General features: G+C 50.4%; 1 protein-coding gene across 1 annotated transcript; it reads left to right on the top strand.

The window, feature by feature from the left end:
• The first annotated feature begins 38,290 nt into the window (after positions 1-38,290).
• Positions 38,291-138,181, top strand: NTN3 (netrin 3). Its single transcript, XM_039493280.1, has 7 exons — positions 38,291-38,596; positions 61,127-61,949; positions 79,744-79,932; positions 95,457-95,606; positions 97,596-97,649; positions 134,036-134,110; positions 137,665-138,181. Exons 2-7 carry the CDS (start codon positions 61,172-61,174, stop codon positions 137,991-137,993), a joined length of 1,575 nt encoding a protein of 524 aa, XP_039349214.1. The 5' UTR covers positions 38,291-38,596; positions 61,127-61,171; the 3' UTR covers positions 137,994-138,181.
• Positions 138,182-140,017: the final 1,836 nt, after the last annotated feature.

Below are 140,017 nucleotides of genomic sequence, written 5' to 3'. Positions count from 1 at the left end.
AAAAGTTCCCGGAACCAGGGACAATCCCGCCCCAGGTTGACCAGGTAGGCCAATTTAGGGGCTACGCCAACCTGTAGGGCCGCGTTGCGTTGCGAGATCCCTAGGGTCGCCCAGGCTGTGGAGTATGAGCACACCTCCCTGTGGACACACTGTAGGTTTATTCAGGGTCCTTCTACTTCAAGCGTGGGGATCAGCTCACTCCGGATGATGGTCTGACTACAGCCAGAGTCAATCAGAGCCATCGAAGGTGTCCCATTTACCTGTACTGGAACTCCGAGTTTCTCTGGGGCCTTCTTCTGGGCCCGAGGGCTGGCCACCCATGCCTGTTTGTAATTGCAATCCATGTAGGGGAAATCCCATTGGAAATGCCCCTGCTGGCCGCACTCATAACAACGATCTCTGGTCTCCCCAGGTGGGGAGTCCACCTTCGTTGATCCTGTCCCGGCCCAGGGATCTTCATCCAGTCAGGACGCGGCTCGAGGGGTTGCCGACCTCCACCTCATGTCTGGAGTGCTGGCGTCCTCTGGGTATAGTCCGGTGCGGGTCCCCTGCGGCGGGTCTATCCATTTCCCCCGGTTCTTCGAGCTTTCAATGCCGTGGCTCCCCACTTTCAGCCGTCAAGTAGTCTTCCATCAGTCCTACTGTGTTTGAAAGTGTTGTGAGTCAGTGGCATCGCACCCATTCTTTACCCTCGACTGGGAGGCTCTGGGTGAATTGCTCAAGGATGACCATTTTTGCAACCTGGGCCCCAGACTGTTTATCCGGATCCAGCCACTGCCAGGTGTAATCCCTCAGACGCTGGGCCACCACTCGTGATCTAGCCCCCAACAGGTACTGCTCTCGGCAGAAGCGCTGCCAGTATGTCTCTGGGCAGATGCTGGTCTGGTCCAGGATGGCTGCCTTCACCTTCTCGTACTCTAGGGCTTCCATCGGGTTGAGGTTGGAATAAACCAACTGGGCCGATCCCATCAAGTACGGGGCTATGAGTGTGGCCCAATGGGTCGGGGGTGACGACGGCAGTGGCCACTTCCTTGAACATTACTAAAAAAGCCTCAGAGTTGTCCCCGGGCCCCATCATAGTGAGCCGCAGCAGGAGGCTAGGTGGGAGGGAGCCAGAGCCAGGTTCGTGGGGGACAGCGGAGAGAGGGCTTCTCACCTGGAATAAAGTTGCCATATGCTGAATGAGCCACTCCTGCTGGGCTTGCTGTTGGGTCGCGAGTTCACACATCATCTGTTGTTATTGGTTGGTGATTTGCTGCAACTGGTCTTGCTGACTCTCCAGGAGTGGGAGTGGGAGTTTACAGGGGGAGGTGGAAGGGGGCGGCGCCGTGTCCTCCGTGTTCCCCAGGTAAGAACGCCGAGCAAGGCTGAGACAGCAGCAGCCATGAGCCAAGCTGTGGAGGATACACCGAGGATGAGAGCATGCAGCAGCTGCGGTATGTACATGGTCCTAGCGGGGGACCCAGAACAGTACTATGTATGCATGAAGTGCCGCCTAATAGAGCTGCTGGAGGAAAAGATCCAAGGCCTAGAGCTGCAGGTAGAAACCCTGGTAGAGCATAGAAGGGGGTTCGAGCAGCTGATGGAGCAATGGCAAGCAGTGACTGAAGGGGAATGCCCAGGGGTACAGGGGGAAGCAGGGGCTAAGGCCAGTGAGGGGGGACCGCCGGATGAGGAAGATGGGCGGTGGAAGCATGTGACCGTGAGAAGCAGGCCAAGAAAAAGGAGAGCCAGTGAGGGAGAAATAGAGCTAAGGAACAGGTTCGAAGGTCTGGAGAATGAGGAGGGGGTAAAGCAGGTGGTAGCTGACAGTGGGAGGCCAAGGAAAAAGAGAAGAGCGGCTAGCCCGATAGAAAGAGGGGAGGAGTCCATGGAGGCAGCACCAAGTGTGGGCCAAGGGAGGATACAGGATGGCTTAACGGGAACCACAAGGAATGATAGGAATGAAAGGAGCTTGCAACCAGGGGGGACGGAGGATAGGTTAGAGGACCGCACTGTCCCCAGGCAAAGGCAGGTCTACGTGATTGGGGATTCCATACTGAGAAGGTTGGACAGGCCTGTGACCAGGGTCGATCCAGAGAACAGAAGGGTGTGCTGTCTACCGGGCGCTAAAATAAGGGATGTGGACTTGAGGTTGAAAAGGATCCTAAGAGGAGCAGGTAAGAACCCTTTGATCATCCTTCATGTAGGAACGAATGACACGGCTAGATTCTCGCTAGAGAGGATCAAGGGAGACTATGCCAGGTTGGGCAAGACGCTCAAGGAAATTGAGGCTCAGGTGATCTTCAGTGGGATCCTACCTGTCCCTAGGGAAGGACGCCAAAGGGGTGACAGGATCGTGACGATTAATAGTTGGCTGAGGGAGTGGTGTTACAAGGAGGGCTTTGGGATGTATGGGCACTGGGAGGCTTTTGGGGACAGACATCTGTTCTCATGGGATGGGCTCCACCTAAGTAGGGAAGGAAGTAGACTTCTAGGAGGAAGGCTGGCTCATCTGATTAAAAGAGCTTTAAACTAGACACTGTGGGGAGACGGTTGGGAGAGGTCCAGGTGCTCTCCACGCCAAATTTATACATTGGGAGTGAGAACAACAGGAGAACAACAGATATAGCCAGAGGGGGACGGTTAGGTGTAAGGAAGAGGGGGGGGACGGATACTAGACCGACAGGTCATACTGGTAGTACTGTGTCCCTACCAAGTTGGGTGAAAAGGGTGAGAGGAGCCAAACAGCAAAAATTAGGATGTTTGTTCACCAATGCGAGAAGCTTAGGTAACAAAATGGAGGAACTGGAGCTCCTGGTCCGGGAATTGAAACCGAATATCGTAGGAATAACCGAAACATGGTGGAACGGTAGCCATGACTGGAGTACAGGTATGGAAGGGTATGTGCTGTTTAGGAAAGACCGATGCAAAGGTAAAGGTGGGGGAGTAGCATTGTATGTCAATAATGAGGTGAAATGTAACGAAATAACTAGCAATGCAATGGATAATACGGAGTCTGTTTGGGCAATGGTCACATTGGGGAAGAAAACTACTAGAGCCTCTCCTGGGATAGTAATTGGGGTGTGCTATAGACCGCCGGGATCTAGCCTGGATATGGATAGAGAGCTCTTTAATGTTTTTAAGGAGGTAAATACTAATAGGAACTGTTTGATCATGGGGGATTTTAACTTCCCGGATATAGATTGGGAAACAAATGCTAGTAATAATAATAGGGCTCAGCTTTTCCTAGACGTGATAGCTGATGAATTCCTTCATCAAGTAGTTGCTGAACCGACGAGGGGGGATGCCATTTTAGATCTGATTTTGGTGAGTAACGAGGACCTTGTTGAGGAAATAGTTGTAGGGGACAACCTTGGCTCGAGTGATCATGAGCTAATTCGTTTCAAAATAAATGGGAGGATAATCAAAATTGCATCTGAGACTAAGGTATAGAATTTCAAAAGGGCTAACTTTACTAAATTAAGGCGACTAGTTAGGGAAGTGGATTGGACTAACATATTTAGGGATCTAAAGGCAGATGATGCCTGGGGTTACTTCAGGTTGAAGTTGCAGGAGTTGTCAGAGGCATGTATCCCGAGAAAGGGAAAACGGCTCGTAGGTAGCAGTTTTAGACCGAGCTGGATGAGCAAGCGTCTTAGAGGGGTGATTAAGAAAAAACAGAAAGCGTACAAGGAGTGGAAAATGGGAGGGATCAGCAAAGAAACCTACCTTATTGAGGTCAGAGGGTGTAGGGAAGCAGTGAGAAAGGCAAAGAGCCGGGTGGAGATGGACCTAGCGAAGGGGATTAAAACCAATAGCAAAAGGTTTTTTAGCCATATAAATAGGAAGAAAACCAAGAAGGAAGAAGTGGGACCACTTAAAACTTTAAACGGAGTGGAGATTAGGGATAATCTTGGAATGGCACAATATCTGAACGAATATTTTGCCTCGGTCTTTAATGAGGCTAATGAAGGGCCAAGGAATAGTGATAGAGGGACTGATGGGAATGAAGATATGGGGGTAGACATTACGGTATCTGAGGTAGAAGCCAAACTTGAACAGCTAAACGGAAGTAAATCGGGGGGCCCGGACAATCTTCATCCTAGAATATTAAGGGAATTGGCGAGTGAAATTGCAAGCCCGTTAGCGATGATTTTTAATAAATCTCTAAACTCGGGGGTTGTACCGTTTGACTGGAGATTAGCTAATATAGTTCCTATATTCAAGAAGGGGAAAAAAAGTGACCCGGGTAACTATAGGCCTGTTAGTTTAACATCTGTAGTATGCAAAGTCATGGAAAAAATTTTAAAGGAGAGAGTGGTTACGGACCTTGAGGCCGATGGCAACTGGGACAAATTACAGCATGGATTTACGAAAGGTAGATCGTGCCAAACCAACCTGATCTCCTTCTTTGAGAAAGTAACAGATGTTTTAGACAAGGGAAATGCGGTGGATCTAATATATCTTGATTTCAGTAAGGCGTTTGATACGGTACCGCATGAGGAATTACTGGTTAAATTGGAAAAGATGGGGATCGAAATGAAAATCCAGAGGTGGATAAGGAGCTGGTTAAAGGGGAGACTGCAGAGGGTCGTATTGAAGGGGGAACTGTCGGGTTGGAGGGGGGTTACCAGTGGAGTTCCTCAAGGTTCGGTTTTGGGTCCGATTTTATTCAATCTATTTATCGCTGACCTGGGAACCAAGAGTAGGAGTGGGCTGATAAAGTTTGCGGATGACACCAAGTTGGGAGGTATTGCAAATTCAGAAAAGGATCGGGATATCCTCCAGGGAGATTTGGATGACCTTGTAAACTGGAGTATTAGTAACAGGATGAAATTCAATAGTGAGAAGTGTAAGGTTATGCATTTAGGGATGACTAACAAGAACTTTAGTTATAAGCTGGGGACACACCAGTTGGAAGTAACGGAGGAGGAGAAGGACCTAGGAGTCCTGGTTGATCGTAGGATGACTATGAGTAGGCAATGTGATGTGGCGTTAAAAAGCTAATGCGGTCTTGGGATGCATTAGGCGAGGTATTTCTAGTAGGGATAAGGAGGTGCTAGTCCCGTTATATAAGGCGTTGGTAAGACCTCATTTGGAGTATTGTGTGCAGTTTTGGTCTCCCATGTTTAAGAAGGATGAACGGGTACAAAGAAGGGCCACTAGAATGATCCGAGGAATGGAAAGCCTGTCGTATGAAAGGAGACTTGAGGAGCTCGGTTTGTTTTCCTTAACCAAAAGAAGGATAAGAGGAGATATGATTGCACTCTTTAAATATATCAGAGGGATAAATACCAGGGAAGGAGAAGAATTATTTCAGCTCAGTGCTAATGTGGACACGAGGACAAACGGATATAAATTGTCAGTCAGGAAATTTAGGCTTGAAATTAGACGAAGGTTTCTAACCATCAGAGGAGTGCAATTCTGGAACAGCCTACCAAAGGAAACAGTGGGGGCGAAGGACCTCCATGACTTTAAGATTAAGCTAGATAAGTTTATGGAGGGGATGGTATGATAGGATAACTGGCTTAGTCAATAGGTCAATAAAGTGCCACACTGGTAATTAGTACAATGGGTCAATGATAGGATATTGTTAGCCTTTTTCCAGAGGGTCTGGCTGGAGAGTCTTGCCCGCATGCTCGGGGTTCAGCTGACCGCCATATTTGGGGTCGGGAAGGAATTTTCCTCCAGGGTAGATTGGCAGTGGCCCTGGAGGTTTTTCGCCTTCCTCCGAAGCATGGGGCAGGGGTCGCTTGCTTAAGGAGTGGGTGGATCGGCTTATGTGGCCTGCATCTTGCAGGAGGTCAGACTAGATGATCATAATGGTCCCTTCTGATCTTGAATTCTATGATTCTATGATTTCAAAACCTTGTCCGCTTCCATCCTGAGACCAGATAGTCTTCAGGCGATATGGTATGTCTATCTGTAGTGGGAAGGCACGTCCTCCCATCCTACCAGGCTTTGCAATGCAGACCTCTCAGCAGGTCTCGATCACTGTCTGCGGTCTCCACCACATGTGATGGGGTGGGGGTCCCCGTCCAGTGCGGGGTGAGTACACCCTGTCCCTTGAGCACCCATTTCTTCAGAGTAGGTCGCCCGATGAACTTATACTGATAAGATTGTCCTGTGTCACAGGGTAATAAGGCCTACTGGTCAGAGTCAGTGGCAACTCTCTGGTTCATGGGGTCAAGGCCTAGTGTCCTGAGTCTATAGGGGGTCTCTGATTCACAGGTCTTGAGGCCTAGTGGCCAGAGCCAATAGTGGTTCCCAGGTTCGCTGGGTACCCAGGCCTAGTGGCCGGAATCTCTGAGGAGTCCCTGGGCAGCAGGGTAGTCAGGCCTAGCGGCTGGAGTCAACGAGGAGTCCCTGGGCGGCCAGAGTTAATGAGGAGTCCCTGGGCTGCAGGGTAGCGGGCCGCCCTCTGGGCAAAGGTGGTGGCCTAGGGTAGGGGGACCCGGGCCCTCCCTACTACACCGGGTCCCAGCCCAGGGCCCTAGTAGTGGCAGAGGGTTCCGCCACTGAGGTCAGTGGGGATCCAACCGCTACATGCTGCCTATGTCTGGGACTATGGCTAGTCCCACCCCGGGCTACTTCCTACCGTGGTTCTGGTGGCAGTAGCTGGGGCATCTTCAGATTGCTCGGCTGAGGCTCTTCCCAGAGTCTCTGACCCCTCCTGGGTATCAGCGGGTGTCCGGGCATCGGCTGGGGCCTCAGTGCTTTGGGCTTCTGTGGGGTAGGTTGGTAGCCACTCCCAGGTGAGATCCTGTGTGCTACGTCCTTCCCCTCCGGTGGTCAGTCCCAACTAAACTGGGCTGCTTGCCTTTATACAGCCACTGCACCTGGAGCGTGCCCAGTAGGGCCATGGGGGCATGTCTTCCTCAGCCACCAAAGAAGAGTTAGCCCCTTCCTGTCCAGTGTGGGGTGAGTGCACCCTGTCACACTATCCTTTACAGTTTTACCCTCTGGGGTCAGCCCACTAGTAATCACACTTCTTTAGAGAACCTGTATTTTATTTGCTGCATTGTCTCTAATTCTGCTGTGTCTCTGCTTTACCTTTAATACACCAAGGGCCCTCACCCTGTTGTCCCACTAGCCTGGAGGGCCTTGATAGAGTTCCGCTGCTTTGTTGGTGTTATGATGTTAACTCTTCCTTACCAGACAGCCAAGTGCTTGGCCAAACAGCATGCTGAGTTAGCCCCTCTGAGTTTTCATCAGCTGTCCACAGCAGAGCTTTGTATACTGGTACTTGGAACTGGCTCTCTGCTTTACCCCTGGGAAGGATGTGTCGGTAGAGAATGTTTTGGAACGAATTGATAAATTAAACAGTAATAAGTCATGAGATGGTATAACCCAAGAGTTCCTAAGGAACTCAAATGTGAAATTGCAGAATTACTAACTGTGGTATGTAAAACCTATCATTTAAATCAGCCTCTGTACAGATGACTGGAGGATAGCTAATGTGATGCCAATTTTTAAAAAAAGTTTCCAGAGGCGATCCTGGCAATTACAAGCCGGTAAGCCTAACTTCAGTACCAGGCAAATTAGTTGAAACTAAAGAACAGAATTGTCAGGCACATAGATGAACATGATTTGTTGGGGAAGAGTCAGCATGGGTTTTTGTAAAGGGAAATCATGCCTCACCAATCTGCAGAATTCTTTGAGGGGATCAACAAGCATGTGGATAAGGTGGATCCAGTGGATATAGTGTACTTAGATTTTCAGAAAGCCTTTGACAAGGTCCCTCACCAATGGCTCTTAAACAAAGTAAGCTGTCATGGGATAAGAGGGAAGGTCCTCTCATGGACTGGTAACTGGTTAAAAGATAGAGGGTTTTTTACTTCCTTAGAGGTTTTTAAAGTCAGGCTTGACAAAGCCCTAGCTAGGATGATTTAGTTGGGAATTGGTCCTGCTTTGAGCAGGGGGTTAGACTAGATGACCTCCTGAGGTCCCTTCCAACCCTGATATTGTATGATAGGAAACAAAGAATAGGAATAAATGGTAAGTTTTCAGAATGAAGAGAGGTAAATAGTGGTGTCCCCCAGGGTTCTCTCCTGGGACCAGGACAGTTCAACATATTCATAAATGATCTAGAAGAAGGGGTAAACAGTGAGGTGGCAAAATTTGCAGATGATACAAAACTACTCAAGATCGTTAATTCCAAAGCAGACTGTGAAGAGTTACAAAGGGATCTCACAAAACGAAGTGACTGGGCAGCAAACTGGCAGATGAAATTCAATGTAGATAAATGTAAAATAATGCACATTGGAAAACATAATCCCAACTATAGATATAAAATGATGGAGTCTAAATTAGCAGTTACCACTCAAGAAAGAGATCTTGGAGTCATTGTGGATAGTTCTCTGAAAACATTTGCTCAATGTGCAGTGGCAGTCCAAAAAGCTAACAGAATGTTGGGAATCATTAGGAAAGGGATAGCTAATAAGACAGAAAATATCATATTGCCTCTGTATATACCCATGGTATGCCCCCATCTTGAATGCTGTGTGCAGATCTAGTCACACCATCTCAAAACAGGTATATTGGAATTGGAAAAGATACAGAGAAGGGCAACAAAAATGATTAGGGGTATGAAATGGCTTCCATATGAGGAGAGATTAATAAGACTGGGACTTTTCAGCTTGGAAAAGACATGAGTAAGGGGGGATATGATAGAGGTCTGTAAAAACAAGACTGGTGTGGAGAAAATAAATACGGAAGTGTAATGTACCTCTTGACATAACCCAAGAACTAGCGGTCACCAAATGGAATTAATAGGCAGCGGATTTAAAACAAACACGAGGAAGTATTTCTTCACACAACGCACAGTCAACCTGTGGAACTCTTTGCCAGAGGATGATGTGAAGGCCAACACTATAACAGGATTCAAAAAAGAACTAGATAAGTTCATGGAGGATAGGTCCATCAATGGCTATTAGCCAGGATGGGCAGGGATGCAAAACAATGCTCTGAGTGTCCCCAGCATTTGTTTGCCTGAAGCTGGGAATGGGTGACAGGGGATGGATCACTTGATGATCACCTGTTCTGTTCATTCGCTCTGGGGCACCTGGCATTGGCCACTGTCAGCAGACAGGATACTGGGCTAGATGGACCATTGGTCTGACCTAGTAAGGCCGCTCTTATGTCCTTATGAATTTATCTTTTTCATTTCAATGCTTGTCAATGCTGCAGAGATTGTCATTATTCCCCTTTTTGACCATTTCAGGTATGGAGGGAGGAAGATGACACAGCAGATTTAAGACTGTAGTGGCACAGTATCCCTGACAGACATGTCCAGCTGGTGTGTCATCTCGTTGGAATGGCTGAAGCTCCCCATCAGTTCTCAGAGGTCACACCATGCCAGCAGGTTCTGGAGAGAGCATCTTAAAAACCTCCTGGCTTTCCCCAGCAATTCTGCTAAGTGTGAAATATGCCCACACCAAAGTGCCTCAACATCTTTGGTCTTGCAGCAGAGACCAGAGCTGAGCTCCGGAGCTGGTTCACAGACAGGGAACACCTCCTCTCCCGTTTATAATCAGACAAAAGCAATTGCTTCCATGCAAAAAAATTAACATTAGGAAAGTATTTAGTGTATTTGAGCTTCTTTTAATACAAGTTGATCAAAAACAAAAACAGGGAGAGCAGGCCCCATGTATTATTGCTGGTGTACAGACTCCTAGGCTGCCAGCTCTTTGGGGCAGAGACTGAGTTTTGGTTCTGTGTTTGCACAGCTCCTATCACAATGGGGTCCTGATCTGTGACTGGGAACCCTGTGCAACTGCTGTACAAATAATAACAGATTGATAATCGTTTATCCTAACCAGCTATCTGTAGATCCTCAACAAGTGCTCCATGGCCACAGCTTGAGAATCCTAGTTTTATAGACTTCACTCTGTGGGTGTATCTAAGGTCCCTTCACCAGTGCTTGCTGCAGTAGAATGTAACTGCAAAAGTCCTGCAGCTGCTGACCCCTTCCTGGGGTGGCTCTAGGCATTTTGCCGCCCCAAGCACGGCAGGCAGGCTGCCTTCGGCGGATTGCCTGCGGAGGGTCCTCCAAAGCCGTGGGACCAGCGGACCCTCCGCAGGCAAGCCGCCAAAGGTAGCCTGCCTGCCACCCTGGTGGCGACTGGCAGAGTGCCCCCAGTGGCTTGCCACCACAAGCACGTGCTTGGCGTGCTGGGGCCTGGAGCCACCCCTGCCCCTTCCCTGCTTTGGTGCATGTGGTGATTAAGAGGGGAAGGTGTGAGGGTGCTTGAGAATGGAAAACCTACCTTATGGGAGGAGATTTAAAGATCTTGGCTTGTTTAGCCTAACCAAAGAAGGCTAAGGGGAGGTATGATTGCTCTCTGTAAATACGTCAGAGGGATAAATACCAGGAAGGAAGAGGAGTTATTTAAGTTAAGTGCCAATGTGGACACAAGAACATATAAACTGGCCATCAACAAGTTTAGGCTCAATATTAGATGATGGTTTCTAACCATCAGAGGAGTGAAGTTCTGGAACAGAATCCCAAGGGGAGCAGTGGGAGAAAAAAAATTAACTGGCTTCAAGACTGAGCTTGATAAGCTGATGGAGGAGATGGTATGATGGGACTTCCTACAATGGCATGTAGTCAATCTGCAACTGCTAGTAGCAAATATCTCTAATTGCCAGTGGTGGGGCACTAGATGGGGAGGGCTCTGAGTTACTACAGAGAATTTTTTTCCCATGTGTGTAGTTGGTAGGTCTTGCCTACAGGCTCAGGGTCTAACTGGTTGCCATATTTGGGGTCAGGAAAGAATTTTCCTCTGGGTCAGATTGGCAGACACCCTGGTGGGGGTTTTGTCTTCCTCTACAGCATGGGGCCTGGGTCACTTGGAGGTTTAAACTAGTGTAAATGGTGGATCCTCTGTAACTTGAAGTCTTTAAACCATGATTTGAGAACTTCAATAACTCAGCCAGAGGTTAGGGATCTATTACAGGAGTGGGTGGGTGAGAGTTGGTCAGGACATGCTGGATGTACCACAACTCAGATGTTATGGTCCAACTGGGAAATGGAGCTTCATATCAATAGCTTCAAACCATGGAAGTCAGAAAAGGTCTATTTGCCCTACGCTTCTTTGCTGGCATGATCACATCCTTGCATTCAGACAATGTTATAGTGAAAGCATGTTACTAAGGACGTACAAGTCAGAAGCAGTGTCTTTCTTCTTCTGGGTGATGTGGACTTGTTCTTCATGGGAACCTTCCTTTTGTTTTGGGCAGAGACTGCCAAGGTGAACATAAAAACATAAGCATGACCGTACTGGGTCAGACCAAAGGTCCATCCAGCCCAGTATCCTGTCTACCAACAGTGGCCAATGCCAGGTGCCCCAGAGGGATTGAACCTAACAGATAATGACCAAGTGATCTCTCTCCTGCCATCCATCTCCACCCTGTGACAAACAGAGGCTAGGAACACTATTCCTTACCCATCCTGGCTAATAGCAATTAATGGACTTAACCTCCATGAATTTATCTACTTCTCTTTTAAACTCTGTTATAGTCCTAGCCTTCACAACCTCCTCAGGCAAGGAGTTCCACAGGTTGACTGTGCGCTGTGTGAAGAAGAATTTCCTTTTATTTATTTTAAACCTGCTTCCTGTTAATTTCATTTGATGGCCCCTAGTTCTTTTATTATGGGAACAAGTAAATAACTTTTCCTTATTCACTTTCTCCGCACCACTCATGATTTTATATACCTCTATCATATCCCCCCTTAGTCTCTTCTTTTCTAAGCTGAAAAGTCCTAGCCTCTTTAATCTCTCCTCATATGCGACCCGTTCCATACCCCTAATCATTTTAGTTGCCCTTCTCTGAACCTTTTCTAATGCCAGTATATCTTTTTTGAGATGAGGAGACCACATCTGTACACAGTATTCAAGATGTGTGCATACAATGGATTTATATAAGGGCAATAAGATATTCTCTGTCTTATTCTCTATCCCTTTTTAAATGATTCCTAACATCCTGTTTGCTTTTTTTGACTGCTGCTGCACAGTGCGTGGGCGTCTTCAGAGAACTATCCATGATGACTCCAAGATCTCTTTCCTGATTAGTTATAGCTAAATTACCCCCCATCATATTGTATGTATAGTTGAGGTTATTTTTTCCAATGTGCATTACTTTACATTTATCCACCTTAAATTTCATTTGCCATTTTGTTGCCCAATCACTTAGTTTTGTGAGATCTTTTTGAAGTTCTTCACAGTCTGCTTTGGTCTTAACTATTTTGAGCAGTTTAGTATCATCTGCAAACTTTGCCACGTCACTGTTTACCCCTTTCTCCAGATCATTTATGAATAAGTTGAATAGGATTGGTCCTAGGACTGACCCTTGGGGAACACCAGTAGTTACCCCTCTCCATTCTAAAAATTTACCATTTATTCCTACCCTTTGTTCCAAGGTGAACTGACAAAGCAGGCTCTCCATCTACTCAGGAGAGTGGTCACTAGAAGCTCACCCAAAGATATCCTGGATAGAAGAAAGAAGATGCCTTCCATAGATACCCCGAATTAGCTGATGCCCAGTTAGGCTCCTCTATCTATGTTGCCTATGTTCTGAAGGCCTGTATGGAATAGTTGTCCCAATTTATGTCCAGTTGTCTGGACCCAGTTCCCCAAAGAATCCCTGTAGTTACTTAATTCCCATGCTGCTGTTTGAGTCTTCATAGAATCATAGAATATCAGGGTTGGAGGGGACCTCAGGAGGTCATCTAGTCCAACCCCCTGCTCAAAGCAGGACCAATACCCAACTAAATCATCCCAGCCAGGGCTTTGTCAAGCCTGACCTTAAAAACATCTAATGAAGGAGATTCCACCACCTCCCTAGGTAACCCATTCCAGTGCTTCATCACCCTCCCAGTGAAAAAGTTTTTGCTAATGTCCAACCTAAACTGCCCCCACTGCAACTTGAGACCATTACTCCTTGTTCTGTCATCTGCTACCACTGAGAACAGTCTAGATCCATCCTCTTTGGAACCCCCTTTCAGGTAATTGAAAGCAGCTATCAAATCCCCCCTCATTCTTCTCTTCTGCAGACTGAACAATCCCAGTTCCCTCAGCCTCTCCTCATAAGTCATGTGCTCCAGCCCCCTAATCATTTTTGTTGCCCTCCGCTGGACTCTTTCCAATTTTTCCACAACCTTCTTGTAGTGTGGGGCCCAAAACTGGACACAATACTCCAGATGAGGCCTCACCAATATCGAATAGAGGGGAATGATTATGTCCCTCGATCTGCTGGAAATGCCCCTTCTTATACAGCCCAAAATACCATTAGCCTTCTTGGCAACAAGGGCACACTGTTGACTCATATCCAACTTCTCGTCCACTGTAACCCCTAGGTCCTTTTCTGCAGAACTGCTTCCTAGCCATTCAGTCCCTAGTCTGTAACAGTGCATGGGATTCTTCCGTCCTAAGTGCAGGACTCTGCACTTGTCCTTGTTGAACCTCATCAGGTTTCTTTTGGCCCAATCCTCTACTTTATCTAGATCCCTCTGTATCCTATCCCTACCCTCCAGCATATCTACCACTCCGCCCAGTTTAGTGTCATCTGCAAACTTGCTGAGAGTGCAGTCCGCGCCATCCTCCAGATCATTAATGAAGATATTGAACAAAACTAGTCCCAGGACCCACCCTTGGGGCACTCCGCTTGAAACCGGCTGCCAACTAGACATGGAGCCATTGATCACTACCCGTTGAGTCTGACGATCTAGCCAGCTTTCTATCCGCCTTATAGTCCATTCATCCAGCCCATACTTCTTTAACTTGCTGGCAAGAATACTGTGGGAGACCATATCAAAAGCGTTGCTAAAGTCAAGGAATAACACATCCACTGCTTTCCCCTCATCCACAGACCCTGTTATCTCCTCATAGAAAGCAATTAGGTTAGTCAGGCATGACTTGCCCTTGGTGAATCCATGCTGACTGTTCCTGATCACTTTCCTCTCCTCTAAGTGCTTCAGAATTGATTCCTTGAGGACCCGCTCCATGATTTTTCCAGGGACTGAGATGAGGATGACTGGCCTGTAGTTCCTCAGATCCTCCTTCTTCTCTTTTTTAAAGATGGGCACTACATTTGCTTTTTTCCAGTCATCCGGGACACACACACACACCCCGATCGCCATGAGTTTTCAAAGATAATGGTCAATGGCTCTGCAATCACATCTACCAGCTACTTTAGAACATTTGGATGCAGCACATCCGGCCCCATGGACTTGTGCTGATCCAGCTGTTCTAAACAGTCCCAAACCACTTCTTTCTCCACAGAGGGCTGGTCACCTCCTCCCCATGCTGTGCTGCCCAGTGCAGAAGTCTGGGAGCTGACCTTGTTCATGAAGACAGAGGCAAAAAAAGCATTGAGTACATTAGCTTTTTCCACATCCTCTGTCACTAGGTTGCCTCCCTCATTCAGTAAGGGGCCCGCACTTTCCTTGAGTTTCTTCTTCTTGCTAACATACCTGCAGAAACCCTTCTTGTTACTCTTAACATCCCTTGCTAGCTGCAACTCCAAGTGTGATTTGGCCTTCCTGATTTCACTCCTGCATGCCTGAGCAATATTTTTATCCTCCTCCCTGGTCATTTGTCCAATCTTCCACTTCTTGTAAGCTTCTTTTTGTGTTTAAAATCAGCAAGGATTTCGCTGTTAAGCCAAGCTGGTCACCTGCCATATTTACTATTCTTTCTACACATCAGGATGGTTTGTTCCTGCAACCTCAGTAAGGATTCTTTAAAATACGTATAACTCTCCTGGACTCCTTTCCCTCTCATGTTATTCTCCCAGGGGATCCTTCCCATCAGTTCCCTGAGGGAGTCAAAGTCTGCTTTTTTTTTCCAGCTAATGTGATTTGTGTTCAGCCATGGCTGCAAGATTTTTCAGCTAATGGTTGTCTTATTGACAGTGTGGGCCCACTCAGAAAAGTGACTATGGACGCGAGGGAAAAATTGAGACTTTTTTTAAAAAACAAAAAAAGTTCCTGTTTTTGGCCAAATTTTGAAGTTTCAAAATGTCTTGAAATTAGAAACATTTTACCAACTCTACACTAGGTCAGATGTCAGGAAAAGAAATTGTGATGATTTAGTCCATTTTTTCCCCTCTGTTTTTTCATTCAAATTTGAAATGTTCACATCTTTTGTTGAAATTTGAAAAATGTTCTGCTCCCTGTGTATATTCAGAAGAGCCACCTGTAAGTTTTCACACCCTAGTCATGTGTCAGGGATTGATTTATTTAGCTGTACACACACCAAAAACAAAAAAATGAGAACACTTATCCACACACTCTAGGCAATCTTGCTAAACCTTAAAAAGATAGCAAACTAAATACCCAATGTGCAGCAAGGCAATTCAGAAGAACCCACTACCAGTAAACCAAACAAATGTAAAGATCAAATCCTTTCCAGCATTTCCCCTCTCTCCCTTCTTCTCTCCCTTTCCCCAAGTGTTTTCACATTTCTGGGGGAAAATATGAGCTTTTTAGCATGCCCTGAAAGTAATCAGATTTGAGCTATTTTGTATGGGGGGGGGGGGTAAGAGGGAGCTAGCGAATTCCAAACCCATGGGCCCCACACAGCCAGTGTCCAGCCATATAGATGAGCAACCCCTTCTCATCTATATCAGGGGCTTGAACTGGAGTGCCTCTGCAGATCACAACTGTGGTTGTCTGGCACAGGGAGCAAGGTGTCTCTCAGATAGATAGGTTGTAAATTAGCACCATAAGAATCACCCAGAAACCCAGAGGCAGCCAGAGCAGATCATGTGAAATCTTTGGTGAGTTTAGGATGAATGAAAGAATCCCATGAGCTGCTTGTCATAGGTCTCACCCCCACTTAGAGCTGTTGGGTTCCAAAATGGGGACCTGCACTGGTTTCCCTCTAAACTAAAAATCCTAGTTTAGATCTGGTAAAAGCTGCCACCACCCAATAAGGTACGTGTATTGGGACACAGTCCTTCCCCAAAATCCTTGGGGATCCCAAGAGCCCCAAATCCATGGAGTTCTTACACCTAGGAGAAATAAACCATTCCCCCCTGCTTCTTCCCGCCTCCCTTTTCCTAAGAGAGATACCGGGATCCAACTACAGAGGGATGCCTCCCTCTTCCCCTTTCCCTGAGAATCCACCCAAGGAAAGATCAACCAAGTTCTTAACAGAAAAGATTTATTAAAAAATAAAAAGAAAGTAACTTGTCTCTGTAATCCAAGATGGAACAATACACAGGGTCTAAACTTATTAATCTCTGGAGAGAATCCCCCCCTCCTTTCTTTCTCAGTAAAAGCAAAGTAACAGAAAACAGGAATAAAGAATTTCCTTCAGCAAACACACAATTGCAAATGTAGAAATCAAATTATAAGACTAATCCGCCTTTCTAATTAATACTCACTATTGAATAGTAGGAACTACTCCAGGAGAACTTGGAGACATGTCTGGTCTCTCTTAGATCCAAAAAGAGAACGCAGAGCCAACAAGGAACACAGACAAAGGCTTCCCTCCACAGAGATTTGAAATTATCCTGTCCCTTGATTGGTCCTCTGGTCAGGTGGTCATCAGGTACTGCATGTTAACCCTTTACAGGTAAAAGAGACCTTAACCCTTAACTATCTGTTTATGACACTGCTACAGGCTGCTAAGTGGCAGTTCTGCAGAAAAGGACCTGGGGATTACAGCGGACAAGATATTAATCAACAGTGTGAGCTTGTTGCCAAGAAGTCTAATGGCATATTGGGCTGCATTAGTAGGAGCATTGCCAGCAGATTGAGGGAAGTGATTATTCCCCTCTATTAATAGAATATCAGGGTTGGAAGGGACCTCAGGAGGTCATCTAGTCCAACCCCCTGCTCAAAACCCCCTGCTCCAACCCCCCAACAGACTTTTTCCCCAGATTCCTAAATGGCTCCCTCAACTTACAACTCTAGGTTTAATAGGCCAATGCTCAACCCACTGAGCTATCCCTCCCCTCAATTCAGCACTGGTGAGGTGACATCTGGAGTATTGTGTCCAGTTTTGCCCCTCCCCCCCCCAGAAAGGATGTGGACAAATTGGAAAGAATCCAGCAGAGGGCAACAAAAATTATTACGGGGCCTGGGCAGGTGACTTATGAGGAGACGCTGAGGGAACTGGGCTTATTTAGTCTGCAGAAGAGAAGAGTGAGGGGGGATTTGATAGCAGCCTTCAAGTACCCGAAGGGGGATTCCAAAGAGGATGGAGCTCAGCCGTTCTCAGTGGTGGCAGATGACAGATCTAGGAGCAATGGTCTCAAGTTGCAGTAGGGGAAGCCCTGCCTGAGCAGGAAAGAGCTGGAGACACCCAGAGGAAAATTTGCGAGGCTGGGTAGGAAGTAGACCTGGGTAAATTTCAGCACAGGTTAAGAAGCAGGGCTATGGGCCAGATGCTAGAGTAGAAGATGGGCCTGGGTTCCCCTATGAGTCCTAAGAAAGGGGGTGTACAAGCCCACCACAGGGGTTATTGAGTCCAGCAAGGGGGTCACAAGCTGAGCTGAAGATAGGCTAAAGAAGAGCCCTAGAGAGCGGGAAGGATTTTTGCTTGTGTTTAAAGACATTTTGGGGACTTTCAATTTGGACAGTTCTGAGCCCAGAAGGGGTGGGCTTTGAATGGTGACTCCGACCTCCGGCCTGGTGACTGGAAGAGGAACTGCCACAGTGCCAGAGCAACCATCAGCAGGGGATGCTAGCCCAGTGAGAGAGCTGCCACACCAGGCCTGGCCACAAGAGGGCACCAAGAGGTGAGGAAACTCAGTTACATGTGTCCACACCTGAGTATTGTGGTCAGTGGAACTGGAGTCAGAGCAGGGGCGGCTCTAGGAATTGCGCCGCCCCAAGCAGGGCGGCATGCCGCGGGGGCCGCTCTGGCGGTCGCCGGTCCCGCGGCTCCAGTGGACCTCCTGCAGACGTGCCTGCGGAGGGTCTGCTGGTCCCACGGCTCCGGTGGACCTCCCGCAGGCATGCCTGTGGATGCTCCACCGAAGCCGCGGGACCAGCGGACCCTCCGCAGGCACACCTGCGGGAGGTCCACCGGAGCCGCCTGCCGCCCTCCCGCGGCACGCCGCCCCAAGCACGCACTTGGCGCTCTGGGGTCTGGAGCCGGCCCTGAGTCAGAGGGACCATTAGTGACAGGACCCCAGTGGGACAGGGAACAGGGGGAGTTGGGCAACTCAGCCGCACAGACAGAGCCATGCACAAGGTGTAATAATGTTTTACTTGTTCAACTTAACTAGCATTCAGCATCATTCTTTGGGTTGAAACCCCAGTGACAGGAGTCCCCAGTCTGGAGTCTTCCCCACCCTGCCGCTGATACAACCCTGCAATCCTCTAGTCTGAGATCAAGTATGAATTAGCTGGTGGTTGTAAAGTGCTTCAAAGCTAAAAAATGCTACGTATGGGCCATATAAGAAAATCAAATAAAAATGAGTGTTGTTAATCAATACCAGCGGATGTTCTAAAACCTCTAATTGTAAAACTAGGCTTTTACCCTCTGTTCTTTTGCTGTCATGCTGCATTATCTTGGAATTCTTACCCACTGACCACAAGAAATACCATGAGCTCTCCGTTTCTGTTGTTTTAAAGCTTTATCCTGCAATGGTTTCCCTCTGCATTACTTGCTTTCCGTACTGCAATGCTGTGGGAGTGTATCGTAGCCCACACCCTTTCCCTTTGGCCCCCAGATAACTATGACAACCAGACGAGCCATCCCAATGAGTGTTTCCTCAAGAATGCTCTCTCTCTCTTTTTTAAACCCTGATTTTCCTAAAGTGAATTTAGTCCTGGTGAAGGATCCTGATGAGTGAGGTTCTCTATTTATCCTCAGAATAGCTCCAGTGGTGGCAGGGCAAGTTTCCCTGCCAGCTATTGTCTCAACCCTTCTTAGTATATGCACCACATACCTCAGGTGACATGTGACCAGGATTCATCACCCAATTGACCTGGAGCAACTTGGTCTTGGGGCAGGAGGATAATTCAGACTTTGTGAAAATTCAGTCCCTAGTGTCTCTTATGAGGCTGCGAACAAAGGTGCTGTGTGTCAGGGTCCGGCTCTCCAGTCCCAGACTTGGGGACTCAGTTTCCCCTCTGACTCTCCCATGGATGTGCACACACACACCCATGTTTCATGTAACTTTCCCCCCTTGGGGTTAGTTTAACACCTGATGAGAAAGAAAAGTGTTCCCTCTTCTCTCCTAGGTGCAAGCAGTTCCTTCCTTCCTTCTGCACATGGTCCTTTCTACACACCCTGCCTCCAGGGGGTGCTGCTGAGGAAAAGATCCCAGACTCACTCTGCTCCTGCCCCAGGCCCCGGACAGGGGAGTGACTATCCACTGTGGCCTCCAGCTCCTCCTCACTCTCCATCCCAGGGCTAGTTCTGATCGGCCTTGTGTGATGCACAAGTTCCATCCCCATTGCTGCCACCACTTGACTCTCCTCAAGATCAGCATGGCTCTCTTGGTTCTCCTAGCTGGGCCCTCAGCTGTGCTCCCCATCTCTCGCTGCTCACAGAGACTCACCACACGCCTGCTGCTGCTCCTTCCCAGGCAGCTGTTCCGCAGGCTGGGGCGTGCAACCCACCCGAGATGTTCCCAATCCCTGGTCTCTCTCCCACGGCGAGCAAGACAATGCCTCCTATGTAGGAGCCTTTTATGGGCGGCTGTCAGATGACCTTCAGCCACCTGATTCAGACCCAGCCCTCGGTTGCAGCGATGGGTGTTGTGAGGTGCACATCAGATGAGGGGCGGGGACCATTGACAATATTTTCAGTCATGCTGACTGTGATTGGTGAAAACTTAACACAAAGCCGTCAGCCTCCTGGTGGTTTCACAGACTGTTTTTGTTTCGTTATTCATTATTACACGGTGTATATTTTGATTGGTTACTTGGTGTCACATGGCAGTGCTACGACTCACCCAAACTGAAATTCATTTGGTTCTGAAACAAATTGTGAAAGGAGTTTCAGGTTGTTCACATTCTTTGCTTTGCTCATGCAAGGGTCTGTTGCTTGGCTGTTATTATAACGCCTACTTGGGGTGGCTGGTCCCGCAAAGAGGCTAATGAGTCTGTTATAGCCCCAGTTCGAGAGCTTAGTGCTGTGAACAGGTTCATTTCTGCCTTTTAGATGACATCCTGGAAACAAAAACCTGAAAAAATTGCCTAAAAGTTTTGGTTTCCAGTTCAACTTTTGCCTTAAACCAACAAATATTTTTCAAATTGATAATTTCTAAACGTCATTATTTTCACAAGAATTTTTTTTTAAAATTGGCAAAAAGTAATTGGTGGTTTTTGACCAGCTGTAGTGCTAACCCCAGTGATATGCTTTCAGACAAAGCATTGAATATGTTCATGAATGCTTCCAATCAACCTTCTGTGTGAAACCCACCAAATAGCTCCTTGCACCTTCAGGCAGCGACAACTGACAAGTTGAGATGAGAGTTAATGTGAGAAACGTGCCCCCCTGCCCCAGTGCAATAGCATTACTCCAGGTTTTCTCTGGTGTAACTGATCAGAATCTAGCCCATTGAGGACAGTGGCTTCCTGGGCCCAGCCAGAGGAGTGTTCCAGGGGTATAGCTCTGGGGACAGTCCAGCATAAGACAAAGAAGATCCTGGGGGTTATACAGCCATGGACAGCATGGCGCTAGACCCTTCCATTTTGGGATATTTGTGAAATTTTGTTGGTTGCATCTCCCAAGATGAATCAGAATTCTACATAGTTACCTACCCTTGCCCTCAGCCTCTCCCAACCAGCAATATTCCTCTGGACTGAAAAAGCAAAACACCCAGGGTGGACTTTTCCTATCTGCTTATATCTTTGGTTCTTGTACCTATCAGAGTGAGAGAGAGTGACTCAGTGTGTGTGTGTATGTGTGTGTGTACACAGACATTTCTGGAGACCTTGGTCAGCACAAGAGATCGTTCTCCAGGGCTCTCTGCATGGTACAAAGCAGTCTATCTAACAATTGAGGGCATATTTTCCACACAAATAATCCATCTCGCGGTCCCCTCTTCATTTGTGACACAAGGGAAAATCTGACCCAGCCAACATGTGAATCATTGTCCCAAACAACATATAATGAACTAATAAAATCAAAGGCAGGGCTTGTTTTAAACTGCGCTGCCAAGGCTCCTTGGACATTGTCTGGAATGAATTTAAATTTGTTACAAAACTCTCTCTTCCCCTTTTATGCTCTTTCTGCTTGCTTCCTCCTTCACGCTCCTGTTTCCTGTCCTCTCCTTCTGTCACTGTCACCTTTCTTCTTCCTCTCCTTTGTCCATTCTCCCCTTTTCACGCTCACTTCTTTTTCTCTTCCTCTTTTCTCTTTTTCTCCCATTTTCCTCTAATCTCTGTTCCCTGCATTCTCCTTATGCGCTTTCTGTTTGCCCCCTTCCCTCCCCCAGCTCTCCCATTTGTTTGAGACTGAGATTGTCCCTATGGAGAGGCTCCTCTCCAGCTGGGCTCATTTCCAGGTCATATGTGAACGAGGACATTTGATCTAGCTTCTGAGAGGCCTCAACCGAGGATGTATTTGGTGCCACCCTCTCTTCCGCTGCTGGGCAGTGAAAGGGTGGACCTGAAGGAGGTCGATGTGCTCAAGAAGTGTTAGCTGCTAGATGGCTCTCATTCTGGCTGGAGTTAAAGCCTAGGATTTACCAGAGGACATTAGAAGCCAAACCAAGCAACCGCCTCCATCAGCACTGGTTTGGTTTTGGAAGCATTTGTGGTATGGACATATTATGAGACTGGAAGACCGATGAATTCCAAATCAGGGAATGCTGTTACATGGCTGGCAAGTACATGGTCATCAAAAGCGTTGGTGGCATGACAAGATTGCCAGCAATGGATATTAACTGAATATGCAACTAGACCAATGATAGCACCTTGCCAGAGATCAATGCAGGTGGTGTCCTTTGGGATTTGCCAGGATGTTGATGATTTACCAGAGGAGACCAAATTCAGGGGCAAGCTGCAGTATTCAGCACTTTCAGTACTTTTCAGCACTGTGGGAGAGCAGTGAGAGGACCAGCTGACCGGGGAGCTGCACTGCCTGCACTTCCCAGCTGTGCTGCACGGCGGTGCTGTAAAATGATCTGGTGGTGGTGAGATTTTTCTCAAGCAATGATGTCAGAAACGTTTGCACAGGTGCAAATGCTCTGGGATGTGGACATAAACTTGGGCCTCATGTTGATTTGATTTTGAGGTAACTGCTATCTTCAGTGGAGCTATTCCTGAGTCTCACCGATGTAAGTGAAAGGAGGCTCCAGCCTGAAGTGTCTTACCCATGTGCAGATACTTGCAATAGCCCTGGTCAGCTTGGTCAGGCACCCAGATTTACTTTGCCCTTTCCCAAGGATAGAGGGAGAACTTCCCCAGGTCTGCCCTGTGTTGTCCTAGTGATGTAGCTGTGCCAAGTGTTCCTGCATCAAGAAAGGCATCTGAGGGAGTTAGGCACCACAACCCATTCAAATTCAAGCAGATTGGGGCAAATGCCTGAGGCCCCTTTGAAAATCCCCATCCAAGTCTGTAAACATGACAGGCTGACTTGGTGTGCATCAAACAAGAGCCAAGCCAAGTCCCCACACAGAATTTGGACCAGACCAGAACTTTGACTGGGATTTTCAAAGGAGCCTCAGGGACTCATGCAATCCACTTTGTCTGGCTGAAGCCAGTTTCCCTGCCATGCTGTCTATGGTGCATTATGCAGGCAACAACCTAATTAATCTCTCTCTTCCCAGGCAATACATGAGCCAACAGGCTACTGATCCAGATCCCTCATGTGCCGGCAAAGTGAGGCCAGCGGTGGGGGGGCACATAATTGGGCACTGGTTTTAGGCAATTGGAGCCAGATTTTAAAAGTGTTTAGGCACCTGTCTGCACCCTTAGTCACCTGACCTCCTTTAAAAATCTAGCCTTCAGTCACGTCAGCCAAATCCTTCCAGCTCCTCCCGCCACAGGGCTGAGCATATGTGAACCCACCTCCTCCCTGGCCTTATGCAGTGGAGCCCCTAGCCTGACAGAACACGCAGAGCATTATCCAAAAGGGGGTTTCACACTTAGGTACATGTAGTCTTGTCTGGGTCAGCAGCAGCGTTTGAACTGAAGAGTCTGCAGCACAAACCGCTGTCACTTGAGCTAAGGGTGCACGCCATTGGCTGACAGCAGTACTAGGTTTTTATCCTGTAGTGGACAAGCCACTAGAGGGAGTTGCAACTCACATTTTTCAGAATGTCTGCTTCAAGAGGGGGAGGGGAGGGGATGTAGGGGGAGGGTGTGTGTGTGTGACAGAGAGAGACTGTATAGTACACTTCCTTTTACTAATTTATACAGTGGCTTCTTTGGCTGAAGTGCAAGTGTCACTTGGGGACAGTCCCAGTTACAAGTTTTCATGAATTACCTATATCAAATGAACTGTTCCCAGAGTGAAGAAGCCCTTCCGGGCCTTGCCAGAGTTCTGAAAAGACTCCCATATCCTGCTGACTGGAGAAACCACATGGCTCAGGCTGCAATATCCAGCTGTGGAAAGATGTAGCAGAGAGATTGACAGAATACAGGACAGCATCCCTTTTCCTTATCTAGTGGGCTATAATCTAGCTGGCTGTGGAGAAATAGGGCCGCCTAGTGGCCATGAGTCATTTTTGGGCTCAGTAAGGGGCCTGTTCCAATGAAGATTCCCATTGATTTCAACAGGTATTGGAACAGACCCTAGTGAGACATTGCCCATGGCTTCACGATGCCTGGATAAGACACCTGGATCTCCAAACTGGGCTCTGGTACTGCTATGCCACTAATGAAGACCTGGTAGGGTGTGTCCCCTTAGCAGAAGAATGACCCCAAATGTGAATGCAGGGAGCTCAGACAAACACATGAATGCTGGTGCAGTGCCCTCTGTCAACATCCTGTACTCCCAAGGGACTGCTGGAGATATGTGATAACTCAAGATCTTGGCTGCAATTTTGGAGTGGTAAGCTAGGGTCATGACCCTACTACTGGCTATTTGAATGGTCTTCCTGCACTCTAGTATGAGTCTGCTGGGCCAGCCAGAGTTTAGGGAAGCTAGATAAGGGGACAGAGCAGGGAGAGGACTGGAGACAAGGCCCATGGCATGAGATGAAAAAATTCCATAGGGATTTTCAGGTCCCAAGACAACCCAGGTTACCAACAGTTGCTCTGGTCAGCTATGGCTGACCTAAGTTGTAACATAGCTTGGACCAGCTTGTGTATTACAATTGTGAGAACCGGGTTTGTGCCGTGGTCCTCTGTAAAGGACCCTTTGGCCAGGCTGCTCTTAATAATCAGCAACAGCGCTGAAAATAAACGCCCACTAATAGCCAGAACAAGTCTAGCTGATCAAAGTCCACATCTCTGACCTTGCTGCCTGTGTCTCCCCTCTAGTATTTTCTGGATAGCTGCAGGGAAAGAACAAGCCATGAGGTCAACATTCTCCTTGGGCCCGCTTGTCCTCTCTTCCCCTCTCCCCCCGCCCCTCTCGTGCCACTTGCTGTGGTGATGTCAGTTTAGCTTATAGCGCTGTGAGTGAGACCCAGATCCAGCTGCTTGTCTGTGACTTGTCTTTTCATAAGTCAGTCACTCACCTTCCCTGCCCTGCACCTCCAAAAGTTGTATAGGGCTGTTTAAGGCAAATGGTGATGTGAACCAGCTGATCCTCCTTATCCAGTGTGTGTGAGAGAGGTGCCATTATATGTTAATATTCAGAGCCTGCCTTCGCTGTTCATTTGCCAGTTTTGGAGCCCATCTCCCAGGCTCCAGGAATACTGGCTCTGTCTGGTTCCAGGCTGAGCTGCAGCAGGCACAAGATTCTGGTGAAGGCAGGCTCTACCAGCAGCAGCCTCAGCTGGGAGTGCCTTTATAAAGGAGACTGTTAACCTGCCATATTGATGAATCAGTATTTCCCACCCTGCTGGATGGGCCCAACATGTTCCCTTTTTTTCTGCCTTGTTTCTGGCCCCAGACTGCAGCAAACCTGGTACTGCTCCAGTTCAGAGATTACAACCATGAACCCACTGATGGGGAAAGAGGATGGAGCTAGGCTGTTCTCAGTGGTGGCAGATGACAGAACAAGGAGCAATGGTCTCAAGTTGCAGTGGGGGAGGTCTAGGTTGGATATTAGGAAACACTATTTCACTAGGAGGGTGGTGAAGCACTGGAATGGGTTACCTAGGGAGGTGGTGGAATCTCCATCCTTAGAGGTTTTTAAGGCCCAGCTTGACAAAGCCCAGGCTGGGATGATTTAGTTGGTGTTCGTCCTGCTTTGAGCAGGGGGTTGGACAAGATGACCTCCTGAGGTCTCTTCCAACCCTAATCTTCTATGATTCTATGAAATGTCTCAGGGCGGTTTGTAGATACCTGCCTGATGACACGAGGGACATGGCCAATGTCAGTTTCCCATGGCATCTCAAGTGTGTTGGGAAGTGCAGGAGATCCAGCATGTTGGGAAGTGCAGGGTGATGCCTGGCAGTGGCATGTGATACTGTTACCTACCTGGTGTAGTCACCCTGCCTGCGGGGCCTGTCTCTGGCAGATGGTTCTGTTTTTCCTTCTCAGGATGATTCTAGAGGGCACTAGGTGACTTCTCTGCCCCTGGTGCTTTCATCTATGGGTTCTGCTCTCTCCCCCAGCCTGTAAAATGTGCATGCAAGGCCAGTATGGGTGATAGAGAGGTGGCTGGAACTGCAGTGCTCTCCATAGATTGACAATGTTGTGCATCTATGTGCTTTTTGCCAAACACAGATGATGCAGCCCCTGCTTTGTCAGGTCCTAGAGGTGGCTGGGGCTTTGGGTGACTTGACCCAAACCTGAGGGAAGTGCTGGTGGGCAGGGAGAAGCAGCTGGAAAGGTTTCCGGGAGCAGTGGTGTATGCTCCTTTTACCAGTGGGGTTCACGAACTGGGGGTGTTTCTGGGTCGTCAGTTGCTCTAAGAGTTCCCAGAGGCATTAGAGGTGAGCTGCACCTTTGCCCATTGCACCCATTTCCCTCCACGGTGGACTTTCCTGCAGTCACCTACACCATGGTCACCTCCGTCTGCAGGGCACTGTGCATGATGCCACACACGTGCGTCTCCTCGAGCAAAATGGGGCTGCCCATTAGTGGGGATAGCCATAGGGCACCTTAACACCCTGGCTTCCATGAGCTTATTGGATAAGCACAAAAATCCCCCAGGTGCCCAGCAGAGGGCAAGCTAAGCTAATATAAACTCATCTCCCCACCACTGAGTCTGAGAGGAGGGATGAAGTCCTATACCCAGGTCTGTGTGGGTGTTGCAGTATCCCCTCCCTCCCCATGCCATCGCTCCATGGGTCATCGCAGCACTTAAGGACACCATCTTTTCTCCTGCTTTTCCCCAGCATCTTTCCTCTTTCAATGACCTGATTCCTTGGGATTTATACTTTTATATATTCCCTGGGTCTCATCCCTCTCCCCGACCCTTGCAGTAGCCCCCCTTCCTTCCTTTTCTCTGCTCAGCTCTTCTCTCTCCTCCTCCTCCTCGAAAGCCACAGTAACCTGGCTCCAGATTATCCCTAGCTTTCCCCTCTCTGAGCTCCACCTGATTTAGGACAGGACACTGAGATGCCCATGTAGAGGTCATCCTCTCACCTGCTACACAGAGGAGACCTCGCCCTGGGTTCCCTGATTCCTCTGGCCTGTTGTTGGCCCAAGCAGCTGCTCAGCCCTGGCTCTGCTGGATTCTCAGGGGTAGAAGGCTGAACGTGGTGCTGGCTGAGGGAGCAATGAGAGCAGCACAGTCCAGTGTCCTCCCTCTGCAGGCCAAACTCGGCACCCCAGCAAGCCCAGCTGCCAGAAGCCTTGCCCCCCTCCCCCTCAGACTTGAGGTGGAACCTGCAGGGCACGTTCAAGGGCTGGGTTCTTCAACTGGCTCCCCAAGTTGGTCAAGATCCCCAAGCCAGGTGAGTGCAGACTAGCCCAGGGAAAGCTGCATGGCAGTCAGCAGAGTGTCTGCACGCACAGTAGCTAGTCCACTGACCCCCATTTTCTGTATTGAGGGGCATGCCTATGGCACTCCTTGCCATAGCATCTGGGCACCTCAGAAATTGGACTCTGGTGCCAGCATTCCGAGCGTGGGAGAGACGGGCAGTGCTTCCAGTGGCATGGCTACAGGGCGGAAGGGAGGGGCTCAGTGGGAAAGATGGTGAGAAAAGCTTGTTTCTAAACTGGGCTGTGGCTGTTTTTCCCTAACAAACAATCCCCCCACCCTTGTGCAAGTTGCATGTTGTGACAGATGTGCAGCTGGGGCTGTTACAGCTCACGTGCTGCCTGGCACAAGGCCTATCTGGTATTCTATATTGACTGGCAGTAGAGGTCTAAGGGCCCAGGCTTGTTACAGAGAGAATCTGACAAGTTTGGCCCTGACAGGCTCAGTGCATGAGCCCGAACTCTCTGCTTTCCTCCATCGCTCAGCCAACCTGAGCCCCAGGCCTGCCCTGAGCCGTCCAGCATGTTCTGGTGAAGGAGAGACTCACCTGCCCTGAGCAGTCTTGCCCTCTGTTGCCAGTTGAACTGCTCCCATTGTGCTGGCACTGGAGAATGAGGTTAGAAACCAAGGGGCCATAGAGATGCTGGGCAGTGGACCTAGTTCCCAGTGTGCGGATGCCTGAAACCAGAGGGTGCTCTCTCTCTCTCCCAGCTGCCTGTGTCTGTGAGGTGAGGACTGCCATGGGAGGGCAGAGCTCTGAGGGACTCACTGTTCCAGCATTTGATTCCCTCAGGGTCTCCAGGCTGAATCTCTAGGTCTTTATTAATGACCCTCAGGCACAGGGGCACTGGAACAATGTATGGTGGGGGTGCTGAGAGCCATTGACCTGAACTGTAAGCCCTTTCTATGATGGCAACCCCCTCCAGCCAGGGGGTGCGGCTGCACCCCTAGTTCCAGCACCTATGCCCAGGCATGCCAGCCCAGCTGCGCCATCCAGCAGATTCCCTGAGCGTGCTGAAAGTTTGCCAAAGCTTGCCTCTGGGGCTCACTGCCCTGCCCTGCTAATGACACAGGCAGGAAGGATGCCACCATGGCGGATCTTTGGGGAATTCCAGACTGTCTTTCCTCGGTGGGCTGGGTAAAGGAGGAGGGCTGGGAAGCGGCAAGTAGTAACTTTCACCTAATGGCTACAACAGACCTATCTCCGGCAGTAACCTATGTTGAGTCTTTGCCTTGTATGGTCCTTCAGCTTGTCCTCACTTGCTCTTTGTCCTTAGTCCAGAGGGCCAGCACGGCATCCAGTTCTGCTCAAGTGCACTATGCTAACCCAGCACCTGCGCTTGCTGCTGCTTAGTCCTGAGTGCAGCCATGCCCCGTGGGTAGCACATTCTCCCTGCTGACCCTGACAAGTGAGCCCAGCTCAGCCCTGCCCCATGGGCCCCACATTCTCCCTGCTCATCCTGACATGTGAGGGTAGCCGTGCCCTGTGGGACCCATGTTCTTCCTGCTGACCCTGACTCTTGTGTGCAGCTATGCCCTCTAGACCCCACATTCTCCTTGCTGACCCTGACACCTGAGCTCAGCCCTGCCCCATGGGCCCACGTTCTCCCTGCTGACCTTGACACCTGAGTGCAGCCCTGCCCCCTGGGACCCACGTTCTCCCTGCTGACTCTGACACCTGAGCAGACCCCTGCCCCGTAGTCATAGAATCATAGAATATCAGGGTTAGAAGGGACCTCAGGAGGTCATCTAGTCCAACCCCCTGCTCAAAGCAGGACCAAACCCAACTAAATCATCCCAGCCAGGGCTTTGTCAAGCCGGGCCTTAAAAACCTCTAAGGAAGGAGATTCCAACACCTCCCTAGGTAACCCATTCCAGTGCTTCACCACCCTCCTAGTGAAATAGTGTTTCCTAATATCCAACCTAGACCTCCCGCACTGCAACTTGAGACCATTGCTCCTTGTTCTGTCATCTGCCACCACTGAGAACAGCCGAGCTCCTTCCTCATTGGAACTCCCCTTCAGGTAGTTGAAAGCAGCTATCAAATTCCCTCTCACTCTTCTCTTCTCTAGGTTAAATAACCTCAGTTCCCTCAGCCTCTCCTCGTAAGTCATGTGTCCCAGCTTCCTAATCATTTTTATTGCCCTCCACTGGACTCTCTGCAATTTATCCACATCCCTCTTATAGCGGAGAGCCCAAAACTGGACACAATACTCCAGGTATGGCCTCACCAGTGCTGAATAGAGGGGAATGATCACTTCCCTCGATCTGCTGGCAATGCTGTAATCCCCAGGTCCTTTTCTGCAGAACTACTGCTTAGCCAATTGGTCCCCAGCCTGTAGCAGGGTGGACCCCACTCCTGCCCTGAAGGGTGTAAAACAGCCAGGAAGAGGGCTGTGGCAGGGAAAAACTAAGCTGATTGGGGAAGTGGCTGCAGATGGGCCCACGCCCAAACTGAGCAACAGGGCCTTATAAGAAGGCCAGGGAAGCCAGAAGCAGCAGTCTCCCCCTGCCTGTAGAGGGAGATGGGCCTGGCTGCAGGGAGCTGGAGACAGGGTACCTGAGTGAAGCAGGGCTGGGGAGCTCCAGCCTGGAAAGCCCCAGGCTGTGGTCTAGCACAAGGTCAACAGGTACTGGGGGTTGCAGAGGGCAGCCCAGCGGTAGGCCAAGGCAGCAGGTCCAAACCCAACCTTGCCAGTGATGAGTAGGCTGATACTGCAGTCTGCTCCAGGGTGTGGGGCTGGACAATGACTGGCAGTAGCCATATACTGAGGTGAGGTGGGGATAGAGAGTGGGGGTTTCCTGGGGAGGGGAGACCCTGAGAGAAAGGGGTTACTGCCAGGGGGCAGCACCCCATGTAAAAGGGCACCGGGTCCAGGAAGGGACACTGGGGCCAGAGGACAGATGGATCACCGGCCTGCAGAGGGTGCTCCAGAGCTGGAACGAGCTAATTCCCAGGAGTCACCAGCAGGAGGTGCTGCAAGGGTGAGTCTGCACATCTACACAATGCATGGGATTCTTCCTTCCTAAGTGCAGGAATCTGCACTTGTCCTTGCTGAACCTCATCAGATTTCTTTTGGCCCAATCCTCCAATTTGTCTAGGTCACTCTGGACCTTATCCCTACACCCCAGCGTATCTACCTCTCCCCCAGCTTCGTGTCATCTGCGAACTTGCTGAGGGTGCAATTCATCCCATCATCCAGATAATTAATAAAGGTGTTGTACAAATCTGGCCCCAGGACTGACCCCTGGGGCACTCCGCTGGATACCGGCTGCCAGCTTGACATTGAGCTGTTGATCACTACCCATTGAGCCTGACAATCTAGTGAACTTTCAGAGTGACTTAAACAAATTGGAGGATTGTGCCAAAAGAAATCTGATGCAGTTCAACAAGGACAAGTGCAGAGTCCTGCACCTAGGAAGGAAGAAGCCCATGCATTGCTATAGGCTGGGGACCGACTGGCCAAGCAGCAGTTCTGCAAAAAAGGACCTGGGGATTACAGTGGATGAGAAGCTAGATATGAGTCAGCAGTTTGCCAAGAAGGCCAATGGCATATTGGGCTGCATTAGTAGGAGCACTGCCAGCAGATCAAGGGAAGTGATTATTCCCCTCTGTTCAGCACTGGGTAGGTCACATCTGGAGTATTGCATCCAGTTTTAGTCCTCCCACTACAGAAAGGTTGTTGAAAAATTGGAAAGAGTCCAGCGGAGGGCAACAAAAATGATTAGGGGTCTGGGGCACATGACTTATGAGGAGAGGCTGAGGGAACTGGGGTTATTTAGTCTGCAGAAGAGAAGAGTGAGGGGGGATTTGATAGCAGCCTTCAACTACCTGAAGCGGGGGGGGGGTCCAAAGAGGATGGAGCTCGGCTGTTCTCAGTGGTAGCAGATGTCAGAACAAAGAGTAATGGTCTCAGGTTGCAGTCGGGGAGGTCTAGTTTGGATATTAGGAAACACTATTTCACTAGGAGGGTGGTGAAGCACTGGAATGGGTTACCTAGGGAGGTGGTGGAATCTCCTTCCTTAGAGGTTTTTAAAACCTGGCTTGATAAAGCCTTGGCTGGGATGATTTTGTTGGGGTTGGTCCTGCTTTGAGCAGGGGGTTGGACTAGATGACCTCCTGAGGTCTCTTCCAATCCTAATCTTCTATGACCCTACATATGAGTGCAGCCGTGCCCCATGGTCCCATGTTCTCCCTGAATCCTGAGCACAGCCTTGCTCCATGGGCCCCACATTCTTGCTGCTGACCCTGATGTCGGAGCGCAGCCGTATCCCGTGGGCCCCACGTTCTCCCTGCTGTGCTGACTCTTACACCTAAGTGTAGTCATGCCCCATTGGGCCCTGGTTTTCCCTGCTGACCCAGACACCTAGGTGAGCCCCATGTTTTCCCTGCTGTGCTGACTGTGACACCTGAGTGCAGTCATGCCTCATGGGCCCTGTGTTTTCCCTGCTGACCCTGACACCTAAGTGCAGTCGTACCCCATGGCCCCACGGTCCCGTGCTGACCCTGACAGCTGAGCACAGCCCTGCCCCGTGGGCCCCAGGTTCTCCCTGCTGACCCTGACACTGGAGAGCAGCCACGGCCCGTAGGCCACATGGTCTCTGTCCTGACCTTGATATCTGAGTGTAACCATTCCCCATGGACCCCATGTTCTCCCTGCTGACCCTATCATCTGAGCACAGCCTTGCCCTGTGAGAATCATAGAATCATAGAATATCAGGCTTGGAAGGGACCTCAGGAGGTATCTAGTCCAATCCCCTGCTCAAAGCAGGACCAATCCCCAACTAAATCATCCCAGCCAGGGCTTTGTCAAGCCTGACCTTAAAAACCTCTAAGGAAGGAGATTCCACCACCTCCCTAGGTAACCCATTCCAGTGCTTCACCACCCTCCTAGTGAAAAAGTTTTTCCTAATATCCAACCTAAACCTCCCCCACTGCAACTTGAGACCATTACTCCTTGTTCTGTCATCTGCTACCACTGAGAACAGTCTAAATCCATCCTCTTTGGAACCCCCTCTCAGGTAGTTGAAAGCATCTATCAAATCCCCCTCATTCTTCTCTTCTGCAGATTAAATAATCCCAGTTCCCTCAGCCTCTCCTCATAAGTCATGTGCTCCAGCCCCCTAATCATTTTTGTTGCCCTCCGCTGGACTCTTTCCAATTTTTCCACATCCTTGTAGTAGTGTAGGGCCCAAAACTGGACACAGTGCTCCAGATGAGGCCTCATCAATGCCAAATAGAGGGGAATGATCACGTCTCTCGATCTGCTGGCAATGCTCCTACTTATACAGCCCAAAATACCGTTAGCCTTCTTGGCAACAAGGGCACACTGTTGACTCATATCCAGCTTCTTGTCCACTTTAACCCCTAGGTCCTTTTCTGCAGAACTGCTGCCTAGCCACTCCATCCCTAGTCTGTAGTAGTGCTTGGGATTCTTCTATACTAAGTGCAGGACTCTAAACTTATCCTTATTGAACCTCATCAGATTTCTTTTGGCCCAATCTATACATACAACATGATGGGGGCTAATTTAGCTACAACGAGTCAGGAAAAAGATCTTGGAGTCATCATGGATAGTTCTTTGAAGATGTCCACGCAGTGTGCAGAGGCAGTCAAAAAAGCAAACAGGATGTTAGGAATCATTAAAAAGGGGATAGAAAATAAGACTGAGACTATATTATTGCCCTTTTATAAATCCATGGTACGCCCACATCTCGAATACTGTGTACAGATATGGTCTCCTCACCTCAAAAAAGATATTCTAGCACTAGAAAAGGTTCAGAAAAGGGCAACTAAAATGATTAGGGGTTTGGAGAGGGTCCCATACAAGGAAAGATTAAAGAGGCTAGGACTCTTCAGCTTGGAAAAGAGAAGACTAAGGGGGGATATGATAGAGGTATATAAAATCATGAGTGATGTTGAGAAAGTGGATAAGGAAAAGTTATTTACTTATTCCCATAATACAAGAGCTAGGGGTCACCAAATGAAATTAATAGGCAGCAGGTTTAAAACAAATAAAAGGAAGTTCTTCTTCACACAGCGCACAGTCAACTTGTGGAACTCCTTACCTGAGGAGGTTGTGAAGGCTAGGACTATAACAATGTTTAAAAGGGGACTGGATAAATTCATGGTGGCTAAGTCCATAAATGGCTATTAGCTAGGATGGGTAAGAATGGTGTCCCTAGCCTCTGTTCGTCAGAGGATGGAGATGGATGGCAGGAGAGAGATCACTTGATCATTGCCTGTTAGGTTCACTCCCTCTGGGGCAACTGGCATTGGTCACTGTCGGTAGACAGATACTGGGCTAGATGGACCTTTGGTCTGACCTGGTACGGCCATTCTTATGTTCTTATGTTCTTAATCCTCTAATTTGTCTAGGTCCCTCTGTGTCCTATCTCTACCCTCCAGCATATCTACCACTCCTCCGAGTTTAGTGTCATCTGCAAACTTGTTGAGGGTGCAATCCACACCATCCTCCAGATCATTAGTGAAGATATTGAACAAAACTGGCCCCAAGACCGACTCTTGGGGCACTCCGCTTGATACCGGCTGACAACTGGACATGGAGCCATAGATCATTACCGTTGAGCCCGACAATCTAGCCAGCTTTCTATCCACCTTATAGTCCATTCATCCAGCCCATACTTCTTTAACTTGCTGGCAAGAATACTGTGGGAGACCATATCAAAAGCTTTGCTAAAGTCAAGGAATACACATCCACTGCTTTCCTTTCATCCACAGACCCAGTTATCTCGTCACAGAAGGCAAGTAGGTTAATCAGGCACGACTTGCCCTTGGTGAATCCATGCTGACTGTTCCTGATCACTTTCCTCTCCTCTAAGTGCTTCAGAATTGATTCCTTGAGGACCTGCTCCATGATTTTCCAGGGACTGAGGTGAGGCTGACTGGCCTGCAGTTTCCTGGATCCTCCTTCTTCCCCTTTTTAAAGATGGGCACTACATTAGCCTTTTTCCAGTCAACCAGGACCTCCCCTGATCACCATGAGTTTTCAAAGATAATGGCCAATGGCTCTGCAGTCACATCCGCCAACTACTTTAGCATTCTCGGATGCAGCGCATCCAGCCCCATGGACTTGTGCTCATCCAGCTTTTCTAAACTGTTCTGAACCACTTCTTTCTCCAGAGGGTTGGTCACCTCCTCCCCATGCTATGCTGCCCAGTGCAGCAGTCTGGGAGCTGACCTTGTTTGTGAAGACAGAGGCAAAAAAAGCATTGAGTACATTAGCTTTTTCCACATCCTCTGTCACTAGGTTGCCACCCCATTCAGTAAGGGGCCCACACTTTCCTTCACCACCTTCTTGTTGCTAACATACCTGAAGAAACCCTTCTTGGCATCTCTTGCTAGCTACAACTCCAAGTGTGATTTGGCCTTCCTGATTTCACTCCTGCATGCCTGAGCAATATTTTTATCCTCCTCCCAGGTCATTTGTCCAATCTTCCACTTCTTGTAAGCTTCTTTTTTGTGTTTAAGATCAGCAAGGATTTCACTGTTAAGCCAAGCTGGTTGCCTGCCATATTTACTATTCTTTCTACACATCGGGATGGTTTGTTCCTGCACCCTCAGTAAGGATTCTTTAAAATATAGCCAGCTCTCCTGGACTCCTTTCCCCCTCATGTTATTCGGTGATCCTGCCCATCAGTTCCCTGAGGGAGTCAAAGTCTGCTTTTCTGAAGTCCAGGGTCTGTATTCTGCTGCTCTCCTTTCTTCCTTGTGTCAGGATCCTGAACTCGACCATCTCATGGTCTCTGCCTCCCAGGTTCCCATCCACTTTTGCTTCCCCTACTAACTCTTCCCTGTTTGTGAGCAGCAGTTCTAGAAAAGCTCTGCCCCTAGTTGGTTCCTCCAGCACTTGCCCCATGTTCCCCTGCTGACCCTGACACCTGAGCACAGCCATGCCCTGTGTGCCCCAAGTTCCCTTTCTGACCCCAAGACCTGAGCACAGCCGTGCCCAAAGGGCAGCACATTCTCCCTGCTGACCCTGGCACATGAGCACAGCCATGCCTCGTGGGCCCCAGGTTCTCCCTGCTGACCCTGATAGCTGAGTGTATCCATTCTCCATGGGCACCACGTTCTCCCTGCTGCGCTTACATTGACACCTGAGTGTAGCTGAGCCCCATGGGCCCCACATTCGCCCTACTGATCCTGACACCTGATCACAGCCATGCCTCGTGGGCCCCACATTCTCCCTGCTGACTCTGACACTTGAGAACATTGCTACAACCCTAGTCCTGGAGGGAGAATTGTCTCCATCTGGCTCCTGAGAATGCTCCCTGTGTGGCTCTGCTTTCTCAGTGAGATCTCTGCCCCATTGTGACTACCCCTATATCTCTGAGACTCCACTGGGGTTCCAGCCCTACCGAAAGCATTCCCTCCCCCGCTCCTCAGTACACACACCTCCATTGGGATCTCAGCCCCCAGGGGAGTACTGTCCTTTATCTCTGCACCTTTGGCAAGGTTGTGAGTGTGACTACAAGGCAAACATTGCCCTGTGTCTCTCTGTGATGGTCTAGCTCCTGCATTTGGAGCATATTGAGTGCTTTTGGCTTCACAGCCTGTTTTTCACTGCATGGCTGAGGTGCCTGTTCCCACTTAGCTGGATGAAAGGCTGAGCTAGACAGGCTGCCGAGCACTCACTATTTTTAGGGGCTTATTCCCAATGCTGGTGAAAAGCTCCCTGGTTTCCACCTCTTGGGACCATGGATAGACCAGGTGGAACTAGAGAAATGGCTGGCCTGAAACAGACCAGTAAAGCACCTGACATCCAGGGCTTTGAAACTAATTTTCCCAGGTCTCAGGACTCCTCTGCCCCCTTCCACTCAGAGTTCTGCCTGTACATATCCATGGGTGTGTCCTCACTAGGGTGACCAGATGTCCTGATTTTATAGAGACAGTCCCGATTTTTGGGTCTTTTTCTTATATAGGCTCCTATTACCCCCCCACCCCCTGTCCCGATTTTTCACACTTGCTGTCTGGTCACCCTAGTCCTCACTGATGGGATGGATGAAATGTGCTTATGGATGCAGCCCTCCAATAGCCCGTTAAATTTCCAAGCATTTCCCTTGCTGAGAATTTCTGTCTCAGCACAGCTAGGGGCTCTATCCTCAGTCAGTACTACTGTGGCTGGATCACTGTGGGTCCACTGGATGGCTGCTCCTGAAAACATCTCTTACTATGTTGTGAGGGGTGGGTTTGGAACTGTTGTGAGGTGGGTAAGCAACAGGTAATGACTGGGGCCTTGGAGACTTCTGTACTTTAGAGCAGAGTATTTGTGCCCTTTGTCCTCCAGCTGGCCTCGAAGCAGGTGACTAGCAGTGCTTTGGCACGTGGCATTCCCTACCTCCCACCCAGGCTTTCTAGATACTGGCTCATCACACAGGTGTGCATGCTGATTCCAGGGATGCAACCATTCCCTAGAATGAGTGCGAAGAAGCAGGAACTGGCAGTGGGACTTGGTATAGCTGTGAGTTCTCCCACTGAAATGAATACTAGCACCAAAAGGTTCAGTGAATGAATGATCCAGATCCAGCTTTTCCATTTGTCTCTATTTCCTCACTTACACAAATGATGATTAAATTAGTTTCACCTTTTCCTACACAGGAATCCTGGATTCATTTCACAGGTGACCTAGGGACTGGCTGAAGGATAGGGAGATCAGGGTAAAACCTGGATGTGGATCAGCCAGGGAGACCATTTGATTTGTGAATTTTATTCCTAGACTTGAAATCCTGGAAACCCCAATCAAACAGAACAGGTAAAGTCCATTCCAGGCATAACCACACTGGCTGTGTGTAGACCAGGTCACCTGACGAAGCCTCAGGTTCTGGGTATTGGAAGTGCTCAGGGAAAGATCTGGCTTCAGGAGATAATCCTGGATCTCTTCGTATCTAGGACATGGACAGGATGCTAGGCATGGTTCTGCACCCCCTTCTGCATGACATTAGCCTTTGACATACAGCCTCCTGAGCTGTTGGCTCACTAGTGCATGCCTTGCTCTCCAGAGTGGCTGAGGTGGCTTTCTCCATCAGGATGGGTGGCTGGTCCCAGTGGGAGGCCAGTCACAGATTGGTTTAGTCCTGGCAGCTTCTTGGGAAGGCAAAACAGGGTGTTACAATATTTACAAATGGTGTCTGATTGAAAAAGAAAAATCCCCTCTGTGGTTTTCAGGGCAGTTCTCTGGCCTGTGTTGTGCAGGTCAGACTAGCTGATCCTGGTGGTCCCTTCTGGCCTTGGAATCTATGAAACCAGTGTCTAATGGCAGCTTTTCCTCTCCCCTTGTGTCCGAGCCCTGCACCAGTCATGTGCATGAAGATAAAGGGTGTCATTTAGCTAGGCAGCTTATTTGGATATGCAAATGAGATCAGACAATCTCTAGCTAAGGCCCCAGTTTGCTGCTGGTGTCCGTGGATGCACCTTTGTTGACACTGGCCTAGGCCAGCAGTGTACATCACCCAGGTCTCTGAGGCCAGTTCACTGCCCCTGAAACAGCCTAAAATGACTGCAATGCCCAGGGACTGCAACCAGAGCTGGGGACTCCTAGAACCTGCCTGGGGTCCCCCTGTGAGTGTCACCGGTGTAAAGTGTAAAGGCCACAGCAGCATCCTCTGGCACCATGATAGTTATGTGACAGCATCCCTCCCTCACCCCTTTGGGAAATGGAGAGCTGAGTCCTGGACATTGCTGACACTTTCCCCTCCAGACCCAGTGTTTAGCTTGAGCCCAGCCTCCCCCAGGCCAGCCCCTCCTTTTTCAATTTCCTAGAACCTCCAAGAACCCAAGTGCCTGTGAAGCGGAAAGTTTCCTGTTCTCACCCTTTGCAAAGGAGCTGGAGATGAGGCACACCCCCACTCACATATACCCTCCTAGCCCCTGCTCTGTTTGCCATCCCCTCCCTTTTCTCAGCTGAGCTTTCCTGCTAGCATCCCCCCCCCTCCTAAAACATTTTGGTCCACTCTCCTCTGCTCCCCCTCTGCCATCCACCTCCCCTTTCAGCTCTCTGGCCTGACTTGGTTCTGTTCTTCTCCAAATACATGTTTGACATTTTTCAGAGTAGCAGCCCTCTGCCTTGCAATGGGGATGGCTTAGGCAGCCCCTGCTCTAAGCAGAAAAGGGAGAGCAGAGGGAGGGCTGGAGTAGGAGGGAGGAGGCAAGCCACATCACACACACACACACACCTCCCTGCATGTGATTAAATGTCTTGAAATCTGCTTCTGATTTCCTCGGGGAGTTGACTTTTCCCTTCTTTTCAACCCCTGGATTTATTGAAACCTTTTTACTCCGCTTCAAGGCAGCAGCTGGGGCTCAGTTTCTTCCCTCTTGCCTATGTTTTTTCCTCTCTTCCCTTTTTCTCTCGTCCCTCCCAGCAGCAGTTCAGTGAGATCCAGGAGAAAGGAGGAGTGTAGCAGCTGGGAGAACCTTGAGAAGCGGCCAAGGGACTCGAGGACCAGGCGAGGGGCTGCTGCAGACCACACCGTGCGGGGGCTTGGCTTTGTTTTACCCCACCCCCCCACGAGATAAATAAACAAAAATCTTACCCCCGCGTCTGTGTAAAAGGGCTTTGACGTCTGGACTTGCACCCCTTCGGCTGCATCACTGCTGGGAACCGCGCGCTACCAGGAACCGTCTACCTGCCGGACTCCCAGTAAGTTGCTTTCCAGCCCTACGAGTCTCTGACAGTGTTTCTCATTCTAAGGAGAGGGGAGAGATCTTACACTGGGGCTGGGGGGAGGTTGTGTCCTGTCTCCTGTCCGTTCCCAATGTTCCGACGCCTGTTTGGGGGAGGGGGCCCTTTTCTTCGCTTACTAGCGATCTGGGGCGCGCTGCTAATTCCGCCCTTTCCAAGTTAAGCCCCCGCTCAATGCGCTTTTCCTTTGCCCTCGATGCTTTTCTGCTCCCTTGTTCTCCTGGGTTCCCCCTGCCTGGGTTTCCTGTGGGATCCGTTCGCGGCCCCGTTCCGCAAGCGCAGCAGAGATGGAACTTTTCCCCAGTCTCCGCCCGCCCCGCTCCTTTGCTAACGCGCCGCGGCTCTAGCAGCCGGCGGTCTCCCCGGCGCTGTGGATCGTGTGACAGGATCCGCTTTCCGCCAGTCGCGGGGCGGGGGGCAGCGAGCTCCGGGGCTCGGTCCGGAGAACTGGGCCGCAGCCGGAGGCGGTGTCCGGTTCTGCCGGATGCAGAGCCGCTGGAGAGCCGCCAGGGGCTGGACGCGGGGCACCGCGGGCGGGACGCTGCCTGCTGGGCTGCTGTAGAGCCCCGCGTTCCGGGCGGGACCCCGAGCAGAGCCTGCCTGGCGAGGGACCGACACAGCTCCTGGCTGGCCGGCCCCGGCCCCGGCCCCGGTCCCTGCCCCGTGCCAGCAGCAACCGCGCCGCACTGGGACTTCCAGCGGCCCCGGGGTGAGGGTGGGGAGCCCCTGGCAGTTCCGGGGCTGCGGCATCGGAGCTGGCCTGAGCCGGGATGGGGATGGGGAAGGGCGCGGGGCGCTGGTCTCTCTGCTTCTCCCCTGGGCCCGCTCCGTGGCGAGCCTCAGGCTCCCCAGCGCTCGGCCGCTTATTTTCGGTTCCTTTGCAAGTGCGGAGCCCGGCGGCGGGGTCCTAGCTGCGGGAGGCAGGTGCTGGGAGAGACCCTTCGGCCTCCGACCTGCGGGCTCCTCCCGTCCCATCCTGCTGCTGCTCTCTGCGCCTTCGCCCCGGGTAGGCGAGGGAAAGGCTTTCGGGCAGGTGGCTTCTCCGCCAGAGCCCGCTGCAGCTGGGACGGGCAAGGCAGAGAGCCGGGCGTTTAGGTTGGCAGAGTAGAGAAGGAAGGTGTACGTGAGAGAGAGAGACTCAGAGTTAGCTGATCGGGGATGGGATGTAAATTGGGAGGAAACGTTTGGTAGGGGGCTATTGAAGCCCTTGTTTCTTTATATGTTTGCCTGATCCGATATCTGCCCCCGCCCCCAAGTCCCCATGGCATGCACCCGGGGGAGATGGGACAGAGGCATCTTTCTTCTTGGCATAGCTTGCAGAGTGGGGTGGCCAGAGCCCTTCCAGTGCAGCCTGCAGCTTCTGGCCCTGTGGCAGGTGGAATGGGTTGAGTGAGGAAGTGGGGGGGGGGGGGGACACAGGGTGGCTGCTAAGGAATGAAATATGCCAAGTAAAGTTACACACAGAGGAGGCCCTCTCCTCCCAGGGCAGATTTTGTTAGGAAACCCTTTAGGCTTGTCTAGCCCCAGAAGTTGCACTGCTAAGCTAAATCAGAGCAGTTATGCTAGTGCAACTTCCATGTGCGGACTCTCTTACAGCTGTTTAAAACTCATTATACCAGGCCTGGGCTACACGTAAAAGTTAGGTGGACATAGCTACGTCACTCAGGGGTGAGAAAATCCATAGTGTTGTAGCTCTGCCGACATGACCTGGGCGTAGATGCAGCTAGCTCAGCGGAAGAATGGTTTTGCCAATGCAGCTGCCATCGCTCAAGAAGATGGAGTTCCCACAGTGACAGAAAAGCGCCTTCTGTCACTGTAGGAAGTGTCTATGCTGCAGCACCATAACTCCGGCGCCTTAGCTGTGCTATTGTAGTGTAGACATGGCCTCAGGTTATCTTGTGCCTGCAAGGCCTGGCTTACGCTTGTACCAGCATTGCTATGTTGGTTGGGTGGGTGGGGAGTGACTTTTATTTTACCAACATAGCTGTGCTGGTATAAACTCTAGAGTAGATGCACTTCTAACTGCACAAGAAGTGCTTTGGCAGGAATCACTGTCTGTCAGAGTACTCCTGTAAGCTATCCCGGTGCTTGTATGCCAGTCTGAACTGTTCAAAGGGTTTGTTATGATCTAGCTGTGTAGATATAGCTATGCCAGCAATACTTTTCTAGTGTGGACAAGGGCTTTGTCTGCCCTACATGGCCACATAGCCCCCTTGTGTAGGCACAGCCTATGCCAACAGAAGGAGGGCTTCTGCAAGGGAAGGAACACCACCTCCCTGAAGGACATTAGCTTTGCCGATAGAAGCACTCTTCTGCTGGCACAGCTGCAACTACACTTTTTGGGGTAGCTGTGTCGCTCTGCGGGGTGGGTGTTTTCACACCTCTGACTGATGTAGCTATGCCAGTGTCAGTGGCCCAGGTCTGAATTTAGCAGTGCAAACTAAACTGCTTTCAGCTGGGTTTAAACTGGCCTGAGTGTCCAAGCACAAAGCTGCACCAGTCGAACAACATCATTCCAAAACCACAACCTTTAGTTTATCTGACTCTGGGGGGACCAGGCCTGTGTACCTGCGATGGGTGGAGGCCGACTCTGGGTTGTTGCTTTAGCCTCACTCCCTCACACACAGCCTGCATGTCTGTTTGCATTCTGGGGATAGGCAAGAGGGGCCTGGGACACAGGGACAGGGGCTCCACGTAAGTGTTGAATGCAAGCAAAAAGGTAACTTTAAGGACTGCCTTTTTTCTGCAATATTCCCTTTATAAAACAGAGGGAGCTGATGTGCTTTTATGCTTCTATTGAACAGCCCAGCTCTGTGTGGAGGTCCCAGAGACCAAGGTTTGGTTGGGGGTTGGAGCAGGGTACTATGACCTGAGAGGAATATAGATCCCAAAGCACAACTTAAGGGGTGAGGGGGAGGTTTCTGAGCATGGGCCCAAGGGTGGGGATGTGAGCCCCACATACTGAGAGGAGTCCAGGTTTAGTGCTGGGCACAGAGATGGGTTTTACAAGGCATGAAGTAGATCCGGGGCCTAAGAGATGTGAGAGTCCCAGAGCCAGGCCTGAGAGGATGCAGGCCTTCGTGCAGGGAATACTGGGGCCCCAGAGGGATGCCGGTTTCACAGCTTATGGCGATACAGGCTTCCAGGCAGGGATTCTGGGACCTGAGGGGACACAGGTGTCAGGGCAGGGGGCTCAGGTTCTGGGACCCGAGGGGACACAGGTGTCAGGGCGGGGGGCTCAGGTTCTGGGACCCGAGGGGACACGGGTGTCAGGGCGGGGGGCTCAGGTTCTGGGACCCGAGGGGACACGGGTCTCAGGGCAGGGGTTCACAGGCATCAGGGAATCCAGGCTTTGAGTGAGTACAGCTCTTGGAGTGTTGATGCCAGGGCCTGAGAGCAGTGCAGCTTTTGGAGCAGGGCCTGTGTTCTGCATCCTAGGAAAGCTTAGTATTACTACATTCGCCAAGCAGCTGGTAGTACTCAGAGTTCGTTCAGCACCTCATTCTCCCCTCACCTTTCCCCAAGTTCTGCACAGGGCGCTAGAGCGTTTTTCATATTCTGTCTTGCCCACGATGGTAAAAATGTGAGTCTATCTATCAAATCTATTCTAAGTCTCACAGACTTGGCCTGCACTCAAGCACAATACGCAGCCATGTGACACAAGGAGAGTTAAATGTCTTACCATTAACCAAGGAGAAACATTAGATCAACTCCGTGTCAGAGTGAAATAGATTTCTGGACCCGTTGTCATATGCCGCCCCATACCATACGTGAGCTATCTTTCAAAGCCAGCCAAGAGCTGTCATCTATTAATAACATATTAAATATTCATCCAGTCTATTTTAAACATCTGTGCCCGGCATGTTATGAAAAGGCAACAAGGAACGTTATGGAAACCAGATTACTTTGTTCCCGGACGGGACGTGATGAGGGCAAAAACAATAGGAGTTCTGCAGCAGAACTGTGAGAATCCCACAGCCCCGGCAGTTGGGATTGGATCAGCAGTAATAAAGCCCTCTGCATACCAAGTGATAGTCCTGCGAGCACGTGACAGAGTGGAACAATGCGGCAGGAATGTGTGAAGGGGTTTAGGACGGCTGGGCCAGGATTAAGGTCGTGTAAAGCAACAAGTCGGGCACCATTAGACGTTACTAAATGGTTTAGTGTCGGGACAGCCGCGCTATCCCGGCTTTCCACTCCTGGAAGAACAGTGGCTCCAGGTGTCTTCTTTAGCTACTGCTGGGCTTGGAGTGTTGTTAGTGGGAGAAATCACATAAGTAAGCATTGGAGTGAAGAGCTAGTCAGTGAATGCAGCAGACTAGGTCACTCCCTGAAATAGAATAAATTTTTCAGTATGTGCATCTAAGTCATCCCAACCTGCCCCTTCTGTGTGGTGTCTTTACTCAGTGAGCAAAGCTTGAGTTGGCAGAATCTCAGGGCTAAAATCATGATGGCCATTGTGATCTTACTAGTTTCAATTCTTTTCTCTCCGTGTGGTACTAAAAACTCTGCAAAACAGCTTCCTAGTGTTAATGGGAATGCTTTTAAGCAACCATTAATTGGCAGCTCTCCCTGCATATGTGACTGTCTTTGTTCAGGTTTGGGCCTTTATGGATTTATCTACATTGTTTTTGATAACATAGGAAATCTGGTCTCTTTATGGAAGACTTTCTTCCCTCCTCCCATCGCCATGTCAAGACTGAAATTTATGTAAGCCAAGGTCTGAGAAATTAGGCCAGATTCTGAAGGACACAAGTGTAAATTGGGAGTAATTCTGCTCATTTATGTGCAGTTGCTTATGTCTTATTCTAGTGTAACTGAGATCAGGATCTGGCCTATGTAGTTTAAACCATAAAGTTCTGTTTAGTGTTACCTGTACTTATATCTTAGTACTGCCACTGTGGTTTCACACAGCTTGTGTAATACTGTCTCATTAGTCTGCAACTGTAGTGTCCAATGCTGTGAATGCCTGTTCCAGGAAAGGGTCTCTTGGATGTTCTCCCTGTATTATAGTGTGTGCGTCCATACGTGTATGCTTTATGGAGTGAACAGCAGATGCCTCCAGACCCACTCTACTCTGAGAATCAGCAGAATGTAACCAAATCCAAGAGGAAAAAAATTGGGGTGTGTGTGTGTATATATATATATATATATATATATATATATATATATATATATATATATATATATATATTGTATTGATTTCTGATATTTAAATTAAAAATGGGCCAGAGCACATAAGGAAACACCAGTAACCTCATTAGCACCACTGGCATATAGCGCATCATGCTGTGCATGTGCCATTAGCAACCTCCCCTGTGCACACTGATCATTCCATTAACCCTCTCCCATGGGTGTGCTGGAAATGCCATTAGCTCTGTCTCTTTCTGGTCCTCCTCAGGGTACTGTTGGAGCACCTCACCAGCTTTTCTTCTAGCCATGCTGTCGGTGATGTCCCAGGCATATAGCTCCTTGGCCAGTGTCCATTTGTTTGGTTTAACTGTTATCTGCATTGCCACCTTATGTCAAACCCCACCACTGGCTGTGTGGAGTTTTTCCTTTCATTTTACATTTTTCTGAGCTGTGTTTTTATCCCGGCAACACATGGAATGATTTATCCGTGGCCGGAGCTGAGTTTGGTCTTGGCACATTCTGCTCGTAGGTTGGGGACAGAAACATTCCACAGCTGACGCTGGGCTAAACATGCACAGGAAGTAGAGCCAAAAAGGGGTTGGGAGGGCAGAGGGTCCGGTTCTGCAGTGAAGGGCACTTGTGGGTGAAATAGGCTGGACCCCCGTGTTAGAGGGATCACCACTTAAGGGGAGCCCCTGTTACAAAGAAGAGTTCAGAATCTGTAGATTTCTCACCATATGTTTCAATGGAGCAGGGTGGGAGCAAGAGAGAAAGGACTCTCTCATTATATGGACTAGTCACTAGACAGCACCCTGCATGTTCTGGTACCAGACATATCCTATTAATGGGGCATACTCCAGTAGTTGACACCCATCTATGGTTTTACCTTTACCCTCAACTATTTTCTGATTCCCAGCTGCATCTCACTTGGGAACTGGAATTTTTCCAGAAGATTTGTGGAGCCACTGGGGGGCGCTGTGCCAGGGATAAGCAATGGACTGCTAGAGGAGCATGGCAGGGCAGGATGGGACTTTTGGCTGGAGCCAGTCTTACCTTCTTCACAGTCCCTGCTTCCCCCTCTGTGCTCCTAATGTAACCGCCTCCCCCAGCTGCTGTTTCCAAGCAGAAAAGGGGTGCGGTACTCTGACAGACTCCATACACTGATCTTGTCAGCACTGAATAATGAACCAGATTAAGCCTAATGAACAAGTGCAACATTCACTGTAGGTCTCCAGTCTAAACCAAGCAGAAGGAGCATAAGCTCAGCAGTCGTCATATGAAGGCTTGGATGATTTATGTGTCATTCCTTATTTTTTAATTATCTTTCTAATGCTGCTGCCCCTCCATCCAGGCTCTCACATCTAAATAATTTCCACACGAGGACACTGCCTATCCCTCGCCTTACAGACCCCAATATCCCTTCTCTGCCCCTCACCTGCGGCTAGCCCACTCCCCAGGGTACCCCTTCCCTCTCCCTTCAACATCAGAACCAAATTCCCACCTGTGCCACCTGCTATTTTCCTCTTTTTAAAAACCTTCAGTCATCCAATCAGTGTGCAGAATCAATACCATCTGGCCTAGGTGACCAATCATCTCTTCTAAATAGTGGATAATTACTCCTGAATGGTCAAAGTGAACAGCTGGTAAACAACTCAGAGATTGAAAGTCAGTTGTTGAATGCTTGTGAATAATATAGACAGCCCCCAGAGTCGGGATCCCTTTGGCAGGGCTCTGTAACTGAACTCTGGGTTGAAATAATAATCAATATTATTTTAAATGAATAGTTTAATCAGATCTAGTGGTGCCTATAGAAAGCTGCTTTTTCTAATGGGTTGCTGGGGTCAGGTGCCACGTGGCCCATGACTGGGTGCTGGGGTGAGGGGCCGTGTGGCACCGAGACCTGTGACTGGGTGCCAGGGAAGGGGGATGCCTGGCACTAGGGTTTGCTGGTGACAGGATGGTGCCCACACCTGTCAAGTACAGTTGGACTTTGGGAGATGGGCTCTTTCTGAATCTATTTGTTAATCTGCAATTTCTTGTTTAATCTGAATTCCCCACCACCACCTTGCTCTGATTCCCACATCGTTGTGACTGAGGTTTCTGGAAAGGTCCCTTGCTCCTCACCAATGCCACTGGATGCATTCTTGCTGATTGACATCGAGCAGCTTCATGTTGGAGGGCATTGGGCCTGGCCGCGCTGTAACAGAGCACATACGTGCTCCCTCTTCTCCAGACAATCTTAGCTCTCTGCTGGAGCAAAGGGCAGCTTGCAGACGAGCTCATCCTTCACTGATCCTTGGAACTAATCCCCGGGGGTGTGCCAGGCAAGCAAAGGAGTGCTACAGGAGGGGAGACCAGACTTTCCATTTCCAAACTAATTCCAAATAAGGGAAAGTGTTTCCCTGGAGAGCTGCTGGAAAAGGGGGCCTGTGAAAATCCCCTGGAATGAAGCTTTATTTTCCCATTGCCCCAAGAGAAAAAAAGATCCATTTTATCTGCATTGTACTCGTATTCTTGTCACTATATAAAAACAGTAGAAACTGCCCTGTGGGGAACAATCCTGGGGCATAGAATGGGTGGTGATCTGACAGTCCTTTTCCATCTCGGAGTTCTGAGAGTCTGGGCTGATTTCACTAATTCAGTTAGTCTTGATTAACAATCACCCATTACCTATAAAGTAAATCTGATATGGCCACATTTTCCACGGATGGCACAACGAACCCCAAACCTGCCATGTAACAGACTGGCCTGTTGTATGTTATGCCCGCTCTAGTGGTGGGTCCACCTAAAGGAAAACCATCTAGTACTGCTGTCTGCTAATTTAGTTGCTCTTTTTGCTCAACTAGGCAGGTGCTGTAGGTCCTGGGCTCAAAATCTTCTGTTGACCCACAATAGGGATTATGTACAAAGGGTCTCTTTTGCACGAACCTGTTGTGTGCCCTCATAAGGTCCTTTGCAGATACCAATGTGGCTTAGCTAATTTTTTTTATTTTTTATTTTTGCTGGCTCATCCATTGCACCTGTCTTTGAAAATCTGACCCACAGGGAAAGAGTTTTAAAACCAAGTTCCTTGTCTGCACCTGCAGCCTGTGGGCACCGTGCTGTCCATTCAGACAACTAAGCACCATGTTGCACCCCAGTTGCTTGAGCTAGTGTGCTAAAAATACCAGTGTAGCTGGGATAGCATGGGCGGTGGCTCAGGCTAGCTACCTGAGTATCAGCCTGCTTAGACCACCTGGGTACATACTCAGCTGGCTAGCATGAGCCGCCCCCCGGGCTTCCCTCGGCTACTCTGTTATTTTTAGCACACTGGCTTCCAGCTGCAGTGTAGACAAACCCATAGAGCATAGCTGTGGCAGCATGAGCAGCAGGATGGGGCTAGCTGCACCGAGTACAGTCCTAGCCGAGATCAGAGGTACTCAGGGCAGCTAGCCACTTGGGCCACTCACACCTCTATGGCTACACTTTCATTTTTAGCATTCTAACTTGGACTGAGCTAGTGCAGATATATCTCCTTAAGTGGGAATTTTACACCTTCCAGCTCTAGTGTGGACATATGGTTAGACATCTAAATGCCACACATTGATCTTGCAGTTATTTATACCCCCATAACTGTGGTTGTAAAACAGAAGTTCCATTTAAGGCCAAGCTGAAAATCTGGCCCCATAAATTCTCTCCCTTAAGATATGCAGAGTAAGGATATCCACAGTTAGTGTTTATAAAATGTTTTAAGAGGCAGCGTGTTTAGGTGTTAATGGAATAGTTACTTGATTATTAAAATCACACTGATTTCTAATGTAAAAATTTAATACCTCCTTTAAACCTTAAATCCTATCAAGGCTCCAAAAAATAAACTAGCAGGGGAAATCACGTCACTTACCACTAAAATGCAGCCACCTCTAGGGTGGATTGTGGCACCTGTTTAACAGTGTGCAGCAACACCACAGGGCAGTTTAGGACAGCAAGTCAAGGAAAATATCCAGCTGGAACTGTAGTGGGAATTCAGGCCTCCAAAGGGCACTTTTGAGACATCCACTGGTGGCTTGTTCCTGGTAAAGAGTTAATGATGGGCTCTCACAGCCCGCAGAGGTGCTGACTCAGCTCTCACTGAGGCGGCTGCAGAGCCTGTCAGCTGGCGGAGTAAACGCACTTGCTGGAGCTGGTGGTGTTACTCACAGTGTATATTGGTATAAGTGAGATCACATTCAGATCTTTTTACTGTGCGTAACCTCCAGAGTCTCCACTGGACATGTTAACTGGGGGAGGGGCTGCCCTAAATTTTCTCCCCACCATGGGCCTCCCTGGTAACTTGCCAGCAGTCTGTGGGTCACGCTGAATAGGTATCAAATGGAGCAGATTGCAGCTGCCGTGATCTGCAATAGGCAGGTGAGGCCCACAGATACCACAGTCCCCAGATCTCTTTCACTGATGTCCTGGGGTGAGTTCTGGGTGGTGTGTGTGTGGTCTCTATCTATGGGATGGTGATAATGATTTCCATTCATTTGGGGCCTCTGCAACATTGATACATTGGTCTGCAAGCGTTGGCTCATTGCTTGACACAAGTGAGAGGCAGAAGCAGCAACCAAAACTGAAGCAAATGTTTTGGCACCAAGCCTTCCAGCCCCAGTCCTGCCTCTCTCCCTCAGCTCTTCCACTGAGTGAGTTGCAGAAGCATCTGCTCCTCTGTAGGGGAGAGAAAATATTTACTCAGCGTGACTCAGAAAGCCAATAAAATGGGAGAGATGGGCAAGAAACATTTATCTGCCCAGGTCCAAGGTCAGGCCCTGGCCACAGCCGGTTGCTGCTAACGGGAACGTTGGCACAGTGCAATTGTAGCTGGCTGCTGGGTTGAGGACAGAATGGGGGGGTGGCTCATTGTGACCCCCCCTTACATGCCAGCATAAGGATCAGCCACAGTCTGGGCTTTTACGTTTCTGTCACTAATAGTGAGAGTTCAGGCCAGACCCTCAGCTGGGGTAGATGGGCACAGCTCCATTGAAATCAGTGGGGCTGTGTCACACCCGCTGGGGCCCATTATTAATCATTGTTGGTTCCTAGTGCTTGTGTTTATTCTTTCAGCTTTCACTAGCGGATCTGTTTTTTTAAGTTGGGCTCTTTGATGTGCCTCTTTATTTTGGAATGCTGTGGAAACTGAGCCTTGGGAATGGAATCTCTTGGGGTTACTGCCAAAAGGGTTTGTCATAATACGAGTGGCGTGTCTGCCTATTGCTCTGGGAATGACTGAAAATGGCCCAGACGCTCCAGGATGGTGTGCTGCAGATGGAGAAACATTGGTAGGAGCTAGTTCCATCCCAAAGGCTGCCAAAACCCATTACAAGCCAGGGACCTGATCCTGGTCTCACTCCTGTCTGACAGCAGGGTGACTTCAGTAGAGCAGAGGCTGATTTACACTGGAGTAACTGCGAGCAGAATTGGGGGATATGTTTTTATCATAGACACGGGGTTTAACAGGCCTCTGATTTTACTCTCCATAGGCTGAGTTTAGCCTGGTGTAAGCAGGGGCAGTTCCCCTCAGAGTCAATGGGAGATGAGGGTGCTCAGCTCCTCCCAGATGCAGCGTCATATCAGGGTTTCGACTGTTCACTATGGATTCCTCCTTCTTGCCTCTCTTTCTCCTTGGCAGAGATTTTTCCAAGTGGGTCACACTCCTGGATTATATCACCACGTTAGGCTGCTTTGTGAACATGTGGACCCCATCTTCATTGTGATGCAGAGCCATAGATATGTGGCTCAGAGATTATGCTGTTTGCACCTATGGCCTGGAGAGCACTGGTCTGGTTTTGCACTAGTAGTGTGTACCAGCAGGCAGGGGTGGTGGTGTTGAAAAACAGAGATTTAAAAAAAAAACTGATTTTAAAAAAATATTTTTTAATTTCAATTGATTTTTTTAATTTTGTTATTTAAATTATAATATTTTTCCTTTAAAAAATAAACCTGATTAAAATTAAATCTGAATTTAATACAACATATGTTAAGGCCTACACATTTTAAAATCCCTTAAAACATTCAAATAAATATGCTGAATCCATGAACCGCTATCAAAAACTTTGCATTAAAGGCTGCTTTTCATTATAAAGAGAGATTTTCCCCCCTGATTCTAACTTTTGAGGTCAAGCTTTATAAACACAGCACAATAGATCATGTATTGTATTAAGGGCTTGTTTTGTTTATCACAACTACATCTGATATACTGTTTTGTGTGTTTAATTAAATTCCAATTACTATCCTAATGCAGCCTGATACTAATATTGAGCAAAAAGTTAACTACCCGGTAAATAAACAATATATCATTCACCATTTTCTAACACACTAACAATGTACAATTAATAAGAATCTGAAAATATTATGTCATATAATTGCTTAAATGCATATAGTTATTGCGTACCCTCATAGGTTGCAAAAAGATGTACAAAATCTCATGTAAAGGCTCTATTTAGCTGCAAATCAACATAGTTTAATGGTTATATCGACCAATGAGAAAATACCTTTCTTTAGAAAATTCCCCGAGGCACAAATTAAAAAGTTGATTAATGACTTAAATGGAGGCTTTCCACTTGATGATTTAAATGGCTGACTTAAATTGCCTTGATTTAAATCAATCCACTCTGCCAGCAGGTGATGCAGTTGTGGAATCATGAAGGTGTCTTTGCAGTAGAAGGCACACTGATGTGTTTGCTGGTGGGTTCTGGCTTGCAAATATTAGCAAGTTTGGGGTTTTTTAAGTATTATTATGGTAGATCCTCACTGAGATTGGGCCTCATAGTGTTAGATACTGTGCAAACAAAGAGCAAGAGACAGCCCTGTCCCAAAAAGCTTACAATCTAAAGAGACAAGACAGCTCCTGCTGGGAGAAAGGAAAGATTGTCATCTCTGTTTTACAGAGGGGGGGCTGAAGTACTGAGAGGTTAAGTAACTTGCTCAAAGTCACTCAGGGATTTGAAGCCACACTTCTTGAGTTGCCAGCCAGTGCCTTACACACAAGACTGTCAATTCACTCATTGATTTAAAGCAATCTCCTCCTGGCTGCTCATGTTCACGTGTGCTCATGCAAGATACATTGGGAGAGATAAATTTAAATTTTGATAATCTCAGCTGGGAACAAATGAATCCTGTACAGGAATTTGCTATTAGAAGCTTATTCCAAATGTAATAAATAACTGAAGCATAATAGGGTGAGACATAGGGAGGCTCTCCAGGGCCTTGTAGGGTGACCTCTCTGCATTGGGGTCTTTTGGTGGTGTAGTGGAGGAATGCTGGTGTGTCATAAACAGATGAGTCATGTGTGTAGTCTCTCTCCACTGAGAAAACAGGGGAGCTGGGTGTGTTGTTTGGACTCTCTGCACATAGGATAACAGGCTGCGCTATGTATCTGGGTTGGGCTCTCCCTATGGCATAATGTGGGAGCTGTGTGTGTTAGGGTCTCTCTGCACAGGAGAACAGGATGGGCTAAGTGTATATATTCTGGAGTCTCCATAGGATAACAGGGTGGGCTCTCTATCTTTGGGATAACTGGGTGTGCTGGAAAGGGAGTCTCTCCATGAGACAGGTCCAGGCACATTTGGAAAGGTTGGTACTTTGTTATTTTTTAAGTAGGTTCACCTTAGCCTGGGAATAGGTTGAACTGAATCTGGAATCGGGGCCAGGGAGTGTCCAACATCACAGCAGGGCAAGATATAAGACCTCAGAGGCAATGAAAGGTACAGAAGAAACAGAGCTTCCTTCCTGTGCTATGGCTCCTTTCCCCAGAGAGCTCCCCCATCCCAGGACAGCTGGTGTGGTGTAACTCACCCTGCAGGCAGACCAGACACAGTGGCATATGCACACAGATGCGCAACGTGTACAATGGCAGCAGCCTTGTTAGTTTGTAGGAAGGGAAAAAATGAATGACAGCCCATTGCACGGAGAGCAAGGAGTCTGTAAACACCAAGAGTCCTCTTTGCACTGCCCTCCGCCAGGCCAGCACTGAGTTACCACTGGGGTTCTCTGCTGCTGGGTAGGAGATAGAGTGAGCTGGGTTGTCCTCCATGCATTGTCCTCTGCCAAGAGGATCTAGCTCTCCTAGCAGCTTGGAAGGAGAGGAAGAGCAGCTGGTGGTGCTTTCCAGTGTCCTCAGATCAGGATTCAGCACTGATCTCATGTGCTCTTTTGCTGGACAGTTCCCAGTGCACACTGGACAGAAGAGGAGCAGCTGCAGCATCCTGCCCCTCCTGGCAGAGCTTGGGATGGGAGATCAGCAGGGCTTCTCTCTCTCTCTCTCTCTCTCTCTCTCTCTCTCTCTCTCCCCCTCTCCCCCTGCAGCTTTCCTCTCCTCATTCTGTCTGGGCCTGAGCTGAGCTCTGAAATAGCGGATGCTGGCACTGGGCTGGGGAATACTGAGTCTGGGCTGCTGCTGGATTAGCCCCAAGGGGATTGAAGTCCCTACCCAAGGTGCCAGACGATCCAGTGTGTGCTGGCCACAACACTCAGCAGGGTGTTTAAGACTTATTAAGTGGGGGTGATGAAAGGGAATTTGTAGGCTGGGGAAATGAGTGCTTGGCCTCCGGTGGGGGAGACTATGTTGACTAGAGGTGTGTGTGTGTGTGGGGGGGGGGCTGCTGAGCAGGTGTGGATTGCACACGCTCACAATAATGCATCTCTTGCTCAGATCAGCCATTGTCCCTTGGGAGGCGTTGACGAAGCAGCCGCCCTGCTATAAATCAAGGGTTCAGTCGCAGACCAGCTAGCTGCTTTGCTGTGTCTGCTGGCCCTGCCAGGAGTATTTCCTATAATCAGCATTATCCTGTTCTTTCTCTTCTACTGTGTTTTTGCTGTTTGATCCCAGCAGCGCTGCAAGTCCGGACTGTGCCCGTAAAGGGAAGGAAGCCACCAGACATGCTAAACTAATGCTCTTGGCAGAGAAGCCAGTGACCATCTGCACATTTCAGTTAGGGCAGCAGCACCAGGGAGAACCTGACAAAGGGCCCAGTGAATTTGGAGAGAAGGAGTTAGAGAGGCTGGGGGCTTGTCTGTTGTAACTACATAAGCCTTATTGTACTGAAACGATCACCCAATCTACTGCTAGTAAGCAACTTACCAGGGGAAGTCACACTGCTGCAAACCTTGTTTTGTAGTGGTGGAGCAGTTGTCTGCATTAGGGGTTTGCACCAGGGTAGTTACACTAGTGCATTGTGCGGGCAGGACACAGAAGGACACAGTGAGACAGGCATCTTGGTTTAGGGTGCCTGAAACTAGGAGATTTAGCAGGCTGGTAATGTTTGGGGGTTTTGGGGTGTTACCCCTCCCCGCCTCCAATTATACCCAGCATTTTGCTGGCATGTTATAGGTCTCCAGCATTGCATTGGGGTGGTAACGAAGCAAAGCATTTGCAGAGGAAAGAAAGTCATACATTCAGACAAAAACTTCATTTAGGAAGAGTTAAGGTTGGAAGTGTTTTCCAGGGGAGTCCAGCTGCCACTGTCCCCAAAATGACACTTGCTCTACAAAAACATTACAGAAAAAAAACCAAAATAACCAAAGAGCAAATGTTAAAAAATCTGGCAATGAATAGACAAGGGCTCCGGTCATCTCCCCCATTATCCATCCATCATTGCTGCTTGGCCTACACCCAGATGTTATGTCCTTGCCTTCTTTTGCTCTGTAATGAAGATGTGCTGTTGGATGGATGCTGTTGAGTTATGGATTGTTTGTTAATGATGCAGGAAAGATTTCCAAAGGAATTTGGTCTCAGGGCCCATTAGCTTAGTCAGAGTTTGATCAATTTTCTCACAATGCCATGTGGTGCTGGAGCCAAGAAATCTGCGTTCTGCAGGAGGTCTGACTAGATGACCATAAATGGTCCCTCTGACCTTCACAGCTACAGGCCTTTCCATGCCTAGTGGTGCCATGACTGGTCTGTTCTGTGTTGTGAAATGGGTTGATTATATCATCTGCAGAAGCCTATTGCAGTCTCCCTGACATGTGAAGTTGGAGGAGGGGGCATGACACTAGACAGAAACTTCCTGGTTTATTGGCCTCCCCCCATCCACATCCCTGCCTCGAAATCAAAGCAAGGATGAGAAGAGGCCTCTGCCTTTCCCTGTCATCAGATTGGGGATGGGATTTGTGGCACATACCCACCAGCCCCTCTCTGCCCTCCCCAAGATGGGTTATGCTGAGAAGGATGGTTCAGTGGCTAGGGCACTAGTCTCAGGCATAAGAGACCTGGGTTCAATTTCTTGCTCTGCTACAGGCTGCCTGTGTGACCCTGGGCAAGTCCCTTACCTGCTTAGTGCCTCAGCTTCCCAATGGGGATAATAGCTGTGTGCTACCTGCCAGGGCACTGTGAGGATAAAGACACTACAGATTGTGCGATGCTCTGATACTAGGGGGCCATCTGAGTACTCTAGCTAGGTAGAGCAGAAACTGGTTCTCTCTTCTATGATGGGATATCAGGGGAGGAAATTTTCCCCTGCAAGCCTGGGATATGGAGGCCGGTCTCTCCATCCCTCTGTGGCTGGATATTATGGAGACAGTACCCTCTCATTCCCCCAGGGGGCTACTGAAGGAGGACAGTTGTGGTAAAGGAACAGGTTGGGAGTCAGGAGATCTGGCCTCTAGGTTGGGCTCTGCTCCAGATTTTGTGGGTAACCTCAGGCACATTGGTAATAGCACGTCAGTCATTGTTTTAAAAGAGTCCCCAGTTTTGAATGCACAGATTCAAGCAATTAGGCATCCATCTGTCCTACGCACACTGGCACTGGTACCCTCGGTTAATTTGGTGCAGAGTTGCATGCCAAGAAGAGGCCGACCAGATTCTTGATCTTTCGGTGCCTCAGTTTCCGAACTTGTAGAGCAGGGGTAACAACGCTTAGCTGTCTCAGGCTGCATTCAGTAATGTTTGAAGTGCTTTGAGATCCTCACAGGGAAGGTCCCATATAAGTGCCGAGTCTTATTGTATGGGAAGGCCCCAGTGTTTACATAGCAAATTGCCCCTTCTCTTCCGACATGGATTCCTGCTTAAAATAGATACCACATAGGTGGCAAGTCCAGGGATCAGTCTGAGGGGATCCCCAGTGACGTACTGGAACCCCCTTTCCCTGCCCCTCTCCTCCCGTTGGCTGGAGTTGTGAGGAGTCCAGTGCCAGCTCTGCTGTTCCAAAGTAGTCAGATGCATGGCTGTGCCTTGGCTGGGACAGGAGGAGCTTCCCAACCCGTTAGTGGTTTTGGCATTAGGAAAAGAGTGAGCTTCCTTCCAAAGGGCCGGCTCCATTCTTTAAAGGCAAAACTCCCAGATCATGTTAACTTGGTCCTCAGTCTCGCTCCCTTCTTCAGTGGGAGTGAGTGTCAGGAGTGGTGTCCAGGAGAAGGTGAAAGGGGGTGAAGTCTGAGCCTTAGCAATGTAAGGTTTGCCGTATTGGATCAGAGTTTGAGCGTCGAGTATGATGCCTCCAATACTTGATTCTTCAGAAGGAAGTGACAAGCCTGGGCTGGCTGTGCAGTGGTTCACACAGGGGTTGGGGAAGGATATGGGGAAATCTTTTCTGCATTGCTAATAAAATGAGAATATTTAAAAACTACAAAAACACAAAATATGGGGAAGAAAGTGATTTAGCTTCCCCTACATGCAGGGCCGGCTCTACATATTCGGCCGCCCCAAGCAGTCATGCGCGGGAGATGCCCCGGAGCCCCGGGAGCAGCGGACCTCCCGCTGGCTTGACTGGTGAGGGTCCACTAGTCGCGCGGCTCGGCTGGACCTCCCGCAGCTGCGGACGGTTGGCTGGTCCGGCGGCTCTGGTTGAGCTGCCGCAGTCATGCCTGCAGGAGGTCCAGCTGAGCCGCGCGACCAGCGAACCGTCCGCAGTCATGCCTGCGGCAGGTTCGGTCGTCCCGGGGCTCCGGTGGACCTCCCGCAGGCATGACTGCGGCAGGTCCGCTGGCCCAATCTGCCGCCCCTGATGACAACTGCCGCCCCACGCGCGTGCTTGTCACGTTCGGGTCTGGAGCCGGCCCTGCCTACATGCATGCTCCAGGACTGGTCAGTGGAGGGTGCGACCCATCCAGCCAAGTGCCTGCTGGGAAGTCTTTCCTGGCCTGTGCTTGGTGTATCTGCAGAAAGAAAAATTCTGCAAAGTAGCAGTTCCTGCTGTTCTGAATAAATACTCTGACCTGGCTTGCAGGGTGGGAGCAGCACTGATTCCCCATTCTGGCATTCTGAGTGCAGAAGGTGGGGGCCCGCACGGATTTTAAAAATTAATATTGGCCACTCCAGGCTTGTATTAAACTCCCAAGGTTACAGTTTCTTTCTGACCTTGGATGGGTAGATGCTGCCACCACCCAAATGCAAAAAACCCCATTGAAACCAGAAAGGTGCACTTGGGAATTCCTTGCTGTGGGGTACCCTCAAACTGTTTTACCCTCCCTCCAAGGGAAGAGCTGAGAAAGAAAAACAAAGGAAATTAGCTGTTGCCACCAGCTAATTTAACATGTGCACAAACCTCTTAGGACACCAAAAATCCTAATCCTATTTTTAAAAATGGTAAATTTTACTAAAACCAAAAAGAAAGAAAATACATCTGGAACTTAGGCTTTTGCTAGATTTAAAAAAAAACACTTACAAAATGTAAACATCAAGAATAACTTTCTTGAGGTCCAGCGTAAAAGTTACAAGCAAAACAAAAAGCATCTGGGGTTAGTACGGAGGAGTCCACCAGCCATGAGAAATAAACAGAAATAAACCTAATCGCGTCTTTCTAAACATTTCTGATCTACTTGCACATTTGGGGGTTCCAAATAAGTAGTTCTAGCTATGATCTAATGATTTATGATCATACCTGGCTTAAAGCTTCTCATAGCATAACTGCTCCCTGTTCCCTTCTTTCCCAGAGAACCACAAGAGAGACAAAAGGGAAGTTTCACCCTCCCCCCATTTTAAAAAGTTCCAGCCTTCCCCTTGGCTCTTCTGGTCAGGTACCAAGTCCCTTTCTTTTACCTGTGGGACTTCGTTAAGCCTTTACAGGTAAAGCAAGCAGAGAACCACCACCAAGAGGGATTCCATAGCCAACTGGCTGGCTGGGTGTCCACAAAAGGGAGCTATCCCCTATCTCATTTATCACAGCGGGCATCTCTGTTTTCCTAAAACTCCTTTTAAGAGGAAAGTGCCTAAGTTTGGCAGAAGCAAACATCAGCTCCCCGAGGCAGGGCTGTCTTTCCAGAACTGAGGATGTGGCATGGTTGCTTGTCCTGCTATTTCTTAAGACAGCCCCAGTTTTGACAGGGCCACTGAGAGTTTAAACGCCTCTTGCTGCATCTTCAAAGCCAATAGCACATCTTCAAGCCATAACAGGGGGATGTTGCAATGTCCTAGTGGAATGATACAAAGTCAAGATGTCTTGTTACATGGTTATTCTAGGATGTGGGGTGGAAGAATCCATCTCTGAGGACTGAGATTTCGCTCTCTCCCATTTCATTTCTACTTATACCAGATGTTGATCTCAGCTGTTTGGATGTAAATCCAGAATAACTCCATTAAGCTAGTGGAGTTACTGTAGATCTGCACTGGAATAACCAAGAGTAGAAGTTGGCCCGTTGTTCATACTCGTCTTTTAGAAGCTGGAACATTTGATTCCAATGGATTTTTGTCCTTTTCAACTTGGCAGACACTTTTGTTGGCTTTTATTTCATCCAGTCTCCCCTCCCAGCTTCATCTGCCACCTCTGACCCTGTCCAGGAACCTCAGGGTAACAGAAAATGTTCTGTTGGTTCTGGACAGCAGCCCCAGGGACCTTGAAGTAACAGAGAATGCAGTGGGGATCCTAGGCAGCCGCAGCAGCAGGAATGACAGGGCATTGGTTATATGCACTGAGCATAAAGTCTATGAAGTATCACTGCACCACAGCCCTATTTTTCATGCCCTGTTGCACTGTTTTGTCAGGTCACTGTTAGCACTATTATATATTGCCTGTATTGAGGTAGCTCCCAAAAGCTTCCATCAGGCTCAGGGTCCCATAGCGCTAGGTGCTGTATGTTTGTACACAGACAGACATGGCTCCTGCATGGAAGAAATTAAACCTAGAGTGAAACAAGATGAACATGCTAAACAAAAGCTGGGGAGTGGGGAGGGAGATTGAGGATGAAGAAGGTAAGATCCAGTGGTTACACAGATTAGCTACATGCATAGCTCCATGGTTCCTGGTCATTCCAACTTGTCTGAAATGTAAAATAAACCAAATCACCTGTCCTGAACTGCCAGCCAATCTAGCCATCAATGGTTTCCTGTAGATCTTAGAGTGGGCAAGCTCACCCTTTATATGTGTTGAAAGTTTCTCTTTCACAGGCCTCCTGTACAATAGAAAGTTTCTGCTTAAATTTCCCACCATTGCTTCCCCTGGTTCACCTTGGCCACTGATGGCAAAGGTGAGAGCTAGATGAGCATGCATGTCATTTCTGTGACATCACATAAGACATTTTCACTATCCTGCTCACCCACGCATGGGATTTAATTTTCTACATGCTTACGAGCAGACTCACACACAATGGTTGCTACATGTCAAGCACATTCATGCATGTCACTATTTGCATGACTCTTCTGTCCCCCACCCTGCCATTTTCACTGATATTTTCCTCCCCTTCATGTTCCCTCAAAACCGGAATATCTGCACAGCTATTTTTAACTCCACAGCCTGAGCCCGCAAGCCCAAGTCAATTGATCCAGGCTCTGAGACTCAGCACTGGGCGTTTTTCTTTGCAGTATAGGGCTTAAAACACGGACAGAGGCTTGTAGCCTGTCTACAGTAGGGCTCCCACCATTGCTAACATGGAACTGCCCCAGGGTTAGCACCAATGGGAGATTTTAGCTGACGTTTCCAAGCCTAGAGTCAACCTGCCACACTAAAAGCAAGCCCAGCACGTGGCTGAACACAGCTTGACTGTGATAGAGAAAGGGACCCTGGCACTAGCGTCACATGGTGTGAGGAGTCAGTGCATCAGAAGTTGGGCTGCCCCTGCTGTAGTGGGTTCTTCCCAGTCTGTGCTCTCTACAATCGCTGCTTCACTAAGGCCTCATCTATAGTCCCTACCTCTTCGGGGGGCTGTGAGGAGAAATACATTATAATGCTGAGGCACTCAGATCACTGCAGTGAGGGGGCCAGATAAGTACCGGTAGATAGATATGGAGGGCACAGAAGAACCAAAGCCAGATAGAAAAAGTTTGCCAGGGTAGCTACACCAGCAAACCCTCCTAATGGAGGCGTAACGTCTACTGGCACAATTGTGCTTTTGCCAGCACAGCTTCTATAAGGTGACCAGATGTCCTGATTTTATAGGGACAGTCCCAATTTTTGGGTCTTTTTCTTATATAGGCTCCTATTACCCCCCCATCCCCTGTCCTGATTTTTCACACTTGCTGTCTGGTCACCCTATTCTACTAGGTCCCCAGTGAAATAAGCTAACCCACCAAACTCACTCTTTTCTGGACTAACTGCATGTAGGTCTTGTAGAAAAAGCTTTTACTAATGTAAAAATGCCACACAATATCACCCCCTAATTGACATTCCATTATATGCACAAAGGTTTCTCCTGAAGACATCTCCCCCCACCCCCCAGGATGGGTGACTATCAGGAGAGCCAAGGGCAGGATGAGGGAAGAGGAAAGGAAATTGCTTGATTAACCTCCCATTCAGAGAATAAACTCTGGCCCTGGCTTTGCAGTGGGTGGGACAGGCCCTGTTCTCTCAGAGAATGGCTGCCCAGTAGGCTCTGCTTAGCCCTGGTGTGTTCACACCTCCCCCTCTGACTTTGATGTGGGACACAGAGTTTGGAAGCTGGCTGGCTCCCCTCCTGGGGGCATTAGGAGCTAATTAAATCCCTGCATTCTCACCCTTCCTCAGGCAGGAGCACATTGTCCAGGGGGCAGGGTGGGGTTGGGGGTGGGGGGGGGAAAGGACATCAAAGGTTCTGGAGTAATTGAAAGATTGACACTGGCACAGGAGGGAATGGGAGCAGAGCAGTGTGAATGGACAGTGAGGAAATGCTAGGGGAGCATTGAATTGGGGTCAGGAAAGCAACCTGGGCTGATGCACCCCAGGGAATCTGGACACTCCAGTGTAGCATGAGCTGCTTCCTCACTGGGAATTCTTAGGCTTTCACTGACTCTCAGTGCAATGCAAACTGGTTTTGTTGACTGGCTGTACAAGTGTGGCCAAAACACAGAACGACAGAATCCCTGCATGTTGTCAGAGGCACTTAGCATACATTGCAGGTGCTCAGACACTACAGTGGTGAAGGTAACAACAGAGTGATTAATAATAATCAGGCTTAGCTCTTATGCACAGCTTTTCACACATAGCTCTCAAAGTGCCTTAAAGGAAGGCAGTATCCTTATCCCCATTTTACAGATGGAGAAACTGAGGCCAGGAGAGGGGTAAGTGATTGGCCAAGGTCTGACAGCAGGTCAGTGGCAGAGTTGGGAATAGAATCCAGGTTTCCAGGTGCCCAGTCCCCAGTTAGTGAGAGCCCCTTCCTAGAGCACAATGGCCAAGAGTCTCTAAAGTGTTTAAGCACCTAACTCCCATTGATCTTTGAAGACCTGGGCCTGTGATCCTACCTTTAGCAGCTCTGAATGTATGATTATCTTCAGTGTTAATGACTTTACTGGTATGACAAAGTGCACAAGTGTCGCCAAAGTTAATATATTGGGTAGTGCTGGCAATTACTCACTGTCTTCTTCTCTTAATGATACTTTGCAATTTTTTTGCACCTTCTAGAGGAGGCTCTCCAAGTGCCTTAGAAACACCAGTCTCACTGTGCCACCGGAAAGGAGGGGAATATTCTGACTTCCACTTTACTAACGGGAGCCTAGGCACAGAGAGGTTATGTGACTTAGCCGAGGTCACACAGCTAGTTTGTAACAGAGCCAGGAAAAGAGCCAGAGCTGTCTGACTCCCAGCCCATTGTCTGCACTATAAGGCCACCCTTCCTCCCTTAACCCATAGGCCCATATGCTATCTGCCCAGCTGTCTGTCAAGCTATTTTATGGAGCAGGGAGATAATCATAAATGAAGTGTTACCAAGAACCCCGCCCCCCTGCCATCTAAACGAGATCTGGCTGCTTTCCGTGGTTACAATCTGGGAGAAAGGCACCCAGAGGAGAGATGTCATCAGACTCAGACCTCTGCATGCTCGCCAGCACTGGCAATAGCCAATCAATCAGCTCTGGCTGTTCTCTGCCATCTGACACCGGCATAACCCCCAGCCAGCCTCCAAACACTGGCTTGGCCTCTGCGTTTCTACCTGCCAAAAGGGAGCTCAGACCTTGGGGGTTGGAATGTGTGATTCACTGCTCCTTTGCTTTATGTTTAGGGAGGATTTGGCTTGTGTGTCTTGGAGAGAGCTTGTCCGGCGAGGATGGATCTCTTGCACCTCTTACGGCTGCTGCTTACCACCTGTGTGTTCGGCCTGTCCCAGACAATCAACCCCTTTGTGGTGCAGCAAACTGCATCTGACCCTTGCTACGATGAGAACAGCGCCCCCCGGCGCTGCATCCCCGAGTTTGTCAATGCTGCCTTTGGGAAGGAAGTGCAGGCCTCCAGCACGTGTGGGAAGCCTCCCACTCGCCACTGCGATGCCTCAGACCCTCGCAAAGCCCACCCGGCATCTTACCTCACGGACCTCAACACTGCCTCCAACATGACGTGCTGGCGCTCCGAGAGCCTGCACCTTTCCCCTCAGAACGTCACGCTGACCCTCTCCCTGGCCAAGAAGTTTGAGGTGATTTATGTCAGCCTGCAGTTTTGTTCGGCCCGGCCTGAGTCAGCGGCCATTTTAAAATCTATGGATTATGGCAAGACCTGGGTGCCTTACCAGTACTACTCCTCCCAGTGCCGGAAGATCTACGGCAAGCCCAACAAAGCCACCGTCACCAAGCAAAATGAGCAGGAGGCGCTGTGCACCGACGGCCACACAGATCTGTACCCGCTCACTGGGGGCCTCATTGCCTTCAGCACGCTGGACGGCCGGCCCTCTGCCCAAGACTTCGACAACAGCCCAGTGCTCCAGGACTGGGTGACAGCTACGGACATCCGGGTCATTTTCAGCCGCCCCCATTTGTTCCGGGAGCTGGGGGGCCGGGACAATGAGGAGGACGATGGCGGGACCGGCTCGTCTTCATACTACTATGCCGTGGGTGAGTTCCAGGTCGGGGGGCGGTGCAAGTGCAATGGGCACGCCTCCCGCTGCGTGAAGGACAAGGAGGGCAAGCTGGTGTGTGACTGCAAGCACAACACCGAGGGCCCCGAATGCGACCGCTGCAAACCCTTCCATTATGACCGCCCGTGGCAGAGGGCCGACGCCAGGGAGGCCAACGAGTGTCTAGGTAAGAGATTGCTCCTCTTCCTCGCCCACCACAATCAGATCTGGGAGCATGTGCAGAGAAGCAGGGGCAGATGTACTCAGACAGCATTCTGTCTAAATCACACTCATCAACGTGGTATCTCCAGAATGATCAATGGAGCAATGCCAGGGATGAATGTGGCTCAGTATTTTCTGTCTGTCTATGGGTATGACTACACTGCAGCACATACAGACAGACCTGAGCTAGCATTGATCTAGCTAGTGTGGGTACTAATAGTAGGGAAGCTGAGGCAGCGAGGGCTGCACAAGGCCAGCTGGGACCCTGGGTATGTACTCACGCTGCCGCTTTATTGCCCAGGGCTTCACTGCTATTGTTATTTGAGCAAGCTAGATCAAAGCCACATGATTGCAGTGTAGCCATCCCCTAGCTCACACTCATCAACAGTGCCTCTCCAGAGTGGTCAGTGGAGTTACACCAGGGATAACTTTGGCCCAGTGTTCTGCTTCTCAGAGCAAGTACTCCCTTACTGAGCACAGTGCTTGGGTTCTCCTAGAGAGCAGCTGCTTTGGGCTGGATAGATTAAAAATCCCCTCTGCCATCACACCTATTAGAGCCGCACCTAAAATTCATAACAAACCTCAACCTTTTTAGAGGTTTGGAAAAGCTCAAGTAACTCATTCCCCCGTCCTTTATTATGCTTCATTCTCGTAGGTGTCTTTGCATCTTCCATGAATCAGCCAGATGCAAAAGCACCAAAGTACCCTGGGAAGTTTTGTTACGATTTATTACTTGAATGATGACATAAATGTCAAGCACAGCACTTTACAACACAATTAAAAATTGATCAGGGCCTGATGCTGCTCTCGCTTACACTGGGTGTAAATGAGGAGTTACTCCAGTGTAACAAATTGGCTTACTTCAGTGTAACTCTGGTGTAAGTGAAATCAGAATTGAAGTCTGAGTTTCATAGGGGAACCAGAGGGAAAGGAGGAGGAGAAAACCATATGATTATGCAGCCACATGGGAGGCTAATGAATGTATCTAGAGGACATTGGAGAAGCTTGTTAGGTTTTTTTATATTTAATGTATTGTTTATATGTGCCAGAGCCCAACTTCCTGTTCAAAACAATATTGCAAGAGTACTTTTATTATGGTTTGTGGGTCAGTGGCTAAAGCTGGGCTCCCAAGAACAGAGTTAGTTGCTGTTTTGAAAATGTATAGGCTAGTGTGTTCCCCCCCACCCCTCAGTCTCAAAACTGGTTGAATCAGTTTTGCTCAAACAAGCAAGCAAATGAAGCCAAATCTGGTCAATTCTGGACTGAACGGTGAAACTGTAGGAAAATCATGAACTGAAAAGAGAATAATAAAATGAGAGTAACTGAGCAAGCTTAAGAATAGCTTCTGCTAGTCACCCTGGCTATAGCAATCTATTCTATCTAGTATATATCCAGAGTAACTCCACTGGAGCCAGTGTAAAGCGGATTGTTAAACTAGAAGAGACTCGGAGCTGAGGGATTCAGATCAGGGTCTGGGTTTTGAGGATGTTTTCCAAACCCAACCTCTGAACCTCGTGAGGTTCACCCCCCACCCCACCCCACCCCACCTTCACCTCTGGGTTCTGATTGCATCATTGAGCTGCTTGGCTGGTCCTTGACCATCCATGTCCATGCTTGAGACAGCAGAGTATCCCCTGACCTCCCCAGGAGAGAGGAGGCTGAAGAGGTCCCTCACAGGCAGATAATGTTCGCCATCCCTTCCAGAAATATCCGAGGAGATTGCTCCTTCTCCCCCCCCCCCGCCCCCACCATTGGGGTCAGTCCTTTGGCAGATGGAACTGAAAAGATAGAGAAAAGAAAAGCCAGGAGGAGGAGGGAGAGAAGCGCTGGCCCTTTAAGATGTCCCTGACAAGCCCGCCACACACACAAAGGCGGCTTAGCAGAGCTGTCGTGTGAAAGTTTTTCCTGTAGACTCCATCCCCTCTGCCTCCCTTTCCCCTCTCAGGCTTTGTGCCCTCTGTGAAGGGCCCTGAAAGAGCTCCTCCATCACACGCCTCCAAAGGGCTTAGCGGCTGAAAGCCGGATTAGCTCCTCAAGCCCTCCCCTCTGTGCCTTTCAACAATGACATCTTGCCAGCCAGCCCGAACAAATGCAGCAATTAGCACCAATTGAAGGGAGAGGGCCCACCTGGCCATTCGCTTTGCACAGCCTTGGCATTCCCTTGCTGCCACCCCTGCAAATCCCCCTGCAGCCCCGTTCTAGGGGTCCTGCACCTCTGGAGGCTGAGCTGGCCCCACCTTGGCGTGTGGCTAGGCCCAGCCTGAGCCTCGGTAGCAGGGCAAAGGCAGCCTAAACAGAAGGTGCCGTCATGATGGAAGGTTGGATGAAGCCAATGCGGAGGGCATGAGTCTTGGCAGCTGGACTCCAGCCCTGAGCCAGGCAGGCAGGACCAGGGGTGATCTGCAGAGTGCCTTATTCCAAGACCTGTTCCAGACACAGCAGACAAGCCGGTGGAGTTTACAAATACATTTTTCTTAATGTTCCCATTGGGGCTGTCACCGCTTGTCTCAGCTTGCTGTCATTGCCAAAGGGCCAGATCCAGCCCTGGGGTAGCTCAGAACCTGACTTCGGTGGGAGACTGGAATGTCCATGATGTTCTCCTTGGCTGACACCATGTGGGAGAAAGATGACATGAAATGATTTGTAACGGGGACAATTACACATTTCTGACTAAGTGAAGCCAGGCACAAGTGGGGCTCAGAAACTGTCTTTGTGGCTGCCTGGACTGGTTCTTTCCTCCTTCTGTAGCATCACTTGCATGGCAGCGGTACTGTAGCCATGTCTCCTGTGGCCTCCACACTCAAAAGTCCTGAGATTCTGGAGGCAACCCTTAAACTTGGGCACTCCCACTCCCATCTCCCCTCAGGCCTGCATCTCAGGCTGTGACTTCATGGGAGGTGCTGGAGTGAGACTAAGAGTTCATTTGGCTCACACTGGAGAAGCAGAAAATGGGGAAAGCATTGAGGGATTCTTTGGGCTCCACTAACTTTGCTGAAGTTCTGTGATTTGAGTCCTGGCAAAGAGGAGATCCCGTTAGATTCCCAAAACAACCTGGTCTCAGCTCACAGATGGATTTTTGTTATGATGATTTGGGTGTTTCCAGTCCCAGCTGAATCATAGGAATGCAGCGGTGGAAACAAACCCACAAAGAAATGTGAATTGAACCTTGTTTTTGCGGACCTCAAAAAAGACGTGGGTTTGAGTTTCAGGAGGAAGCCTGGGTCGGTTCTTCTTTTGGAACTGCCTGCTGCTGTCTGTTTCAAAGCGCTGGTGTAAGGTGCCCACTTAGCAATGTTAGCTCCTGGAACCAAAGAGTCACCTGATGCCGTGTATTGCTGGGTTGTAACATAGCAAGGTACCAGTGCAATGCTGCAGGCCAAATGCGATTTCATAGAAGATTAGGGTTGGAAGAGACCTCAGGAGGTCATCTAGTCCAACCCCCTGCACAAAGCAGGACCAACCCAACTAAATCATCCAAGCCAGGGCTTTGTCAAGGCTGACCTTAAAAACCTCTAAGGATGGAGATTCCACCATCTCCCTAGGTAACCCATTCCAGTGTTTCACCACCCTCCTAGTGAAATAGTGTTTCCTAATATCCGTCCTAGACCTCCCCGACTGCAACTTGAGACCCTTGCTTCTTGTTCTGTCATCTGCCACCACTGAGAACAGCCAAGCTCCATCCTCTTGGAACCCCCCCATTCAGGTAGTTGAAGGCTGCTATCAAATCCCCCCACACTCTTCTCTCTGCAGACTAAACAAACCCAGTCCCCTCAGACTCTCCTTGCTAGTCATGTGCCCCAGTCCTCTGATCATTTTCATTGCCCTTCACTGGACTTTCTTCAATTTGTCCACCTCCTTTCTGTAGTGGGGGGCCCAAAACTGGACACAATACTCCAGATGTGGCCAGACCAGGGCTGAATAGAGGGGAATAATCACTTCCCCCAATCTGCTGGCAATGCTCCTACTAATGCAGCCCAATATGTCTTTAGCCTTCTTGGCAGCAAGGACACACTGCTGACTCATATCCAGCTTCTTGTCCACTGTAATCCCCAGGTCCTTTTCTGCAGAACTGCTGCTTAGCCAGTGCAACATGGTGACAAGGCAAGTACCGTCAGAGTCATTAAGCCCTTTGCAGCTGTGTAGGCCTCCAGGGTCGATAGCACTGCGAACTGGTCTGCCCGTTGTTGGACAGGGGATTTCACATCGCCTCTCAGAGTTTGCGGTGCTGGCGCTGCCACCACTGGGGTGCTGGGGAGGGAGAGTGGCCCAGCACAGGTAATGTAAACCATGGCATAAAGATTGGGAACTTGTGATGTCACGTCATGCCACTGGGGCACAAATCACCCCAGTATACAACACAGCCCCCTGGAGGGACATGAAAGGTCATATGGGATGCTGCAGCATTAGCCCCAGGGATAGTTCCAGATGGTTTTGATGTGCTGCAAGTCCTGGCTGGCAGGAAGTGAGAGCACACTGTCACATTCAGGCCTTCCCTTGGTGCTCACCATTTTGCCTCTCTCCTAATTAGAAGGAAGTTGAGAGAACATAAGAATGGCTGTACCGGGTCAGACCAAAGGTCCATCAAGCCCAGTATCTGTCTACTGACAGTGGCCAATGCCAGGTGCCCCCGAGGGAGTGAACCTAACAGGCAATGATCAAGTGATCTCTCTCCTGCCATCCATCTCCATCCTCTGACAAAGAGAACCCAGGGACACCATTCCTTACCCATCCTGGCTAATAGCCATTAATGGACTTAACCTCCATGAATTTATCTAGTTCTCTTTTAAACCCTGTTATAGTCCTAGCCTTCACAACCTCCTCAGGCAAGGAGTTCCACAAGTTGACTGTGCGCTGCGTGAAGAAGAACTTCCTTTTATTTGTTTTAAACCTGCTGTCTATTAATTTCATTTGGTGACCCCTAGTTCTTGTATTAGGGGAATAAGTAAATAACTTTTCCTTATCCACTTTCTCCACATCACTCATGATTTTATATACCTCTATCATATCCCCCCTTAGTCTCCTCTTTTCCAAGCTGAAGAGTCCTAGCCTCTTTAATCTTTCCTCATATGGGACCCTCTCCAACCCCCTAATCATTTTAGTTGCCCTTTTCTGAACCTTTTCTAGTGTCAGTATATCTGGGTATTTCACTCTCCAAGGCTCCTTGACTTCTGTTGGGAGGCCCAGTGCGGGATGGGCCATGGTGTAGTGGTGCCTGCTTTTGATCAGAGGATATTGGAATGGAAGCCACCAGCTTATTTCATGCTACTAAATAGCCCATCCACTGGTAACAAGTTTGCCCGTATTGGTCGGAGTCAGCTGGGAAGGCTCCATATGTGATTGCCAATGCCCTGAGCAGCAGGTCCCTTGGGGGACAAACAGTCATGGTGGTACCTTGCCCAATCATCGCCCCCTGCTCCCAAAGGGGGGATGCTTATGTTAAAATGATCAACAGGGAAATAGTGAACAATATTGATATTTAGCTTACCCTCATTAGGCTTCAGAATCAAGCCCCCTTGAGATGAAAGGGGGCAGATCACACCCCCTTTCAGTACTGCTGTTTCAGGCTGTCTGCAGACTCCATCAGAAAGGTCACATTCAGAGGGTTTTCTTAATTTGCAGTGAGCAGGGCTAGAGAATTGATTTTGAAAATATAAAAGCAAAAGCTCAAATTCTGCCAAAGCCTAAGGAAGCTGCAGAGAACCATTCCCACCAGGCAGCAGGTCAGTCCACTCCCACTCAAGCCACCCTGTTCATCTCTGCCACCCCTGTGTGCCAGCTCAATCCATCCCCTGCCACCCAACACCCTGGCATTTTTCCAGCACATGCATCCCCGCCCAGCCCCTTTGTGCAGATGTAACCCACCAGGGGCGGCTCTAGGCACCAGCAAAACAAGCTGGTGCCTAGGGCGGCCAAATCTAGGGGGCGGCAAAAGGCTGGGGACCCAGCTCATCCTGCCGCTGCCGGCCCGTCCCCTGCAGCCGGGGGGGGGCGGCAGGCTCGGCCGGCGGACCTGCCGCAGTCATGCCTGCGGGAGGTCCACCGGAGTCCCGGGACGACCGGACCTGCCGCAGGCATGACTGCGGAGGGGGCGCTCGTCCCGCGGCTCGGCTGGACCTCCCGCAGGCATGACTGCGGCAGCTCAAGCGGAGCCGCCGGATCCGCGAACCGTCCGCAGCCGCGGGGGGTCCAGCCGAGCCACGCGGTCATGCCCGCGGGAGGTCCGCTGCTCCCGCGGCTCCGGGGCGCCTCCCGCGCATGACTGCTTGGGGCGGCCAAAACGGTAGAGCCGCCCCTGTAACCCACACACTTCCTGGGTGTGGTGCTCTGTCCCGACACCACTTAGAGAGAGATTGAGTCTGCTCTATAGCCTTAGCTAACAGCCCCATGGCTTTTAGCTCACTCAGTAGAGGCTCATACACTAAACTCCAGAGGCCCCTGATTCAATCCTACCTGCTGACAACTGGGGACTGTCAGCGTTACACAGACACCGCCCCTCTTTCCTGCAAGTGTGGACCTTGCTCAGCAGTAAGGTTTGTTAGTTTCTTGTGAGAGTTGGAAAAAGAAGCTGTGAGATGGGGGCTGGGCCCAGGATACTGCTTTGGCATGATTCAAAGAACTCTCTTGCAGGTTAAAACTGTCTCTACTGCAGGGAGGTGGGAGAGATCCCTCCCACTTCCTGATGGGCATCACCTGCCAGCCGCCCACCTGGGTGGATCCCAGATGGGGCAGAATTGCCAAGAGAGAAGGAAGCCCCTCCAATAACCTTGGAGGCTGAAAGATTGCAGTCAGGTCTCCAGGCTCAAGAGACTCCTGTGGTGATCCGCTGGCTTCATTTTCATAGGCTTGGGGGCCTTTGTTTTCTTTATAATAGCCCATGAGGGGGGGAGTCAGAGGGGTGTGAATGTGTGTGCAGGCTCCTCCCAGTGATCATGTTATAATAAGTGCAAATTATTCTTGCTGGGCTTTCCCTGCCCACCCCACATTTAATTGTTAGCGCGCGTGTATGAGATGCTGCATTCCTCAGGCTTCTGCTCCTGGAATTAGACCTGTCATTAGGGCTTCTGCAGACACCAAGGGCTGCGTGGGGGGGATTAGCGGGATGCAGCCACTGGAAGTAATTGATCCACTCTCTGGTAATTCTGGAGCTCTTGTTCCCATTGTCGCCCCCACGGCTGGAGCACTTTTCTGAATGGAGCACAGAAGGGAAACCTTGCTCCGGTGATTGGAATCCGTTCCGTTTGTAGAGGAGCAAGAGGGAAATAATAGTTGAGGGGAGCTTTGATCCCAGCACTTGCCAGTGAAATGGTAAATTCTCCTGGAAGAACCAAGCTGGCTGGGCTGAGCTGGGAAGCCAAAGGCCTAATGAATTTCTAACACCAGTGTCTGTGAACAACTCCTGGAGTCACAACCCTTTGCCTTAGCCATCTCCTCTCTCAGCTCCATCCTGTGCCCATTTCTTTTTCTGTCATCTCAGTTTCCCACCTAAAGACAGGTGCCCTATCTCAGAAATTCAAACTGGTTTTAAAACTGGTTGGAGACATAATGTAAACCTGGTTCCAGGTGGCCTGGAGCCTTTACAGTGGCTTTGTCCCCCTTCAGAAAAAACAGGCCAGGCTGCCTGGAGCCTGCTTATGTTGTCTGTAGGCCCTTTGAACAGAAGAACTGGCTTTAAAGCCAGGTAGAATTTTTGAAGCAATTTTCCCAGTGTGGAGGCTCAGAGCTGCCTCCATCACCGCAGCAGCGAAGCTGTTGGAGACCCACCACGAGAGAGCAGCATTAAGCCAAGCACATCAGCAGACAGGCATTATGAGAGCTGGTTCAGCAGCTTATCCAAATAGCAGGCAAGCCGGATGTGAGCGGGCTTTCTTCCCTAGCTCTGGCTGAGCCGGCCGGCAGCCAGCTGAGGAACTGCCTTTCCTGCAGGGTTCTGGGGCTCCTGTCCCACCTGGACTCCAGGAATGCAGGGCAATGGAATGACATTGGTGAGCAAGGGCTCGGGTCGGTTCCTTTCTGACCGGGAGTGTCTCTCTCGTCCCTAGGAGATTTAGGTACTGAGCGTTCTGGAGGCATGAGGGACTCGGCCTGTGACTGGGGCTGGGCCAAAACATCCCTACAACTTCAGAAGGTTAACGAGCCCCTCAGTCACTCTTTCTGCCCCTTTGCAAACCTCCTTTCAGAGGATGCAAGATGGTTGCCCCGGGTGGGGCAAGGAAACACGATCAGCATAGCGGGGATTTGACTCTAGTCTGGTGTGCCAAAAGGAGCTTTGTGTCTCGGGCTCCTTCAGTTGAGTCAGACTTCCCTGGTGCAAACAGGATCTTCCCAGAGTTGGGGAAAACCCGCAGTCTCACTCTCTGGTCCCTCCACATCTTTGCAGAATAAGTTATCGCAGGTCTGAGAGCATGAGAACTGCCCTCCTCCCAAATTCTTGATGGATCCCTGTCTGCGCATCCTTCCTCAGGTCCGGTTAGGATGCTGCACTGGGTGTCAATCGGACCTGGCTTCTCTTCCAACCTCTGCCACTGACTTGGGGCACAGGCGCAGCACCTCCCTCTGTGCCTCAGTTTACTTATCTGTGCAGTGGGGATCATGAGACTGCCCTCCTTTGTAAAGTGCTTGGAGCTCTGTGGCACAAATGCTCTAGCAAAATGTTATTGGGGGGTTTATTTCACAGGGCTGCACTTACTGCGATTGTAGATGGCTTGAGACCGTTGCTCCAGCCCCAGGCCGTGCTGAATATTGCTGGCCATGTCAGGGAGGTAGCACAGCAAGGCCTGGCTCGTAGCCTGAAGCTGCTGCCTCCTCTCCTCTGCCCTGTAAGATAAATCTTACCTGGCCAGAGGAGGGAGCACAGCCAGACAATGGCGGAGGACCCAAGTCAGGGGGCTGCCTGTATTGTATGCAGCTCTCCCAGAGGGTTAGCAGTAGCAAGAGGTCTCAGGAAACCTGGGAGAAGGCAGAGGTGGCTGCTGCCTACTCCAACTCCAGAGCTGCTGTAGCACAGAGAACAAGCTCCCTGGAGGCCGGGGTGGAGAGTGGGATGAGGGAGAAATGCCAAGAGCTTCTAGCTGTAATGTGAAGCCTTAAATGCTAGGTGCCATGTCTCTCTGCTGTCCAGCCTAGGTCATGACTGCTGCTGACGGCTGTGAGGGGATGCTCTGGGAAAGGCTCGGGTCAGTTAAAAGGGCCCCTTTGAGGTCTGTGCTGGGCCCGTCCATGTGACTGGAGATGTGGGATCCAGGTGGCAGCAGGGAAGCAGGACTGAATGCAAGGGGAGGCTGAGTTTACCTGTGGAAAAGGGGTGGTCCCACCCCTTCTGACAGGAAGGAGGGGCCATGGTGTTTTGGAATGGACAGTAGCCACCAGAATAGGCCAGATGCTAATGACTGTGATGCAGTGTGTAGCACCACCAAGAGGTGCTCAGGTAGAGCTCAGTGGAGGGAGATGGTTACTAGCCAACTGGGCACTGGCTAACGATGGCTGAACCTCAGACTGTTGGCATTGAGCCTCCACAAGCTCACCTGCTGTTCCAGCCTCTTGCTCCTGCCAAATGGGGTTGGAAAATGTCAGAGAAGCTGCTTTCCTCAGGGGATTCTGACAGTGGACTTAGTCCCCGTCGTTCTCAGAGTTGCACAAAATTGGAAGAGCAGGGAAAAATGAGCCGGGCTTTGCCGAACCTCAGCGAGGTTCTGTGTGAGTTTAGAGAGGTTTGTGTCAGTTCTTCTGGCGTGAGTGTATACAGACCTGCAGGGGACTGCGGGAATGGCCGGAGCGCTCGCATGAGACCATGGTAAGCTGCATAGTGCTCTCAACCATGGCTGTTGACTTTTCTTCATAAGGCACAATGTATTTCTTTAGGGTGGGAGGTGAAGGGGGTGTTTGGGTCTAGATTCCCCCTCCCACAGGCTAGAAGTAGCAACTGTGCCTTGCAAGCATCCCGGCTGGGCACTCCTCCAGCAAAAGCAGGGGCGTAGTTCGAATCCATTGTGGGTTTGGCAGGACTGGCCATTCTAGGGTTTCGCTGAGACTGTTCCGTTAAATAATTATTCCCAGTGAATTCCCAGACGCAGGGAGCTCTCTCCCCTCTGTTTGCCAGCCCGGGTTCCATCATCCCCCGAGCGAAGTATCCTTCTACCCATCCCTTGCCAGCCTAGGCTCCATCATTCCCTAAGCAAGGGATTGCTCTACCCATCCCTCGCCAGCCTAGGCTCCATCATTCCCTGAGCGAGGGATCCCTCTACCCATCCCTCACCAGCCTGGGCTCCATCATTTCCTGAACAAAGGATCCTCTCTTCTTGCCCAGTTGTCCCCAGTGTCGGCTGCATGACCAGACACACTTCACTTCCCATCCTTTTTGTTTGTGCTCACGTGTTGCCAGTCTGTACTGGAAGGAGACGGCATCCACTGGGGGAGAGCAGGAGGTTAGTGATTGTCTCCCTGGGATTGTCAGGGCTACTCTCCCTGCCATGGCACAGGGAGCAGCAGAGCGCTGGTGCAAAGGAGCTTCCAGCTAGATCAGGGAAGGCTAAAGTGTCCCAAAGACACTTGAAATGGGGACAGAGGGTTGCCCCATTGCAGGGAGTTTAAGTTGAATTAGGCTATTATTGCAAATGAGTTGATCATGAGATTGTTTAATTTATCATGTGATTGTTTAATGGGGCGTACTTTCTAAGGAAGGAAGCAAGGCACCATGTAATTAGCCCCAAACTGTGCAATTAAATTCTTATTAATACCCAAACAGCAGGGAAGGTTCAAGCCTTTAATTAGTGATTAATGTGAGACAGACAGTGAGCTGCACCAGCCCAGCTCTCAGTCACAGCACACGGCCCAGGGAAGGTTGTTTGCTTAGCACTGGAAGCTGTGGATGGCTGGGCCTGAGAATGAGAGGAGTGTGCTTTGCAAGCTTTGCCCGCTCCTCTTTTCCCCAGTTGGATCTGTGCACCCCTGGCTAATGAGGCATTCCTTTCTCTTAGCACAACCACTGTCTTGTGGAACTTGAATTCTCCAGATGGACCACATGCCACCTTCAAACCTGGCCTCCCAATCTGGATTTCCACTGGTCTCTAGGGGCCAGATTGATAACGTTGTTTAGGCGCCTATCTGTAGCTTTAGGCACCTAAATACCTTTATGAGTGCGGCCCTGTGCGCCTTGTCCATGCCAGGCTCTCTTCCCTAGAATTTCCCACTGTGGCTAACAGCTGTGCAACTCCACCAGCAGCGGCAGAGGTGGTGGGAATAGAGTAGCCAAGGTGCTGGGCTGGCAGGTGCTCCCCATGGGTGAGATTATCAGGAGCTCCTCATTGGCCTAACTCAGCTCCCACTGACACTATGGGCATTTTCCTAGTGACGCCTGTGGGAAGAGCTCCAGGCCAGCACTGTAACCCCACTTCATGTCGCCTAGTCCTGCATGGTTCAAATACTCCTGCTCTGACTCCACTCGCTCTCCTGGGATTGCTACCAGTGAAGCTGCACCAGTGGTGAAATGGTGGGGGACTAAGGGATGGAAGTAGAACGTTATCTTCTCTTTGTTCTAAAAGTACAAGCTAGTCATTTCCTGGGGAGGAGTATCCTGGACAGATTCCAGGCCTATGGCACAGCCCAGGGTGCAGCCATCCCCAAAGAACCCATCCCAGGTGCCACAGGAGATCCAGTGCAAGCCAGCAGGACAGGTCTGTGGGAGTCTGTTGGTCCTGAGCACTGGTGGTTGAGTTCAGTAAAGTCGATGATACTTTCCATTGCTTTTGAGTCCCCTGGTTCCCAGCACTCTGCGTGGGACCTCTCAGGTTTGAGGCAGTGTCAGAAATGGGCTCAGGAACTCCTGCAGGGCCAGGATATGGCCAATGGGATGCAGTTGGGGCGATGATCCAATCACTTGCTGGGTCTCCTGGGCTGCTCCCAGTCACTTCTTTCTCCCTTCATTGCAACAGGCCCCCGGGCACATACTTTCTCACTCATTAAACTGGAGGCAGAGAGGGAAATGGGACAAGACTGGCCAATTATTTACCTGACCTTTCCCCTCCTCTGTTCCACACTTCCACCCCAGCCCAGCCCCATCCACTTCCAGGGGAATTCGGCAATGCGGCTGCCTTTTGCGAGGAGCAGGGTGGAATTGGGGTACTTGCACTTGCACTTGGCATTGCTGAACCAGCTGCAGCCCCACCACAACTCAGATTTATAGTGTGAGCAACTGGCAGTGCGGTGGGAGTCTCGCCGGAGCTGCCCCCAGTTCGTAGCTGTAATGGTGAGCAGCGTCTCTGGTCCTCCATCACTGCCTGGGTGGGGTGGTTGTGATGTCCTGTCCCTGCAGGGTAATACAAGCCCTGAAACCCTGCTCGGCCAGTGGTGGCAAAGCGTCAGTGTAGACGGCGCCGCGTTGGGAAGCAATGCTGGGCTATGCTGTCTCCCAGATAGGCTGAAGCTGGGGGGCAGCATTGCAGCTGCTTCCTGATTTTGGTTGGCAGGAGCCTCCTCCTAGAGCATTCCTGCCTGGTTTGTTACGGTCACAAACCCTGTTCTGGGGACATGTGGATGGCGTGAGGGCAGGGCTGGCTTTAGCAAGTGTGGGGCCCAATTTGTACTCACCCGGCGGTGCTCCGGGTCTTTGGTGGCACTTCGGCAGCAGGTCCTTCACTCGCTCCGGGTCTTCGGCGGCACTCAAGGACCCGCCGCCGAAATGCAGCGAAGACCCGGAGCGCCGCTGGGTGAGTAAAAATTAGAAAGGCGCCAGCGCGGGGCCCTCTTAGGCGCCGGCGCGGGGCCCGATTCTGGGGAATCGGGCGACTCGGCCTAAAGCCGGCCCTGCGTGAGGGGACAGGTTGCTTCTTCAACAGCAATGCTGGACCTCAGCCCGAGTCAGATGTTCAGTTTGGAGAAGCCCCCAGAGCCTTCGGAGCCCAGTTCTCCTTTCATACTGATTTGCCACCACTGCAACTCTGCTGACTTCCACAGCGTCCCTCCCGTTTATTGGCTTGACCCAAAACTCCTTGCAGTCGGTTAGAGGCCTCGTGCTGACTGCAGCGGGTTTTCGATCAGGCCTGGACAACGGCGAGAGGGAGGCAGAGAAGAATCAGGGCCTTCTGAAGCTGAAGAATCAGGACCTGCACCTGTAGCCCCTGGGTGCAGTCTCATTAATGTTAATGGGCTTCCTTCCCACTTGCCAGAAACTGGGAGGTGCTGTGCACCCTCCTAACACCTATTGCTTAACTAGCTCTGTCCAGCCACAGAGCTCAGAGTGCTTGGCAAAGGAGGCAAGGATCCGTGTCCCTATTTCACAGACAAGATGCTGGGACTCACCCACCAGCTGAGCCAGAAAAGAAGCAAGGTTTGCTGAGCCCCAATGCAGTGCCCTGCCTGCTGCCTCCGGGCGAGTTGGGAGCACTCAGTGCCCTGCAGAATCAAGACCGATGTGGAAGCGCTGCAGGAAGGAGCCCTCATGTGGGACTAAGCCCCTGAGAGCTGCTTTCTCTTGAGAGTGCCATTAGGCTGGAATGCTGTAAGAATGGCTTCTCGTGGTCCTGGCCCAGAAGGTGGAAATGCAAAAGCCCAGCAGATGCACAAAGGAAAAATCACAACAGTGTCCCCCACTTGTGTGGTGTCATCACATGCTTTTCTTAAAGCCCCAGCTCCTGAAGTCATGTGCTTATGTGAGAATCTTGCCTTTGGTTTAAAACAAAAGTAAGTTTCTGTCCCTCATGGTTGTGAAGCAAATACGAGCTCTAACGGCTCAAAACCCAAGAGTCAAACCAAAAGCTATGATTTTTAAACCAATCTCATGATTTTTGGAGGTGCTGACTTGTGATTTTTGAACATTTGGGATTGGCAAATACTGCAACCGGGGGCAGAAAAATGTCACTGAGCTTTTTCCCATCTCCAGAAAGGCTCTCGGTGTACTGAGGTCTGGTTTGGGGAGAAGGCACAGGGTGGTTCAGAACCCCATTTCCCACCCCTACCCTTCAACAGTGTCTCCCCACCTCTGAGGCTGGGCCTGAAAGCAGCAGACAAGAGAGAGGGGCCTTGACAATAGGCAGCAGGCAGCTGTTTGACCTTGAGGGGTTAACCCTCCCCAGCTCTCTTCTGTCAGCTTCTGCAAAGGATTGAAGCTGAGAGCTGGTGGGGAGGGGGATAAGAGAGGAAATTTCATACAATGACAAGCAGGCCCAGCAGTTAAATCTTGGGCTGACATGTTAATGAATTTCACAGTATGCCTGGAAAAACTCTCACCCAGCCTCAATTTCCCAGAGAAGCAGGGGAGGGAGAGGGCGCTGGGTTTCGCCGAAGGAAATCTTGTTCCCATTATCTTTTTGCGAGAGTGTTAAACAGGAACTGGCAGCACTTTTTCCTTTTTATCTCACACACGTGGATTTGGAATCCCCCCCTGGCCCCCTTTTGGGTTCCTGCGGCTAATAAAAAATAAAGGGTATGTGTGTGGTGTAGGGGGCGAGATCTGAAATAAAACTAGTTTAGCAGCTCTCTCCTCTGCTGCAGTCTGGCTAGCAGATTGGAGACCAGGCCCTTCCTCTCCACCACAGCACCTTGGCCACAGCTGGCACTGGTCATACTCCCTAATGGGCCTGGCACTGCACAACAACAGAAGGAGCTTTGCCGTTCCACCCCCACACCCACAACCCAGTGCAAGGTGGGTGGTCCTTTTAAAGGGCCAGACTGGTGGATGTTGGGGAAAGGGGCTGTGGGGACAGGCCAGGAAGCAACAAACATAGAGACCTAATTCCCCTTACACTTCAGGGGCCCAATCCTGCCCCCATAACAGCAGTAGCAACCCCCCTATTGCCTTTAATAGGGCAGAGCCTAAGGGAGTGGGGTGCTTCCGTGGCTTTTTTTCACATAAAAGGCTCTTCTGGACTTATGGTGACATAGATCTGGTGACCTGGTGAGGATGGTGTGTGCAGCCCAGAGTGAATCCCACCCTGTCTGTGCCCCCGGGAGGGGCAGGGGGGAAGGCTTACTGCTCATGGCCACGGGGCAGATAGGCTGGTCAGAAAGGTGGGGCATGCCTCTCAAAGTAAAAGCTGCCAGGGAAGGCTGCAGTTAGGCAGTAAAATCTGGTCTCCATTCTCTGACACTGACTGGGTGGCCTTGGGTAAGTCACTTATACCCAGAACTGCAAAGTGCCTAACTCCACCAATTCCAATGGGAGTTAGGAGCCTAAATGCCTTTGAGGTGCTGGGCTTTAGCCTCTCCATGCCACAGTTTCCCCATCTCTACAATGGGGATAATAATAATGACCTCCTGGGGGGTTATGAGTCTCAAGTAATCAGCAATACAGGCCTGTGTGTAGCCCTCTGTAACAGGCAGGTTAGAGCCACAAGCCATGTGAGCAGGGGGCGCACAGGTGTGATGGCAAGTGGCTCAGTGCTGGGGCCCGGTTCTCCCAATCTGTCCCAGAAGCACACTGTGCGCTGCCACTGGGGTGCTGGGTGCAAAGCAGATTCAGCCTTCTGTTCTGGGGTAGCTCTGTGCCAGGGGCAGCTGCCATCTGTTGGCAGCAAGGGGGGAGATGCTGTGGCAGCAGGATGGCAGGTGCCCAGCTGGCCTTTCCGCTGGGTGTCTCGTTCTAACCATCCACTTTGTACTTGTCTGTGATTTATGGCAGAACTGGCCTCCCGCCCCCACCTCTTCCACATGCCCCAGCTCCTCAGCAGCGACCTCCCCAGCACCCAGCCCAGCAGGACACAGAGGATATTACACATCTGGAGAACACATGGAGGCAAATTGCTTGTTCCCCTCCCCTGTCTCCTCAGCCATCCCGCCGGCACTACACTACACTACACTACACTACACTACACTAGACAGGCGCTGGGCAGCTGCCTTCTTCTGAATCCTCCTCCTCTCTGCCTGCTGCATAGTCCTTTGTCTGCCAGCACTGCCCTGCCCTCCCCTAGCTCCTCAGAGGCCCTCTGGGTTGATTGTTCACCTCTTCCTCCTCCTCCCCCTCTTCCCCGCCCCCCGCACAAGTGGAGACAAGTTCCTGTGGGGAGCCTGTTTATGGGGGTGTGATGAGGGCTGGCACCTGTTCCTTCCACCCCATGGAGGGGACCTGGGCGAGATCTGGCAGCCGCTGGGGAGGGGTTCCTCCCTCTCTCTTCTCTCTGGATTCAAGCTCCATTAGCCCAGGTTCATTGGAGAAAGGTGGGAGGGATGGGGGTGAAGGGAGGCTGGGAAGGGTTAACTTGGTACGGGGCACCAGAGATTTTAAGATTTTGGCTGGATTTCCATGGTGGTGGTTGTTATTTGTATTGTGATAACACCCAATAGGCCCCCTTGTGCTAGACGCTGAACGAACACAGGACACAAAGACAGTTCCTGCCTTGTATAAGAATACACCAAACTCTCAGAGGAAAGTCTAAGGCAGTCTAGACTGGTGTAGTCTGCAGTGCCTCCTGACCCTCAGCATGGGCATTGTTGTACCAACCTAGATGCCCTCCCGGCTCCCTGAGACCTCCTGTGCCCTTAGCCTCAAATCTTGATCCTGCTCCGGCTGAAGTCCATGGCAAAGCTCCCATTGACATTTGTGGTGCACACAGAGACCCTCCCCTCCCCCAGTACCGCCCAGTGTGTCACTCCTCCTTCCCTCCTCTTTTCCCGTCACTTCTGCGCTTGGTCCACTGCGCCTCAGCAAGTCTCAGCCGACGGAGCTCAGATACGCTGGATGGAAGACCTGGAGCAACAAAAATAACTAACGGGAGGGTAGATGAATATCCAGGTACTCCCGGTTGTAACTTACACCTCCTGATTTCTTGGTGTGTAAATTACATTGATTTAGACTCCCTGGCACTGTGGTGAGTGGGTGTACAATACATCCAGGGGAGTCAGCATGTGACCTACAACACCTTACCTGCAATCCCCTCTGAGTGTACGTCTGTTCTCTGCAGCGATGGGCGAAAGCCAAAGGTTCAGCACCTCTCTCTGGTTTGCAAAATGGGAGGGAGGTCTCATGAGAACAGGCTTTCTCATGGGATTTCTGGCTTCTCCAGATTCTGTTCACAGCTGTGGCCTGCAAGGGCACAGACAAGAGCAAAAGGAAAAATAGTGTGTGAGTGTGTGACGTAGCAGAAGTTTCCGAATGTTTGTTTCCAAGTTAAGGGTGAAGGCTCAGATTGATTTGATCTGAACTAGTTGTCCCAACCTTACTCACTGATCTGTAGCCAATCAACCTACTTCCATTCTGCTCCTGCCTGCATTGCACATGCAGACTGCCTAGGAGATGCAGGCGCCGTGCTTTCGGCTCCTTGGCCCATTCAGTCCTTGGCCTCTCAGCTAAGACTGACCCCACTTACTTCGCTGGGGGTTTGCACCACCCGAGTACAAGAGCTTGAATTGGGCCTCCCTTTCGAGGCGTCTGCTGACATTCTGTGTTGGGTGGCTCACTCCGGCCTCCTCTGGCTTAGTGCCTTGAGTTGAAATTTTGGCAGTGGCTCTGAGTCTGCAGCCTGGCTGGGGCAATCTTCTGAGTGGATCTGGCCCTGGGGTTGGAGGCTGGGTGAGTGGACTCTTCTCTGGCCCCTGAGCCCTTTTTTCACCTGCTCATCCTCTTCTCCCCTCTCTTCTTGCAGCCTGTAACTGTAACCTGCATGCCCGGCGCTGCCGCTTCAACATGGAGCTGTACAAACTCTCAGGCAGGAAGAGTGGAGGTGTCTGCCTCAACTGTCGCCACAACACGGCCGGCCGGCACTGCCATTACTGCAAAGAGGGGTTCTACCGGGACATGAGCAAATCCATCACAGACCGCAAGGCCTGCAAAGGTAAGGGGAGCTGTCAGCATGGGGGACCTGCCCCCCTCAGTCCTCCTCTCCCAGCCCTTTCCTCCTCTGTTGGCTGCACCATTGCCCTCTCTAAGGGAGCATACCTACTTTTCTCTACTTAATTCCTTCTGAATGCAACTGTTTGTCCTATATAGCCCCGTAAATCCTGCTGCCCTTGCCTGGTTCTAATCTCCACTCACCAGGACAGTCATCTCCCTCTGGCTGCAGGCTGAGGTCTCTGCTGCTTTCCCAATGAGCTGATGGAGTATGAGGGAGATCAAAAGGGAGACAAATAACAGGTTGGGCTTGTCTTCCTCCCAGCATTTCACTGATGGGCACGTGTGAGTCTCAGCTGCCCAGGCAATAAGGATGGAATCCATCTGTCCATCAGCTTAGTCTGTCTTTCTGATGTCTAATGCACCCATCCTTCATCTTGAAGGGTCCATGCATAGACACACATAGATATCTAAAGCCTTGTCTATATTAGAAAACTTGCACCAAGGTAACTAAATTCATTTAATATTGATCTAGTTACACCAGGGCAAACTGTTAATGTAGATGCACTTAAAAGGGTGGAAATTACTTTTGACCTGATTTAGATTAATACAGTCAATTATCACGTTGGTTTGAGTGCAACTGGAACTGATTTGGGTGTGTCTATTGTAGGGGGTTGCATTGGTATAACTAAATCCATTTTAGTTCCCCTGTTGCAAGTTTTATAATGTAGATTGATTCTAGGACCTGGTGCTTGAGGGGGGCTGTGTGGATGTGTTATTCCTTGACTTTAGCAAAGCTTTTGATACGGTCTCCCACAGTATTCTTGCCAGCAAGTTAAAGAAGTATGGGCTGGACGATTGGAGTATAGATGGATAGAAAGCCGGCTAGATCGTCGGGCTCAACGAGTAGTGATCAACGGCTCCATGTCTAGTTGGCAGCCAGTTTCAAGTGGAGTGCCCCAAGGGTCGGTCCTGGGGCCAGTTTTGTTCAATATCTTCATTAATGATCTGGAGGATGGCGTGGACTACACTCTCAGCAAGTTTGCAGATGACACTAAACTGGGAGGAGTGGCAGATTAGGGATAGGATACAGAGGGACCTAGACAAATTAGAGTACTGGGCCAAAAGAAACCTGATGAGGTTCAACAAGGACAAGTGCAGAGTCCTGCACTTAGGACAGAAGAGTCCCATTCACTGTTACAGACTAGGGACCGAATGGCTAGGAAGTGGTTCTGCAGAAAAGGACCTAGGGGTTACAGTGGACAAGAAGCTGGATATGAGTCAACAGTGTGCCCTTGTTGCCAAGAAGGCTAATGGCATTTTGGGCCGTATAAGTAGGGGCATTGCCAGCAGATCAAGGGATGTGATCATTCCCCTCTATTCAACATTGATGAGGCCTCATCTGGAGCACTGTCTCCAGTTTTGGCCCCCACACTACAAGAAGGATGTGGAAAAATTGGAAAGAGTCCAGCGGAGGGCAACAAAAATGATTAGGGGGCTGGAGCACATGACTTATGAGGAGAGGCTGAGGGAACTGGGATTGTTTAGTCTGCAGAAAAGAAGACTGAGGGGGGATTTGATAGCTGCTTTCAACTACCTGAAAGGGGGTTCCAAAGAGGATGGATCTAGACTGTTCTCAGTGGTAGAAGATGACAGAACAAGGAGTAATGGTCTCAAGTTGCAGTGGGGGAGGTTTAGGTTGGATATTAGGAAAAACTTTTTCACTCAGAGAGTGATGAAACACTGGAATGGGTTACCTAGGGAGGTGGTGGAATCTCCTTCCTTAGAGGTTTTTAAGGTCAGGCTTGACAAAGCCCTGGCTGGGATGATATAGTTGGGTATTGGTCCCTCCTGAGGTCCCTTCCAACCCTGATATTCTATGATTCCTGTTAACTGACATTGGAGTGCTCAGCACCACTGAAAATTGGATCAGATCTGCACTGGATTCTGCCCATGTTGGACCTATCCTCCCCCTGGTTTTCGCTCTGCCTTAGGCAGATCCCTACAGCCACCTATCGTCATTCAAACCTGCCTCACAGCACACTCCCTCTGTGACGCAGCATGACCACAGTCCCCCCAAGGAAAGGAGTGCTTCATATAACAGAGCAAGTGACAGTTGTCATCACCTGGGCCATTGCTGAGAACGCTATTTACCTGGGAAGAAATCCTGCCCCCTCTGATGTCAAGGTGAGTTTGGCCATTGACTTCAATTGAGCCAAGATTTCTCCTCTGGACTGTGTCTAATGGGGACTATGAGCTTCTTCAAGAAGGGAGTGGAGCTGCCTTGCTGGCATCAAGAAGACATCTCTGCACAAGTTGGAGAGGCTGCTGGGAGCACACAGGCCTTGACTTGTCTTTCTTTTCTGCTACTGAACGCTCTTCCACCCACCACAGTGCGAGACAGTGGCCAGTACGCACTTCACAGCTGGCTTTAGGGTTCTCTCAGCTTCCAGTCATGCCGGTGGGAGCCTTTCCATTTGCTTGTTTGGGGCTGGGTTGGGCCCAGGGGATGGGTGGGTAAAATAAGTCTCTCCATCCCAGCCCCCAAGAAGTTTGTGCACCAATCTAGAACCAACCTCCTCCTTCCCCCAACAAGAACAGATCCTTTTTGAGGTCTGAGAAAACAGGCCCCTCATTATGGTTCATATTAGTCCTCTGCCACCCTCCTTATGGGTTCTGGAAGCAGACATGCCCAGATACAGAGCCACAAACCAGGCTGGTCACTCAGTATCTCAAGTCTTGTTTCCCATATGTGAGAGATGCAGCATATTTAGAAAAGCTTTGGATAGACATCCAAGCCAGCATGGCTCCAATGCTCTGAGGTTCACCCTACACAAACTAGTAGTTCCCAGGCTGAAGAGAGGTAGCTGGGGGAAGCCAGTTCACCACCTCAAAGGACTCCAGCCTGGGAGGTTGGGATCTTCTCTTCTTCTCCAACCTTGATGCCTGTGCCAGATCATGGAAGGTGATCATCCATATTGGGAAGGACTTCACTCCTGACCCAGTCTCATGGTGGGAACATGCTGATGGGCCAGGCAGGCTTGGAGAGGGGATGCAGTGGAACATTTTTCTTATGGGTGTTGCAGAGTCAAAGGAGTGCCAGACCACAAAATGTTGCTTTTATGTAGGACCTACATATAAACGGTGACTGCTAAAGATTTTGGGAAGAGGGGGCAGTTTTGCAGCAATATACCGGTAATAGGTTTAGAACATAGATGTTTGGCCCCTGTTTTTTGGCAGATTAGAACAATTTGAAGGTAGGTAGCTGAGCATGTCGCTTTGCGCTGGGCAAATTGGTAGCCTCTTCATCATCCCTAGAGCATGACGTACAAAAATCCCACCCTGCCCTCGGGAAGTGGTGTGAATGCAGATGCAACATGGAGAGAAAAGTCCCCATTTTAACAAGCACCTCATAAAGTGAAAAGCAGCAGTGGCAGAAAGCACCACTGAGTCTGGCACTGGCACAGAGAGCCGAGACCTGTTTGCAGCCAGGGCATTAGGAACTGAGAATGAATCGTTTTTAATAAGTGGAGCAGCTGAGTTGGCAGGCCCCCCGTGCATGTGTGCCTCACCTCAGCAATCAGCTCTCCTGTGGCTGGGGGATTTCACGCTTGCTCCAGATACTATTGGCCTTTTGGTGATTTGGCTTGGAAATGCTCCCTTTCCCCCCCAGCTCTATGTGGGAGCCAAGTAGGGTATGGTTTATGTTGAGCACCTTGTGCCAGAAGGAAGCTGAGTGTCCTGCTGCAGCGATGGGAGGGAACGTGGCTCATCAGAGCAGGAGCAGTGCCCCAGTGGCTTGTGGTGCACCCCCACTCCATGATGCTGCCAAGGAGCAATTTTCTTCCTCTGGGAGTACTGCAAGGGACTGCGAGAGCTCTGCAGAACAGCTTAGTAGCTAACCCTGGTCTGATGCTCCTGGGCCATCAGTGCCCTGCTATCCCAAGAGATGTGGTGTTGCCCAAGCTGGCTGCAGAATCAGGCTATAGCTCTGAATCCAAACATGGGGCTGAAGGTGCAGGAGACTTGTCACTCTTTGGGGTGGGTCTCAGGACCCACTTGGGTGACACCTTTCATAAGAGGGGAACCCCTATGTCTGCTTTGTGGGGGATGGGATATATCCCCTCTGTTGAGCCATTCTCCATTTCCCTCCTCCATCTGAGGGGCTTATGGAAGAGGGGGTGGTTAGATCTCTGCTTTAGGGGCCTTGGCTCCCTGCTGCCCCCCTTCTGCCAACCCCTCTTCATATGGGTGGGGCAAGGGTCAGTCTTGGCTTGGAACATGCTAACGGCAGTTGCATCTGACGGAGAGACTTGGGATGGAGCAGTGAGGGATGCAAAGGAGGAAAATGTTATCAGCAGAAAAGAAAGAGGAGGAGGAGTATGGGAGGAGGGCAACATGGACTATCTGGAAGGTGCACATTTCCAACCTCTACATACAGCCAGTGTCACTCGCCAGGGCCCTGCTGCCAGAGGTCTCCCGCCTGTGGTGGGTGTGTGCATAGGATATACACGCCAGGGCACTGGTGCAGGATTCAAAGGCTGGTACTGTGAGTGGTGACGCCTGTGTCTGGATCTTGCTGCAGGAGAGCTGGTATGAAAGGGACCCAGTGTCTCTTCCTCATAGATTTTCATTCCAGTGTCTCCAGTTTTGGGATCTAAACCCAGGTTGCATTGTCTCTGTGAGAGTGTTCCTGTCATCTCTAGACACTGCTCATCCTGCCTCTGGGCTTGCTGCCCTATTGGTCAGGCCATATGGTTTCCCAGGAAACAGCTCTGAGTGCAAAGTATTCCCTAAATATTGCAACCCAGCACAAATGCAGAAGGGCAGGCAGCAGACTTGTCAGCCTGTGGTTTCTCGAAAAAGCCCTGAGTCATTTCCTCTGGGGGGTAGGGAGGGGATCTGTAGGAACCGTTGCTGCAACACAATCTCCCCAGCTCCCTCTGCCACTATTCTCTCCCACTCCTCTCTCTCTCTCACTCCCGCCCTGTGAAAGTTTTGGTGGTGGCAGTTTGCTGAGGCAGTGCTTTATTCCTGCCTTTGTTTCATCTCTTTGCACACCTGCCCTTGACCTGCTCAGTCACTACCCAGGCCACTGCTGCTATGCTTCTGACTAGCTCCAGCCACCGCTGTGTCTGACTTCCATGGTGGCCCACGTTTGCTGGTTGGCCGTTCAGTTCTGCAGAGGCTAGAAAGCGATGCCCTTAGCCTGCCAAGCCCTCCAGAATGTGACTTCAAGCTCTCTCTTTGCCTGGCTTCCTCAGGCTTCTCTTGCCAATACAGCAGCTCCCCAGGCATGGAGGAACCATTGTATCAGCCACTTGGTGCTCCCTTTGTAGAACTCCCTGCCCCAGTGCTGTCCTGGATGCTGTCCACTGCCGACACTGCAGACTTGGGCAGTGTTAGCTCAGCACCACAGATACTGGGCCAGATTCTGATCTCTCTTACTCCAGATTTGCACTGTTATGAATCCACTAGGAGAAGAATCAGGCCTTCTCTTGCCTTAATTAGTAGGGTGGTGAAGAACTGGAATGGGTTACCTAGGGAGGTGTTGGAATCTCCTTCCTTAGAGGTTTTTAAGGCCCGGCTTGACAAAGCCCTGGCTGGGATGATTTAGTTGGGGATTGGTCCTGCTTTGAGCAGGGGGTTGGACTAGATGACCTCCTGAGGTCCCTTCTAACCCTGAGATTCTATGATTCTATGAATTACAGGACGTCTTTTATAAATAGCTCTTCTTTTCTTATGGGTCAGAGGTGTCTCCCAACTTTTTTGCTACAAGCTAGGCTGGAAGTCTTCTGAGTTTTGTTCCAGCTCCAGCTGAGCCACTGAGGTCCTCCAAAAGGCCTTTGTCACTTCTGTGGCTGATCCCAGCCCAAACCAGCAAGAGCAGACGGAACACTAAATTGGAAAAGGTGGAAGCGAGTTAGCCAACTATTTCCAATCTCCACGGTTCCGTCTGAGTCTTGCACAGAGAGTTTGGGGAGCTCTGATCTTCTCTGAACCAGTTTGCCCAGCCCTGCTAGAGGTGGCTTTGCATCATCATAACCCAGCACTGTGGAAGCAGAAACTGTTGTTACCCTGCCTATGTTCTTTGCTGGGGATTTTTAGGTGCCTTCCTTGCAGATGTCCTATTTATCCTATGCACCACACATGTGCGCACACAAACAAGCTGCTGTGGGAGCCCGTCAGACAGACAGGAAGACACTAGACGGTGTGTGTATGTGTGAGTATGAGTATTCAAAGGATCAGGCAATTTATTTCCACACACTGAGTTGTGGGAGGGACTCTGAGCATTTCCTCCCCTGGCCCTCTTCCGGGCGTCTGTATTTTTGGAGCTACATTGTTCTAGGAAGAGGAAGTGGATTGAGGTGGAAGAGCTCCAGCATGCAATTCACTAGGAGAGCTCTGCTCAATGACTCTGCACACTGTGTGGATGTGTTATTCCTTGACTTTAGCAAAGCTTTTGATACGGTCTCCCACAGTATTCTTGCCAGCAAGTTAAAGAAGTATGGGCTGGACGATTGGAGTATAAGATGGATAGAAAGCCGGCTAGATCGTCGGGCTCAACGGGTAGTGATCAATGGTTCCATGTCTAGTTGGCAGCCGGTATCAAGTGGAGTTCCCCAAGGGTCGGTGCTGGGGCTGGTTTTGTTCAATATCTTCATTAACGATCTGGAGGATGGTGTGGACTGCACCCTTAGCAAGTTTTCAGATGACACTAAACTGGGAGGAGTGGTTGATACGCTGGAGGGTAGGGATAGGATACAGAGTGACCTAGACAAATTAGAGGATTGGGCCAAAAGAAATATGATGAGGTTCAACAAGGACAAGTGCAGAGACAGAAGAATCCCATGCACTGCTACAGACTAGGGACCGAATGGCTGGGCAGCAGTTCTGCAGAAAAGGACCTAGGGGTTATGGTGTACGAAAAGCTGAATATGAGTCAACAGTGTGCCCTTGTTGCCAAGAAGGCTAATGGCATTTTGGGTTGTATAAGTAGGGGCATTTCCAGCAGATCGAGGGATGTGATCATTCCCCTCTATTCAGCACTGGTGAGGCCTCATTTGGAGTACTGTGTCCAGTTTTGGGCCCCATACTACAAGAAGGATGTGGATAAATTGGAGAGAGTCCAGCGGAGGGCAACAAAAATGATTAGGGGACTGGAGCACATGACTTATGAGGAGAGGCTGAGGGAACTGGGATTGTTTAGCCTGCAGAAGAGAAGAATGAGGGGGGATTTGATAGCTGCTTTCAACTACCTGAAAGGGGGTTCCAAAGAGGATGGATCTAGACTGTTCTCAGTGGTAGAAGATGACAGAACAAGGAGTAATGGTCTCAAGTTGCAGTGGGGGAGGTTTAGGTTGGACATTAGGAAAAACTTTTTCACTAGTAGGGTGGTGAAGAACTGGAATGGGTTACCTAGGGAGGTGGTGGAATCTCCTTCCTTAGAGGTTTTTAAGGTCAGGCTTGACAAAGCCCTGGCTGGGATGATTTAGTTGGGTTTGGTCCTGCTTTGAGCAGGGGGTTGGACTAGATGACCTCCTGAGGTCCGTTCCAACACTGAGATTCTATGATTCTATGTGCACCTCCTTCCCTGCTGCTGCCCCTCACTGTAGCCTCACTGGGGGTGAGGGGTGGGGCTGCCCCTTGCCCAACATGGGGCAGGAGCAGTGACTGCAGACTTGGGGTGGGTGCTGTGCTGGTGGAGGATCCCACTGGAAAATGAAAGGGTCTGAGGGGGAAGGGCAGGCTCAGGGTCAGCCTGCAGTGGCAGTAGCGATGAGGGGGCACTAGGACCCTGCGGCAGCAGTTGATGCAGGGAGGCAGCATGGAGCTGCAGGGGAGAGACAGGAACTCTCTGCTCCAGGGAACCAGGAAGGTGAGCAGGGGCAGCAAGTGGATTCCGGGGGACACTCGGGTGAGGTGCATGGGGGCAGCAGGTGGGGCCAGGGGAGAGACCTGGCCCCGAACATTGGTGGAGCTGGGCTCCTGAGCCCTGAATATTGCTGGAGCCCAGGCAGCATGAGCCCATATAACTCGTCACCTATGAGCACTCACGGTATGTGCTGCATGCAAAAGGCAGGTGTTTTGCCAGCTACGTTTCCTGGAGAGCTAGCAGAATTTGCAAACGCCCCTGGAATGTCACATGTTAGACAAAGTCAGGGGAACACTTGCACTGGGTCATCCTCTGCTGCATTGTCTGTGTTAAGCGGGAGGCTGGTCCTGTGGTAAAGGCGCTCTGCTGTGACCCAGTGAGCTTGGTCCTGTTCCTGGCTCTACTACAGACACCATGGGTAAGTCACTTCATCATTCTGCATCTATAAAATAGGGATTATCCTATTTCCTTTCTCCCACTGTGCTCTATCTTGTCAATTTGAATGGTAAATTCTTTGTAACCAGGATTATCTATGTGGTTATATAGTGCTCAGCACAGTGAAAGGGCCCTGGAGGTATGATCTTAATACATATAATATGGAGCAACATTTCCACCATATGAGAACTGTAACATCTGTGCCACACCAGCTGCCTGCTAATTTTCATAGAGAGCAGCACAGTTAATGAGCCACTCCAGCTCAGCCTTGTGCTGAAATGGACACGAGAGCAGGAGTACCCCAGATCCTACCGGCTGCATGTTGCTTAGTGCACTAGCAAGGCTGTTTATAAATTACACCCTGTGCATGGCCAGGGGAAGGCTTCCAGGTGTCAGGAGGCAGGAGTGACCATGGGGCTAGAATTCCTGATTCGTTGCCATTTCCATTTGCGAGCCAAGCTTTAGGTATGAGTGAAATGAATCAACTTGATGCACTGCGAGAGGAGTCTATATGGCAGCATTTCAACAACTAGCAATAAAGAAAGCCCAAAATAATAATCAAAATAGGACTACGAGCTATTCTAGCAGGCAAAGCTAACTATGCTAGCTGTGGATGAGAACATGATCCAAGAAATTGTCCATAAAAGCCACAGGAAAGATGATTTTTCAAAGGCTTGTCAAATAGCTAAAGCCCAGAGTGCTCAAACGCTTGCAGAAAAGCAAGGCAATCTCCTTGTAGGTACAACATCTGCAGAGCAAACTGCTTCAGACTGGCAAATGCAGTCAAATGGCAATGGCAGAATTGTAGCTTTTCAGTTGGGATACTGGAGCACAACTAGTGTTATTCCAGGGAAAATATAGACCAAGCTCACTAAGGAAACAGTACAGATATCTGAAGCAAAGTTTGTTTCTTATTCAGGACAGGATATTCCAGTGTAAAGGCAAGTAGCTATCAAAATTGGTTTTAAAAACCATTACTATTAATAACTGTCCAAATATGAAATGGGGCTGCACTACCTGTGTTAGGACTTAACGCCTGCCAAACTTTGAAGATCTTTAAGTACCACATACACAGAGCACAGACAGGACCTTAGCAGAATTCCCAAGTGTATTACAGTGTCTAGGATGTTCGGAAGGAGAATTAAGACAGATAAACTAGTAACTCTAGTAATCCATCCACCAATAGACAATGTAAAAACTGAATTTGGTAATATAAAAGAGCCTGGAAAACACAGAACAATTACAGGGTTAAGTCAGTGATTGTAGGTGAAAAGCCAAACAAACTGTGGCTATTCATTAATCCCTGTAATTTAAATAAAGCCATAAAAGGTGAGTGTTCTCCAGTGAAAACTGTTGAGGAGTAGCAACTAAGTTCTCAGATACAAAAAATGCTCAGCCTTAGGTGCAAAGATATGTTTCTTGGCAAGTGAAGCTAGATGGAAGTGAGTGACTTCATACAGTGTTCTGGGCCAGATCCTGACATCCAGCCAAACTGCAGGCAGCACAGCTCAGGTACCATGATGCACCTCTCTGCTCTCCCTTTGGTCATGGCACCACCATGTTTAGGGCAGGTTCCCCACACTGAGAGCTGCTCCAATGTATGCCAGATGCTTACAGTACCAAAGGGCAGAAAGTGAGGCTAGAGACTGGCTCAGATGCATCCTGGCGAGTCCCCCTTTCCGCTGGCCACATTCTCTTGTGCCAGCTGCAGCAGGAAAGAGAAGAGATGCCATAGGAGCCATGACACTAGCTCTGTGCCGCTCAAAGATCCCCCTTCTTGGTACTGGATGGGCCAGTTCTACAACCAGGATTGGTGGGAAGTGTGGTACAAGGCATGAAGAAACTACACCCAGATTGAAAAAGAGGTAGTCCTAGGGGATGTAGCAAGACCACATAGAAGGACTGGTTTCTCCAGCATGGATGCCAATGAACAGGTGATTAAGGACATCACTTCCAACAAAACCTCAGTTACATAAACCTAAGCAGTTACCAGACATACAAACACAACTTGAAGAAAGACAAAGAAACAAACATGGAGAACTGCTTTCTAGACTGACGGCTGAGCAGCCAGTGCCCCAGCAACACTCAATACTTGCCAGCAAGTTAAAGAACTATGGATTGGATAAGGTAGATAGAAAGCTGGCTAGATCATCAGGCTCAACGGGTAGTGATCAACAGCTCGATGTCTAGTTGACAGCTGGTATCAAGTGGAGTGCCCCAGGGGTTGGTCATGGGGCCGGTTTTGTTCAACATCTTCATTAATGATCTGGATGATGGGATGAATTGCACCCTCAGCAAATTCGTGGATGACGCTAAGCTGCGGGGAGAGGTAGATATGCTGGAGTGTAGGGATACGTTTCAGAGTGACCTAGAAAAATTGGAGGATTGGGCCAAAAGAAATCTGATGAGGTTCAACAAGGACAAGTGCAAAGTCCTGCACTTAGGATAGAAGAATCCCATGCACTGCTACAGGCTGGGGACTCACTGGCTAAGCAGCAGTTCTGCAGAAAAGGACCTGGGGATTACAGTGGACGAGAAGCTGGATATGAGTCAGCAATGTGTCCTCGTTGCCAAGAAGGCCCACGGCATGTTGGGCTGCATTAGTAGGAGCATTGCCAGCAGATCGAGGGAAGTGATTATTCCCCTCTGTTCAGCACTGGTGAGGGCACATCTGGAGTACTGCGTCCAGTTTTGGCCCCCCCACTACAGAAAGGATGTGGACAAATTGGAGAGAGTCCAACGGAGGGCAATGAAAATGATTAGGGGGCTGGGGCACATGACTTCGAGGAGAGGCTGAGAGAACTGGGCTTATTTAGTCTGGAGAAGAGAAGCGTGAGGGGGGATTTGATAGCAGCCTTCAACTACCTGAAGGGGGATTCCAAAGAGGATGGATCTAGGCTGTTCTCAGTGGTGGCAGATGACAGAACAAGGAACAATGGTCTCAAGTTGCAGTGGGGGAGGTCTAGATTGGATATTAGGAAACACTATTTCACTAGGAGGGTGGTTAAGCACTGGAATGGGTTACCTAGGGAGGTGGTGGAATCTCCTTCCTTAGAGGTTTCTAAGGTCAGGCTTGACAAAGCCCTGGCTGGGATGATTTAGTTGGGTTTGGTCCTGCTTTGAGCAGGGGGTTGGACTAGATGACCTTGAGGTCTCTTCCAACCCTAATCTTCTATGATACCCCTGCAGCATAGTCACAGTCATGTATTGTACCAACAGGCAGAGATGCCAGAGGTATCATCAAAGTTGTCTAAAACACCTGAGCCATTCCAGGCATCTGTCGAGAGAGGAGATGAAAGTGCCCATTGCTCTAGTCCAGAGAAAGGCAAAGTAGTATTGGTATTAAGAGTCAATAGCCATGGGGTTGGCATGATGAGTTATACAGTTTGTTGCTCTCTGTAGTTGTTGGCATCACTCAAGCCCCTAGATTGAGAGATAGCTGATAACTAACCACCTGCATCACGTCTATGAGATGTTAACATCCCTGCATCTCAATCTTGCTGCATAAGACCCCTCTGCCCACGTGGAGGGGCATTTTCTGATGCTCTGTTGGTGTGGAGGGTGGCTGAGTCTCAGTGGGAGTTCCTGGAGTTCTGCCCTCGAGAGCGTGTGTGTCGCTGCTGTGGCTGCCTCGTGGGAAGTCTGGAGCAGAGCCCAGGCCATGGAAAGGGAGACGGGATGAAGCAGTGAGAGGTTTAGGGGAAGGTGCTGGGTTGGGTTCACTGCAAACTGAAGCCTTATGATAAAGAAGCTGTATGGGCAGGGGCTAGCCAGAGCCATAGATCGAGGTGAGAGCTAGTGTGTGACTGGCTCCAGGGAGCGACTGGCTCAGGTTTACCCCATAGTCCAGCCCAGGGACCTGGTCAGTGTCACGTTGCAGATCAGCTCCAGGGGCCCACACAGGATCCCCCTAGGACGTGGCCCTAGGGGTCTTCTCAGGGTCTCTGCTGACTCCCTTGAGTTTCCAGGAGAGCTAGTGAAGCCATGGATTGCTAAGTGAGGCATTACAGGTCCCCACAATCCTGGCACCAAAGCATGCTAGGGCTGAAGAAAGGCCCTGTGTTTCTGAAGGCCCCATGCCATGCCAGGACTCCCTCATCTGCTGCCAATTGTTATCACAGCTGAGCCCCCCAAATACCCTTGCCAGAAACACATCCATTTCCAATCCCAGCCAAGATCTGATAAGGACCAAGGCATCTGTTCCACATTAGGCACTGCATGCTCTTGTTTCTTGCCGAGCATGAGAAGGCCTGGTGAGCAGGGATGCTGTGCTCCGACGAGATCCCATCTGGTGAAAATTAGGGAAATGATAACATCTTTTGGGGTGGCACAAGGGGAGTTGTTTTTGTTTGGCTTTGGAGTCACGTTTGATTTTACACTGATGGAAACCTAGATACCTTTCCCAGTTCTTAAACAGCCCGACTCCTAAGCTGGCTGATGGGACAGTCATCTCCAGGTTTAGCAGCTTCTCTCCCTCCTGCGACTCTCCCATCAAGCACTCACTACAGAATGACTAAACCCTGTGTCTGTAGGGCTGGGACAGGGGAATGAGACAGTTTTGGTCCTCCCCATGGAGATGGAGATTAGATGTGCTGGGAAGCACCAAGAAGACCCACTTCAGATTCATCCCATGGCTCTAGAGCCAGAGAGGAAGATGTGAAAGCAAGAACCATGAAGGAATAACTTCACTTCCATCCCCTGTGTATAGCTCCTGGGATAAGGGAGTGAAAGGGAAAGACCCACTCTGAGTCCTTCCAATGAAGACAGGAGACTCAGGAGACCCACGCCCCACCCGACTCTAGCTTATCTGTGTCCTCTGATGAGGGAAGATTGGACTATGGGAGAGAGAGAGTGTGTGTGTGTGTGTAAAAAAGGTGGAAACTGTATTCCAGTCCTGGTTCTAGCACTCATCCCCTCTGAGAGAGAATCACCCCATCACTATGGAAGAATGAGAAGATGGGTCTTGTTACTAAGCATGGCTATGATACAAGCAGCATTACTGGACTGAAGCTTTCATCCCAGTCCCTCAGCTTCCTCCTTGAGGGTGTCAGTGGTTTGGTTCAGCAAATTCCTGCTGCATCAGCAAAAGTGTTGCAACCTCACAGGTATTCCATTCATTGCAGTACCTTTCATCCTGTGAGATTGACCCACTGCTCAAGGCTCCAAGACCTCCTCTCTTGTGTCTGTAGACAGAGAGAGGGAGATAGCATAGAGGCCAGGAGTATCTGGAAGGCAGGAAGGAGGAGTCCAGACCATTGAGCCAAGTAGCAGCACAGCTGCGGTTGCTTACAAGACACTGAGCAACTGGTATGGATGGATCTCCAGCAATGACACAGACATCGCCTCTCCTCTCCCCAGCTCTGTGCTGGCCATGGCACTGCATCCTGCAGATCTCCAGCTCGCTGCCCCTTTGCTAGTATGCTGGGCTCACTCCTCATCTTGCCAACAATAAAAATGAGCAGAGTATCGTAAATGGTTTTCCCTTTTTCTGACACAAACCAGGGTTGCTTTTTACACATTTTTTCCAAAGGTAAAAAACCCCTGCTGGAACCCAACCCTTTTATTTCTCTCTCTCTTCTCTTCCTTTTTCACTCCCTCCCCTCTTTCACAAGGCTGCAATTAGTTACCTTTAATGAGCCTTAACACTCTCTCTTTCACCCTGCCTCCCCCCTCCCCCCCCCTGCTCTCGATTGGCTAATTGATGGGGCCAGCTGGCTGGAGAGCCTGTGGACATTCCTCCCAGGTTCCACAAGGTCCTCTGAAGCAGCTGCAGCTGGGTTGGCCCTAAGGTAGGGAAGGGGGTGGGAGAAATTGGCTGTTCTGATGTCCGAAGCTCAAATGATGGCAGACAGCTGTGAGTGCCGATTCAAACACTCTGAGCTCTAGGGACTGAACCTGAGGAGACTTAACTGAAAAGAGGTCATGCCCTGCTCCAAGCCCTTGATGAAAAGAAACACACAGTAGGAGCATCCTCTGGCCAGATCCCTGTGCTTGGAATGAGAGGGGAGTTCCAGCTCTGTGCTTCTCTGATCCTGGAGGTTGCTTCTCCAGTGGACCCCCATCCCTGACTGAGGGGGACAACCTTCTCCCATGGGTGAGAAGAGAATTCATTCTCCAGATTTCAGTCCTGGCCCATCCCACTCTTATCTGTTTCATCCTGCCTTGAGATTCCCATGACGCCACTTGAATTGCTCAAGGCTCTTTCTTCTCAGGCGAATCCTCTGGGGAGTTTCAAAACTCAGTCTCCTTTATATTTTGTCACTGGAGCTAATGTGTTTATCCAAGTGACAGGCTGTTAGCTGTAGTTGATGTTAGCTGTAGTGCAGGCGTGTGTTCTGCAAACTGCTCCTACCTAGTTTTGTCAAGGCACTTCAGCCTTGACTGGCAGCAGCCCCTGCTATTTCAGTTCCATGCCCCACCCAGCTTTGCCAATGCCCTGTAGTCCTACCTTTGTATTCATGGCCGAGGAGAGGGAGTGGGGGGGAAGCCGGTACAAATTACCGGGGCCTGGTGGTCCGGAAGGGGGCCAAGAGCCCGGCTTCCCTAGCTTCGTCAGCCCTGTTTAGCTGGTCCACCCTTGCTGGGGGGCTTGAAAAAGTGTTTTCACTGGGGCCCAAACCCGCTCTTGGCGGCCCTGTTTGTATTCATTATGCAGTAAATTAGTGTGTGTGCAAACAGCCTGTGCAGTACTTACATCACACGCATGCCCTCACTTACACAAATGGACTCCTGCATGCCAAAGTGTGTGGAGGGGGCTGTTTTTCATACAAACACCTGTAGAGACAATCACTGCCATTTTTCATTAATCACTGGTCATCATTCATTATTCTTCTGTGTAAAAACTTCAGTCGTCCAATCAGGGAATAGCAACAATACCATTTGATTCAGGTGACCAGTTACATGCCACAAATACCAGATTATGAATAGCTAGTTGTGAGGAGCCCTTCGGTTTTAAATTGTTTATCTGAAAGTTTCAGTGAATACATCAAACCCATACATAGAAAATCAGGCTTGGTTAATGAACAGAAAAGAAGGTCTAAATGAGCTGAGTAATAGCCCCAGCCAGATTTATGGTGTTTTAATGATATTTTGTTCATTTTGGGTCTGCGTGCAATGGCTGTTATCAGAGCTATCCTGTTCAGCACAGAGGACTGTGTGTGAAATACATCTATTGCCTTTCTTTTAGCAGCATTTCTCTTTCTCTCTCGTTTTCTCAGCTTGTGACTGCCACCCTGTTGGTGCAGCTGGTAAAACCTGCAACCAGACCACTGGGCAGTGCCCATGCAAAGATGGTGTGACAGGGCTCACCTGCAATCGCTGTGCCAAGGGCTACCAGCAGAGCCGGTCACCTGTGGCTCCCTGCATCAGTGAGTAATGCTGTCAACAATGCCTAGTTCCAATGTTCATGTGTTCTAGAGCCCCAGTTCCTCCTTTGCCATCTTATAGCTGTTTTGTTATCTGGGGCTGTGAAGTGCTTCCCTGCTGCCAGGGACTGTGAGATCATTGGCTCTTAGAAGCTAAGCAGGGCTGGCATGGGGCAGCAGTTGGGTAGGAGCAGTTGGGTAGGAGCCCTTCAGGGAGCACTACATGCTAGTGGATCTGTACCCTCAGGGGCTCTGCACTGCTGGAGAACATCTTTTGAATGACCCCACAGCTATGTGGGAGCTCTGCACAAAAGGTTTTCTCTACTCACTTCCTTCTCTTCCATCTAGCTCCCCCGTGACTGCTCTCTGCACTGGAAGCCAGGCCAGTGTCCCAGCTCCCACAGCTGTGCTGGACTGAAGCTGAACTGGAAGCCTTGGGGAGGCTGTAAGATTCTTTCCATGCTCCTTGCCAGCAGTGGGAAGAGATTAAAGGTGGCAGCTGCATTGTGCTGATGGGAATAGGATGCTCCTAGTTCCGCTCCCTTTCAGGAGCACAACGGGGCAGAGTGGGGACCCCATAGTGCACAGAGTCAGCTAGCTGGCATCTCTCTCCACCTGCTGATTGAAGTGCTGCAGGGAGCACAGCAATGGCTCTTGGGGCTGAGATGGGCAGCTCTGGTGGTTTCTCTAAAGGTCTCCTGAAAGCCTCCAGTTCCTCTTTATCTTGCATCAGCAACAGCAGAGCTGTCCCAGCAAGATCAGTGGATGCCTGGCCTGGCTCTCTTGTCCAGAGAGCAGCATTGGCTAGGAAGAGGAGCTGATACGTGAGCAGAGCACATCTCTTCCAGAGGTTGGCTGGTGCCAGGGTGGAGGCAGGGAGACAGTGCTGCTGCACAGGCCAATAGAGAACATGACACAGCACACGCTGGCCTTGTCCCTAACTGCCACTTACCTGCCAGGGCTCCCAGCATGTCACTGCTCTGCATGGTCTAGGCTAGTCAACCTGGAGCTAGACAGTGCTGTCTGAACACGAGTGACCATGGCAATGGTATTTGTAGGATCAGGCTGGTGCACAGTGCTGAGTGCCCTGCACCACCATGTGGAGTGGGGGGAAATGGGTGAGTCCTGCTCTTGTTCTCAGAACGTCTATTATAATAAATCCGGTACCACATAGGACTTCAGGGTTGTGGCTGTGCTGACAGCTTGGATACTTGGAACTTCATGGCAACTGTGGAGACAGAACTTGGAGCCTCATGCTCCTGAAACACAGAATGCCCCCTTTCCAACCACGTGAGCTAAAGGAGAATCTGCTTCCAGCACAGGGCCAGGAACCCTGGTTGACCAGTTTCGATTCTACCCCCATACAGGCAGTGGTAACACATTCACACTGCCCAGCTGATTACAAAAGAGTGGCTTGCTCTGTCTCACTGGATACCGGGCCAAATTCTGCCCCTGGTTGCATCAGTACAAGTCTGGAGAAGGGCTGCACTGAAGTCAGTATAAAACTCTCATTTTCTTCAATGGTGCCAAGATTCAGTCCTAATGATAGTGGGCGAAATTCCCTCCTGGTGTTAACTCCATTGAAATCCTCAGATTCTTGGCTCATTGACTTCAGTGGAGTTATTCTAGATTCACCCTAAAAAACAGAACCAGCGCCCACTATGAATGAAGCTCGTTAATCCTCTATATGAATCCGTTGGGGGGTGTTTTTCCTGGGCTTATCCCCTGGGGAACCCTACGACTCCCAGGGCTCCCTCTAGCCTCACTGGCAGGGACAACAAGGAGGATGTACTATGATGCACCCCCTCTCAGTGCCCGGCATGTCCCCGTGGCAGAAGCAAAGGAAACCAGCAGAGGATGCTGCTTTGTCCTTTCTTGCTGCTAGCAATAGACTCTCCACAAGCAGAAGCAGGGGAGGGGTATAGGTTTTGACCAACCTCGCTGTTGGAAAGCAAACACCCTTCCTTAAGAATCTCACCCTTTCTTTTCCAGAGATTCCTGCCATCAACCCAACCTCCGTGGTCACCAGCACAGAAGAGCCGGCAGGTGAGTGCTCTAAATCCCGGGATTCAAAAGACATAAGAAGAACACTATCTGGGCACCTTGCAGCTGTTCCTGTCTAATTGTATTTTCCCCTTACCATTCCCAGAAGACTCCCCACTCTCCCCTTATTTAAGTGTGCACTGGCATTGAACACCAGTCTCCTCACACCCAGCTTGGTTGCAGAGCGCAAGCAGCTAGGTCTCCTCCAGTGAAAAATGAAATGTGCAAATGAGGTTTTAAATCCTATTTATATTTGGAACCCAACCAAAGAAAATTGACAGGAGTCCTATCAGCTTGCCTGCAGTCGGGCCAGGAGCAGCCCACTCCCTCGAGGGAGGGGACCTAGTGCTTTCTCACACAGGGATTCAGGGAGGTTTGTTTCTTTAATCCTCTCCAAACTCAAGAGATTTCCCCTGAGTGCTCTTTGCCTCAGCATCAGCCGCCTCTGGGGAACATGTGGTTTCCAAGTCTGCTGTTCTTGTTCCAAGGCTCTCAGGCCATGGCATCTGTCCCACAGCTGTGCCGTCCAGTGGCAGGTTGAGAAATGGATCAGCTTGCACCACCGGGATACATGTTGAGTTCTCTTTTCAGAACCAGATGGGGCCTGGCCCTCGGGTGGGTACCTCCCCCCATCCCTGCACTCCCACACAAGGGCCTGGCATAGTTGCTGTCCTGGCATTCTCCTGAGAGCGGGGAGCTCCTGTCCTGCCCAAGCAGACAGAAAGCATTGCTGGCTACAGCTGATTTCTGAGCATCCATGAACAGCCATGGTTCAAAATGGAGGACTGGCCTCCTGTTGCTAGCTCCTCCAACGGCTTCCCTCCACCTATCTGCATAGCCTCCTTTCCTCCTGGACTGGGCTTGAGCCGGCTGCCTCACTGTTTTCTGAGGGGCTCGGACAACAGGGTGATGGTGCACACTTGATGGGAAGGGGAGAGAGAAGCCAAGTGTCAACTGGAGAGCGATGGCATGGTAAACCCATAATGTCTCGCAGCCTCTACAGGAGGCTCGGCTCTGAGTTAAGCAGGAGACGTAACAGGATTGATACCTATGGGAAACCTAGGAGAGTGCTTTGACAAGGAGAAACAGCTGTCCATCACAGTCCCAGGAGCTATCTAAGAGGAAGGAGCAGGACTGTTTTAATGGAACTCCACCCACCCCTGCTAGATCCTGCAGGCCAGGGCCGCCCAGAGGATTCCGGGGGCCTGGGGTCTTCGGTGGCGGGGGGCCCTTCTGTTCCGGGACCCGCCGCCGAAGTGCCCCGAAGACCCGCGGCGGGGGCCCCCCGCCGCCAAATTACCACCGAAGCGGGACCTGCCACCGAAGTGCAGCCCGGTCTGCGGCAGTAATTTGGTGGCGGGGGGCCCCCACTGCGGGTCTTCGGGGCACTTTGGCGGCGGGTCCCAGAATAGAAGGGCCCCCCCGCCGCCGAATTACCGCCGAAGACCGAGCTGAACTTCGGCGGCGGGTCCCACTTTGGCGGTAATTCGCCAGTGGGGGGGTCCTTCCGCCCTGGAGCGGAAGGACCCCCCACCGGCGAAGACCGGGAGCGGAAGAAGCTCCTGGGCCCGGCCCCGCAAGAGTTTTCTGGGCCCCCCAGAGCGAGTGAAGGACCCCCCTCCAGGGGCCCCGAAAAACTCTCGTGGGGCAAATTGCCCCTCTTGCCCCCCACTCTGGGCGGCCCTGCTGCAGGCTGGTTAGTGGCACCTCATGGTCCACAAGCCAAAGGCTGATGATAGCAAGAGCAAGGCCTTCTGTTCTCAGGCCTCACGACATCATCCTTCAATATGATGGACTCTATCTCCATCGAAGGTCCACGGGTCACTTGCTGGAAGATTCTCTGCACCTTGAAGTCTTTAAACCATGATTTGAGGACTTCAATGGCTCAGACCCAGGTTTGATACAGGAGTTGGTGGGTGAGATTCTGTGGCCTGCATCTTGAAGGAGGTCAGACTAGATGATCATAATGGTCCCTTCTGATCTTAAAGTCTATGATTCTATGATCTGAAATCTAGGCCTGGATAGGGTCTCAGATATTGCAGCAGAGGAGATGCTGCTGCAGGGGACCCATCCGCATCGAAGGAGAGAGATTAGAGATAGGATGGCATTGATAGAATTGCTAGCATGGAGGGATGGTGACCTGAGCAAAGGCCTGACCTGGTAAATTGTCTCTCAAAGGGAAGTATCAACAGTCTTTCTCATTAGACATCCAGACAATTCCACTGCTTTGCACTACCCCAGAGAGGCACAGGTTTGATTTCCAGGTGGTGGCTTGGACTTCCTCAAACAATTTCAGAAACTGTGCCTCTGACTTGGGCCAGTACTCAGTCGGGCCAGGCTCCTAGATACCATAGTAATGATTTTGAGATGGAGGGATAGATAGATAGATAGGTAGATGTGGTGAATCTGTTACACGAAGCATGCTGCTCTCTCCCCTCAGTGCTGCCATGTTTGTGCCTGAGTCTGGATAGAAAGTCCAGACTGATATAGCAGCCAGCTGACAGTCTTCTGACTAGCTCTGCTGCTTGCCGTGACCTGATGCATGCGGTGGTGGAAGAGTAATGCAGTCTCTTTGCTTCCCTCATCACTGTGGTAGAGGAGCCACTGGTTTTTAGGTCATGTTTTCCTCTCCATCCCCATGTAATCCTTCCATCTAATCTGTCTGTCGCCTGTATTTCTGAGGTGTTTATTGCCATAGTAATAGTCTCCAAAGCAACCTCCACCCACTCTGTATCCATCTGTAGTGTTCCTTATTGGCTAGTCAAAGAGCAGAGGAGGAAGAGAGTGTAAGGGTCTCTGACACTTTTTTCTTCTTCCCATCATACTATTCCCCTCAAGGCCTCGGACTTCTCATACACCTCAGCATGAAAATAGCAGACATCCTACCCAGTTTCCACTCCTGTCAATAGCACACATGGGGATTATGGTGCTAAAATGACACCAAATGCTTGTTCCTGCTGCTCAGCACCTCCTCAGGGTCAGCCAGCCACCTTCTCGAGAGCTTCCCCCATAGCTGGCTGAGATCAGGAGTCTCCTTGTAATGATCATGTGTTTGAACAAGTCCCTGACAGGGTGGGGTAGCATGGGCTTTCTGCATCATAGCACCTCCGTGTTGTCAAGATGCCAGGTTGTCTCATGCCGCTTCTGCTTTCCTAGTGTGAATGAGCTCCTATGGACAGGTCATGGCCCCCGAGTACATATGGAGGATGTAGCTCAACAACATGAAGTCTGGAGGTGTAGAACAAAGGGGATCCTTAGTGATCTCTCCCAGCCTCCTCAACCCCTCCTGCCTTACCCAAACTGGTCACACAGTGATCCCTCCCCAGCAGATTCCCCCCAGCCCTTTGTGGAGTTAGTAATCTCCCCGCACATCTGTGAAGTCGCTTTTTAGTGCTAGGAGTTCTGTTGGAATGTTGTTGCATGTCTCCCTCTGACATGGGCTTGTGGCTGTTGGAGTATTTGCAAGCCCTTCTCCCAGCCTGGATCAAGGGTGGACCCTTCAACAACAGTCTGTCAGTGTTTTGGGGCATTTTCTGAGTCCCACAGATCTGTGGGGCCCCCACCAGGCCCACTTTATTTTTAATATTCAGAGATTGACTGTGTTGGTTGCTTTATTTTTCCAAGGAAAGTCACTTCAGTGTGAGCTGGAGTTGGCTGCATGTTTTATGGACTAGTGAAGATACCTCCCCGGGCCAGATTCCCAGCTGGTGTGAACTGGCCTGGCTCCGTTGAATGTAATGGAGCTACGCTGATAGCTGGGGCTTTGACCCACTGTCTCCAATGGAGCTGCAGTGATTTACCCTGGATAAAGAGCTGGCTCAGAGCATATCGACATAATGTCAAACTGGAGTGACATTTATATTTTTGTAGCCTAGCCTATAGTGTCTATAAAATACACTTCATTTCATGCAACAAGCATGGTATAGGGACAGTTCTCTGTAAGTCAAGTGACTTTTGTGCAGTATAACTGGGCAAATAATAAGGGCTGTGATGCATTCTCGACAGTGTTTCCTGGCTGGGGAGGCTGACAATAGACCAGTGGTTCCCAAACTTTAGCAACCTGTGAACCCCTTTCACTAAAATGTCAAGTCTCGTGAACCCCCTCTTAAAAATGAGTATTTCCAGGGATTTTCTCCTTTACCTGAGTATAAATTATAAAAGCAGTGATCTTGGAAATATAAAATTGGCTTTTGTGACATGTTTATTACACACCTAATCCTAATTCATTATTATTTATCATTACAGTATTTTTATTGCATTATGAAAATGGCAACACTCTTCCAAGATCTCACTTTCGTAGCTTGTATCACTTTGAATAAGCCTGTTATAAAGCAAAGCTCCTATGTTTCATCAAGGAGTATCAGATGTGAAACAGCATGAAGGTATTTAAGAAGCCAACTCAAAGAGTTCCTCCTACACAAGCATTTAGGTCTTGAGCACTCCATGCAAACAACGCACGTTACAACAAAGCTTAAACTTGTTCTTCATAATAATTTTTAAAACAATACTATCTGCCTATTTAATTTAAAAAACAGCAAAAAATATCTACTTCCCTTTCCATTTCTTATAAGGAGTCTTGAAGGTTAAGTCTTCTCGGTGTCCCATCCTGCTCTGTCTGCCATTAGGGAATTTTTCCCCGAGAACCCCCTGTAATATTTCGTGAACCCCCAGGGGTTCACGAACCCCAGTTTGGGAAACACTGCAATAGACCAACATGCCCTGTGCTCCTACATTGTTCCCTAAAGCACCTCCTGCTGGAGGAGACTGGGACTCTGACAGCCACCCACCCCCACAGCTCTTCTACGCATCATTCCTGACAATGCCTTCAAGTGTGGGCAGCTAGGATTGGAGTTCCACAAAGCAGCACCCCTGCCCCGTTCCCTCCAGTCTGAAATGGGATAGGAAGCTGTGAGATCCTCCAGCAGGAGTCCTTTGTCCAATCCCTACAGTCCCTCTTGCTGGGATAGTGAGGATTGGTAGAACTGTGAACTTTGAGAGGAGTTCATTGATGTACCCTGCCCAACCACAGTGCTTTACAAATAGGATGGTCTTAGAAATAGATCCTAATATTTTCGGTCAAATAAAAATAAATCACACTTGATGGAGACCTTAGTGTTTATTTTGCTTTAGTGGAGCGGGCCTGTGTTAAGCTGCCTGTAGTTTTATCTTAGGGTTTTTTTTTTAAAAGATTTTTGGCTTCTAACTCAATTATCGTCAGTGGAGAATAAATTCCGGGATGGCACAGAAATCCAGTTCAGGTCCCTCTTTCTCTTAGATGCACAGATTTTTAAAACCAGAAAAAGGGACCATTATGATCATGTTGTCTGACCTCCTATGTAACAGACCAGAGAACCCAGCTACATCAAGGCCATGACATCTGTTGGAGCTAGAGTACAGAACAGCCCAGGAATTGGGTTTGGGGTCTGCTTCTCCCTGGAGCTGTACCTACGGGCCATTCCAGGAGGGCACAGAAATCCAGTTCAGGTTCATAGGTGGTCAGAAAATTTTCACTGCAATGCAGTTTTGATGAAATAAGTAAAAATCCAGTGCCATTCTTGTCCTGCCCTGCTCTGCTCAGGTTCCTCTTCCCCCAGTGGCAGTGTCTCTCAAGTCTGTATGCATCCATCCCCTTGGGGCTGTCCTCCTCTTTGCAACCCCTCCAGGCTGGCATGCTGTGTCCACCTCAGGCTTCTCTTTCTGAGGCTGGGCCTCAGAGGGAACTCTTGTGCAGGTTGTCAATCCTGGATCCTCCCAACAGCTGCTGAAAGGAGGGAGAGGGGGAGTCAGGTACAGAAGCTACAGGACCAGATTGGCAGACCTGGTCACTGGGGAGCCTGATTCCTAGCCCCACCCCTTCACTGAGGCTCCACCCCTTCACTGAGGTCCCGCCCCCCCACTATATGCCCCCTCCATCGATGGCTCGTTCTCCCCCACCCTCACTCACTTTCACTGGGCTGGAGCAGGGAGTTGGGGTGTGGGAGTGGGTGAGAGCTCCAGCTTGGAGAGTGGGCTCTGGGGTGGGGCTGGGGATGAGGGGTTTGGGGGCAGGAGGGGGCTCCAGGCTGGGGGGTGGGGCTGAGGGATTTGGAATGTGGGAGGGGACTGCGTGTTGACGCAGGGGGTTGGGGTGCAGGAAGAGGTATGGGCTCTGGCCTGGGGGTGTGGGCTCTGGGGTGGGTCTGAGGATGAGGGGCTTGGGGTGCAGGTGGGTGCTCTGGGCTGGGAGTGAGGGGTTCAGAGGGCTGGAGGGGGATCAGGGCTGGGGGAGGAGGTTGGGGTGCAGGATGGGGTATGGGCTCTGGGCTGGGGGTGTGGGGTCTGGCGTGGGGCCAGGGATGAGGGGTTTGGGGTTCAGGAGGAGGGTCTGGGTTTGGGGGGGGCTCAAGGCTGGTGCATGGAGTTGGGGCTCGGGGTTGGAGCGCGGGCTTACCTTTGGCGGCTCCCAGTCAGTGGCACAATGGGACTAAGGCAGGCTCCCTGTCCTGGCTTCACGCTGTTCTCCAGAAGCGGCCAGCAGGTCTGGCTCCTAGGCGGAGGGGGGTGGGGGAGGCAGGAGGCTCGACATTACTGTCCCCCCCACCTAGGAGCTGGACCTGCTGGCCGCTTCCAGGGCGCAGCGCAATGCCAGGACAGGCCGTAGCTTTTAACAGCTCGGTTGGCAGTGCTGACCAGAGCCGCCAGGGTCCCTTTTCAACCAGGCATTCCGGTCAAAAACCGGACACCTGGCAACCCTGCCAGCTGGTCCTGTTCCTAGGGCAATCTGGCAAAGCCTCTTCCTGTTGCCTTCCATTACTTCATCCCTTCCTGGTGGTGAGAAATGCAGACTCGAATCTAAGCCTGTCTCTGATTTTTATTGCTGTTGTCATTGGGAGAATTTTGCCCTGATGAAAAGGGACAGACCCTGCCATCAGGGGCGGCTCTAGGATTTCCGCCGCCCCAAGCAGGGCGGCACGCCGGGGGGGGCGCTCTAGCGATTGCCGGTCCCGCGGCTGCGGTGGACATCCCGCAGACGTGTCTGTGGAGGGTCTGCTGGCACCGCGGCTCCGGTGGACCTCCCGCAGGCACGCCTGCGGATGCTCCACCGGAGCCGCGGGACCAGCGGCCCCTCCGCAGGCACGTCTGCGGGAGGTCCACCGGAGCCGCCTGCCGCCCTCCCGCTGGGACGCCGCCCCAAGCGCGTGCTTGGCGCGCTGGGGTCTGGAGCCGGCCCTGCCTGCCATGGCTGAGAGCTGGGCAGGTGTTGGGCAGACTTGGCCCTCGCCATGCCCCACCCCCGAGCTCAAGTGGAGGCTGACATTCATGCTGAACACAGCAGTGATTTTATGATCTCTACCAGGACTGAAATCACAACACTCATTGGGCCATATTCATCCCAGTCTCTTAAGGAGCTTGATTGATTTAGCCTAACAACGAGAAGGTTAAGGAGGGATGAGATTCCAGGCTGTAAGTGCCTATGTGGGGATCAAACATTTGCTAATCAGTCTAGCAGACAAAGGTCTAACAAGATCCAGTGGGTGGAATTTGAAACTAGACAAATTCAGACTGGGGATAAGGTGAACATTTTTAATGGTGAGAGTAATTGACCGTGGGAACAACTTATTGAGGATCATGGAGGAGCCTCCATCAGTGGCAATTTGTAAATTGAGACTGGCCGTTTTGCTAAAAGCTCTGCTCCAGGAATTGTTTGGGGCAGGTCTCTGGCCTGCATAATACAGGAAGTCAGCCTAGCTGATCACAATGGTTCTGTCTGGCCTTGGACTCTGTAAATGCCTGCCGTCCATGGGAGCAGCTGCCATGACATTGCAGGCGCAATGATGCAAGATATACAGGTGATGTGGGGGTGGGGGAAGGGTAATTCTTCCCTAAGGTACACTGATGTAAATAAGCCATAGTACCACTGAAGTCAGTGGAGGTTCCCTGGTTTAACAGCGTGTAGGTGAGAGGAGGGACAGGTCCAGAGCCTGTCTCTGTGGGAGGAGAATAAGGTTGAATTTAGTCAGACAGCAGGTGTCAGTGACTGAAAGTGGTAGAGCAGAGTACCTGACACCCATGTGCATTCAATGGGTGGGCAATGTACCCCTCCTTTATCTTACACCTTCCTGTTACTTTTCCTGTTACCTCTCTGCCACACCTTCCCCCTTCCATGCCCAGCAGGCCCAACTCTGCCCCCATTGTATGGTGACAGGTTTCAGTGGTAGCCGTGTTAGTCAGTATCAGCAAAAAAAACCCCAAGGAGTCCTCGTGGCACCTTAGAGACTAACAAATTTATTTGGGCATAAGCTTTCTTGGGCTAGAACCCACTTCATCAGATGTATGAAGTAAAAAATACAGGAGCAGGTATAAATACATGAAAGGATGGGGGGTGCTTTACCAAGTGTGAGGTCAGTCTAACGAGATAAATCAATTAACAGCAGGATACCAAGGGAGGAAAAATAACTTTTGAAGTGGTAAGAGAGAGGCCCATTACAGACAGTTGACAAGAAGGTGTGAGTAACAGTAGGGAGAAATTAGTATTGGGGAAATTAGGTTTAGGTTTTGTAATGACCCAACCACTCCCAGTCTTTATTCAGGCCTAATCTGATGGTATCCAGTTTGCAAATTATTTCCAGTTCTGCAGCTTCATGTTGGAGTCTGTTTTTGAAGTTTTTTTGTTGAAGAATTGCCACGTTTAGGTCTGTTATTGAGTGACCAGAGAGACTGAAGTGCTCTCCTACTGGTTTTTGAATGTTATGATTTCTGAAGTCAGATTTGTGTCCATTTATTCTTTTGCACAGAGACTGTCCGGTTTGGCCAGTGTACATGGCAGAGGGACATTGCTGGCACATGATGGCATATATTACATTGCTAGATGTGCAGGTGAATGAGCCTCTGATGGTGTGGCTGATGTGGTTAGGTCCTATGATGGTGTCCCTTGAATAGATATGTAGACAGAGTTGGCACCGGGGTTTGTAGCAGGGTTTGGTTCCTGTGTTGGTGGTTTTGTTGTGTGTTGTGTAGTTGCTGGTGAGTATTTGCTTCAGGTTGGGGGCCTGTCTGTAGGTGAGGACTGGCCTGTCTCCCAAGGTCTGTGAGAGTGAGGGATCGTCCTTCAGGATAGGTGGTAGATCCTGATGATGCACTGGAGAGGTTTTAGTTGGGGGCATTAGGTGACGGCTAGTGGTGTTCTGTTACTTTCTTTGTTGGGCCTGTCTTGTAATAGGTGACTTCTTTCAGAGTAGCAGCCGTGTTAGTCTGATCCGCAAAAAGAACAGGAGTACTTGTTGCACCTTAGAGACTGACTTCTTGGTACCCTTCTGGCTCTGTTACTCACACCTTCTTGTCAACTGTAACGGGCCTCTCTCTTACCACTTCAAAAGTTATTTTTCCTCCCTTGGTATCCTGCTGTTAATTGATTTATCTCGTTAGACTGACCTAACACTTGGTAAAGCAACCCCCATCCTTTCATGTATTTATACCTGCTCCTGTATTTTTTACTTCATACATCTGATGAAGTGGGTTCTAGCCCATGAAAGCTTATGCCCAAATAAATTTGTTAGTCTCTAAGGTGCCACAAGGATGCCTTGTTTTTTTCCCCATTGTACAGGTTCACCTTGTAAACACTCATGTAGCTGAGAACTTTGGCAGGCCCTTGGTGTCCTGATTCACCACTCATTTTTACCACTTTTCCATTGGTTCTTCTGATTCCCCTCAAATGACCCTTTGCCCTCTCCCTGAGCCAGTGCCAGCAAACCCACAGTGTTTCCCCTGTGCAGCCATTCACCCAAGGCCACCCATTCATTTACTTTCAAACTGCAGACCCACTGCTTGGGGCCAGTGTCCCGCTACAATACAACCCAGGGGGGCATGTGCAGGGACCCCACAACCACTCACCCCACCTCAGAGTGTTAGGTAAAAAGCAAGTCCTACTCACCTCTCCAGCACCCGAGTTTGTGCGGAGTTGGTATAAGGCTCAGAGATCTGTCAGAGACCAGACAACAATTCGTTGATCAACGGGCTCACACCATCCTTAGCTTAAGAGCCAAGCTTTGGAGTAAGTGTGGCCAGTTTATTAGGGGTGAGCATCAATGTTTATACACAGAAGTAAACAAAGTGATTAACAGATCATAATGGTCATGCATAATCAATCAAGATTCTACAGGATAAAACAGGTTAAAATGCAAATTGGAGAAGACAAAAACGGGAGATGGCTACTTATTGGGAGGGGGGGGTGTCATGAGTGGTTCACAGGTCAGAGCTTTGATTAAAAGTTTCAGATAGAGACATCAAGTCTGGGTTAAGTTTAAACTTATAAAGAGTTCAGACTCAACATTCCTCCATTTGTAGCTATTGGGATAACTATTTACCAACAGCTACACCCCATTTTAAGGAGCCAAGGGTCGCTAGCAATTTCAGCCTGGGCCAACTCGAAGAGAGTAAGGCCTTTGGCTGAAGTAGAAAAAGAATAAACTGACCCACATGAGTTTATGAGGGAGGGAACACACTGAATACAGCAACACAGTATTATAAGGATTACTATGGCCCCAACAATACCCACCAAGAGGTTTTTAACCCACCCAAATCCAGGCAACCAATTCCATAAGGCTCCCCACCAATCATAAGGTGGCTGGCCAGAGGAGTAGTTCTTAGCCATTTCCCTTAGATGTTTGGTACGTTGAAAAGTGTCAGGGTAGGTGTCGTTTACAAAAACACAGCATTCTTCATTTATGAGGGCACAAGTCCCTCCTTGGGCTGCTAACATTATGTCTAAAGCCATTCGGTTTTGCAAAGCTAACTGGCGCAGCTGGGACATTTCTCCGGCCTGATTCTCAAATAGGGTCGCAGTCTCATTGGTTAAAGATTCTAGTAGTCCCTGTAGACGGATGACACCACCCCTCAAGCTAATAAGACCAGCCCACCGCTGCCACGACAAACCATCACGGATATTAATATCTCTGAAGGTTTCACGGATGTTACGAACGTGGGGAAAATGGGGGGGGGTGAGGGAGATGCGAGAAGGTGGTGTGAGCCATGCTAAATAACATGACCCTGCCCAATCAGGGGAGAGAAAGTAATAAGCTTTGGGCCCGCACACCCAGTATGTTCCATACATTGTGTTTCGGGTATTCCATTTCTCAAAGTAGGAGGTAACCCACCACCCGTTGGACCACTGTTCCCCTGGTAATGCAGAGGGGTCGTTGTGTGAACCGCAGAGGCACAATTTGGTAGTGGTGTTTTCAAAGAGCAGTGTAGTACTGCTTGAGCAGTTGTAGAAGGCAATCGTATATCCCTTAGCAATTAGTTGGACACCCTCGTGATCTGAGCAGGGTTTCTTAAAAGCTGACTCAGAAGGCTTGTGAGGGATCCACATATGGGATAAGTGGGATGCGCAAGGCTTGAAGCCAAGGTTTTTACTAAAGGCGGTGCCATTAAAATACATGTTGCATTTACTGGTTCCCACAAAAGTTGACCCTTTTCTTTAACAAAACACAGTGATCCTGTCTGATTTGTTACCCTGAGATATCTGTTAATTGGCACTCCTGTTTTGTCCCATGTAAGATTGTGTTGGACTGGATCTTTCATTCTAGCCGGTGGCATCCAAGTCATATTAGCAGTGGTCAGGGGAATGGGTGTGAAGGGGAGTCCCTGTTCTGCATTTACTGGAAATTGAGTACATACCCAGCAATTACTTCTATTTCCTAAAATACGAGTTTTAACCTCGTGGGAATATCTAATAAAAGCATTATCTTCATAAGCAGAAAATAAACTAAAAAGGCATAATAAAAAACATACAGTTGTCAGAATAAAAGGTCCTCTCATTTTTTCCGAGTCAATTTAAGTCTGATGTCTGAAAGAGGTAAGCTGGTCCACTGGTCAGAGGCAGTGTCCTCAGTGGTGGCAAGAGCTGCTGGTCCGTCACTGTGGTCCACTACGGCTGGCTTGACGTGGGAGTGGTGGATCCAGGATTTGCGTCCTTCCAGGAACACTGCAGTCTGGGTTGTTAAAAGAACCTGGTGGGGTCCAGTAAACCTCGGCTGGAGGGCGTCGCCACGAACGAACTTTTTGGCCCAGACGAAGTCCCCTGGTTGGAACGGGTGGATCTGTTCTTCCAGTGGCACGGTCTGGGAAAACTGTGAGGCTTTCCAAAGGGTACGGAGGCGAGCCTGTAGGGAGAGAAACTGGCACGCGGTCATATGATCCCCTCCCAATAGTGAAACATCAGCACGATGTCCATAGAGCAGTTCAAAGGGGGATAATCCCAATACACGGGTTGGGCGAGTGCGAAGGTGAAACAGGACCAAGGGAAGTACCTGAGGCCACTTTAACCCTGTTTCCTGACAGTATTTAGCCAATGTAAGCTTAAGCTCCTATTCATACGCTCAACTTTCCCGCTAGACTGGGGGTGGTAGGGTGTATGAAAGGAGTGTGAAATGCCCAGTCCTTGTTCTAAATGGCCAAGGACATTACCAGTAAAGTGGGGTCCGCGATCTGAATCAAGTATGAGAGGGATGCCAAAACGGGGTACAATGTCTCTAAGGAGGATCTTCGCCACTGTGGCAGCAGTACAATTAGCAGTAGGAAAAGCTTCACCCATGAAGTCAGAGGGCAAACCAAAACAAGGAGGTGCTTTTTCCCAAAAGCCTTTGGCATATCTGCAAAGTCAATTTGAAGATGTTGAAATGGGGCAGCAGGCGGAGGTCTTCCACCCTTAATTTTGTTAAGAGGCGGAGCAGGTCCATTTCGCTGACATGTGCTGCATGCTTTCACTATTGACAGGCAGTAGGGTTGAATGCCTGGAGCATACCAAAGCGAGCGATGGTGTCCACAAGGGCGTGCGTGCCGTAGTGACCCCCCTTATCATGGTGCCAGCGAACTGCCACGGGGTATGTGGAGCGAGGGAGGCAGGCTCGGCCATCCGGCATAAGCCAGGTCCCTTTGACCAGAGTGGCTCCGAGGCTCTCCCACGACTGTAGTTCAGCAGCAGGTACTGGTACGGGTGGAGTAAAGGAGGAGGTCACAATAGCCAACGTGGGCATGGCTAAGGGTAAGACGGCAGCCGCCTTGGCGGAGGCGTCAGCCAGGGCATTCCCACGGGTGACGGGGCTATCATCTTTAGTATGGGCCCGGCAATGAACTACAGCCAGGACCGAGGGTTCTTGGAGGGCATCCAAAAGCTTGTGGATGAGGGGGAGGTGCTGAATGGGTTTACCGGCAGCTGTCTGGAAACCTCGAAACTTCCAGAGGTGGATGTGACAATGCACAACTCCAAAAGCATACTTGCTATCAGTAAAAATGGTAACGGTCTTACCAGCGGCCAACTGGCAGGCTCGGGCCAGGGCATAGAGTTCGGCGGCTTGGGCTCCCCAGTTGCCTGGCAGTGAGGCGGCCTCTTGAATGTCCCATTCAGAGGTGACTGCATAACCGGTGAAACGCTTGCCATCAACATAGAAGGAGCTTCCGTCCGAGAAGAGGATGCAATCAGGGTTGTCCAGTGGCACGTCAAACAGGTTGTTCCTTATCTGTAAGATGCTATGAACTACTTCCACACAGTCGTGCTGATCCTGGAGGACTGGCAGATCAGGAAGCAAGGTAGCTGGATTAAGGGGCCCACACCTTTCAAAAATTAGGTTAGTGTCTTCTAGGAGTTCGGCCTCTAGCTGCTGCTGACGATGGGCCGAAAAGACTTGGGTTGTGCCCCTACGCAGAAGGGCTGACAAAGCATGAGAGGTCCAGACCGTGGTAAAATGACCAAGGGTCAGGCTCTTTGCCTTTGTGATCAGCAGGGCAGCTGCTGCCAGAGTCCGGGTGCAGGATGGGGTTCCCTGAGCGACAGGGTCGATCTGCTGGGAGTAAAAGCAAGCGGAAATGGTGGGGCCCGCTCAGCTGTGTAAGGACGCCACTAGCAATTCCGCCTCTCGTGGACAAAAAGGTGAAAGGGTTTGCTGTAATTGGGGGGGCGGAGAGACATGGAGGAGGCCACACTGTCCTTGAGTAACTGAAAGGCTTGAATCGTGTCTGGGGACCACTGCAAAGGGTCAGGAGCAAGGTTAGCAGTCAGTCGGTGGAGCGGTTTGCTCAACTCCCCGCAGGACGGCAACCAAGGTCGACAGAAGCCAATTAATCCTAAGAAACCTCGAAGTTGTTTCTTGGTGTTTGGCAGAGGGCAGTTTTGGATAGTCTTTATGCGGACTGGGTCCATTTGTCTCCCCTCTGGGGTTAACAGGAAGCCCAGATATCGGACCTTCTGTGAGACCCACTGAATCTTGTTAGGGTCTACCTTGTGGCCTCTGGTGTGTAGGTATAATAAAAGTGCCTTACCATCGATGCGGAGGGCGGCTTCTTCGCGGTTACCTAGTAGGATGTCATCTACGTATAGGACTAACGTGGATCCCTGCGGACTGGTGAAGCCTTCCAAGTCGTGGCGGAGGCATTGGCTGAAAATCGTGGGGCTGTCTCTGTAGCCTTGAGGAAGTCGTTGCCAGACATAACTTTGTCCCTCCCAGGTGAAACCAAAGAGATATTGAGAGTCTGGGTGTACAGGAATGCTGAAAAAGGCTGATTTTAAGTCAATAACAGTGAACCATTCAGCATCCCAGGGGATTTGGCTGATGATAGTAGCTGGATCAGGAACTACTGCATGAAGAGGGACCACATATTGATTAATAACCCGTAGATCCTGTACAAAGCGCCAACGAATAGGGTCTCCGTCCTTTTTAGGAGGCTTTTTTACAGGCAGTATAGGGGTATTACAGGGAGTGCGCTGAGGGCGGACTAGCTTTTGTGCAATGAATCCTCGACAATGGGGCGGATGCCTTCCCGAGCTTCCAGCGACAGGGGTATTGGGGAACTGACGGGGGGTCTAAGGAGGGCTTCACTTGAATCCTTACTGGCTCTGCTGAAAGGAGCAGGCCAACATCAGTGTCAGAAATTCCCCAGAGGGTTGAAGGCAAGTCAGTGAGGTCAGGGGAGAGAGAGGGGGGGGTTTCCCAATTACCCTGAGTTAGGGCCGAATCTCCTAACACTGTCATCAATAATCCTACCCCTTCAGGAGTGCAGGTTAAAGTAGCCTCAAGCTTACAGAGTAAATCCCGGCCCATCAAAGGGATTGGACAAGCTGGGGAAAAAAGAAAACGGTGAGAAAAACATTTATCAGCATAAATAACATTTAGAGGCAAAGTGAGTCCCAGAGACTGTGGATTGCCTTCCACCCCAGTTGCAGTTTTAACCTCAGAGGATAGCCAGGGAGAGGGGGCATGATTTAAAAGAGAGAAAGTAGCTCCAGTATCAATGAGGAAACAGACAGGCAGTCCTTGGACTGAAAGGGTTAGATGAGGCTCTTTGCTGGGAGGGGAGAAAGTGAGGAAAGAGCCGGCTAAAGACATTAAGGAAATAAGACCATCACATTGTTTGCCTTCGCCCCCGGGGTACCGTCATTGAGAAGGCTGAGTTCGCTGCAGCTGCTGCTGTTGCCCGTAGTTGATCCAGACCTGAGGAACGGGCTGGGCTGGTGGTGCAGGAGTGTATTCGTCCCTGGTGTAAGTATCTGCGGATGCGACCGGACCCTCTGGGCGTCCCCAGGGGCATTCACGTTTAAAGTGACCGGGTTGTCCGCACTGAAAACAATTTCCTGGTGGCTGGGGTTGCCAGGACCCTCTCCCCCGAGCACCCTGAGATCCCCTGCCACGGCCACGGCTTCTGACTCGAATACCACCGCGAAAAGCTAAAGCCATCAACTTATATTCTTCCTTTTTCTCTTTCTTTCTGCTGCTTTCCCTTCCTTTCTCCCATGCAAAATCAGCTACATCCAACACTGAAGTGACTGACTCACCTCCCCAACCAGGGCGAAACTGTAAGAAATAATCCCTTACAGGGGTTACTGACTGATTCACAAAAAACGAAATAAGAGTAGGGTGGTCTGCTTCTCTCTCAGGATCCATCTGAGTGAACATTCGGGCCCCCTCCAATAGCCTCGACCAGAACTTTCTGGGTGGCTCATCAGATTCCTGCCGAATCTGCATGAACTTAGCCTGATTAGGCGAAGGCGAGCCATTTCTTTGAGTCTCTCTAACAATCGCTCTCGATCTATCCGCAGCTGATTCAGCCTTGGCTGATTCCAGTCTAGGGGATTCCAGCCAGCGGCTTGATCCCGCCTATCCATCCAAGTGGTATTAACCACATTGCTATCCCCCCATGTCCTTTCTGCCATCCACAATCTACTACGTTCCTCTCCGGTCAAAACTCTGCTTAACAACTGATCTACATCCGTATAAGTAGGATTATGACTTAAAAACAATCTTTCTAAAAGTTCAATGATCTTTCGGGGATTTTCCCCAAAGGACCCTGACAACCGTCCCCATTCTTTCAAGTCCCATTCTAGCCATCCTTTATATTCCACAATATTGGTATGTTGTATCTCACCATTATTGTTCACAAAAGGTTGGTCGTGCACCTGTAAAGGCATTTCTCTACTCACAAAAGTTTTGGCAGGGGCAGCCTCTTGACTATCCTCAGGAGAGGGGTGTGCACCCTGCTGCATCTGCTTGATCTTTTGCCTAGTAACTACTCCTCCCGAGGTGTGCCCCTCCATTTCCTCCTTATCACCCTGCAGAGATTCCAATTTGGAGTCCTGCAGATTCCCCTCTGCGCCCTGGAGAGAGTCCCCTTGCTGAGGAATAGGGGCAGGTGCAGTGGGGACCAACTGACGAGTTAAACCACGGCGTGGTTTACACCCTTCATCGAAATAACATGGAGGGGGTTCACTCTCGGAAGAATACCTGACTGCCATAATTTTTAAAGATTTCCACAGCTCTGCTGCTGTGTCCCAACAAAACCAGTAACATAACTGTCCCGGATGGTCTTTTCGATCTGGCTCCTTACTCCTCTTAAGGCAGCCTGTTCGAAAAGAGCCATCTGAAGGCCACCTCATCTCCGAGTCGGCCAATACCGCGTATACCCAGTCCAATTCCTTACACACAGTGTGTACAACTTCCTCCTAGACATTCCTGTCTGTACTGGGAGTTTCCTTCATTCCATAACTTATTTACAATCCCCAGCGGACTCTCAAGAGGCACGCTAGTCCCTTGACCCATGGTGTCTGACAGGAGCCCTCCAACTGGCGTTTACCCTGCTGTCCAGTACACGACCCTCAATATTGAATTGGCTGGGAGAAATCTCCGTGGCGCCTACCAATTCGTATATATGAGTGGTCTGACCACTGGACAGAGGCACCGCACCAGAAGGAATCCCGGACGAGCCCCAAATTGTTAGGTAAAAGCAAGTCCTACTCACCTCTCCAGCACCCGAGTTTGTGCGGAGTTGGTATAAGGCTCAGAGATCTGTCAGAGACCAGACAACAATTCGTTGATCAACGGGCTCACACCATCCTTAGCTTAAGAGCCAAGCTTTGGAGTAAGTGTGGCCAGTTTATTAGGGGTGAGCATCAATGTTTATACACAGAAGTAAACAAAGTGATTAACAGATCATAATGGTCATGCATAATCAATCAAGATTCTACAGGATAAAACAGGTTAAAATGCAAATTGGAGAAGACAAAAACGGGAGATGGCTACTTATTGGGAGGGGGGGGGTGTCATGAGTGGTTCACAGGTCAGAGCTTTGATTAAAAGTTTCAGATAGAGACATCAAGTCTGGGTTAAGTTTAAACTCATAAAGAGTTCAGACTCAACAAGAGCAGTGATGACTTACACACAACATTGGTGAGTCCCCAAATACCCCACATGCACCCTCTCTCCCCCATTCATTTAATCTCCAAAGGCTTGCAGAGTTCACAGCAGGTGTGTCACATTCTTTGAGGCATCTGCTAACAGTGTTTCATTGTTTCAAGCCTCCTGCTTTTCAGGTGTTTGGCTCCTCTCCCTTTCCTCCCCCACTCCTGTCCCTGGCTGAGCCCTGGCTTTTCTCTAAGATCTCCCTTTGCCCATCTGGTGTCTCCTAGTCCCCAAATTTCTCCAGCAACCCAGGCTTCCGCCCTCGAGCCCCAATTCCACCTAAGTGTCAGGCTAGCTCTGGAACAAAATGTTCTGGGCCCTCTTTTTATTATTATTATTTAAAAAAAATTCTGCTCAGTGCTTGTTCCCTGTTAGAATTGGGAAAAAACTGGCAGAGTGCGTCGTAGGGCTTTAAAGGAATTCAAAGTCAGCAGTAAAAGATTTGCAGCCGTAACACCTAATTAAGTTACATCTCTCTTAAAACAAAATATGCCGTCTTTTTTTTAAACCAGGGAGAAGTAAACCAGATGTGCAAACTCACTCGCACACTCACACATGCACATGGCCAAATGCAGCTTGTGCAACTGCCCTCCAAATTAATGGGAATAACACCCAGTTGTACCAGGGCTGGGTTTGGTTCTCTCTCTCTCACACACACACACTCACTGTCTCTCCTTTCACACCCTTTCTGTCTTCTGTATACTCACTCATTGTCTCATGGACTCCTTCATATTCCCATACTACTGTCACTCACAGAAATACATACAATACACAGACACAAAAATTCTGTCTGGCTGGCTAATGGCCTCTCTTTCTCTGTCACTCACACACAGAGTACATGCATGCTGTACCCTCATACACATCCATACATTTTCCCATACACAGAGCCTGTTTCTTCTCTCATGTACCTTGGTGTATATCCAGGGTCAATGAACTGACATCAGTGGAATTACTCTAGTTTAAGGCCCACAATACATACACGCGCGCACACACACACACAATCAGGGGTGGCAGGTTTGTATCATTTTTGGTGGTGCCCAGAACAGGTCCAAGTCTCCCCCACCCCTCCACACAACTGCCTTGTAAGCAGTGGTGAGCTGCAGCCAGTTCGTACCGGATCGCGCGAACCGGTTGTTAAATTTAGAAGCCCCCTTTAGAACCGGTTGTTCCCCGTGGGACAAACCAGTTCTAAAAGGGCATTTAAATTTAACATGCGCTCCCTCCCTGCTGCTCGGCCCCAGCTCACCTCAGCTCTGCCTCCACCTCCTGCCATGAACGCTCCTCCCTGCTTCTCCTCCCCCACGGCTTCCCGCGAATCAGCTGTTCGCGTGGGAAGCCTGGGAGGGCTGAGAAGCAAGCAGGCTTCCCCAGCCCAGGAAGACGACGCTGAGGTAGGAAACTAGGGGGGGCCGTGTGCCCCAGCCCATCCCCGCCTCCCCGGCCGCGACCCTCCCCGGCCACCCGGCTCCAGCTCCGCGTCCCCGACCACCCCGGCCCCGGCCACGGCCGCGTCCCCCACCCCCCCGCGGTCCCGGCCGCGACCCTGCCCGGCCACCCGGCCCCGCCCCCACCCCTGTCCCTGGGGCTCCGCCCGGCCCCGACCCTCCCCGGCCCACAACGACCCCCCCCCGCGTCCCCCCCCCACGTTCCCAGCCCCGTGTTCCCGGCCGCGACCCTGCCCGGCCACCCGGCCCCACCCCGTCCCCGGGTCCCCGCCCGACCCTCCCCGGCCGCGGCCCCCCCACCCCAGTCCCTGGGTCCCCGCCCGACCCTCCCCGTCCCCGGCCGTGGCCCCCCCAACCCCGTCCCCAGGTCCCGCCCGACCCTCACCGGCGCGCGGCACGGCCCGCGCCCCTCCCGGCCCCGTCCCGACCCCGAACCGCCCCGGCCGCCCGGCTCGGCCGCACCCCGGCCCTGCCGTGCCCCCACCTACCGGGATGCCCGGCTCTGGACACGGCCCCCCACCTCCGGCCCGGCCTGGCCCCATGGCTCCAGCCGCCCCTGCTATTTTGCCAGGGGGCCGGGCTCCGGCAGCGCGGGTCTGGGCGTGGCGGCAGCCCCGGCTGCCCGGCTCCAGCTCTGGCCGCAGCCCTCCCTGGCTCCACTCGGCCAGCCACCTGGCTCTGGCCGCCGGGCTCCCTCCACATCCTCCGGCTCCGGCCGCGCGACTCCTGTCCCAGCCCAGCCACGTCCAGGCCGCGCGGTAAGGGGACAGGGAGGGTGTTGGAGAGAGGGTAGGGAGTTTGGGGGGGGGGGTCAGAGGGCAGGGAACAGGGGATTGAACGGGGCCAGGGTCCTGGGGGCAGTCAGAAAGGATCAGGGGTTGGATGGGGCGGTGGGAGGCAGTCAGGGGCAAGGGTTGCAGGGGCAGTCAGGGGACAGAGAGAAGGGGGTTGGATGGGGCAGGGGTCCTGGGGTCCATCAGGAATGAGAGGAGGGGTTGGATGGGGCGGCGGAGGGTACTCAGGGTACAGGGAAGGGGGGTGGATGGGGCAGGGGTCCCTGGGGGGGGCATCAAGGAACGTGGGGGGTTGGTTGGGGCAGGAGTCGGCGGGGGGGGGGGCATGATTCCTCCTGGGGTGAGGAGGGAACCGGTTGTTATGATTTTGGCAGCTCATCACAAGCCAATATACAGTAACTCCTCATGTAAAGTCATCCTGGTTAATGTTGTTTTGTTGCTACATTGCTGATCAATTAGAGCAGTGGCTCTCAAACTTTTTTTTCCATGGACCACTTGAAAATTGCTGAGGGTCTTGGCGGACCACTTAATGATCTTTCCAAATGTTGTATGTACCATTAGCTAACTATTGTAAAGCGCTTTGGATAAAAGTGCTATATAAAAAAAACCCTAAATAATAATAAACTTTTTTTGTTCTACACATAAAAGCACACAACTCATATTTTAATATCAGTTTAACCTTTCTAATGCGATGGATGTGCCCTCTCTCCCCTGCCGCACCAGCCCCCACGCTGGGACTGGAAAGAAGAGGGGTTCTTTCCCTCTCTCCCCTGCTGCAGCAGCCCCTGAGCTCAGGCTGGAAAGGGCGGGTGTGTCTCTCCCCTGCCACAGCAGCCACAGAGCTGAAGCTGGGAAGGAAGGGGGTCTCTCCCCAGCATCCGCAGCCCTGAGCCTCTTTCTCTGGCCGCCATAGCCCTGCATGTCCCAAATTCCCCCAACCCCCTCTTCTCACACCACTACTCCCTCCTACCTACTCCCTATTTCCCCCAAGGCCACCAACTCACCTTACATGTGCATCTTCTCCAGGGTCCAGGCACCTAATTAGAGGAGCCACACCTGCACGGCTCCACTAATTAGGTGGATGGCCCTTCATTCTCTCATGTGCGGCCGCCCAGGAGTGCACCTTAGAGGGAACTATCCGCAGACCACCTGAATGGAGCTCGCGGACCAGTGGTGGTCCATGGACCACAGTCTGAGAACCTCTGAATTAGAGAACATGCTCGTTTAAAGTTGTGCTGTACTCCCTTATTGTGTTGTTTGGCAGCCGCCTGCTTTGTCCACAGCTTGCAAAAAGAGCAGCCCATTGGAGCTAGCTGGTGGGGGCTTGGAACTAGGGTGGGCCAGCAGCCCCCCCGCATCAGCTCCCCTAAGTTCCCTGTGCGGCTGCCGCCCAGCAGGCTATCAACTGCTGGGCAGTTCAGGTGTCCGTCCCACCCAATGTCCTGTGCTGTTCCTGCCCTCTGCCTTGGAGCTGCTCCGGGAGCCTCCTGCTTGCTGTGCAGGTAGGGTGACCAGATGTCCCAATTTTATAGGGACAGTCCTGATTTTGGGGTCTTTTTCATATATAGGCTCCTATTACCCTCCACCCCCATCCTGATTTTTCACACTTGCTGTCTGGTCACTCTATGTGCGGGGGTGGGGGGGAGGGAATAGGGGTGCTGTTGTCAGGGTGTCCTCCTCCCCCGTTCCTGCCCCCCCATCTCCACAGAGCGGCGGGGGGGACACGACAGAGCTCAGAATGGAGGGAGCTAGCTGGCTGGCAGCAGCTGCTGTCTTAAAGTCTCTCTCTCACACACAGGGTGTGTGTCTCTGTCTCTCTCTGCCATTCTGTCTTCCTCCCTCCCCCATCCATTCCTGCTGCCTTATAGAGTGTGAGGCTGCATTAACAACAATGTGTTAACCCTTGAGGGCTCAGCCAAGTGCTAGTTCATCATTTAGCAGTAAGGCATTCCCTGGGAAATATCTCACCCTCTGACTCCACCACCTCAACCAAGCTTCACAATCATCATTGCTCTGTACAGTATTAAATTGTTTGTTTAAAACTTATACTGTGTATATATATAAAATATAAGCAGCAAAGAGTCTTGTGGCACCTTATAGACTAACAGATGTTTTGGAGCATGAGCTTTCGTGGGTGAATACCCACTTCGCTGGATGCAATATAGTCTTTTGTCTGGCAAAAAAAAATAATTCCTGGAACCTAATCTCTCCATTTACATTAATTCTTATGGGGAAATTGGATTCATTTAACATCGTTTCACTTAAAGTAGCATTTTTCAGGAACATAACTACAACATTAAATGAGGAGTTACTGTATATTTTTTAAAATAATGTAAAAATGTGAGGGGTCTGGGGTGAGGCTCGTATTGAGGGGTTTGGGTGTGGGAGGGGCTCAGATAGAGGGCTGGGGTGCAGGGGTGAGGGCTGTGGGGTGGGGCTGTGGATGACGGGTTGGGATTTTGGAGGGGGCTCAGGGCTAGGGCAGAGGGTTGAGGTGCAGGGGGTGAGGGCTCTGGGGTGGGACAGGGCTGGGGATGAGGAGTTTGGGGTGCAGACAGGCTGCCCCGGGGCAAGGGCCAGAGAGGAGGATTCCCCCTGGCCCTCTCTCCACAGGCAGCAGCGAACTCTGGGGGAGGGTCCCCCCCCCCTTCCCCCTGCACCACACTCAGCTCACATCACTGTCACTGCATGTGCTCCCAGGGCCCCTCTCAGGTACAGGAAGCCCCCTTGTCTCCCCTGCGGTGGGCGCCGGGGGTGGGGGCTGGCATCACATGTGCGCCTCCTCCTCTGCTGCTGCCCCTCACTGTAGCCTCACTGGGGGCGAGGGGTGGGGCTGCCCCTTGTCCAGCGTGGGGCAGGAGCAGTGACTGCATGCGGGGGGAGGGCGCTGTGCTGGTGGAGGGTCCCACCGGAAAATGAAAGGATCTGTGGTGGAAGGGCAGGCTCAGGGTCAGCCTGCCCTAGCAGTAGCGATGAGGGGGCACTAGGACCCTGTGGCAGCAGTTGATGCAGGGAGGCAGCATGGAGCTGCAGGGGAGAGACAGGAATAACAGGGACGCTCTGCTCTGGGGACCCGGGAAGGCGAGCAGGGGCAGCAAGTGGATTACGGGGGACACTTGGGGGATGTGCAGGGGGGCAGCAGGCGGGGCCGGGGGAGAGACTTGGCCCCAAACATTGGTGGAGCTGGGCTCCTGAGCCCTGAATATTGCTGGAGCCCGGGCACCATGAGCCCATATAACTCGCCACCTATGCACACCATGTAGCCATACAGTCTCATACACACAGGACGTATACAGACACACCCAATACACACTCACATACATTCGCTCTGTCTCTGTCTCACACACACAAACTCATCGATAATCTCTATCACGCACACATCCCTGCACTCTTGCTCTCTCCTGTCCATGCTCACACAAATGGCAGCTATTTCCTTTTAGTGCCCACCTGGATGCGTGCCACAGAACTGGGTCCCCCTGCTGAGCATGATGCATTCAGATCATTCCTGGTGGTGTTGAAAGTTCCAAGCTGAGCTACGGAGACTTGGTTAAGTGGAAAAAGAAGTTTCGGGGTGATGGAGGAGGGACGGGGGGAGGTATGCGCTTTGGAAGAAGCGAAAGGGGGATTAGAAAGGCTGACCTGGGGAATGTGTCTATGGGGGTGGGAGGGAGGAAAGAGGAAAGGCAGTTTATTGACATCTGTTTTTAATCTGATTTTCCTCTTGTGTTTCAGTAAAGCTTTTTGTTGTGATACAGGTGAGCGCCCCAGACTAACAGCCCGACTGAAAGTTAAAGAGCTCCACCCGACTCGTTCTTCCTGTAGGGGAGAAATTAACCATTCAGTGGAGGTGTTAGCTAAGTGTTAGAGAAACCTAAGCAGAGTCGAGTACCTCACTGCCAATGCAGGGATTCCTTCACAATACCACTTAGCACTTACATAGTGCTGTGCGGGCCAGAGTCTTCTCAGTCACTCCAGCCCCCATCTGCAGTCATTTCAGTGACATCTTTCCATATGTACATGAATGCACTGAAAGCAGAGTCTGGCTCAGTGGCCTCAAAACACTGTAGTCAGTGACTCACCATCACAGCACGCCTGCAAGGTAGGCTGCTGTTGTTATCTCTGCTGTACAGAGAAGGAAAATGAGGGACAGAAAGTGAAGTCAGGTGCCCTGGGATCTCACATCGAGTGAATGGCATGGCCAGAATTAGAATTTCCAGCTCTCACCCTGTTCTCATGCCTTCACCACACATGGCATCCTTTACCAAGCACTATGGCCAGGTCCCAGGGGAAGTGGTGACAGGATTTGGGGGTGAGCGAGTGTGATGTTCCCCTCTGGTGTTGTCTGGACCAGTGATCTGCTGGGTCACTCCAATCCTTGACTCTGGGAGCCAGCCTTACCCCGCTCTGCTGTGAGAACCCCCACTCCAGGGCTGTTCTCACACAGCCTCTGGCATGTAAGCTGCTCCTTGGATTGTGCAAACGAATGACACTAGCCAATATCTCCGGTTCCAGACACAACCCTAGGAACCTCCATCTTGCAGTGCCCAGTTATGCCCACTGGATGCTGCACACTTATATGAGTTCGTCAATTTAACAAAGAAATTGATATGTACCAGGCTTGTTATCCCAAGGGGAGTCTCTGACACACTTCAAACCAAAGATACTGCTTCAGGTAGAATAAACAAACAAATTTATTAATTACAAAAGGTAGATGGTAAGTGATTATAAGTCAAAGCATAACAAGTCAGTTTTGGTCAAATGAAATAAAAGCAAAACGCATTCTAAGCTGATCTTAACACTTTCAATGCCCTTACAAACTTAGATGCTTCTCACCACAGGCTGGCTGGTTGCCCTTCAGCCAGGCTCTCCCCTTTGATCAGTGCTTCAGTCGCTTGGTGGAAGAGAGAGGAAGAGCATGGCAAACATCTCTCCCTTTTATCATGTTCTTTCTTCCCTCTTGGCTTTACCGCCCCCCCCACCCGCCCCTCAGAGTCAGGTGAGCATTACCTCATCACAGTTCCAAACTGACCAAGGGAAGGGGGGTGACTCACTCGAGAGTCTAACAGATTCTTTTGTTGCTGCCTAGGCCAGCGTCCTTTGTTCCTGTGAGGCTGGGCTGGGTTTGTCCCATACCTGCCCTGATGAGGTGTGAACTGCCTCTCTGTTCTTGGAGAGTTTTTGTCTGGTCTTATTTTAAGCCACGAGGATACATTTTCAGCCTCATAACTACATACATGAAATTATAACCTATAACCTTACTATAACATTACTGTAACAATTACTATAACATTACAGTAACCACAATGCTCAGGGCATCATGAGCGTTCTGAAGACACCCAACATGGCAAACCTTGCATTGGATATCACACAATATTTTATAAAGATGAACATGGCAGTGTATGGTGTCCCCCCGAGGTACAGAGCATCACAGCGAGTGTTAGTGGTCTAGTGATACGATCATCTGGGGATATCTCACAAAATGTATTCCCTGCCATGCAGGGGCCTTGGGCACTGGTGCCACCTCATTCCCTCCTGATCTCTGCCTGTGGCACAAGATAGTTTAGTTTCCAGAGACTGGAATACTTTAGTCTAACCCAGGTTATTGGATGTACTACAGTGGTGATTTGGTTTAGTGGCCTGGGCTTTGTGGGAGGTCAGACTCCATGAGTCCCTTCTGGCCTTAAATTCTAGGACATGTAAGAAAACTCCACACTGTTGGGTGGGTGAGTGGGTGCAAAGCACCCCCAGGTCTCCACTGGCATCAACTCAGACTCCATAGCTGCTTGGGACATCCCCACCCTGCCAGTGCACTTGTGGCACCACTGCCCAGCTTTTGCCAGCCCCAGCAATGGCACATGATCTGCCTGCCTTGTGCCTGGTTCTCCCCAGCACTGGGAGTCTCTCATTTCCGTGGACCTGTAAAGAAAAAGCTCACTCTTTGCAAACAGAACAGGCAGAAGCTTTAAGCAGAACCCAATGAGCGCTTATCCCCATATCAAAGGCACAGGATTTTGGCACAGGATTCTGGAGATTTGCAGTAGTGAGCGATGTGTCCAGCTGCGGTACTTGTAAGATAGTGGCAAGTATCCAACTGTGTCCTGGGGCTTGGGCCTCTGAGGGGCTGCGGCTGTGTCTCAGTGGTGGGAATTCCAGGGCCTGACATATAACGGAAGTGATCCAAGTGTCTTAGTGCTAGAGCTGCTGTAGTGCGGACAGGTCTTAGTGCTGGAGGTTTCCTGCAGGCCATGCTATAGTTCAATGCATGGCATGTCTTATTGCCAGTGGCAGCTGGGTGCTATCCTGTGGGGGAGCAGATTCAGTAGTGTGTTAATGTGCAAAGTCCCCAGGTGCTAGGCCATAATACAAGGCTGATGAAGCACATGTCTCAGCAAAGGAAGTTCCTAGGTGTTGTGCTATACAATCATAGAACATTAGGGTTGGAAGAGACCTCAGGAGGTCACCTAGTCCAATCCCCTGCTCAAAGCAGGACCAACACCAACTAAATCATCCCAGCCAGGGTTTTGTCAAGTCAGGCCGTAAAAACCTCTAAGGGTGGAGATTCCACCACCTCCCTAGGTAACCCATTCCAGTGCTTCACCACCCTCCTAGTGAAATAGTGTTTCCTAAGATCCGTCCTAGACCTCCCCCACTGCAACTTGAGACCATTGCTCCTTGTTCTGTCATCTGCCACCACTGAGAACAGCCTAGCTCCATCCTCTTTGGAATCCCCCTTCAGGTCGTTGAAGGCTGCTATTAAAATCCCCTCACTCTTCTCTTCTGCAGACTAAATAACCCCTGTTCCCTCAGCCTCTCCTTGTAAGTCATGTGTCCAGAGATGGATGGTTCTATGTGAATATCATGTTATTTATTATTAACAGTCGGGCAATTTCTGCCCTATACTGCTGCTTCCCATGCAGAGCAGCATATCTTGGAGTTTCCTTGGGTGTGAAGGCATTTGCTCCCATGGATGAGGTCGAAGGTTCAGGGAATCCATGAGACAGCCTTGTGGGGACCTCTTGTCTCTGTCCTTTGGCCTGGCTGCCTTCCTCCGCTGGTCAACATGGGTCCTGCAGGAGTTTTGCTACCAAAAGCATCCCTTGTGACTGGGGCAGGGGCTGCTTACACCTTTTAGGCTGTCTGCAGTGACTTACACTGCAGTGCCCTATGCGTTAAGGGGAAGTATCCACTAGAGACCAGCTGGCCCTATCTCCCCTACCAGCCACCAGACCTGGGTCCATGAGTGGTTGGGATCTAGCAGGGAGCACGCCATGGAAACAGCATTCCCTCTTCTGCATGCAAAGACACACCCTCACCCACAGCCACTGCTAGGATCCCCTCCATTCACCTTCACCCACAGCCACAGCCGGGATCCCCTCCATTCACCTTCACCCACAGCCACAGCCACAGCCGGGATCCCCTCCATTCACCTTCACCCACAGCCACAGCCACAGCCGGGATCCTCTCCATTCACCTTCACCCACAGCCACAGCTGGGATCCGCTCCATTCACCTTCAACCACAGCCACAGCCGGGATCCCCTCCATTCACTCTCAGCCACAGCCAGGATCCCCTCCATTCATCTTCACCCACACAGCCACAGCTGGGATCCCCTCCATTCATCTTCACCCACAGCCACAGCCACAGCCGGGATCCTCTCCATTCACATTCACCCTCAGCCACAGCTGGGATCCCCTCCATTCATCTTCACCCACAGCCACAGCCGGGATCCCCTCCATTCATTTTCACCCACAGCCACAGCCACAGCTGGGATCCTCTCCATTCACCTTCACCCACAGCCAGAGCCAGGATCCCCTCCATTCATCTTCACCCAGAGCCACAGCTGGGATCCCCTCCATTCACCCACAGCCACAGCCCGGATCCTCTCCATTTACCGACACCCTCACCCACAGCCACCCACACAGCCAGGATCCCCTCCATTTACCTTCATCCTGACCCACAGCCACACCCTCACCCACAGCCAGGATTCCCTCCATTCACCCTCACCTCCACCACAGCTCCCCTGGCAGTTCTGTCCCAGCTAGTGCAGTGGCTTAGTTACACTGGAGCAGGGCTGCATGCTGTCCCCTGGAAATGTAGATGGATTTGCACTGGGCCCATTTATACCTCACCCAGTGCAAAAAGAGGGAACGTCAGCTGTGGATTGGATTTGGCTGCTGTCCCTTTGCTTTCCCTTTCCATGTGGAGGGGTTCATTCTTTCGGTCTTAGTGTCACCAACACAGTAGGCAACGGGGTTGTGCCCCACAGGACTCCCTCATACCATCCCCTCCCCAAACGTCAACTCTCCCCCCATCACACACTTGTGTACACCTGTTCTTCAGCTCTGGCAACAGTTGACTCCGTGGATGGTCCCCCAGCTTCCAGACATCCTCTTCATCCTGGAGGGAATGCCGACCTCAAAGCTACATGTTCTTTTTCTGGTGGGGAGGGTGGTTATTATGGGGGGAGGCAGATGGGTGGGTTCCTGTGTTACCTGGATGATATCTGGGGAGCCAGTCAGACTTAAACTGATCTGCCTTCCAAATTCCCTTAGCGTGTATGACACCATGTCCAGGAAGTTTCAAGGGAGCTGGGAAGAGGAAAAAGTGCTCTGAGAGCTGGCAAGTGAGAGAGGTGCTTGTGAAACATTTCTTCTGATGGCCGCCCAACTTCTCTTGACACTTTTATAGGGTTACCCTTCAGGAGTGATATAAAGGGTGTAGCACAGCCCTGGCTCATGGGGCCAGAAATCCACCTGATTTGAGGCCTTTCTTTGTCTTGCCTTTGGAACAGATTTGCTGCACCCTGCACTCTTTCCTCTACTCTTCTGTCCCTTCCCTTCCGTGCCTTTTGTTTCTCTTGCTCCTCTCACAGGGTCAGCACCACAGTGTCCCAGAGCGGTGTCTCCACCATGCCCAGCACAAAGAGACAAGCCCAGGGCCTGACTCTCCTGTCAGTGTAACTCCAGTTAACTCAGTGGAGTCACTCCTGATTTACAGCAGCACCCGTGAGAGGAAAATCGCTTCCTTGTCTTGTCTGCACTATGCGCCCATGTTGCTGGTCAGATCTACGCTACAACCTTTTGCCGACGTAGCCATATCAGTAGGGGTAGGATTTGTGCCTGATATCGCTGTACTGTACTGGCAAAATCCTGGGGCCTGGAAAAGTGAAGCTGCCACAACACAAGCTCTAGCAAAATTGCTCTTTTGCCAACAGCACTTATTCCAGCCCCACCTGAGCAAAATAAGTGACACTGGTAAAAGCTAGCTCCAGTATGTCATCTTGGACTGCAGTCACACCCAGCTATACCCTCCCACATGGGGCCTGCGTCTTACTGCGGCTCAGTTACACTGCTCTGGTAGTGCAAAGGGACAGTAAAGTATATGTACCCCCACTTCAAGGCCACATTCCATGACTAGAACAGTATCAAATAGTTTGAATACAGCTGAGACTCAGGGCCATGTGGTAGAAGGGGGAGGAGGGGAGGGGAGATAAATAATGAGGGCTTCTTGGGTTTTTTAAGTTTCTTACATAAATTGAAGTAGAAATTAATTTTATATTCTAGGAATGTTCCTCGGCACAAAACAGAGGTTGAAAAAAGCCTAAATTATTAATTCCAAACACAATTTCCGTTCTTTCATAATCACATTTTTATGATATTAATCAGGACCATAAATCCAGAGCAGTTTTCCTTCTTTCTTTTATTTTTTTCTTCAAAACCCAGAACTGAGTGGGGAGGCTGCAGGGAGAGTGAAGATGTCACCTGTGTGCTTCATGTCTGGTGTATTCTCTTGTTTTTATGTCCCACCCGTCACACCAGGTCTCTGGCTGCCCCCCAAACTCAGCTTCATGCCTCCCTCTCCTCAGTCATCCTTCCCAGTCTGGTCCATCTCTCAACTCCTCTGGCTGCATTTCATCCCCAATTCTTCCTGCCTTGTTACACTTGGGAATAGGCCTGAGGCAGCTCTTGGAGATCAGCAGTCAGTGTGTATGCAGCAGTGCTGCCTCTTACTTGTAGCAAGGACAAGGCAGGGTTTGCTCTCATTGAGCTAACCAGGTTCCATCCCTGTTTCAAGCGCAGTTCACCCTTGCCTACACTTTGGGGGCACTGGCAACACCAAGGCAGCAGGGCTGAATGCTGGCTGCCTGTTGCTGAATCAGGGTTTTCACCAGAGCAGTGACGCTCTCATCTCTCCTCCTCTCCTTCTATCTTGGGACACTGGGGAAAATCTTCAACAGCCCAAGTCCCATTTTCAAAAATGCCCATAGACTTGGGCTTCCAAGTGCCTGTGTCCCTTCTGATAATGGGAGATGGGATCCTAAAACACTTGGAGCCAGATTCTTAAAGGTATTTTGGTGCTTAAAGATGCGGGTAGGAGTCAAATGGGATTCCAAGGGAGTTTGGCACCTCGGTGCTTTTGAAGATACCATCAGGTGACTATCTACATCTTTAAGTACTGAAATGCCTTTAAAAATATGGCACTTTTGAAAACTTTATCCACTGTCTCCCACATCCACTTCCCCCATCATTTCTCATTCCTCCCACTTGCCAACTTTTCTCCCCCACCTCTGCATCTCATGCTGCCCCCAGCCCTCTGTGTTATGTTCCTGCTTAATCTTCAGCTGATGAGCTTCTAGCAGATTTGTGTGTGGGGAGACTGGGACAGAATGGTGGGGTGGCACAGTGAAGGGGGAGTGATCTTTGGGAAATCTTAATAGCTTTTACAAATAATAGTACTACTAATAATTTCTAATCTTTTTAAAGTACTTTGCTTTTTCCTCTGAAACGTTCCCTGTTTCTTCAACAGAAATCGCTCAATTCCCTAGAAACATGTTTTTCTAACTAAGTAGATTAGTTTACATCTTGTGGCACTTAAAAACATTATTATTATACCAAAAAAAAAAAGGGGGCTCAGATTTATGGCTCTTTCTCAGGCCAGATCTCCCTGGCAGTGCTCGTTGACTTTAACTTCTGTTTCTACAAAGCCCTTTCAGCTGCCAGGCTTGCTCTGTCTCTCCTTCTCTTCCCGTCCACTCTGCACGTCTCATGAACCTCTTGTCCCCAACCAGGGCTTTGCCCCAGGACTATAATCTACTGGCTCACTGCAGGGAGAGGTGTTAGCAAACTGTCACTCATCACAGTCTCTCGTAGACCCCATGTGTACCACAATTACAACCCAGTTAGGGGATTGGTTACAACACAGTTGTCACTTGACCCCGTTCCAACACCGATAAAGATTATAGTGCAGACGGAACCTCGCCAGGTCCCTGTAATCAGACTAACACTAGGCCATGTATCGCCATCTAGCACTGCCCCTTCCTTCTTTTGCATCTCCTCTCCTTTCAGCTTTCTGGACAACTTCCCGTCCCATGGCTGGATGTGATTCAGTGCTATGCTCTTGCCACCAGCCCCAGTGCTGTCTGCCCCAGACTGGTGCTGCTCTCTGATACTTACTGTTGTGAATTCTCTCCCACAGAGAGTTCGTCTGCCTGCAGATACAGCCAGTACTTGGCCCAGTGAGGCGCTGGTCCTGACAGGGCCCTTAGTGCCCCACTGCATTAGTGATACAGGCCTGATCAAGGAATGAGAGCAGAGACTGGCATGGGGTCTTGCAGTGGGATTCTTGACTCACCCTAAATCCTCTTCTGGACAAACTCGCACTTTGTGGGTTCCTTGAATGCTGCATTTGAAGCCTAAGGACAGACATCGAGCACCAAGGCTATGGCTTCACTGCCCAGTTAACCTGGGTCTGAGCACCAAAGTTAGCCTAGCCCACATGTGAGCATCCCCACAGCAATGTCTCAGAGCTGCCCTCCTTGCCTCAGCCATGCTCCCCACCATGGCAGGAGGGACAGGCGGGAGGGGGTGTTATATACCTACACTGGGTGAGCTTCCCAGGATTCAATCGACCTACTTTAAAGCAGAATGGTACAAAGCAGCTTAACACACCGGAAAAGCTGGGGCAGTTGCTAAATCGCAGTATCTTAAATTGCTGCATTTCACATGTGCCCTATAAACTGGAGCTGGGTGAAAACTTTTCATCAAAACAATTTGCCATTGAGAAATACCATCATGATGAAAATAATTTTTTCGCAAAGTTGTATCGATTTTGATAAAAGTTCATTTTGGGAAAAACGTTTCCAACTGTCAAAATTTCCAGACATTTTGTTTTGAAATTTATTTTATTTTATATTAAAACATTTAAAAAAATAATAAATGGTCAAAATTAAAACAAAACGTTTTGGTTAAGCTGGGGGGGAAATGTGAATTTTGTTTTTTGAAAATTTGTGAAATTTCGGCTTTTCCTGTTCATTTGGGATGAAAAAAAAGTCAAGCTCTCCAAAGATTTTGTGGAATGGAAAATCATTTTCTGGGGTGGGGCTCTACCATAAATGCAACCAAACTGATGGGATGAAATCTGCTTGTCATGTCTGGAGCACTTGGGCCTGAAATACACCTCTACCTCGATATAATGCTGTCCTCAGGAGCCAAAAAATCTTACCGTGTTATAGGTGAAACCGCGTTAAACTGAACTTGCTTTGATCCACCGGAGTACGCAGCCCCCCCCCCCCCCCGGAGCACCGCTTTACCGTGTTATATCCGAATTCGTGTTATATCGGGTCGTGTTATATCGAGGTAGAGGTGTAACTCCTATATAGGAGCCAAGACTTTCCAACTGATTAGCTTGAATAACTAGCTCACGAAAGAGTCCAAATATAGTCATTTACACCAATTAAGGATCTGACCCATAGAATTTCTTAAACTACTACGAAGAAGTTCCTGTACTTTTAATCTGCCCATTGTTCCTTTCACATTTAGCCTTCAGATTTTTAGGTAGACTTGTTACTTCAAGTTATGTTGTTGTGTTTAGTTTTGCTATCATTATTTTAAAAAATAGCAGTGACATTATGGACTTCCTTCTGGTCTTTCAAACCCTGGTGTAAATCAGGAGTAACTCAGGTAAGATCAGTCAAATTCTCTCCTATTTCCATCGATGTAAATCTACAGTATGGCTGTGTAAACCAGCTGAGTTGGATTAGATTTGTACTGGTTTAGCCAAGAGCAGATTTCAGCCCATTGGAATAATTCAGGACGGGTAAAGCCAATATCAGCGAGATCAGAAGCAGCACTGAGCAGTTCTCCAAAAACAGTTAAAAATAATGTGAAGTTCACTCCTTGCACAAGGTCTCAAAAGTCCACTAAAGCCCTGAAAATAGGCTCTGCGCAGGGTGAATTTTGCCCATAAGGCATAAACATCATAAAGTTCTGTCCCAGGTCACCCGTGTCAGAAAGTCAGCCTCATCTGGCAGCAGCTCCATGGCCTGTGTGGAATGAGCCAGCCTTCTCAGGCCATTTCCCAGGGGAGAAAGGTCCACGTCCCAAAACCACCGTTGCCAAGGGCACTTGGGCTGCCCACTCAGCAGAGAAGCGGAGGACTGAATGGGCCATGGAGAACAAACTCTATTCTCTCTCTAGAGCCATGCCTTAGAGTCAGGGGTGGCTCCAGGCCCCAGCACACCAAGCGCGTGCTTGGGGCGGCACGCCGCAGGGGGCGCTCTGCCGGTCGCCGGGAGGGCAGCAGGCGGCTCCGGTGGACCTCCGGCAGGCGTCCCTGTGTAGGGTCCGCTGGTCCCGCGGCTTCGGTGGAGCAGGGAGGTCCACCGGAGCCGCGGGACCGGCGGACCCTCCGCAGGCACGTCTGCGGGAGGTCCACCAGAGCCGCGGGACCGGCGACCAGCAGAGCGCCCCCACGGCGTGCCGCCATGCTTGGGGCGGCGAAATGGCTAGAGCCGCCCCTGCTTAGAGTCATGGTTCAGATCCATTGGTAGCAGTGGATGCGCAGGAAGCTTGCACTGCTGCTACCCATACTGTATTTGTTCTATTAATAAAGAAAGGGATTCAGGCCCCAGGACGGGCAATCAAGCCATCCTCTGTCAGCACTAGATTCATTCAAAAAGGGAAAGGAGAGAAATGGAAAAACCCAGCATAAATGTCTTTGTCATAAAAGCTGCCAGAGTGTGGCTCTGTGCTTCCCTAAATAAAAAGGGAGAGGAGAACAAAGCAAAGCAGGAAAAGCCCAGCTGAGGTGGGCAGGGCAAGCTGGGGTAGAGGACAGCACTCACTCCCCTTTTTCTGACAAACACCTTTTATTGGAAACTGGCGACGGGCCCCAGCCATCCCGCCTGCGCACACCTGCCGCTGGGGAGCGATGCCTCCACACCCTGCACTCCAGCCTGGGACGAAGGCTGCTTCCGTCCTCTCCCTCCCCGGGGTGCATGGTGAGCTGGTACCCAGCACTGCAGAGTCCCAGTCCTCGAAGCATGAGCGCCGGTGCCAGCGCGGAGACCTCTGGCCGACGGTGCCGCTGCCTCAAGCCCGCCGGGGGGGAGCAAGGAGCCAGACCCAGCTGCCCCTAACTGCGCGGGGATGACTTCTTCCACCGTGATCCCTGCTTGCTGGGGAATTAGCTTCGTGCTGAGCTGCTTTTATCAGTGACAAATTTGGAGCCGGCAGCACAAAGGCCAGAATAAAAGGGAGCAGGGTGGAAAGGGAGAGAGCAGCAGAATCCAGGGTCCATTTGTGTTTCTGGTTTTCTTCCTTTTTTCTTGTGGAAGTTGGCACAGGGAGGTTGGTGTTTTGTTTTGTTTCTTTCTCTCTGATCCCTCTGGCAACCCACAAACAAAGAGAATTTCATTGACTGCTTGCCCTGTCCCAGGGGAAATGAAGCCAAGCTGGACAGAGAATCTGCAAGAGGGGAAGAGAGGAAGAAAGATGGGCTCAGAAAAGCACAACCTAAGCAAAATGTGTGGAGAGAGACAAATTGAGCTGTTCAAAGGATGGTGGCAGGAGAAAGGAATGAAGAGGGGTCTGCTTTGGGAAATCCTTGGGATCAAAGGCGTTGGGGAGAAAGGTTCCAGAACTGCTCTGCTCTCCATACAAAGCTGTTGCTTCCAGCAATAGGCATAAAAAGGCTGGCCTATGGCATGAGCCCAGCCTCATGGAACGTGGCTAGATTAGGGAGCGCAACACCCTGTGCTGTGCCAAAGACCTGGAATGATGCTGCATGTCCACAAAGGACACCTCCCCGGCAACATCCCAGCAGCACAATGCCCCCCATGGGCAGGAGGTGGAGTGTGTTCAGGTTATTTAGGGAAACGCCACCTGCAGCAGAGCAGCCTCCTACACTGTTGGTGTGCTGTGGGGTGGGGAGATGGAACGTCTTCAAATATACCTATCTGTGGCTGCACTCTGCCATTCCTGTTGTTTCCATACCCATAGCCTTGGTGTTACCCTCGACTCCAGTCTCCTTCTCCTCCCACATCCCCCATATTTGCAGATCTGCAGCATGCATCCTGTGTGATCCTGCCTTGCTTTCACCACCTCTCCCTTTGCATCTCCTCTCCCTTGAACTCCTACAACTCCCTCCTCTGCAGCTCTGTTTCCCAGCACTCCAGGGCCTGGCATGTGCAGAACTGCATTGCTCCTGCCTCCTCACACCTACGAGGAAGCTTGATCCCATCCCATGCCACAGACAGTTCCACTGACTTCCCGTCTGCATCAGAATACAGGTCAAAAGGATTCTACATAGGCCAAGTTCATGCCTGGAGTAACACCCTTAACTTCAGTGGAATTACATGAGTTTGGCACAATGTGTTCTAACTCCCTCTTTGGGACTTTCTCCAGCACATCCTAAGGGACATGAGGGGCAGAACCTCAGCTGGTGTAAATCAGTGTAGTTTTGTTGGCTTTGATGGAGCTATGCTGATTTACATCAGCTGAAGATCTGGCCACTCTGGGCCTCTCTTCCAGCTCCTTTGTTTAGCTAGCATCAGCCTCATTCTCACAATCTAGCTATTGATGGTGCAAGAACCTTCTCCTTTGCTGCTCCTACCACCTGGGACACCTTGCCTCTATTACTCCACTGTCCATCTCAAATCTAAGCTGAGGACACATTTTCTCCCTTATTATTATTTAATGTTCTCATTATGTTATCCCAAGAGACCCAGTCAGAATCCATTATGCTAAAAGCTGTGCAAACACATACAAAGACAGTCCCTGTCTGAAGAGTTTAAAATCTGTGCCTCTCGATTTCTCTCAGCCACCGCTGTTATTTATTATTAGCTCTACAGTTTTATTATCCACAGCTGCTGTAAATTGGCAGAGCTCAGCTGAAGTTAGAGGACCTTCATCAACTGAGGATCTGGCTCAAAAGCTCTAGAGAGTTTGAGGATTCAGTTTGTCTGAAATCTGCTGTATGAAATTATATTGCCTTTTATTGGTCTTTGCCCCAGGTGGGTGATTCATTGTTAATGCCAGCATACAGTGCCGCAGGTGAGAGATGCAAACTTCCCCTAGCCTCTCCTTCCCCCTGGTTGTTATGGTTTTGCTTGTATGGGGTTTGTTTTAAACTACTCAGCGCTTAGTTTGCTCTGTTCCTTCTCTGCAGACTGTGATTCGTACTGCAAGCCAGCCAAAGGCAACTACAAGATTAATATGAAAAAATACTGCAAGAAGGATTATGGTAAGCAGCTCTTCCTTCCTGAAGTCACCTTCGCAGGGAAGAAGAGTGAGGAAAAGGGCCAGTGGACACCTGCAGCCAGGCCTTAGATGGGTGAGCCCAGTCCTGGGATGGGAGCAGAATTAGACTGTCCCACCCTGTTCTGTCAGAATATCCCACCCTACCCTACATGGGTCGCGCCCTTCTGGCATGAGAAGGGAATGCAGTCTGTGTTTACTCCATCCAAGCTTCCCCCACCCTCTGTTCCTCTCCTATTGGGCCTCAATCTAGCCAGAGATCCAGCCGTTCACAGAGAGGCATCCAAGGTCAGCAATGACCAAAAGTCATTGCCATCTGGTGATAGATCGATGGCCCATGGTGGTCTCCAGCCAGTGGCGGACTGGTGTCCGCATCCCCTGTCTTTCCTCAGCTGACCCTCACCCTCACTGTAAGAGATGGCAATCCGCACCCTAGCTGGTAGAGATGCTAAAAATTAAAGGCTGTCCCGTCCGATGGCTTGAATATGCACTTGTGGGCAGGAATCTGAGAATTTGGTGTTTTCGTTATCTGATTTGCACCTGCAGTCAGGAAGTCAGGGCTACAATTACTCAGAGTTAATTTAATTTAATGGAGGGGGCCAATTTTCCAGATACTTCAAAGGAAGCCTTCCTTCCCCAAATTCACCCCGAATACACATGGAGTCTAGGTGAGCCTCTCACTCCTTGAGGCCATCCTTCTAGAACAGTGCTGAAGTGCACCAGTGAGGGAGTGCTGGAAGCTAGTGCTGCCACTTCCCATCTGGTACCTGCTGTGGAGGCAAAGTGAGACCTTCGGTCTCTGGGACTATCAGTCTGGCCCTTTCCACCAGCATGAAATTCATTAAAACAAACCTTTTAAACCATTCCATGCCCTCTCCCCCTCTGTCCCTCCCTGCCTGCCAGATACCTTACAAAGAACATTTTCTCCGTACTCTTGTTGTCTGAGGGGTCTTGGGAGAAAGCTGATGTGAATCGCCACTGTGAGGCCAGGCTGGGCGGATGCTGACTGCACGTTGTTAATCACTGTGACACGGGGCCATTCACACTCGGGCATGGAGGGAGGTTCACTGGAGAGAGCTGTTTGATTGATCTTCCACAGGAACCCTTGGCTCCATCTGAAAAGATGGTTTTGGCAAGGTGGAGAGCAATAGAAATGACTGTCAGATGGCTCTGAGTCAGGGGGTGGGGGAGGAGGCAGGAGTGAATGTGAGTTTTGAGAGAGAAGAGCTCACCAGAACCAGCCCTTCCATTCAGCTAGACTTTCTTGCAACTTTAACCCATTTACGTTTCTCAGGACTTTCAGTGGAAGGGCTCCAGCTAGCCACCTGTGCCATATGTGCCCATAATAGACTCATGGGAGCTTGTAGATCCCCTGTAAAAGGAATTCTAAATGTGGGTCATTTCAGTGTTGAAAAATTCAAAATTGTTTTAGCCGGCTGTGGCGAGGCAATGACTCACCGGCACAGCGCCTCCTGCTGGCTGTCTCGGGAATTAGCTCATTCCAGCCCAGAGCGCCCTCTGCAGGCCGGTGTCTCGCCTGCCGCTGGCCCCGTGTCCTTCCCAGACCCCGGTGCCTTTTGCCCAGGGGTCCTGCCCACCGCAGTACCCTCTCACTCTGGGTCTCCCCTCCCAGGGGAACCCCCCAACCCTCTAAACCCACCTTGCCTCAGTGGCTACTGCCAGTCATCGTCTAGCCCCCTCTCACTGCAGCAGACTGCAGTCTGTAAACCACTCATCATCGGCAAGGGGGGTTAGCACCTGCTGCCTTTGCCTATCTCTGGGCTGCCCCTCTGCAGCCCCAGTACCATTTTTGGCCTTCTAGCAAGGCCTACAGCCTGGGCTTTTACTAGGCTGAAGCTCCCCAGCTCCTTTGGCCTTCCACAGCACTGCTCCACTTCAGGTACCCTTCTCAGCTCCCAGGCAGCCCGGTCCTTCTCTCTCAGGAGCTAGAGAGAGTCTCTTTTTCTCAGCCTCTGGCCCTCAGCCCTCTTATCAGGCCAGTTGTGGCCTGACTGGGGCGTGGCCCCAGCTATGGCTGCTTCCCCCAATCAGCCTAGCTTTTCCCTACCACAGCCCTCTCCCAGGGCTGTTTTAAGCCTTTCAGGGCAGGAGTGGGGGTGACCACCTCATTACACCAGCAAATATCCATTGAGCCACAAAATTCGAATTTCCAGGTACTTTCCAGCTATTTCTTTTAGGGTGACCCCTGATTTTCCTCCTCAATCCCTGAGCTGCTATTTGTACCTATGGGCCCCATATGAGTACCTCACAAATAGGCATGACTTTATCCTCACAACACTCCTGAGAGCCAGGGAAACATCATTCTCCCCATGGAGAACTGAGGCACAGAGAGATTGTAAGTGACTGGCTCCGGGTCATGTAAGGAGTCTGTGACAGAGCTAGGAACTGAGTGCACATCTCCTGAGTCACAGGCTACAGACATCCAGTACCACCCATAGCCCATCCAGCCAAGCACCTGCGACTGCTACAACTGCTTGTTGGGAGTCCCGTCACTGGGTTGTGGTTGGGGAGGTCTGAGGCATCAATATGGTCTTGTTCTGTAACTTGACACGGGTTTTAGCCCAGCATAACTCTATTGACCTCAACAAAATTAACCCCAATTAACTCCAATGTCAGTGAAGGGAGAATCAGGCCTTCCAGCTCTTTTTGCTGCACTGTGTCTTCCAGGACCAAATCACTGCCTTTCCACTTTGGGTTTGCCACTGTCCTGCCCCTTCCTCATGCACCTGGCCTGAGATGAAATCATGTTTGGCCAGCAAACCTCAGAACCATATCACAGTCCCAAAGCAGGGTGAATGTCACTGACTAGCAATGCGTGTCTGAAAAGGAAAATTAAGCAACATCTTGTCCTCCTGCAGTGCAGGTGGAATTTGGAGGCTCAGTAGGCTCCTGAAGGCTGCCTTTTCTGAGCACTCAGCAGTCCCAGTCATCCTCTGGACCACAGACAGCTGTGCCCTGGGGGGCCTGTTGCTTTCAGAAGCATGGGGATAGCCGTGCTGAATAAGGCTGGTCAAAAAATGCGAATTACTTGTCACTGGCAATTTTGGAAAATTGGTATGAGGTGGTGGAGGGGGTAAATTTTCCAGTTTTTTCATAAAAAAACAAAAACAAAAAAAGTTGGTGATTTTTTTTTTCATTTTTTGTGGGAAATTTTGCCAAAACTAGAATTTTTTTACTGAAAAATTTATTGTGAGCATTTTTGTTTTCATCATAAAGCCATTTCTCATCCCCAAAAACTGTTTTGATGGAAAAATTCCAAGCGTCTCTAATGCCAAGTCACAGAGTGTTGTGGTAAGAAGACATAACTAGATCTTGTGGAACTGGTCCATCAAGAAGCTGCAGTGAAACAGGACAGAGTGTTTTCTTAAAGGGTGGATGGTTCCCCTGTCAGAGCAGAAACAATCCCACAAAGATTGAGCCATGGAAATTTGCCTGTTGCCAGAACAAGGGGGTCGGGGAGGAGAGTATCATCACTGACTCTTGCTCCACTCTCAGCGTCTCTCTTTGTCTCTCCCCCAGTTGTCCAAGTGAATGTCTTAGACATGGAGACAGTGGCCAACTGGGCTAAGTTCACTGTCAACGTCCTCTCGGTCTACAAGTGCCGCGACGAGCGCGTGAAGCGTGGTGATAACTTCCTGTGGATCCACATGAAAGACCTGGCCTGCAAGTGCCCCAAGATCCAAATCAGCAGAAAATACCTTGTCATGGGGATCAGCGAAAACCCCACTGACCGGCCAGGACTCATGGCCGACAAGAACAGCCTGGTCATCCAATGGCGGGATGCCTGGACCCGGCGCCTGCGGAAACTGCAGCGGCGGGAGAAGAAGGGGAAGTGTTTGAAACCATGATGGGTTTTGTGTCTGTCCCTTACTAAAGTTCCCGCCCTATGCGCATTCTTCAGACTGTTCCTCAGAGACTCTGTATATTTATATAGCGTGAACAGACTCTCCTGTCTATAGTGTATATTTGCGATGGGTTCCTTTGTGTGCGTGAAGGCCCGGGTGTGCCTGGGTGTGTGTGTGTCCTTAATGTTGATTAAAAGTAACACAGTAAAGAGGAGTGAAGTGGAGGATGAGCCCAGTGTTGCTAGGTCTGAAGTTGCTCAGAGGATATAAGCAAAAGGCCTGTCCATCACGGCCCCTCTCCTGTGGGTGTCTCATTGTTTCTGATCTCTCTTCCCTTTCGTGGTGAGCTCCATGCCCTGCCTGCTCCCAATGTCCGAGCGCAAGTCCTCAGCTCTTCGCTCAGCCACAGTATACCTGGGTGTGGACTAGTCTAAGTTCTTCAGTCCCCTTCCCATCCATAGCAACTGAGACTGGCCTGGTGTCAGTTCATGGATTATGAGGCCAAAAGAGACCACTGTGATCATCTCATTTGCCCTCCTGCATAGCACAGGCCAGAGAACTCCCCTGATTTAACGTTCTCCCATTCCCATCTTCTAACCTATTTCAGGTCACCCTGAAGGGAAAGCAAAAGCATTGGCCATAGAGGGTCAGATTCTTCTGTCATATATACTGGTATAGGTAAGGAGTGAGTGCATGGCTTGCTAATGGATTTCCGTATGCAAGGGCGGCTCCAGGCCCCAGCATGCCAAGTGCGTGCTTGGGGCGGCATGCCACGGGGGGCGCTCTGACGGTTTCCAAGTGCCTGCGGGAGGTCCACCGGAGCCGCGGGACCAGCGGACCCTCTGCAGGCACATCTGCGGGAGGTCCACCGGAGCCGCGGAACCGGCGACCGGCAGAGCGCCCCCCACGGCGTGCCGCCGTGCTTGGGGCAGCGAAATGGCTAGAGCCACCCCTGTCCATATGCATACAGTATGACAGGAGATTCCAGCCCTGGAGTTCCATGAAAAACCAAAGGGTCCAATTTGCCAGTTACATCATGTTTATGCTGATACACCACCATTGATTTCACTGGTATGACACTGGCGTGACACAGTGAGAATCAGGCCCTTTGGGTTTATTCAGCCACTGCTGCCATGCACCAGCCCCCACCTGCAGACTGGTCTTAGCCAAGGTCACTGCCAAAGGCCCTCTTATATCCTCTCAGAAAAATGTGTATGTTTGTGGGGGCAGAGCCTCAGCTGGTGCAAATCAGCCAATTTGCATCAGCTGAGGATCTGACTCGACATGCATAATTCAGCTGTGGGCCTGATTCTGCCCTGTTTTTCACGCAGTGTCGTTATTTTCATCTGGGCCAAAGGACTGTGAAAAGCTGTCATTCGGACTTGGACAATGTTTTGCAGAGGTGTAAATGGGGGCAGAAGGTGAAATCCCAGGAAGATCGAGTCCTCGGAGTGTTTTTATGCTTCCCCAGCCCTCTGAGTCTCAAGAGGGCAGGGTTGTTAAAGCAAAGTTAATGCACTGGTGGTTATGGTGAGAAGCTCTAGTTCACCAGGGCAAGGGAATTGTAGTCCCTTGACACAGGCACATTCCAAATGGGCACAGAGTGGGCCTGGGTGGCTGTTGGATTGGATCTACTCAGAGGGCAGGAAATAGTGCAGCAAAATAACGGAGCAGCCTGGAAACAGAGTGTGGCAGGATGATCCTTGTAAACCAATTGCCATGGGCACCTGTGGCTCAGGGAGGTGTTACGCTGTAGAGCAGTTTAAGACTGAGGCTCGTTGGCAGAGCTGTGTGAGGGCCCAGGCCTGGCACAGGGGCCATTGCAGGTTAAGATACTGGCAGAATTGTGTTTGAGCTCAGGAATGGAAGAGAGTGTTTTGAGGCCAGACTGAGATGACCTGTATGGTGATGCAGGACTGAACACCAGGAGGTGTTTTGGGGCATGATTAAGATACATTAGCAGAGCTGGCTGAAGGCCCAGAATTGGCTTAGCAAAGCTCTTTGAGGTCAGGAATGTCATGCACTGA

This window comes from Mauremys reevesii, linkage group 10 (genome assembly GCF_016161935.1).
Source record: "Mauremys reevesii isolate NIE-2019 linkage group 10, ASM1616193v1, whole genome shotgun sequence".
Classification (NCBI taxonomy): Eukaryota; Metazoa; Chordata; order Testudines; family Geoemydidae; genus Mauremys; species Mauremys reevesii.
This window is presented reverse-complemented; position numbering and strand designations above follow the sequence as displayed.

Coding starts and splice junctions, on each gene's coding strand:
- NTN3 (XM_039493280.1), top strand. CDS start 61,172: ATGGATCTCTTGCACCTCTTACGGCTGCTGCTTACCACCTGTGTGTTC. Junction 97,650..134,035: donor CAGCACAGAAGAGCCGGCAG/GTGAGTGCTCTA, acceptor CCTTCTCTGCAG/ACTGTGATTCGTACTGCAAG. Junction 134,111..137,664: donor ATACTGCAAGAAGGATTATG/GTAAGCAGCTCT, acceptor TCTCTCCCCCAG/TTGTCCAAGTGAATGTCTTA.